At 41.3% G+C, this 134837-nt stretch overlaps 1 protein-coding gene across 3 annotated transcripts; it reads left to right on the top strand.

The window, feature by feature from the left end:
- The first annotated feature begins 16348 nt into the window (after window positions 1-16348).
- LOC147016752 (thyroid hormone-induced protein B-like) lies at window positions 16349-111198 on the top strand. 3 transcript variants are annotated; one of them, XM_085845713.1, is made up of 10 exons: window positions 16349-16617; window positions 16757-16812; window positions 46344-46600; window positions 67606-67687; window positions 70037-70132; window positions 94252-94517; window positions 100021-100120; window positions 107621-107758; window positions 108142-108407; window positions 109810-109968. In XM_085845713.1, the coding sequence occupies exons 3-10, from the start codon at window positions 46412-46414 to the stop codon at window positions 109951-109953; spliced, it is 1281 nt and encodes a 426-aa protein (XP_085701839.1). In that variant the 5' UTR covers window positions 16349-16617; window positions 16757-16812; window positions 46344-46411; the 3' UTR covers window positions 109954-109968. The 3 variants fall into 3 exon arrangements, with proteins under 3 accessions (XP_085701839.1, XP_085701838.1, XP_085701837.1); XM_085845712.1 differs by lacking the exons at window positions 16349-16617; window positions 16757-16812 and adding exons at window positions 37340-37749; window positions 37845-38195 and having other exon boundaries at window positions 109810-111198; XM_085845711.1 differs by lacking the exons at window positions 16349-16617; window positions 16757-16812 and adding exons at window positions 37341-37749; window positions 37842-38195.
- Window positions 111199-134837: the final 23639 nt, after the last annotated feature.

Raw genomic sequence — 134837 nt, 5'->3', positions numbered from 1 at the left:
AGAGAGGGGGGTTGAGAGAGAGAGGGGGGGTTGAGAGGGAGATGAGGAGATGATGGAAAAACACATTGTTATGTCAAATTTGAATCTGGGTTCACCATCATAAGCTTGGGATCCAGATGGGAGCACGAAAAGGTCAATACGGAATCTTGAGCTACAAGTTTTAGTGAAAACTTCAGGCAATGACAAAAGTGTGTTTGCATTTAACTGTCTTTGGAATGCTGTGTTCTCACTTTCAGCTCAATATATTTGCCTGAAATATTTTATCCTGAAGTCAAAACCGATGTTAAAAACGAGGAAAATTTTTCACACTGAATATTACTTTGGAGATGAAAGGAATGTTTTATTAAAAACAAACAATGCTAGTCCCCTATCGATAAGTAAACCCCACATTAGAATAAACTGGTAATAACCTTTGCATCTGATATGGTCATGCACAAGTGATCACGAGGCCAAAGAAATATTCTTCCAAATTCAAATCCGAATGAAAGAAACAAAAAGTTAGATTAAAAGGTCAAGAAAGTACTAGTTTGGAAAATAACATTCATTTGAAGCAATTACATTGATTAAAGGAAACTTTTTGAGTAATATTAACATTTATCAACCTTCCTTGCACGTACAGTGAATGCGAGTAATAAGTAATGAACAGAGGTCCGCACGGACTATCCAGCGAACTGATTGCATCTAATCATGCTTTCCCCCATTGATCTTCATATTTTATAATTCACATTCATTAATGATGTAGACCTTTTGTAGTCGGTGTTCCATCCTCTGGCCAGTCTTGGAACGATTCTTTACTGCTCCTCTGGCTCTTCCAAAGCAAAATTTTTTTTAAGGCATCAATTAATGTGCACAGAATAACTGTGCAGCAGCTTCTTGTCCCTCTCCCATCATCTCCTGCAAATAATTCCATCTTATTTTGCCCCTCATTTCACCCCTTCTCTCCATGTCCCGGGTACATTTCACTCACCAAAAAAATCCCTGATAATTATAAAACAGTGCTCTGGGTGCCATATTGAAATTTTAGCAAACTTTCATTTTTCAAAAGATGTTTGTTCCACTTGCAACCTGTCAATGTAAGAACAGTTAGCTTGGATTTGGCATTTGACTTGGATTTTCTAGGTTGTTTTTTTAATCTTTTTTGTGATGAAGCTTTTCCTTTACAAAAGTGTTAAAAAAAAAAGGTTTCGGCCATGGGAAAAAATAGCATTTGTCAGAAACCAGAAACAAATGTACTTTTTGGCATCAATGTTATCACTGACAAGCTGGGGAAAGGGGGGAGGGGGAGATAACCACAGAGTGTTCCCCAAACCCAGCAGCAGCTTACGGTCATGGGTGGGGTGTTGGTGAAAGTAACCCAGTCAAATACCAGTCATTGCGGCCATTTCGGACTTTGTAGAACCATCCACTCAACGTCATTACGGTGACATCATCGTGCAGCTGCATTTCAGAGAAAAAGGAGAAAAATGGCCAACATTCCTGAGTTTGTACAGGCAAAGAGTTTGTCTCAGTGTTGGCAAGCCACAAAAGTGCAGCTATTGGCTTCGCTCAGACCAATCTTTACAGCATAAATAAATTGGCGTGGGACTTTAAGTGTAAAATAAAAAAATACGTGTGACGTAATGTTTCTTGTCACCCGGATATGGTGTGAATGTCAAACACACTTCTGCAGTCACTCCTGGCCTGGTCCTAAGTGGCCTCAAAGTGGTTTAAACGGGCTTACTGGTGTACTTCCCTGCCTGCGAAACACAACAGTAACTGTTATAAAGCATCACAATATTCCCAACTCACCAATTTCCCTTATTTTCAGTTTTGACATATTGTTGCAGGTCGGGGATCACGAGGAGAGTACTCAGACCCACTTCCCAGTCGGTGACCCTGAACCCGACTGGCTGCAGATAACTCTGCGGCACGACGGGTTGCTGGCCAACCACGGACGCCATCTAGGATGTTTAATTCAGGCAGAGGCCAGCTCCGCTTTCCCCTTGCAGTGAATTAAACTACCCAGATGGGGAAGAGTGCACTCGATGCTCCACTGCTGTCAATCGAAACGGCCGAGCAATAACGTAAGTGGGCGTTGGCTAATCACTGATCTTAACAGAATGGCGGGGCAGAACTTCCAGTTACTAGAACATATATGGTCTAACCAATGGAGAAAGGACGATTGGGCAATTTGTAAACAGTTTATAAAGATCAAAAGGACACGTATTTACAAGCAAACGGTTCACAAGAGAAAGATCTTGCCCCCTAAGCACATCAGCCTACTTAGTCAGTCATCTTAGCATGTTTCCACACAGGTAGGTGCCTCCTACACTCTGGGAAATGAGATAAGGAAGGGTGATAGACAGAGAGAGGAGAAGAAGGCAGGGCTTCTTGGTGACCCCTCACAAGCACGATGCAAGCTTGTAGTCTTACGTTGGTCCCAATGTGGAAAAGGGGAGGGGGAGAAAGAATAAGGGGGAAATGATGTGCGCCATGTGGGGCGAAGTGCGGGTGAATGTTTGTGGCGCAACAGGAAATCATGGATGTGTGTCAGTAACCCAGCCCTGACTGGGTCAATGGTGTAATCGTTGAATACTCTTATGCATTCCAAGTTAACAAATTTGAAGTAGGGATAGCCAGAGAAAGAGAGTTGTGAGTGAATGTGTTGGCTGGCACATCCAGGGACCACAGCACCACAGCACCACCCCATTTGTTCTCGCCGAGGCACGTTCTTATAGGTTCAGCCTTGACTCTCAGATTTTCCCCAGAGGTGTACCAGCCATGAGTCCTTGAATTATCGGGCTTATAAAGTTCCTCAGGAAGGCGTGGTTCTGGGGCCCGCCCCTCAAGCACAGCTTGAGCTTTGTGGGCTCCGCCTCCCCGAGCGTGGCTTGAGTTCCTGTATGTCTACATGTGGCACTCATTGACCAAGCCCATGGTTCTGCAATAGAACACACAACCGAACCCACCCATCTGCGCCGATTTTCTGTTTCTTGACTGTTGAAGAGATTTTCAATCCCAGTCTGTGCCACTTTATGATGCACTTAATTAGATTTGCAATGAGTTACAATGTGGCTTTTCTATAGTGTGATGTTGTGTGTTGCAAAGGAGAGAGAGAGAGACAGAGAGAGACAGAGACAGAGACAGAGACAGAGACAGAGACAGAGACAGAGACAGAGACAGAGACAGAGACAGAGACAGAGACAGAGACAGAGACAGAGACAGAGACAGAGACAGAGACAGAGACAGAGACAGAGAGAGAGAGAGAGAGAGAGAGAGAGAATCTGCAACACAAACGCAATACCTTTCCCTGTGCTCTGATACGATGGGAGGGGTAATTTTAGCGAACCAAAATTGCAACAGATATAATAAGAAAGAGAGCAATCAGCGATTGCAGACCCTCATCAGGGCTTGTTTTGTGTGGTGTTTGTGTTGTTTTGTGGGGTGTATTTTGTGTGGTGTTTGTGTTGTTTTGTGGGGTGTATTTTGCGTGGTGTTTGTGTACAGGTGTGTTACAGAATTAATAAGAGACCTAACTAAAGCTGCTACTTTATAACTGCTGGCAGTGATGACTGAGTACCAAGACGTCCTGCTTTGATGCATTCCCGCTTTGATCGGACACCTGACCCTAACCCATGATGTTTATTATTCAATTGAACTCAGAATTGGATTAAAATAAATTCAAATCAAATGGAAGACCAAGTAGGTGCAGTCCTGCATTGGAGTCATCAGAAGGAAACCAAACAAGCAAAAAGCAAAGATGGAGGAAACTGGATAGGATTCAGATTTCAACTGCTACTCCTCTACTCTCAAACCCATCCAGGCACAGCCAAGTAAGCCTTATTCAAAAAAAATTTTTTTTTTTAAATAAAAAAACAACCCAGAATGAAATGGTTCTGGCTGCCAGACCATGTGTCCGATCAGGTTGACATTTAAAGCATGTATTCCACATCACCACTACAGCATAATTGTGAAGTTTCATGTCAATTGATAAAGCAGTTCCAGAGAAAACATTTAATATTTTTCTTCAATCCAATATGGCTGCCAAACCATGTGACCTATCAGTTATTCCTCAACAAACTTGTACACCATCAGCATGGAGAACGTTTCAAGAGAAATAAAAAAATTTTAAAGATTTTTGCTCAATCCAATATGGCTGCCAGACGATATGACGTCAATTAATCGTGAATACCATGGTATCCCCAAAAATTGGGGAACATTTGTGTGACGTTTCCCATCGATCTGTCCAGCTGTTCTGGAGAATATTTTTTTATAGGTTTTAGAGTAAATCCAATATAGCTGCCAAACCATGTGACCTATGACGACATTTGTGTGAATGTATTGTTCCTCATGGAAAGGCAGTCATAATTGAAAAGTTTTTCACCTTAATCTGTTCAGCCATTTCTGAGAAGATTTTTGAAGGTTATTTTTAAAAACAATATGCCTGCCGAATCACGTGACCGATGGACACCATCAAATTTTTTTCTGTTGGCCAATTTATCCCTAGATGTCCCTCAAAATTTTTCATACTGATCAGATGTAGCGTTCTACATATGCAATTATGACATCATAACGAAGGCGCTGATTACGTCATAAAAATCATACTTATTCCACATAAGTCGTCGCTCCTCTGGTGAAAATTTAGGCTCAATCCAACAAGCGGTTGTGGAGAAAAACACTAAAGCTTTGTGCGGACATACAAACAAACAGACAGATAGACAAACAAACGCAACCAAATGCAATACCCTCTCCTCTGGCGAAGGTAACTACATTAACGAACCCGAATGTGTTGGATGTGTCCCCTTGTGATCTCTGAAAAGCATAACAATATTATATGTCATCATGTTGTTGCTGATCTGTGAATCCGCCTCTCCTCAAGGTAAATGCACACAACACAGAGCTGTTTGTGACAGTTATTTCATTAGTATCTGCTTTAGATGACCTTTCCCTAATGCCTAGTGGGTTGAAGGGACAACATTCATTGTTGTCTTTTAGTTAGGTCTTTAATTCCATTTTGCTATTCCTTTATTTGATTTACTTTACTTTGCACACACAACCTCTCCTTCATGCACACAAGCAAGCCACAGATAGTGTAGTAACCGGATCGCTTCATCAGCATATACCGCCAGAACCCCGTTCAAAACACATGCCATTCTGCAATGGATATTTCATTTCAACCTTCTCCATGCTCGAACCGCAATGCTACAACCTTCATACAACCACCACAATACCTTCCTAAAAGTCCCCACAATAACCTACGCTCAACCTCATCACCACAATCATTTCAACTGCTCCAAACACTTCAACCTCCTCATAACAAATGCTTCAACCACTGCAATCGCTTCAACTTTCTCACCACAAACACCACAGTGCTTCACCCACCTCTCCACAGCTGCGGCGAAGCACTGTGACTGCGGTCGGCACCATGGACGCTCACCACTGTCCTTTACGGATGTTGGGGAGCAATGGGCATTACCCACCATGATGGACGCTCATAGGTTGGAACAGAATGGCACGTAGCTCAGAGCGCAAGTATGCGCTCGGGCCCGTTCAACGTCATCTGAGTAACCCTGGCACTTCGTGAAATGGCGACCCTCGTTTGGTGCTCAGCGCACGTACGTGGCCGGAGCGCTCCCAAAAACCCGCACCCCATGTTAATCTCGGAGCTCCATTGCATGACTAAGTTCGGGGGTGAATGAGGTCATTTTCGTCTTCGTAATGTTTGCATCAAATAAGATTGTAGATGTTTGTCGTGGGTTAGCTCTGCACTGTCTTCCTTTATAAATAATTGCATTTATTTTGCTGCCCCTCACGAATCCTTGCTTTCCGTGCTGTACATATTGCTGTACACGTCCTCAACCATTTCTCGGACATGCATTTACAGATGTTGTTGAAACTCGGCACACAGATCATGATTGATCAGATTCAATGTGGCGACTGGCGGCCATTTTGCTACTTAAATGTGTCCCCAACCATTTCTCAGACATGCATAGTCCGATTGTGTTCAAACTTGGCAGAAGCACAGTACATGATGGTGTACACGTGCACCTCACTTTATTTTGCGATCTGTTCAAAGATGGCTGACTGGTAGCCATTTTTAGTTGCACATAAATATGGGCTAGCTCGCTCTTTAACTCCATGCAGCAAAATTACTAAAACATCCGTGGCTCTGACATATTTTACGTCTTTTTTTACTTGTTTAGTCTGTACTGTGCCCTTCAGAGCTGTAAAAGTAATGGCGTAGTTCACTGTTCCTATTTATTTTGCATTCCTGAGGGATTTGTTTGAGAAAATAAAGCTAATCTCGGGTCATGTAATCCTTAATTGGAGGACGTTGCGTTCCAAAGCAAGTTGCTAAACCACAGTATTGGCTGAGAGCAAACAAGCTTGTGCTGCTTTTATTTATTTTAAGAATTTCCTATCCTCTGATCACAGTCTGTGCTATAGAACATCAATCGTTTGTCGGCCTATGCCGCCTTGGAGGAAGGCCACAATGCAGTCACGTTTTTCTCTCAAATATACTCATAATAGCTCAAGAGGTGTGAGAAAGCCAGGACGGTGTGTGTGAATGCTCTATATGGAGTCACTTTAAAAGAGAGACTGTGCTAAAGCATCTCTTCAACAACAGCTGGTGCTGATTTTCTTGACTCAGCACACAATCCAATACAAAAAGCCATCACAACTTCGCTGTTTAAAATAATAAGACGAATAACAGTCATCCGAACACCTTTGGTTCCATCATTAATTTGTACGAAATGTGTCAGCTGTTGTTATAAGATTACACCTTCAGGATGATTTCCCATAACACCAATGGAGACACCCTGAAAATTTCTGCTCCAAGCATTCTTCGGTAACTCATCACCATGCAGGAGGGCATTGCCATCGACACCAACATTCACAAGAAAGACTAGTTCTTCATTCTATGGTAAATTTATCACTTTGCATCACAACTTTTTTATTTGATTTTTATTAAAACTCCCGGTGTTGGATTGTGGGTCAGATTTATCAGGGTTAAATTAATATTGTTACGAATTTGGAAACTTACTGCACACAACAGCCAGGTCCTATAGATCAGTTATATCAGTAAGTATGTGTTTCTATGTAGGGTCCCGTCCTATGTTTAGTGGGTGATTAAATGTACGTGCGCAGTGGATTATTTTATCGTTAGGATTTTTACATCCCCAAAAACAACACTCTGCTCACGGCATGTGTGCGTGGGCAGAATTCCATAGCCCAGGTGGTGCGAATTTTTCACCAAACATGGTCACAAAGCGTTTCGTTCTGGTTGCGCGCCAAATAAGGGTATGCGTAATTTTCCGCCCAATGGGCGCAGACCAGAGCCGGGGCGGTCCTTTGCAAGAATGCGGAGCCACGACACGCCGTCCACCCAATGAGAGCAGGCGACGGGGGAGTGGACCGCGCCCCAAAAAGACGACGGAAAGAGTGATTAGAGATTGCGTCCTGTGTGCTCGAGAGAGTCTTCTGTCTGGTCTGCGGCTGACTGGATCCCGCGCATCCGAGTCGTCTCGTCTGGCATATTACTACAAGCGGTCAACCATCTCATCACGAGAGATCACCTCGTCTCGTCTCGTGGTTTGCCACGGTGTGTATTGGGGATTAGGAAGGCCGTTGCCGTAATTGTGCATTTGGACTGACGGGCCTCGGTAACCATCCGCTCGGGTTACACACGGTGAACAAAAACTGACTGCTCGTAACCACACACAAACTCTCGTCCACCGAACTCCTCCTTTCACTACTCCACACAGCCCTCGCACCCCACTTCCTTCCTCAGATGTGCCCCTCTCTAAAATACTACGAGAGGGAAAAAAGAATTCCTTCGTACGGGGCGGAGCTCCGTGAAGCACACGCCAGTGTCCGCCTTGATTGGACAGGGTTCCACGGCATGCCTTTCCGGGGCGGTTTCTTGGCCCATCAGGAAACCCCAGCCAGTCTTCCACGTGGGTTCATACTTGACGAGTAACCGTATCAACGTTGCAAAGGTACGTTGGTGGTGCAGCCGGTTAGCGGTGGATCGTGACGGGCCGAGGGGTCATGCAGATGGCTTGTTGGTTGTTAGATGTAAAGATTTAATAACCTAACTAAAAGAAGTCGCAACGCAGTCCCCGGTGTGGTCGGCGGGCTCGGAGGTTGGCCTCCCTCAAGCGGTTACGCACCGTCTGGGCTGAAATGCGCCTGTTATGCAGCCCGACAGTCTCATCGGCAGTCCTCGTGGCCGGTCGGAGTCGATCCCGGAGATGTTGCAGCCTCATGTGACGATCCTGACCGGCGGTGGTCACACGTGGTCGCCGGGCATGTGGGCGGTTTACGGTGCTTCCAGTCTCTCTGAGGCGCGTTCTCAGGCGGCTAATGGTGGAGTGGTGGACATTGAAGTGTGCTGCAACGGCCCTTACTGACGTCCCAGCATTCAGCATGCCAATGGCGCGCTCCCTCAAGATTTGTGACATCTGTGGCATGTTGACATTTGGCACCAGTCCACATTTTGGGGAGGCCTTTTATAGGGCAAGCTATAGGGAGTGTTTGTGTCCTGGTCACGCTCACTGACCATCACTCTGTCAAGCCCCATGGTGCTCATGGGAAGGATTACTCAACGTGTGAGTCCACACACTCAGAGTGGTCAATTTCAATGGGAACATCTGTCTTGAGCAAAATAAAGGAACCATTGCTCAAACATATCATCGGTTTGACCATTTTCCCATAATGGCAATCTTGACTTAGATATTTAGGTTGGTGCGTTTATATTTTTGTTCAGTATATATGAACACTGGAATGTTTAAATACATCTAATATTTGTGCATCTAATATTTTGATCTTATACCGACTTAATGTAGTGCAAATAATTGAAAATAATTTATCTTTTCATTAATTGTCAGGAGATGATGCAATGTTCAGCATGGGTACTGTAAGTTTCATTTCCACCTGTAAAATGTGTGAAAAATCATTGCAGGCAAGTGTTTAAAAGTACATTTGCCAATGACACATAACTGTTCTTTTTTTTCTAGTGAAGTAAATCCATATGCATGAATGAAGAAGACACTGGAAAATGCAGACTTGTAAAGGAAAAGAAAGAAATACTTTACTTGAAATACAAAGGCATTTGTAAATATATTGTAAAGTTATGAAGTTTAAATAGAAATTCTTCCATATTTACGTGAACAGCAATCATTTTGATATTGTAACAGGTTATTGCAGTGTGTGTGTGTGTGTGTGTGTGTGTGTGTGTGTGTGTGTGTGTGTGTGTGTGTGTGTGTGTGTGTGTGTGTGTGTGTGTGTGTGTGTGTGTGTGTGTGTGTGTGTGTGTGTGTGTGTGTGTGTGTGTGTGTGTGTGTGTGTGTGTGTGTGTGTGTGTGTGTGAGATGGTGTATGGCACTGGGTCTGCTGAAAAGGTCATACTTTGAAGCAAAGTAGAACAAAACTATTGTTCAATTTGCTAGTCAATGGCAGAAAGCTATTACCCAGTTTCCACCTCAGTTGACTGCCAGGTGCAAAACTCTTACACTATTATATTTATGTTCATAAATTTGACATACCGTCCATGTAAATGTACCATTTAAAACTACAAATAACACTTAAATTACATCTGAATAGCACTTAGAATCAGGCGCTTTACAATAAATAATACATGCACATTTAACCATTTTTGTCACGGCTGAATGCATTGGCGTAAATCGCATAAAAAGGAGGAAAAAGATGTGTAAGCAAAAAAAAAAATTGATGGGGGGGGGGGACACTCGGAGGTGAGAAGCAAGAAAAAAAGGTCTTCACCAAACATTGATGGGGCATTTGGGAGAACATTCAATTCCGATTAAAATGTGTGTGTGTGTGTGTGGGGGGGGGGGGTTGACCCTTGCCTCCCCTCCACGGATTTCTCCCCATGCCTCAATAGTAACTTCGAAGGATACTTTCTTGGAAGGTGATATTGATCATACAGATTATGTTGCATGACTTCTTTTGTTGATAATATATATATATATATATATATATATATATATATATATATATATATTATATATATATATATATATATATATATATTATATATATATATATATATATATAAATATATATATATATATATATATATATTATATATATATATATATATATAATATATATATAATATATATATATATATATATATATATTATATATATATATATATATAATATATATATATATTATACATATATATATATAAATAAATAATATATATATTATATATATATATATATATATATCTATTATATATATATATATATATATATATATATATATATATATATATATATATATATATATATATATATATATATATATATATATATATATATATATATATATACACACAGTGGGGAGAACAAGTATTTGATACACTGCTGATTTTGCAGGTTTTCCCACTTACAAAGCACGTAGAGGTCTGTAATTTTTATCATAGGTACACTTCAACTGTGAAAGACGGAATCTAAAACAAAAATCCTGAAAATCACATTGTATGATTTTTAAATAATTAATTTGCATTTTATTGCATGAAATAAGTATTTGATCACCGACCAACCAGTAAGAATTCCGGCTCTCACAGACCTGTTAGTTTTGTCTTTAAGAAGCCCTCCCATTCTCCACTCATGACCTGTATTAACTGCACCTGTTTGAACTCATTATCTGCATAAAAGACAGCTGTCCACACTCAATCAATCAGACTCCAACCTCTCCACAATGGGCAAGACCAGAGAGCTGTCTAAGGACATCAGGGACAAAATTGTAGACTTGCACAAGGCTGGAATGGGTTACAGGACAATAGGCAAGCAGCTTGGTGAGAAGGCAACAACTGTTGGCACAATTATTAGAAAATGGAAGAAGTTCAAGATAACAGTCAATCTCCCTCAGTCTGGGGCTCCATGCAAGATCTCACCTCGTGGAGCCTCAATGATCAAGAGAAAGGTGAGGGATCAGCCCAGAACTACACGGCAGGACCTGGTCAATGACCTGAAGAGAGCTGGGACCACAGTATCAAAGAAAACCATCAGTAACACACTACGCCGTCATGGATTAAAATCCTGCAGCGCATGCAAGGTCCCTCTGCTCAAGCCAGCACATGTCCAGGCCCGTCTGAAGTTTGCCAATGACCATCTGGATGATCCAGAGGAGGAATGAGAGAAGGTCATGTGGTCTGACGAGACCAAAATAGAGCTTTTTGGTTTAAACTCCACTCGCCGTGTTTGGAGGAAGAAGAAGGATGAGTACAACCCCAAGAACACCATCCCAACCGTGAAGCATGGAGGTGGAAACATCATTCTTTGGGGATGCTTTTCTGCAAAGGGGACAGGACGACTGCACCGTATTGAGGGGAGGATGGATGGGGCCATGTATCGCGAGATCTTGGCCAACAACCTCCTTCCCTCAACAAGAGCATTGAAGATGGTGCGTGGCTGGGTCTTCCAGCATGACAACGACCCGAAACACACAGCCAGGGCAACTCAGGAGTGGCTCCGTAAGAAGCATCTCAAGGTCCTGGAGTGGCCTAGCCATCTCCAGACCTGAACCCAAAGAAAATCTTTGGAGGGAGCTGAAAGTCTGTGTTGCCCAGCGACAGCCCCGAAACCTGAAGGATCTGGAGTAGATGTGTATGGAGGAGTGGGACAAAATCCCTGCTGCAGTCTGTGCAAACCTGGTTAAGAACTATAGGAAACGTCTGATCTCTGTAATTGCAAACAAAGGTTTCTGTACCAAATATTAAGTTCTGTTTTTCTGATGTATCAAATACTTATTTCATGCAATAAAATGCAAATTAATTATTTAAAAATCATACAATGTGATTTTCAGGATTTTTATTTCAGATTCCGTCTTTCACAGTTGAAGTGTACCTATGATAAAAACTACAGACCTCTACGTGCTTTGTAAGTGGGAAAACCTGCAAAATCGGCAGTGTATCAAATACTTGTTCTCCCCACTGTATATATATATATATATATATATATATATATATATATATATATATATATATATATATATATATATATATATATATATATATATATATATATATATATATATATATATATATATATATATATATACATACATACATACATACATATATATATATATATATATATATACACGAGTAGTAAAGCCCGGCGTTGCTCGAGCAACGCCTGGGCTTTCTTGCAAATTTCCTGAATAGCGGTTAGGGGTTAGTGTTTAGCGGTTAGGGGTTAGCGGTTAGCGGTTAGCGGTTACGGTTGGGGTTAGCGGTTGGGGTTAGGGCTCCCTGTTAGGGTTACGGTTAGCTGTTAGGGTTAGGGTTAGCTGTTAGGGTTAGCTGTTAGGGTTAGCTGTTAGGGTTAGGGTTAGCTGTTAGGGTTAGGGTTAGCTGTTAGGGTTAGTGTTAGGGTAGCTAACCCTAACCCTCACACTAACACGAACCCAAACCCAAACCCTAACCCTAACAGCTTGGCGTAGCGGAGGTAAACAGCGCCCGGGGCAAAGTGGAAATTTGCGTCCCCCGTAGGCCTTAAACTTGAGTGGATTTGAATGGAAAATCCCATAAGGGATATTGATTTATCGATTTTTTTCGAATATCGGAAGTGTTATGGAAAAAATTTATAGCCAATGACCTAAGTTGGATCAAAAGCCATAATCGTACCGAATTTGAATGGAATCCGTTGGAGTTTGTGAAAATGCATCAAAACGAATTTTTAGGGGCCTCTTAAGGAAGACAAAAATATCATTAGTTTATGTGCCAAATCTTGTTTTATTTCATGCAGTAACAAAAATCTGATGGTGGAACAAAGAAAGGGGCGTGCGAAATATATATATATATATATATATATATATATATATATATATATATATATATATATATATATATATATATATATATATATATATATACATATATATATATATATATATATATATATATATATATATATATATATATATATATATATATATATATATATGTATATATATATATATATATATACATATATATATATACATATACATATATACATATACATATATATATATATATATATATATATATATATATATATATATATATATATATATATAAACCGGGCGTAGTGGCGTGCGCCTGTAATCCGGCTACTCGGAGGCTTGGGTTGGAGGATCGCTTGAGGACGGGGGCTCTGCACTGGGCAGGGTGTAGAGCAGCCCGGAATCATGGCGAAACCCAAATCCTGATCCCTGTGTCGTAAGAGGCGACCAGGGTTGCGTCAGGAAGGGCATCCGGCGTAAAACCTGTGCCAAATCAGTATGCGGATCATAACGGATGATCCGATGTGGCGACCCCTAACGGGAGCAGCCGAAAGATGAACAACAACATACATATATATATATATATATATATATATATATATATATATACATATATATGTCTCCAGGTAAGAATAATATACTTTCTGCGTGTGTCTGGGCTTTGATTTTTATCCTTTTTTTTTTTTTAGCTGTTAGCTTCTCTTCTTCTCTATTTCTCCATCCTAATTTCTCTCTTTCTCTCCCTTTCTTCTATCTCATCTCTTCTTATTTTGTGTAATTTCACTTGTGATAAAAAGAAACGATCTTTTCCATGGCTAATGTATCATCGCCTTACTCTCTTTCCCACCCTTCTCCTGCCTCCTACTCCGCGATCGATACAGCGGTCGAACTACAACCAAGAAAGCAGCTCGCTTGCTTGCTAAAAAGGGCCGACGTTCTTCTCCGTTGCGTACTTCACCGAATCGAACGCGGTTGCGCATGAGTGGGCTATCTTGCTCCGCTTTACGATCTTTGGTTTCTACTCTCCCAATACAAAGCTTGACGTGCGCTCATTCGCACCATATACCCACTCGACCTCGTACGACCTTACCGGACTCACCTCGTCACGTCCTTACCGGACTCTCCTCGTCACGGCCTGCCTCGAGGGAGCATACCGTCTCCCCTCGTTCCTGTGGGAGGTTAATCCGACTCTCGCATTGGGTCTCGAAACATTCCCCAAGCTCAACCTCAATGTCCCCTACCAGCTCTACTTGTGTGTGCTCCTCTTTTACTTTATTTAGTTCATCTTTTACTCGTTCTATCTCCCTTTGCGTCTCTATTAATCCCTCTTTTAATTCCTGCGTCTTCCTTATTATTTCTAAATCCTGTCAGAGTTTATCGTTTTCTCCTTTAATTAACGTGACGTCTCTCGTTACCTCGACCTCGCCCGTCGTCATCGCGGTCCGACAAACCTCCACACTCCCCCTTGACTCGGTCGTTCCTCCACGTGCAGCCGCCATTTTCCAATCCATGGCCTGCATTTCACCTCTCACCTTTACCAACTTCACCTTAATTTGTGTTCGTAAGGTCATCCCCATGTCTTGCATGTTCCCATTCATTTTGTTCTTCATGTTTTGCGCATTCGCGTCCATTCGGCTTTGTAAATCCCCTTTCATTTCTGTTAACATCTCCATCAACTGGCCCAAGTCAAATGGCCTTGGCGGAGCCGGTCCGCGATGATGGTGTGCGGAACCGGTCCGCCATGATGGTGTGCGGAACCGGCAGGGATCGCTCGGTCCTCCGAGGGGAAAATTTGATGCAGGGGGGGTTCATACACCGCCGCTGCCACTCCCAACGCTACCTCTGGGTCTGATTGAAGGGGAGGGTCTTCCTGCAAGGTGTCATCCTGAGCCATGGGTTCCTCTAACGTTAATCCCGAACCCACCTGTACCAGTCTGTCTTGGTCCGCCGTGGTCCGTACTGAGAATTGAATAAAATTTTGCTGCTCTTAATTTGGAGGGAAGGAGGAGGTTGTCAAGCACACCCCTGGTCCGAATCCCGTAAAAAAAAATTTTTAATAGAGGCGGAGGGGTTCGAGTCCCGCTCCTGAACGCCAATTTGTTGTGGGCCGGGGGTCGGTGGCGAGAACGACCGCTAGGTGGGGGAGGTTACACCGTCTCCCACCAAACTCCCCGGAATTGTTGGCCGTCGCTCTGGATAATTCCGTTAGCCGGCGGGTCGATGAACTGACCGTGGATGCCAATTTCTCAACCGTGTAGCGTAGGGTCTGTTTGTCTAAAACCAATTTACCTTAGTAACTACGCGATTTTGACTCCCGGGGAAACCACGCCCTCGGCACATCTTGCTCGAACCGGGTCACTCTATCGACTGCGGTAGAGTTCCAACTACCGACTACCAACTCCGGTTCGGGTGCAGCCGAGCGGAAACTGCCAAAGCCGTGCCGGCTGGAATTAATGGATTATCGGGGATGAAACCCCGCCTATACTCAGACCCGGACCATGCTGGACCAATGTAAGAAGGGACAGAAACGGACTGGGAACATTTCTAATAAATTTATTAACAGTAAAATAAAGAAAAGGCAAGACTTGATGCGGATATGCAAGCAGGGAAATATTTACAATAAGCAAAAACACTTAAACAATTCTACTTGTAGACAGGCTCACACGCAGACACACACGCAAAAATAAAAGAAACCCCAGAGTCTTTATTTGACCCTCACAGCCATGAAGAGAGACAAGTTGGGGGTCAGAGTTCGTGGGTACCTGGTCGTCGAAGGAAAAGGAGTACTCTGTAATGCGGCACCTGCCAACAGGTCGTCGGTTTGGTCCCAGTCACACGTGTGGGACTCGTGGCTCGTGGCGGAGCTCCCATGGAGAATAGTCAGGGTCCACAGAACTCCTCTCCCCGTAACAGCCACCGTGAAGAACGAACAAGACTGCTCACAGCCACTGTGAACAAAAACTGACTGCTCGTAACCGCCACTCGTGACCACTGCTCGGAACCACACACGAACTTTCGTCCACCAAACTCCTCCTTTCTCTACTCCACACAGCCCTCGCACCTCTCTTCCTTCCTCAGACATGCCCCTCTCTTAATTACCACGAGAGGGAAAAAAGAATGCCTTTGTATGGGGTGGAGCTCCGTGAAGCACATGCCAGTGTCCGCCTTGATTGGACAGGGTTCCACGGCATGCCTTTATGGGGCGGGGCCTTGGCCCCTGCCGGGAAACCCCAGCCAGTCTTCCACGTGGGTTCATACTTGACTAGAAACCCTATCAATGTTGCAAAGGTACGTTGGTGGTGCAGCCGGTTGGCGGTGCATCGTGACGGGCCGAGGGGTCATGCAGATGGCTTGTTGGTTGTTAGATGTAAAGATTTAATAACCTAACTCAAAGAAGTCTCAACGCACGTTTTTGATTCTCCCATTAGACAAAAAGAAAGGGATCTGACTACACAGGTACTTAACTGGATAACTAACTTTTGGGACCTGTATGTTGAATGCAAATGGTTTCCAGATACGTAACAATATTATGATGTTTATGTATAATCTTATTGACTTCATGGTTCACTTTCAGGTTTACTGATAAAACCAAAATGGAGAGGGCTGAAAATCGTATGTCAAAGAATGTTACCACATCCACATCAATCCTAGATGACAAGCCACAACCTTCTCTGAAGAAGCTGAGATATAAGATCCCATCAACAAAATCAGCATCACAAAGAAATGAGCATGTTCTTCCTGTGCTGTGCGTCATCTGCAGAAAAGATAAATATATCATCCAATGGCATGACAGAAAGCGACTGAAGGAAAGACTCTCAGCATGTGAATATGAGTCTGGTGAGTCATTCATTTCAATGACTAAAATCAATGATTTTCCTCACGAACATTGAGGACACTCCTCGGTGTACTATACTCATCATGTCTTTGTGTTCTGGCATTCATTGATTTTGACTGATGTGCTACCCTTGATTTTCAGGCGGCTTACTACTGGAAGAAGCCGATCTGCGTCGAGATGAAAGGCTGCTCTTGGAAGTAAGAGGGAAAGACATGTTTGCAATTGAAGTGAGGTACCATCGATCATGTTACAAGGATTACACCAATTTTGTAATGAAGCTAAAGTCATCCGATGATGACTCAAAAAGTAATCTATATTGTTGTGGTTTCCACCCGTTCGGCGTGCGGATGACCGCTTTTAGCTAATTGCGGCCGCGCGCCCACCGGACGGCCAATCCAGTCGTAGCTTTCCGGATCAACGCCGAAATCCAGCTACGGGTGTGTTTTTAAAGCACACCACAACCTTGTCAATGCTCTGCCCGCGCTACAGGGTCCGATCGCCGAATGGTCGATTTACCTAATTATTCGCGCGGGCAGGCTACCGAGAGGTTGTACCTCAACGGAACTTGCTCGGAAACGAGCCGCTTAGGCAGCTCGCTCCATTTGCGATTGCCGAGCGGTGTATTATCGCCAAGCCCCGTTGGATCCGATGATCTTATCGGCTATTAAAAACCAGCTATTATTCCGAACGCAATTACAGCAGCTCAATGAAGGAAGGGACGCAACGAGCAGGTGAATATTTAAACAATAAGGGCATTTTTGTACACGTCTGCACGCAATGAATGCAATGGGGTAAGGGACAGGACACAAGCAAAAAGACCCTACAGCCGTTTATCTATCTATTACGCACACAATCACTTATTCAGTTGTACTTGTAGGACAAGGTGCCACAACTTTCATGCAAAGAAAACCCCAGGAAAGGAAAGGGTAGAACAGGACCCGTAGGCCTTTAATGTTTCCGCAGAGCTGTGGAGACCGCAGGAGCTCCGCGAGACCGCACAGGTTACCTGCCACCCTCGTGGTGACTCGCTAGACGACCCTCGATGTCTTACCGTTAACATGGCAGCTGGTGTGATGGCGACTCGGTTGGTCTGGGCCTTGCCGTGCGGCCTGGTCGATCGGGCCTGGCCGACGACGCCTCAGAGGAGCGAACGAGCCTTGCTCTTTTAGAGTTGATGCTCTCTTAAGAGCCCGCTCACTCCTCGGCGTCGCTCGGACCATCCCAGGGCCCCATCACCTTGGACCGTTATGCCGCTGGTTGCGAACTTCTCGCCGGCTGCCTCCACCAACCAACAGTCCTGCACTGGGCTCGAACCTCTCCCGGACTTCAAACTCCGCTGCGCTCGACGCTCCTCTCCTCAACTCAACTGCCGGCTTGGCGTCCCAGCGCGCCCTTTTATGGGGTACGGGGGTGCGTGTTTGGTCTTTCACCTCTGACCTTTCACCCCCCCCCCCCGCTGGCTCCGTCCCTTTTATCATTTTGATCCGATCTTGACGCCAAACACGGAGAAAGCGGACTTGCCGGCCCTTGCCCCAACGAGGGAGTCCCTGCGTCTGTCGGCGGAGATTCCGCTCATCTGCGGAATGACGTTGCTGGGCGAAAAGATGGCGGCGTCTGTGGAGATGAAGGTGAGGAGATGAGGTTGTCGTTCATTATGGTGAAGGTAGTGAGATGTTGGCGGTTGTGGCGGAGGTGGTGAGGAGATGATGTTGTCGTTTGTTTTGGCGAAGGTGGTGAGATGTTGGCGGTTGGGCGGAGGTGGTGAGATGATTGTTTGTTTGCCAAAATAAAGATAGCAAAAGAATAATACTACCTCAAAGATGCACAGCCCGGCTCACGAATAAATCCTGTTAGACATCGGTGGGGAAATCTATCTGGACACACACTTATCGACATAACTGATCTTTGGGGAACCTGAATGGTGTTCTGTGAATTTCCACAACCGTAACAATATACTGATGCCTTTGACAGATTCTGTCATCCAGTCATTGAAGAGCAGAATGATGATGAATGGTGAGTTATTCCATGTGAACAAACCAAAGGAGATCTACATTCTCGGAGCAAATTAAATTTGCCCTTGATGAGGTGAACAATATGCGCACAGTGTACCTCACACAAATTGAGAGCGCGATATTACGATCTCCAGTTCATACGTCCTTCTCGCATGAATGTGGGCATGAAAGTGTACGCAGCAAGTAGAGAAAATAACCTCGCCGATCTCATCTTAAACAAGTAAAACTGATGATGGCGCAGTTGAAGACGATAATTCACCTGACCAGCATACTTGGATCGATGACGAAAACATGAGCCGATCATATCTATGTGCTATGTCCATCAATCATATGTTGTATGAAACGACAGGGATAAAGGACATATGGCCTCCAACTGCCATGAATTTCGATATGGCCTCCATTGAGAAGACTGTACCCACCCCCTTGTACATTGTTCTTGCTTGGATGACTGGCTTATCGAATGAAGTGTGTGATGATGGATATGTGAAAACCTCAGATGACAATAATCGAAAGCTGATATCTATCGCCCAAGATGTAATCCATCTTTCTCGGAAAGGTAGGACGTCCACTCCAAAGCATCTCGTTCTAGGGATGACGTTGAGGCACCTCACTGGCTCCTCAAATCTCATTTCCATCATGAACGGTTTGGAACACTGTGCTTCACATTCAGTGGTGCTCGAACATGACAAGGCCCTTGTTTCACTTCATCTCGCACAAACAGATATCGTTTCACAGGAGTTTCAACCAAGAATTCCTTCTACTCTCGTCTGGGCTAATAATGGTTTCAATGAGGAGAGTCTATCAGGAGACGACACAACACACAACACCGACCATATCTTGATCCAGCATTATGGCGGCTATGCTACGCTTGAACCCATTCGAATGAAGAAAAACAAGGGATTGCTGCAATAGTCAAGAACACATGACTATTGTTGATGATGACAATGATCCTGGAAACGAATCCAGCGATGAGAATTGATTTGACTCATTTTCTGACATTATTTACTTTGTGATACATTTTTGTGTCTTGTTCGAGATTCTGCTGTTCAAAAATGGAGAATGATGACGTCATCACTAATTCGTGCATCACATTTGAATCGCAGCATTTGCATTTCCCATGTTCCAATTACATGCTATGTCTGTATATTTGCCTCCATAACTGTTAAATTTCATGTAAAGATATCGTGTTATGACAAATTTGATGCAATTCTGATTATGTCAAAATAATTAGCATGCTTCATAATTACTGGGAACATTCCACTTTTGTATTCTGCATTGTCGAATGATAAAAAAATTTTGCATTCCCTTGGTACACCTTACTCCAAAATGTTGAAGATTGAGTTTGGCAGATTTTTTTTTAATATATTCAAAATTGATGACGTCATAACTAATTAATGAGCATCGCAATCAATTGAAACATTGCATTATTGTATTCTACTCACTTGAGTTATGTAAACTTGATGCTCCCCCATGATGAAATTCACCATTAAACACCCAATATTGGTTCTACATATTGAATGGCCATATGCATATTTGATAACGTCATAAAAAAAAATTAATGTGCAATCCAATAAGTGGGAACATTGCATTTTTGGAATCGACGTACTCCAATTATGAATAAAAAAACTATTTTCAGTTTGCCTCAAAAAATTTGCACCAAAATCATTTTAAAGTCTGAGATTTTGGCCCACTTGCCTTCACCCGTCCATTTCCATTGCCAGCCACTGGAAGAGGTTCTGTTTCTTGAACGTCTAGGCCTCACCATCAGCCATGACCTCTCCTGTGCCAATCAGAGAGCAAGATTGGCTTCAAAGCCAGTCTGAGCATCCTCCATCGATCCAACTCTTTCCTTGAAAAATCAAAAATCAGAACTACTCTCAGTCAATAAGGCCTTTGTGCATAGCTTGATTGAATACTGCTCCACACTATGGGCTGTTGCCCCAGCGTCTCTCTCTCTCTCACTCTCACTCTCACTCTCACTCTCACTCTCACTCTCACTCTCACTCTCACTCTCACTCTCACTCTCACTCTCACTCTCTCTCTCTCTCTCCCCTCCCCCATATTGGTGATGGTGATGATGCTGAAGCACATCGTCTGTTGCTTTCACATTGCAGGCAGGTTGGTGGTTTCTGCCTACATCTATTCTCCAATGTTGCTTCCTCTGCTCTCTCAGTCCTCCGACCCTCCCCAACAACTCCAGGATTCACACATTATTTCAGTAACTCCTTCCTGGTTAAACTTCCAAAATCTGGACTGACTGCACACCTAAAAAACTCCTTTGTTCCTCACTTCTCCCATGTAGGGAACCACCTTCCAGAAACCATTCCTTCCCAATCTTCCCTCCAGGGCTTCAAACAGGCAATGTACCGCCACCTTGTGTTATCACTCATCCTGACCCATGATCTTTATTATCCCCATTAACCCCTCATAACCCAACCATCTTACCTGCTAGTTTCCATGTTTCCTCTCCTCTCTTACTTTCCTGTAAGTTTTTTTGCCTTGCTGATTGTGCCCAACAGTTGCCCACCATTGTTTATTTACTATTGCTCTTCCATGAGCACCATTCTTATAGAGAAAAATAAATACCCATGGTTCCCTGCATACATTAAGACGTATGCAAACTTATGAGCGAATTAAAAGCATTTTTTCCTTTCAAGATAGTTGTTTTTTATCCAGGAAATTAATCAATCATTGTGATGACATCATCTGCCCATAAATATATTAACACAGCCATGGAAACACCATTGCACTGTCTAACAGCAGAGAAGATTCTATAAAACAAGAAACTCTGAGCGACAAAGCAGAAGTCCTGGGATTGACATGAACCAGTTGCTTTTTCTCCACCACACCATATGTATCGTGTTACTGTTTTCTGCTAGGCCAGAAGCCGCTTACAGTTTCACTCAGCCATCTACGGGTCACTTTAATGCCCTCTTCGTCTGGCCTCCCCTCCTTCTCTATGACTCACACTGAACACGAGAGCATGAGCACAAAATTCCCACCATTTCAAAAGAGATGATGAAGCCTGGAGAAAAGGATCATGGAAAAAGATTGCTCAATGTGTACATAAACACTAAGTGATCAGTAAATCCGTGGCCTATCAGGGGTATAAAAGTCATGATAATTGTTTAGTTTATAAAGTTGTATAAAAATAACATTTTGGTTGAAATGGGTAATTGGCGTTAAATGTCATGCCAGGGACTTAATGATCACTCCTTGTAAGACATCCACCAGTGATATTTGATTGTACAGTACTTCTGTAAAATGCATCATCCCTGTTTAGGCATCCAGTTACAGTTTAGGGTTTTTGAATTGTGTCAGGAAATAAATGAAAGTTAAACTGTACTTCAAACTAAATTCTAGTTTGTGAAAGAAACATGACGTTAAGAGGTGATATTTGAATATAATTCTACATGAGACGGCTTGTCAGCTCAAGCACTCGGAAGGAATTTATTGGCATCGATGACAGCTAGCGAGTCAGAAACGTGTTCATGGATTGATTCCTTTCTCAAGGAGGGGTTAGCATTGCTAAAAGATGCTTCCAAAGCCATGAGGCTGACTAATACTGTGGATTAAAGCGTAGCAGTCTTCTACGCTGCATTCTGTGCCATACATCAATTCATTCATTTGTGATTCCTGCTTTGCATCCAGCATCTCCCTCACAGTATACCGAAGCTTGTAGTGAGGTGAGGCAACAGCAAGGGAGCATCTTTCAGGAACTGCAGGGAAGGCCAATCCTATGAGTGAGGAACCTGCAGAACAGCCCTTTGTCCATCTTTCTAATCCTTGTGGCAACTGCTTAAAACTGCCTTGGGAACATTCTCTTTCACAGTCGCTTCACACTTTAGGGGAAGGAGTTATAATGGAAAGAGCTCGTAATAAGTCAGAATGACAAAATTGAGTCTTTTCTGAAAAGGGTTGAGTTCCCTTAATCTTTCTCTCCCTGTTGCATTTCTGCCTCCTCTTAAAGCCATCTCTCTGCAATGGTAAAGAAGTTGTTGTCTCTACAACCTTGAGTCATCATCAACAGTTGTTCTCATTTGCCTCAGTGCTCTATTTTTCCAAACCTGCTCATCTGATGTGGTTGTTCCTCATTTGATAACTCTTCTGCAGATTAGTCAAAATTATTATATGTGAAAGTAATTCAGCTTTTTCAGAGGATTCCAGCACACATGACATATTTTCCAAAACCTATCATGGGGGAGTATCCATAAGCAAATACAGGTGTGCCAAGTGTGTTGATGGTTCCTCTGAGGAAAGCAATGCTTAGAAATGCTGCACCACTGCACGTCCATTTCTGATGAACAAATTTTAATAGACCTTCATTGGCTAAACGTGACCATACTCTTCTTCAGTGGCAAAGCAAAAGTACAAGAGGAGGAAAGTAGGAAAGTAAGTGGCACATAAAACAGAGCTGGATTTGACAGGACAAAATATTTTAGTGATGGTATCCAATGAACAATGCTGGAAAGATGGCCTAGAGATATGCGCACTCACCAACTCACCTACTCCCCTATATGCTGTCTAACATGGGTTCGAATCTCAACACAGCTATAAACTGTCATCTTCGTGTTTCACAGGTAGAGTGATTCATCTGTGTGTGTGCTATCCCTCGGAAGGACTTTAAACTGGTGTCCTGTCTGCCGGCATTAGTTTGTGGATGATAAAAAGCCCATGATGTCCTTCGTGAAGAGTAGGCGAGCTATCACCGACACGCCAGCTAAATTCCAAATTCCTGCTCTAGCAACTGCTGGGAAGACAATGGCAAACCAGCGAGTATAACTTTTGCCAAGAAACTGTTTTAGTAGCACCAATGCTCTCTAACAGAGTATGATACATCAGAATCCAACTAGATATCTGTGATCACAAAGCGATCACCAAGGGTAAGCCTCCCCTGGCACATCCCAAGTGATTGTCTGCGACTTATCTTTGGCCCACGATCTAATGATGGAATATTTTGTTCGGACCACCATGTGACCTTGACCTTCAGCATTTAGCAAGAGTGTAAATTAAGAAAATGTGTCGCCATCTACAATCTATTCATAAAACTCGATATCATGAAAATCGGAGGAAAATTATTAAAGTTGGGATGAAAAAGGTGTTTTTTTTTATTAATTTGGTAATCCTTAAAAAGTAGGCCAAGGAAATTAATCAAATATCAGGTTGACAACTTCAGTGCAGGTATACTATTATGATGCAAGAACGTCTTGGAAGGCCAAGTGGTCGGTAAGATTCCGCATTGGCAAAATTGAGCGGTGACAAAAAATAACGTGTTGCTTTTTTCAGACCGCCATTTTACCTTGACCTTTAACAAGGATGGCTATGATTCAAATTAAGTGTAAATGCACCTTACCTTACTCTACACTATCTAGAGAGGGCAATTTTGTTCCGATCGGAAAAACTATAGTCAAGTTATGGTGAAAAATGTTAAAATGTCTATAATTGGGTCATGACCTTAAAATTAAGTCAAGGTCAAGAAAATTTCGTCAATCACGAATACTTTCTATTGACATTATCAATGCAAAATTTAATTTCAAAAGTCCCAGCTAGTTCCAAGATACAACTCAGAAATTTCAGAAATTGCGAGTGCAGGAAAAAAGGAAATTAAAAAAATAAATAATAATAATAATTTTCTAAACAATGTTTAGTACTCCAAGGTCCAAGGGGTGCAAAAAACTCTGTGGTCCCATAAAAATTGTGGGCTCTAATTGCAGAAGCAACAATCCTTCAACAGCAATAATCCTTCCCCTATCCTATAGGGGGACGCTTAATAAACAAGTCAATGTTTCTCCACGGGATTATCTGTTCATGCACTGTGCCCCATTAGCCAGTCTTTTCCCATTCACAAACCCCAAAGGTACACCTTCGGAAAGCAACTTTAAGCGACAGGATCTAGGAGTACAGTATTATGAAGAAAACAGATAAATCCGCTTATCATTATATTACCATATTAAAAAATTAATACTTTCATTCGAAATGATTTTATTACCTTTGGCTTCACAGACAAAAATCACAATTGCTATCATCATAGAGAAAAGGATATTAAATAGCATGATTTCGTGCAGGAATGATGTAGCATGACTTTTTTTTTTAATCTTTTTTTGTTTTATTTTATTTTTGTGATACAATGTCAAGGCTCATATAAGAGCTAACACACACAATGTATAACAAGGGGAGCAGGAGACAGGGGGGATGGGAGATGGAAATGGAAAACAGTAGGGAATAGACACATGAGATCTGTGGAAGGGAACGGGATGGGGCAGGACAAACTGGGTAAACAATATGGACACTACAGGGACTTTCAGGAAGGAAAGCAGGGAATATGAGAGAGGTGGGTTTGGGGTGGATTCTGAGCCAAAAGAAGTGAAGCCTGGTGTGTTGGCGCAGTGGTTAGGGCAGCGGCTTGGGATCCAAAAGGTCCTGAGTTCAAGCCCCGTTGGGCCACTGAATTAATACACCAGGGGGTTGACTCAGCCTGTCATCCTTCCGAGGTCGGCGAAATGAGTACCAGAAAACTGGGCCGGTGTATACCCCGGTTAAAATAGGTGTACCATATATCCCTGTGTCGTAAGAGGCGACCAGGGTTGCGTCAGGAAGGGCATCCGGCGTAAAACATGTGCCAAATCACTATGCGGATTATAAGGATGATCCGCTGTGGCGACCCCTAACGGGAGCAGCCGAAAGGAGAAGAAGAAGAAGAAGAGGGTTTGGGGTGGATTCGCGGGGGTAGAAAAGATCATGGTTTTGGATGGAGGAAGATAAGAGATGGTGGTGAACAGCTGTTTTGAAGACCTGGAGGGAAGAGTGGGATTGTAGTGTGTGTGTGTGTGTGTGTGTGTGTGTGTGTGTGTGTGTGTGTGTGTGTGTGTGTGTGTGTGTGTGTGTGTGTGTGTGTGTGTGTGTGTGTGTGTGTGTGTGTGTGTGTGTGTGTGTGTGTGTGTGTGTGTGTGTGTGTGTGTGAGTTCATTCCAAAGGCAGAAAAAGAGGAATAAAAGAGTGAGGTGAGCAGTGATTCTTGACTTTGGTAGTTTTACCAGGAGGGGGTTGCTAGCAGACCTTGAGTGCCCTGTGGAGATATGGGGCTGGGGGGGGGGACATATCACAGACAGAGCAAGGGGGGCGAGGCCGGAGAGGAGACAGCAGAAGACAGAAAGACCACCAACCTGCCTGCAGTGAGAGAGTGAAATTGTAAATTTCAAACAGAGAGTGAGAGAGTGAAATTTCAAACCTCAAATAAATTGCAACAAATGCTTTCTCACTTGTATCATAACTAGGAAGGTGTCCTCTTTGACATGGTGGGGGATCTTGGACGACCAAAACGGATATTTTGACAAGGACAAAAGAAAAAAGTCTTTAGAAATCCTGTGAGGGGAAGTCCTGAAATCAGGGTTTTAATTTTATTTTTTTAGATTGTGAGAAAGCATAAAAAGGAACTGTCACACACTCATGAGATTTCGATCTCCTTGTTCTGCAGAAGGCTATGGAGTCTACTAGGGTCACCAACAGTGTGCTGGTCAGTGATAACACAAACCTTCTCATCCTATCCTGTGCTAACGTATAAGTTTAGAGTCTCATGACCTGTTCTTCCACCCAGAGCCTCAGAAGAACACAAAGAACCCTCACATCTGTGGAACATCAAGATGGTGAAGGAACAGTTTGGTCTGGACATGTGCAAACACATCCTTTTCCTAAAATCTATCCATAAAACTCAACATCAGGAAAATTATTCAAGTTGTGATGAAAACGTTGTGATGATCATGGTGCGATCGGGCTGATAAATCAAAATATATGGAGCGTGCTGAGCATTCCCCCAATCTCTAATTGATGTAAAGTCCTGCGCAAACACACCAAAGCGTCACCTCTGACCTGGAAACTTCAGACGGCAACTCATGTCAAACAGACAGAGATTTTATGGTTACCATTGGTGAAACATCAAACGAGCCACCTATCCAGATTTTGGGCTTATTTACCTTCATCAGGACGGCATACTGTATAAATATCTAACCAATGAACCACATTCATCATTTATATTTCCATTCGGAGTCTTGGAAAAATCTTTGGTTAACCTTGAATAAACTGCAACAAAAAGTATCTCTGCTGTTTTATACTCCTGAATATATCCTCTATCACACATAAAAAGCCTTCAGGGATCTTAGAAAGGGAGTCTTTAGGGTCAGCTGTGAAGCTGGTGAAACGTCACCTGAGACTAGGTCTGCTCTTGCTTATTGCTCAAATTAGCGGAGTAGATGTAGTTTTACTTTTGGTTGGAAGCGCCTTCTTCTTTAGAAATGTATAATCCAAACCACCACAATCTTTTAGATATATATATATATATATATATATATATATATATATATATATATATATATATATATATATATATATATATATATATATATATATATATATATATATGGGGTTGGCTCAGCCTGTCATTCTTCCGAGGTCGGCGAAATGAGTACCAGTATACTGGGCCGGTGTATACCCCGGTTAAAATAGGTGTACCATATCCCTGTGTCGTAAGAGGTGACCAGGGTTGCGTCAGGAAGGGCATCCGGCGTGAAACATGTGCCAAATCACTATGCGGATCATATGGATGATCCGCTGTGGCGACCCCTAACGGGAGCAGCCAAAAGAAGAAGAAGAAGAAGAAGAAGAAGAAGATATATTTGTTGTTGTTCGTCTTTCGGCTGCTCCCGTTAGGGGTCGCCACAGCGGATCATCCGTAATGATCCGCATACTGATTTGGCATAGGTTTTACGCCGGATGCCCTTCCTGACGCAACCCTGGTCACCTCTTACGACACAGGGATAAGAAGATATATATATATATATATATATATATATATATATATATATATATATATATATATATATATATATATATATATATATATATATATATATATATATATATATATATATATACATACATACATACATAATGTCATTCTCCGACCTTAGGACGAATGTCATGACATCACTGCCATTCATCATTTATGATTCCTTATATCATGTGATTGAAACGCACGCATTGTCTGCGGCTCCCAGAAGAGCTCTCTCGTAGCGCTATTTATGAAGATGAAAAATTTCAGATGCTGTCACAAGTGCATGGAAACCTGCAGTCACTGACCGGTTTTGCTCTCATTAGGACTTCATCAAGGTAACGCAGCAAGCCTCCGTACACTTGTGACTGAAAAAACTTTTGGTTATAAAGCAGATACTATGCGACTCCAAACCATGAGTGGTGAAAGCGCCAGCACCGTGTCCCATACAGCCCTTGCTGCACGATGCTAGTCACTGATGATTCACCAATAATTGGTGAAAACGGTCCGGCAGCTGAGGGGGTGTGCAGCATTTGGATTATCATGTGTGTACTGTTTGTGAATGTCTTTACAGCTGTGGAGGACCTCTGGGAAGGGTTTGAAACAGCAAAGGGATTACCTTGGTGGCCTTTCTTGGTTGCTTTATGCAGCTTATGTTGCAAGAAGAGCATGGGAGGACTCGATTTATTAAAATAATCCTAGTCACCTGGGTTTAATTGATTAGGTGTGAGCTGATTGGTTATTCTCTCCATTCACAGGTGAGAGATGTGGGTGGTGAGATATATATATATATATATATATATATATATATATATATATATATATATATATATATATATATATATATATATATATATATATATATATATATATATAGGACTAATCAATAATTGGGTCAAAATGTCATCTGGCAAAGTTGCAGTGAGTAGAAATAGACCTTTCGCTGCCGTGCAGCACCAGACAGCTGGGTTTTTATTAATTTCTAAATTTTTTATTTTATTTATATCACATCCGTTGTTATTTATCTATTTACCATTTCAGCTTCAGTGTGTCTGTCTAGTCCATAACGATTTTACCATTTGAGCTTTTGTCATCAAAATTTCAACAAACCTTTATTTTTAGAATATGGAGAATGATGATTGAAAATAAAGCGGAGTACAAAGCGGATGTGGCTCTGCTTTGCATGCATTTTGAGACACTTTCTAGTTATACATTTTGCTTCTCATCAGCGATGAGGAGACTTTTCCATTTTTCGACTGCTTCGTTATGTAAATGAACAACTTGCACCATAAAAGCATTTGCACATGAGAAAGTGCCTCCACAGTCAGTAAAATAAGTTGGCGAAATGGAGTTGAACTCACTGAAAAAGCTTTGGCAGGACCCCAGTTTTGCCCTTTGAGCAATCCTGTGCATAAAGACTCCTTGTTCTTAGGATTTCTTCTTCATCATTGCGTACATTGCGCAGTCTCGGAATAATTTGCTTGGAGTCTGTGCCATCACCCTTGATACTCTTGTGAAAAATGTTGGTTATTATGAACAGCCCCTTAACTAAGCATTTTAAAATGATACCTCCAGCTCATGTGTATCCCTTGATCCTGCTCTGCCACACACACACACACACACACGCACGCACGCACGCACGCACACACACACACACATTTCAACATCTGAGCTTCAGTAAATTTTCACTTTAAAACAAATGATGTAACAAATCTTAGAATAATTCAAATCACTTCTTGTAATGTACTAGGATTCCTTATATCATGTGATTGAAAGTGTAAAATTTAATTTTCATTTCTTTGAATTAATTTTACATTTAAATCCCAATAAGCAAACGAAAATAAGTTGTGTGACAGTGGACTGTCCAAATGTTTATTTTCATTTCGTACCATTATTACCTCCACCACCGAAGGTAGAAGGAGGTTATGTTTTCACCCTTGTCTGTCTGTCTGTTTATTTGTCTGTTTGTTACTTGTGAACTTGGTGGACCAGGTTGGACACAGGTGTGTGACAAGGACAAATTGATTCGATTTTGATGAAGATCCGAATCCAGATCTGGATACAATATTTTTGTTAATTTCAAAAGTGATTCTTTACCATTGAGAGATGGTGCCAAAAACGACAGATGGAATGATATTTCAAAAATGTTTTTTTTTTTTCATGACATACATAGAATCTACTGCATCAGGTATTGCATAGCCGAGGTATGCACTCTACCGAGTGCCCTTCTAGTTTACTTATGTTAATACCTACATGCCTCTAAAGCTGAAACCCAGCTGTAAAACCTCTAAACTCAACTCAGCTCTAAAACTAACTAAAAGAGAGATTATCTTGCTGATTGGTATTCATCATTTTTTTTGGATGATAGATATGGAGAACAAACGTGAGTAGCACCAGACAGCTGGGTTTTTATTGATTTCTAAAAAAAAAAAAATTTCGTCATCTAGTCTCATCTAGACAGACTGACAGACACACACAGACAGACACACACAAACAGACACACATACAGACAGATAGACACACAACAGAAGCTAACAAAGCATCTGTTAGCCATTTTATGGTGATGAAAAATAGCGTTTGTTTGCATCATACCTACAAACGGCTACATCGTCACATATACTGTTGTAGTAATCAACAATAGACCTTTTCGATCGGCTTTATTCTCACAAAACCCATACGCATATCTACAACAACATAAATATACATAGGGTAAGAATAACAAAATACAATAACTTGTACACATAATACTGAAGGAAAATACCACATACACATCACATAATAAAGTTAAACTCCATACTCTAATACCAATTACATTCCTCAGAGTACATTATTCCTAATATAGTATATAACATACCATTACTGTTCCAGCATGACTTTCCACGGAGTACGTGGTATAGTGGTATACGTGTCAACACCAGCCATTGACCTTCATACACAGTGCTGCCACATCCGCCCAATCTCCGTTGCCGCCAATTACAGTATGGCACTTCATTATCACAACATTCACCCCCTTCCGAGATGTCTATCTCTATAAATCTAGTCTAATAGGAGGACGAATGGTGCGACCGGATCTTCTTGGCACTGGAGGGTTATCCACAGCATCTGATTGCTGTGGAGTTGCAGGAACCATCTCAGGAACGAGATCACCCCCCTCTGAGCAGGGTGCGTCTTGGGGACTACCCTGGGGAATTACATTTTCTTCAGAAGCCTGAGGTAGAATTTGGGGTTCACTCTTGGATGGGGTTCCAATTGGGGCTAAGTGTCTAACAGAGACCGTAGTTTCCCTGCCATCTGGGTAGCGAATATGGGCATAGTGGGGTCCTGCTTGGAGGAGGTCGACTTCATCCACAAGGGGATCAGTTTTATTCGTGCGTACGTGACGCTTCAGCAGGACTGGCCCAGGATTGCAGAGCCAAGTAGGCACCGAGGCTCCCGAGGAAGAACGACGAGAATAGCTCAGAAGTCTTTCATGAGGGGTAGCATTGGTTGCTGTGGACAACAGTGAACGAATTGAGTGGAGAGCATCAGGCAGAACAGTCTGCCAGCATTTGATGGGTAGATTATGGGATTTTAGAGCCGTTGTGATTGCCTTCCAAATGGTACCATTGAACCTCTCCACTTGGCCATTCCCTTGAGGATTATAGCTAGTAGTTCTGCTACCAGCGATCCCCCTACTGGCAAGGAAGTCTTGTAATTCCTTGCTCATGAAGGAGGGTCCCCGGTCTGAATGAATGTAAGCCGGCATTCCGAAAATAGCGAACAGCTGACAGAGGCACTTGATAACCGTGGAAGTGGTCATGTCGGCACAAGGAAATACAAAAGGAAACCGTGAATATTCGTCCACAATGTTAAGAAAATACTGATTCTTATCTGTACTCGGAAGAGGCCCCTTGAAATCTATATTGAGACGCTCAAATGGCTGAGTAGCTTTTATGAGTCGAGTCTTATCTGGTTGGTGAAACTTGGGCTTGCATTCTGCGCATATTCTACAAGATCCAACAACCTGCCGGACATCCTCCACAGAATATGGCATATTCTTAGATTTCACAAAATGGTATAAGCGGGTAACCCCTGGGTGGCACAAGGCTTCGTGGAGGTTAAACAGTGAATGTCGATCGTGGCATGCCATCCCACAATAAGACCTGGAGAATGTATCAGAGGGAATGTTTTCTCGACCAGGACGATACACAATGTCAAAATCATAGCAAGATAATTCCATCCTCCAACGCATGAACTTATCATTCTTTATCTTATTTTTATGCTGCTTATCAAACATATAGCTCACTGATCGTTGATCTGTCTTTATAGTAAAATGTCTGCCTGTCAAATACTGTCTCCAGTGGCGAACTGTTTCAATAATAGCCTGGGCCTCCTTCTCAATAGAAACATGACGACATTCGGGTCCCTGAAGGGTTCGGGAAAAGAAGGCTACCAGACGTCCTGCCTGGGTGAGGACTGCAGCAATTGCTACATCCGAAGCATCGGTCTCAACTTCGAAGGGTACGGATTCGTCAATCGCCCTCACCACTGAACCTTCAATGTCTTGCTTAAGTTGATGGAAAGCCGCTTCTGCTTCCCTTGTCATGGGAAATGTAATAGTGGCACACAGTGGGCGGATCTTGCTTGAGTAGTCATATATCCACTGTGAATAATAGGCAAAGAAGCCAAGGATGCGTCGGAGCGATTTCATGTCCCGAGGCACAGGCAAGTCCTGCAAGGGTCGGAGTCGTTCCGGATCCGGGCGCATTTCCCCTCCTTCCACCACATATCCGAGAATACTGAGCCTGTTAGTTGAAAAGATGCATTTGTCTTCATTGTAAGTTATATTCTTTCTCTTAGCAGCCTCAAGAAATTTCGTGAGATTAGCATCATGCTCTTCCTGAGTCATGCCGCAAATAGTAATGTTGTCTAAGTAAGCAAATGTTCCAACCAGTTCTTCTTCTTGGATGAATGAATCCACGATACGTTGGAAGCAAGCCACTCCGTTGGTGACGCCAAAGGGAACCCGAGCAAACTGATAAAGGCGTCCACAGGCGTCAAACGCGGTGTATGGCTTATCTTCATTTCTGATGGGGATTTGATGATACGCACTACGGAGGTCAATCGTACTAAAAACACGGTATTGAGCAATCTTGTTAACAGTGTCATCTATACGAGGCAGAGAATACCCGTCAAGAAGTGTAAATTTGTTGATAGTTTCTGAATAGTCCACGGCTAAGCGTTTCTTGTGAGTTTCGTTCTTAACGACAACAACCTGTGCACGCCAAGAGGAGTTACTGGGCTCTATAATACCTTCCTTCAACATCTTTTGAATTTCCTTTTCAATGAATTTACGATCATCGGGAGAGTACCGGCGTGATCGAGCAGCAACAGGATAACAATCAGCTGTCAAGTTGGCAAACAGTTCTGGAGGGTCAACACACAGTGTACTGAGTCCACAGATAACAAGAGGAGGCAAACTACCTCCATATGTCAGTGTAACACTATCATGCAGTCCCTGAAAATCCTGGCCCAAAACTATATCTGAACACAGCTGAGGGAGTATGGACAGACATACATCTTGGTAGCACCGACCGTTTACTTTGATATTGACTTGACAGAACCCTGATGTATGAGCGGTGAAGGAAGTGGATGCCATGGAAACAGTGCCTTGGGTGTGATGTACACTTAAGGAATGGCACTTAACGAGGTCGGGATGGATAAAACTTTCTGAACTACCACTATCAATAAGGCCATCCAATTCCACTCCATTGAGCGTGACCCTCACAACCGCCTTTGATAACACCCCTGGGGCAGCGGCAGAAGACACAGCCGCTAGCGTTGCCTGATCAGAGGAAGTTGCACAAGCACCAGTAGCTACTGATGAAGTACTACGGCACACCTTAGCAAAATGACCCTTTTTCTGGCACTTATGACACACAGCCTCTCGTGCCGGACATTTTACACGTGGGTGTTTTAAAAAACCACAAAAGAAACATTTAACTCCCGTAGCAGCCATTACAGTTGTGGGTTCCACTTCACCGGTATTCTGATTGGATGAGGCAGCACCCAATGAACGGGAGGGTTGAATAACACAATAAGATTCTGAATTTCTTTGGGCTGAATCGAGAGATCTCGCCTGATCAAACATGGTAGCTAAATCTAAAGTCTTATTCTCTAATAGACGTTGTCTGATCAGTGGTGACTGCAGGCCGCTAATGAAGGCATCCCTGATGGATTCTTCGCAATGTTGAGTTGCTGTTACAGCCCCAAAGTTACACTCTTTACTTAACGTTTTCAGAGTCAGAAGGTATTCATCTAAGGACTCTCCGACCTGCTGGCGGTGAGTTGCAAGACGATGGCGTGCAAACACTTCATTAGTGGGCTTTACGTACTGTGACTGTAAAGTACGGATAGCCTCATCATAAATGGTACACTCTGATATAGTTTCGTATAGTCTTGGTGAGACAAAATTTGTAAGCAGACTCATCTTATCCAGACTATCCTGTGGTAGAGCTCCCAGGAAGTTTTCGAACGTCTTCAACCAGTGTTTCCATTTTTGTGCCGCCGTGGGTGAACTGGGATCCGAATCCAGCCTCTCTGGTCTCAGCAAACGCTCCATTCCAGTGTAGGCCTCAGCGCTCTTCTGGTTCAATCCAACCAGGTAGGTTTTGTGAGAATAAATTATTGTTGTAGTAATCAACAATAGACCTTTTCGATCGGCTTTATTATCACAAAACCCATACACATATCTACAACAACATAAATATACATAGGGTAAGAATAACAAAATACAATAACTTGTACACATAATACTGAAGGCAAATACCACATACGCATCACATAATAACGAAGTTAAACTCCATACTCTAATACCAATTACATTCCTCAGAGTACATTATTCCTAATATAGTATATAACATACCATTACTGTTCCAGCATGACTTTCCATGGAGTACGTGGTATACGTGTCAACACCAGCCATTGACCTTCATATACAGTGCTGCCACATCCGCCCAATTACCGTTGCCGCCAATTACAGTATGGCACTTCATTATCACAACATATACCATGGCCAGTGCTGGGTGCAATGGAGGTGATGGCAGCTCAAGGTTGCACACCTTGGCATGGCATTGCATCGTGGTGTGAACAAGACATATATGCCATCAGGTCGACTTTGCAAGCAGTCCATTTTCATAACGTAGCACTTTTGTAGCACAAATAATTTAAATCATTTGAATTGGATATAAAATCTATGGGACATCCCAAAAATAATGTCATTCATGAAAAATAATGTCATTTGCTTCGTTTATTTACAAGTGCACGTTCTATAATTGGGCAAGGAATCTTGTTAAGAAATATCATTCACATCTTAAATAAACTTCAAAGCCAATGAAATCCATGAAGATCGTGAGAAAGACTTTTGTGATACCCTGTATGGAGGAACAGCAACATTGGCTGCATGCTCGGATGGGAACACCAACTTAGCCATCCCATTCAGAAGCTCCATTCAAACTTTTCACCACACTACTGCTTTACCAACTTGCAATTTGGAATGGAGTTCCTCTTCAAAAGGTTTTATTACTACGTCGGTGTGCCTCACGTTTGATCCTGCAAAGTGAAAGCTTTTTGTTACGAGTTTGAAAACCTACTTCGTGAAAATGTGTACACTTAGAATACCAAACTCATATTTCATGATACTTCTGAGTACCTTTTATTGCTTTTGTCGTCAGTCAATAATTTCTGGTGTACATTCCATTAAACAGTTTTCGTTGTTTATGTACAACCACAAAGCATCTGAAAATACAAAGCCTGTCCGTTGTGTATTCGGACTTCTTCTACTTCTTCCTCTTCCGCATGCAAAACGGTTCCTTTTTGACCAAATTCTTAATTTATCTTCTCTATATTCGCATCATCATCAAGCTTTGTTTTATTTGATGCTGACCTTTGACCTTTTGACCAAGATATTAATTTGCCTTCATAGTATTCTCAAAATAAAGCTTTGGTCAAAATTTGATGACAAAAGCTGAAATGGTAAAAAATAAGTTGTGGCCCTGGCAGACACACAGACAAACACACACACACACACACACACACACACAGACACACACATACAGATATATACAATGACAGACACACACAGACAGACACAGGCAGACACACACACTGGCAGACACACACTGGCAGACACAGACAGACACAGAGATACATACACCAAGACACATACACAGACACACACATTGACACACATACACCGACAGACACATACACTGACAGACACATACACTGACAGACAGACAGACACACACACACACAGACAGACATACAGTTACACACGGACACAGAAAGGCACACACAGACACACGTACAGACACATGTACAGACACATGTACAGACACGTACAGACATGTACAAACACACACAGACAGACAGATAGACACACATAGACTGACAGACACACACAGACTGACAGACACACACACAGACTGAGACACACAGACAGATAGGCACACACACAGACACACATACAGACAGACAGACAGACACATACACTGATAGACACATTGACAGACACACACACACTGACAGACACACATTGACAGACACACAGAGATATACAGACAGACACACACGTAGACATACACACAGGCAGACAGATAGAAACACACAGACACACACACAGACTGACAGACACACACAGACTGACAGACACACAAAGATAGAAACGCAGACACAGACACACACACACAGATAGACAGACACATACACAGATAGACACATTGACAGACACACACTGACAGACACATAGACATACACAGACAGACACACACGTAGACAGACACACATACACACAGACAGACAGATAGACACACACAGACAAACACAGACACACAGAAGTGATTGCAAAACCCCGTCTTCCCCTGCGGGGGTGGGGTGGGGGGGGGTACAGGCAAATCAAAGAAACTCAAGCAGGGCCTCTTGCACCCTTGCAGGTCAGCCGTCTTCCTGTACAGCGCCAAGCTGACCTCTACATCCCTACACAACCAATTACAACTCCTATCCCCTCTGCCCATACAACTGCTATCAAACCTACACCAAGCCGATGTCATCCTCATGATGTTCAGAAGAAAAAAAAATCTTCAAATAAAGTCTTCGAGACTTTTTGCACATCATGCGAAAATCTTTGAGTTATCCTGAGATCTGATACAAATATTATTTTTCCATGAGATCATTCCGTCTGTTTTTTTAGGCACTTCACTCCAACATTTCAAGTCTCTAGCCCACCACCACCTCTTGTTCTCTCTCATGTCTACCTCTGAACTTCACTACATCCACTGTAACCTCATTCACACTTCACCGACAATTCCTCCTCTTGCTCTGTGATGCTTCCGTATCTTCTTCTATTTCCCTTGAGCCAATTTTGCAGTTGTTGACCCTTTACCCACAGGAATCCCACTTTTTCATGAGCCTTGATACCTGTGCAAAATAATGAATGAAAATGTAATTATATGTCATGGTTTTTAAATGAGTGGTTTTATCAACCATTTACTTAATTTCCCTTTGGTATTTTGGGGGAAATTACAGAAGCCACTCTCGGTTGCCTTAAATGAGTTCTGAAAAAGTACTCGTGACTCACCATTATCCCACAACTTGAAGGCCTTGATCCAAACGTCAGCAAAGGTCTCAATGGGGTACCTCCAAACACACTGGCCTCCCATCAGGGATTAACGTGCTCTCCATGCAAATGGGTCATGTCAGTTGGAACAGGCCATCAATTGGGCTTATTTTTGTTGTAGTTCCAGGAGCCATGGGGAAGGGTAGAGGGATGGGGGAGGGCTAAGGGTCAACATTTTGTTACTATGGTGGATGAATGCTTAAGAAGATAAACGGCGAGTGTGAGGCAAAGTTTCCTATTGGCTCATAACTCATGCCCCTGAAGGGTTACAACTAAGCCTGCACGAAATAGAAAAGTGAGCGGCACTTCAGGCTGAAGAAGCACGACTACTGCCAAAAGTGATGATTCTGCACACAGTCTGGTCCAAGCATCATTTCATTTCCTCCTGCACGTGAAAACTGGAAAGTGAAACATGCGCACAAAAGGCTGAGCAAGGAGACAAGCCACAGTGTGTTTTCCCTCGTTTCGCCACGGTGCACTGGCATGCCGCCAATCGTGCGGTGTCAGTGACGTGTCTGTAACGTGCAGGAGGATGCACACAGCTGAGGGTCTTGGCTACTCCGTATGCTGAGTCTCATCTATACGTACAAAATGTTCTCTCTGTCGTTTATAATATATTGCTGCTCTCTGTCTCACACTATCCGTAAGTATACTCTTTATTCTTACTCTAAGATGAAATAAATCTTCTGATGTACTTTTATACTTGTGACATCTTTTATTACATATTTGTTGCAGCAGTGGCATCATCAACTTTATCAGACCTTGGATCAGGGGAACACATACCACTGATGTTTGTTTCTAAAATTCAATCTGGAGGAGCTTTGGAAAGTTCTGGAGGTGGTGTCCATCAGTCCACTGAACGACCGTATTGGGAGGGCTCCACTTCTGCCATAAATAATCGATGGACATTGTCTGAGCAAACATCTGGTCTAGGTGGCCAACAGAACACTTTGCAGCAGACCTCGATTCCAGAAGTGAAGCTGGTAGAAACATCACCCATGACATCCGGCTATGGTCATTGTGCGTTCAAGCACAGCATGTGTGGTTACCACAGTGAAGGCATTGGTGGCTATCAATGGAGTCTTCATGGTAAGTTCTTTGCCTGTACTTTCAATCAGTTTGCAACCAGAACCAAATGTTTTTGCTTCCCTGATAATGCAGAGTTTTAGCCAAAGTCGAAAATGCTGCTTAGAGCTTCGAAATGCAATCGCTGCATTCATATTTTCCACTTTCCCTCAATACCAGACTGCATTAACATAATATTGTGTTTAAAAGTGGATAAATAAATATAAAGGTAAAACATGGACAATAGGTTAAGGTTGCTTTAAAATAACTTTTTGAAATAACATTTAAGTTTCATGGACCCTCTTGTCTTTGTTAGTTGGACTCATTCACGAGGTTAATGAAAGTGTGTACATTTTGAGCAAAGTTTGGAGTTCTATTCCACGCTGTCATGTACACCGATTATTGTCCACAATTGCATTGTCCTTGCATTGAGTGCATGATCTGCTCTTTACATGAAACTCTACTGTCCTGCAGATCATGAGACTACACTGTGTTTAATACGACTTGTGCATAGCCACCTACCCTAATGTTTAACCGCTCTTTTCACCGATTAAACTGCTACTTTGCACAAAAAATTAAACATTAGCCATAGCTATATATTCTCTTCTACCATATACGGTCATTCTGGGCACAGTTACCCTATCCGCTATATAATGACCAATTGTTCACTCCTGCCTTCCCAATGGATAGCTATAGGGGCGTGCAGGATGATATGTAACCCCTTTTAAGGGCTTTTCTAATTTCATCCTGAATTGGATTCACCAGGTGGAAGGCACCGAAATATATTGTCTGTTCTTCCAAAGGATACAAATTTCTTTGGGTCTGTGTTCATCATACAGCCAACTAACCTGTTTCCTCTTCGGTTGTAAGAATACAGATAAGTTCTCAACTTTGTAACATATACTCATCTGTCAAATATTTTATGAAAGAAGCAGACTAATTTGGTGATCTCAAGATAATCTCCACCACCATGAAAGTGCATTTCCTATGAGCCTGAAAGTTTTCATTGCTTTTACTAACCCCAGAGTTTGGGGTCTCTTACACAAATTTACCATTGAATAATCTATTTATTACATATGCAAGTATGATGGAAGTCTTTTTTTGACACAACCCCTTCCCTCCTCCCATCTCAAGTTCCTTCAATCACAATGCTTTAGTCTCTTCTCAATCTCATTTCCATCCTCTCCACTATTCCTCCCCTTCTCTTCTCCACATCTCTATCTAATACACTTCATCATCACCTCTGCACTTATCTCAATTTATCACCCACACCCCAAACTTGTACATACATAATGAAATGGATGGCTCCTCTCCATATCCATAAAACTTCAGACATTAAGCACCTTTGTCATGGCTTTGTACAATCATTAATCTCTGGTGCCAGATCTGATTGATGAGCATCAATGCAGTAGCGCACTTCCCCCAAACCAGCAACGGTTCATGAACATGTGGGTGGAATTCTATTGTTACATTGTAAGAGGATAGTTTTGCTCCACTTTGCCATATGCTTCTCAGGCTCCTCTTGTTTTCTTGTTCAAATGCATTCTAATTGATTGTCTTGCTGCTTTTGTTTTTGTTCAGAGTAATGAAACTATTCTTCATATGAGGCAACCAGTTCAAAAATGTCTCAAGGTCATCAAGCAAAGGCAGCAAATCTTGGCCATTGAGAATACATTGTCATTTCTCATCATAAACTCAGTGTTGGCTTCGAGGTTAGGGCGGCTTAGTGGTTAGGGTGGCTGGCTTGGGATCTTAGGGTCCTGAGTTTGAGCCCTGTTGGCTGCTGAATTACCATCAGGTGGGTTTGACTCAGCCTGTCATCCTTCCGAGGTCAGCGAAATGAGTAGCAGTCTACTGGTAAGGGAGACACTGCATCAGCGGCATAGCCACGTCCCAACAAAATGGTAGCTGTCAAGCTGCGGTGTACGCAAGAAGAAAAAGAAGAAATCTCATCATTGGACAACATTATCAGCACACAATGTCCACAGACTGAAGTTAAGAAATCGAAATGTGTTCAATACTAACTACATTGTACTGAATCTGTACCTCAGTGAATACTGTATATGTTTTCATTTTGACATCTAATAACACCTGTGATTTCATTGAGTGATACCTATCTTTTGAGGCAAGACTTACTTTTGAAACCTCCCAACCATTTATGGACTCCTTTTCTTGCTTGAATATACTGTGGTTGCCTAAGGATTTCAGCCATTCATACCCACATGCCCCATATTTCATGTAAACAATGTTGTCTGTTGTTTTCCTTACCTGTCACTTTCCATTTGGCCAGAAATTAATGCGGTGCTTTCTCAGAGCCTGCAAAATTAGAGGCAGAGGTTATTCAGATAATGTGTGTCTAATTACTGCTCTTGCTTAATTTTAAAATACTTGTGTTTAATGAAAACAATGTAAAAAGGAAAATCTTTATTTTTCTCTGCTGAAGACATGTTATTTTGGAAACTTTTCTCTGCGTGTGCTTTAGCACCACTCGACCAAATAATTTCCCCTTCAGTGACACACAATCTGAGCCGACATCTGGAAAGAATCGGTACACTCCAAACAGGAACATCCCCTAATCGTAAATCTGCCCAGGTTCACATTTGCTGTAAACACTCTCCTTGGTGAAGTTAATGGAGGTGGGTTAGATTTACAGATCGAGGATGCAAGAAAGATTTTGAGGCTGCATTGGTACTGCTGCATTGCATATTGTCAGGTAAAGCAAAACACATAGAAAACGCACTTTGTGGGAGTACCTCCTGTGCAACTACTCTTCGAGCAGGGCAGCTCACCGGATGATGGGAATGGGGAAAAGCCTTCAGGACCCCCATTCTTTGATGATAGGAGGGAAAGCATGGGGTAACCTTCCTGGGTCGGATTGCCGTAGTCTGTGTTGGGGTGGTGCTGAGGTGTCGTCCACCAGATAGTGGTCTCCTCGGGTTAACCTAAAACGGTCCATTTGGGTGGGTGCCTGGAATTTCCTATCCTTAAGAGAGGATGATCACCTGTCTCTGCTATCTCCAGCATTTGAACATCGGTATTGCAGCACTCTGAGGTTTGGAGGCTTGATAGTGGTGAGATCATGCCGGGTGGTTACACCTACTATTGGTCTGGTCGCTCTGATGGTTACCATATCCAAGGAGTTCCTGCTGCGATGTCCAATAAGCTGACTCCCATGATAATTGTGGTAACACCAGTTAACGAGCCTATTATGAGACAGGATTCGTCACTCCTTGGGTGTCATTTTCCTGGTCTCAAGATATGTGCAGACTGAGGCAAGTGATCTCACTGTGAAGAAGGCATTCAATGCCATGCTGGAGTCTGTAGTTGATCAGTGCGCCAGGCGAGATACTTTTCTAGTTTTGGGGGATTTCAATGCATAGACTGGCACTGATGGGGATGGTTATGAGACATGTGTTGGTCCCCATGGGTTTGGAACTGTGAACCAGAATAGCACTAAGTGCCTTGACTTTGCAAGAAGTCATGGACTTAGGGTGGCTGGTTCATGGTTTCAGCGCCCACAAGCTCATCGCTGGACTTGATATTCCAACACTGGTGGTGTGGCAGAGATTGACCATGTGCTCATTGATGGTCATTGGAGGATGATTCAGAACTGCAGGGTCAACTGGAGTGGTCAGTTCCTCAATACTGACCACAGATTTTTTGTAGCAACTCCAAAGTTTCAGCTTAAATCCAGGAGAATGGTATCATACCAGCCAAGGCTGGATGGTGGCAAGCACAAGGATGAGAGGGAAGCTGAGGAGCTGATGAACAGGCCAAGTGTGGATTTGGGAGGTCTGGGTGTTTTGAGGAATTCTGAAGAGTTGTGAAGTGCCTTCATGACTACCATACTTGATGTTGCCAGTGGATGTCTTTGAACCAACCATCAAGTCAAGAAGAACTTTTTCTCCCAAGAGACACTGTATACCATTGACCAGAGTCGCAGGGCCAGGCTTAATGGCAGAGCTGAGCTGTTCAGGGAGTTGAGGTGTAAAACTGTACATGTGCTGATGGTGGACAAGGAGGCCTATGTGCGAGGAATCTGTGAAGGGGTAGAGCATCACCAGTGGTCAAGTGGTTCTCATCCTGCTTACAGGGGAATTTGTACATTAAAAAAAAATTGTATACCAGGTTGAGGCTCATGGAGGAGCTAAGATTGCATTCCTGCAAGCCCGTCCTTTGGTATACTGCAGTTATAGCGGAGTTTATTGGGCTCTTAATGGTGGAGTCCAAAGTGAAAGCCCGGTGGGCTGGTTACTTTGAACAACAGTAGCAGGCTGACCCACCAGCTGTTGAGTTGGATATCAGGGGTGTTACTCTTCCTATTACTGACCCTCCAATCAACTGTGAACCACCTTCATTTGTGGAAACACGGGTTGCAGTGAACCGGAAGAAATGGGGTAAAGCTCGTCCTGTGTGGCATCCACACGTCCTGTGATCTGTGGCATCCATATTGAACTTCTCAAGGCTGGTGGAAATGCTGTACTCGTGTCATTGCATTTATTTCTGTACTCTGTTTGGAACACAGGCATCATCCCAACTGAGTGGAAGAGGGGCCTTGTTCCTCTCTGGAAAGGGAAGGGTGATTGCCAGGACTACAACAGTTTGTGAGGGATGATGCTCCTCTCAGTGCCGGGCAAGGTCTTTGCTCGGATAATTCTTGATCGGGTTCACCACCATCTGTTTGAGCACCAGTGCCCAGAGTAGTTGGGATTTACACCAAAGATGTCAACGATTGACCATATCCTTGCTCTTCGGTTTCTCACTGAGCACAGACGAGAGTTTTGACGGGGGCCGCTTGCAGCCGATATTCATCTCCGAAAAGCGTTTGATTCAGTGAATTAGGATGCCCTCTGGAGGATTATCAGTCTTCGTGGGGTGCCACCAAAACTGATCGATCCGATTTCTGAAACTATACTCTGGTACTGGAACTATACTCTGGTCGTACTGTGAGGTGTGGTGGTTCCATCTCCGACTTCTTTCCAGTTTTTACTGGAGTTTGTCGGGGTGTGTACTGGCTCCCACACTTTTTAGCGCTTGTATGGACTGAATTCTGGGGAGGATGTCAGAAAGATCAAGCTGCGATGTATCATTTGGGAATTAAAGATCTCTGACCTTGATTTCCCAGATAATGCAGTCATCTTTATGGAGATGCCAGATATCCTGATGGAGGCCTTACAGGCATTGCATGAAGAGTCGCAGCCACTTGGATTATGGGCCTCCTGGGTCAAAACTAAGATCCAAGCTTTCATTGACATATTGGATGCTGCTCTCTTGTCTGTTCCTGTTTGTGGTGAGGATGTTGAGGTCACAGAGATTTTCACTTCCCTTGGCAGGGATATTCATGTCTCCACATGTTGTGAGCCAGTGGTCAACAGACGTCTGGGATGGGCCTGGGGAGTCATGGATTCATTGGATCGTGGGGTGTGGTGCTATCGGTACCAATGCAGGAGGATGAAAGTCCGAGTCTTCAGGTCCCTGATGCTTCAAGTCTTGCTCTATGGATGTAAGACTTGGATTCTGACCAAGGTCTGAGACAGAGACTTGCAGTAATTCCTTCGTTACCAGGTCTCTTTGGAGAATCCTTGTCTAATGCTGGCCAGACTTTGTGTCCAACGAGGCTTTGCTCAGAGAGACTCAAATGACATTTGTTACTTGTATAGTCTGTAAGCATCAGCTGCGGCTGCATGGACATGTAGCTCGTTTTCCTGATGCTTATCCTACTCACCAGATTCTCTCAGCGAGGGATCCTCTTGAGTGGAGGAAGCCAACCGGCTGATCCATGTGCCTCATGGTTACAGCAGATTTATTGGCATTTTATTTATTGGATTAATTCAAGAAAGAGGGTGGAAGTGGAGGACTGGCGTTGCTGCAAAGACTGCTATAGCCTGTATGCTGATTCGTGTTGGCATTATCAATGTTGCAGCTGACACTACATTTTGCGATAAGCTGGGTTGTATTTTTTCCAAACTGCAACAAAGCCCATTTTAACTCATCTGCAAGTTCCATTTTGACTGATATCTTTTCCATCTACAGTTCAGAAACATTTTTTCATTGCATAATGGATGTCAAAACAAGGCTGGACATGTGACAGGCACCTGCTGTAAGTCAGGACCATTACAGCAAGTGCTGGCATGACACAGGGATTAGGGGTCTGTGATCATCATTGCAGTTCAGAGGTGGTCGGTGTGTGCGTGCGTGCGTGCGTGTGTGCGTGCGTGCGTGCATGCGCGCACGCTCCCAGGACTCAAAGTATTCACCTTTGTTTCGATGAAGGATCATGATGCACGGGTTAAGTTGTGTTATTCTCAGAGTTTTATTCTAAGGGCTCTTTTCAGGATCGTCACTGAGCACCGGAAAGCCTCCAACTGTAGTTCGTTTGAGGTCATGTTCCTGGGGATGGTTTGTAGGATCTTTGTGAGGTTCTTCTTTATCATTCCCGTTGCTCCAATTATCACTGGTACAATTTTGGCATTCTTCAGCTTCCAGGATCTTTTCACTTCATTCGTGAGGTCTTCATATTTGGTCATTTTCTTGATTTCTGAATTATTTAGACCAAAATCACTGGATACTGAAACCTCAATTAGCAAACCCTTATTTTCCTTTTTGTATCCGAATACTATATCCAGTTGCAGTGCTTTGTTTTCGATGTTCATGCGAGATTGGATGATCAGATCGTACGTGAGTGTTATGTCCTTGTTTTCAATGATTGCTTTTGATTCGTGTTTCCATGAGTTTTGTGGAACTGGAATATTGAAATTTCTGCAGATGTGCCATTGGATTACTCTACATACCTTGATGTGCCTTTGAGTGTACAGCTGTTCTGACATGAGTTTTTTACATCCCGATAGGAGGTGGCTCATGGTTTGTTTCTACCTTGCAGAACCTACACTTGTCTGATTGGCTCAGTCCTGCCATTTTCATGAGCCATTGGTGTAGTGTCCTTGTTCTCGGACATTTATTATGATTCGTTCTCCATCCAAATTTAGCTGACCTCTTGTTGTTTTTCAATTTATTGTGTGACATCTTCCATTCGCACCTATTTTTGTAATTGTTTTGCTGGATAGGTTAGCGATACCTTCTCTACTTTGTTGTCTTTGTAGTTGCTTACAAATTCGATTCGGTACTCTGTTACACTTCATTTTTCACGTATTCAGCCAACTCTGCAGTTGGTATTCTGTGTACTTGGTTGAGCTCCATCAGGGTGTGTGTGTGTGTGTGTGTGTGTGTGTGTGTGTGTGTGTGTGTGTGTGTGTGTGTGTGTGTGTGTGTGTGTGTGTGTGTGTGTGTGTGTGTGTGTGTGTGTGTGTGTGTGTGTGTGTGTGTGTGTGTGTGTGTGTGTGTGTGTGTGTGTGTGTTAACGGTTTAATATTTTTCACTGGTCAAATTCATACATGGAAACAATCAACAAACACAATCATTGAAATGGATGCAAGAATGGACAGGCATCAACTATTATTCAAAGAAAGATGTGGGGATGGTTTCACATGATGATTTATTTTGACCATCCCTACCTTGTTGACATACTTTTTTACATACCATCCCCACATACTTTGCTTTTCTTTTTTTTTTTTTTACCTCCGCCCACCGAACGGAGGTTATGTTTTTGCCACTATCTGTCTCTTTTTTGTGTGCAGGATATCTCAAAACGCTGTGGACTAATTTGGATGAAATTTGGTGGTCAGGTTTGGTGTGTGACAAAATTAGGTGGATGAGCTGGTTAGGTGAGAAGAACAAGCCGATTAAATTTTGGTTCAAGTCCGAATCCAGAACCAGCCTATCGGTGAGATACAAAACGTAAACTGTTCAGCCTGGCAGAGCTATGCTCCCTACAGAGTGCCATTCTAGTTTTGGTGGGCAATGCTTTATGATGCCTACATGTCCATGGTTTTCTGTGTTCACGTTGTAAGTACAAGGTAAAGATTATAGTTTATTTTGTCAGCTTTTTTTTGTTTTTTTATTCTTTTTTTTTCGTTTTAATTATTTTCCAACAATTATATCGGAAATAATGGATAAGACCATTTTAAGAAATTTATACCATTCATCTTCGTGGAATTGTTGTGCAATATCTGCAAGCTTCTTCCTTGAGATCAGATCCTCCAAAAGCAAACTGTGAATAGCAAGCAAGAAATAATGTGATTATGATATGAATGAACGTGTGCTCTTGTGATACAGGTAGCTTTGTAGCTGTAGAAAAAACAAGTGGACCTCCACAAGTTACTGCCCGGCTTGTGAGCCCACATATGAGCCGCTCAGCACACACCTGCGTGCAGGTGGTTTATCGCACTCTCAGCCACTGGGACTCCACACTCAGGGTATTCCTGCACCCGGACAACAATTTGATCGAGGCCCCGGCATGGGTCAGCCGCGTACGCGATGATGGCTGGCACTTTGGAAGCTTTGATGTGGAGGCTGACAGTGAAAGTTTTCAGGTAATATAACGGCATTGCAACCTCATTGTCGTTTTTGCAACATAAAATGTTATACTGTTTCCTGAAAAATTACCTGAAGTTCCAATGTAAGTGTTGTTTTGTTCACATACCAAGTGTGTGTACAGCTAAGAAAGAACCAAGTTTTTCTTGCTTAAAAGTTATCAATAATGTTTTCGCATGTCTGCATTTACTGAGTGTATGCGGCTGAAACAGATATGTGCACCTATTAAATATCCAATAATATTAGTGTTACCATTACTATACCTCATAATACAGGATATCTGAAGGTCACAATCCTACTATTAATTTACAATTGGTAAATATTTTCTACTGCAATGCATTTTTCAAGTCTGTTGTGTTTCAACCTCGTTGGTCGATTTGCATTGAAAATATCGTATTCGTGGATATTTATACGTTTTGTCATGATATGTTGTGCACAGCGAGATGCATAAGCTTTCGGAACAGAAATTCACCAGGCTGGGCAGAAAATTACATAAATGTGATGTGCAAAGCAAGGAGAGAAGATGCCAAAGGTTTATGTTACAGTTGCTCAATAGTTGTTCAAGATAAAGACTATTTCATCATTTAATGAGGAAAATGGAGCCCTATTTTAGAAGGATGTGTGTAGTTTACAAGAATATCAAGGTGAGGTGCTCAGACCATGTAAAGCTGGCGAATTACTGGAATAATGGGGGAGAGTTCTGACTCCAACACAGGAAAAAAAAATTTGTTTTTTTTTTAGGATTCAGAAGGGCAGGATCATTGAATTTAAAGCTTTGATTCTCTTCTTCTTCTTTCGGCTGCTCCCGTTAGGGGTCGCCACAGCGGATCATCCGTATGATCCGCAGAGTGATTTGGCACATGTTTTACGCCGGATGCCCTTCCTGACGCAACCCTGGTCGCCTCTTACGACACAGGGATATGGTACACCTATTTTAACCGGGGTATACACCGGCCCAGTACTCTGGTACTCATTTCGCCGACCTCGGAAGGGTGACAGGCTGAGTCAACCCCCTGGTGTATTAATTCAGTGGCCGAACGGGGCTTGAACTCCGGACCTTTTGGATCCCAAGCCGCTGCCCTAACCACTGCGCCAACACCAGGCATTGAATTTAAAGCTTTGATTATATATATATATATATATATATATATATATATATATATATATATATATATATATATATATATATATATATATATATATATATATATATATATATATATATATATATATATATATATATATATATATATATATATATATATATATATATATATATATATATATATATATTTGAAAGTGTGTCTGTCTGTGTGTCTGTGTGTGTGTTTCTCTGTGACCTATGCACGCGAAAAGTACTGGACTGATCCTCACCAAACTTCACATGCTGACAGAACATGTACCCGGGAGTGTCTCGATGTAAAAGAATTGTACTTCCGACTTCCGGTTTCCGAATTATGACGTCATCACCTGATTGCGTAACGTTAATTTTTCAAGTTCAGCCGATTGACATGGGACCAACGTAATTTGCTAGGGAATGAGAATTAAGTCGCAAATGATGACATGACACCAGCCTCACATTGTTGAGGCATTATGGTTTTTAATCTGATGTGGCAATAAATGTAAACATTTTTGAGCTCGAATCTTCTGCATATAAAATATGGCGGGGAAAATATAATATTATAGTGGTGATGAAAAAAAAAAAATAATGGTGGCAGCCTCTACAATTGTACAATCAACTGTGACATATACTCCTTCAGACCTGCCATCATCCACGGGATTCCTGTGCGGAGCACGGGTATCCCTGCTAGTATATATATACACATACATATATATATATATATATATATATATATATATATATATATATATATATATATACACATACATACATATATATATATATATATATATACACATACATATATATATATATATATATATATATATATATATATATATATATATATACACATACATATATATATATATATATATATATATATATATATATATATATATATTGTTGTGGTTACCAAATTCGCAAACCACCATTCAGGTCCCTTAGGTGAGGTATCTCGGCAAGTATATGTGTAGTTAGGCCCAAACCCGTTGTCTAGTGGGAATACATGTCATTTATGCGTGCTGCGACTCTTCAGGATAGCCGTTTTTCTTTTACTATCTTTATTTTGGACCAACCGCCATGATTACCACCACAACCACAACATCAACCACCAACCACAACGCCGCTTCACCACAACCGCCACGACCTTCATGTCACACTTCGCAACCGTCGCATCGCCACCGTTCTTGCGCCGCCTGTGGGTACCGGTGTTGGACTCGTGCAGGGCGGGCGCCGAACAGCGTGTACAAAATCACGGATTTTGTGCTTCAAAAACGGATCAAAAACGACACACGCCCACTTTTTGCCGTCCAATCGGTGAGCGAGGGGCGATTTGGCCCCGCCTCCAGGACGATCGATATATGCAAATTTGTGGATCAAAAAGCCTTCACGCCCACTTTTTCTCGGGCCAATGGGGAGCGAGGTGAAACGTCAAAGGGAGGGGGTCAAAGGCGAAGCTACGGGGGGATAAAAGGACCGTGTTCGTCAGTCAGTCGAGTCGAGAGTCGGAGAGTCCAGAGGCGGAGAGTAGGAGAGTCGGAAGCAGAGGGTCAAGACTTCGCGGGCAGTGGAGCTGCTCGTCGTGTGCGTTGGAGTCGGAACGGAGGGGACGAGCTGTGGAAAGGCGGCGACACCAGACGAGGGGGTGCTCGCGTCGTGCAGGGAGCTGCACCCGAGGGAGGCCGACAGCGTGACCTGGCCGAGGTGGAGACGCACACCAGGGATAATAAAGATCCTCTATACCCCGAGCATCAGCAACCCCCTCCTGTTTCCCCCCGCGCTGAGATAGTGCGACCAAGGGGGCCCCTTTCCCACCCCCTACCAGACACTGCCCGCGAGGCCCGCGGGGTTGGGGCGCCATCGCCGCTCCGCGTCTCATCACCAGACGGGTAGGCGCGACCCGGTCTCGGCCTCAGGCCCGCCTCATCCTTGAGGGTATTCTTTCCTTGGTTTTGGGTATGTGTTGTCGGCGCCGTCTGTGAAGTAAAATTGTATAAGTGTTGCCGTGTGCTCGGTAGTCGGTATTAGCTCTGCATTGTGTTTTCGCTTTTACATTTGCTTTTTGTGTAAATTGCATTGTGTCTTTTCTGTGTGCATTTGGTGGAATTGTATATGTGTGCTTCCCGTGTGCCGCGAATAAATGTGCTTTTGTGTTGAACTGTTTCCCGCTTCGCTTCGTCATTTCTCCCATTGAATCCTCATCTTGCTTCACGTAAAGGGTTGGTAGTGGGCTGAATACGCCCGATAATTAATCGAACCGTCGAGGTCGACGATAACACCGCTCGGTTATTCTGATAGTACGGAACGGGTCGCTTAAGTGGCCCGTGTCCGAAGTCGACCTGCGGCGAGGTGCGATCGCCCGGTCTACCCTCCGCGTGGGTACTTAGGTAGGTCGAATTTGGCGAGCAACCCTATCCCACGCGGGGGCTGATTGGCTCGATCGCGGTGAGACCGAAAGGTCCACCCGTGACTGGTTTCCGGCGTTAGTCCGAGAGGGTCACGACTGGATTGTCCGTCCGGTGGGCGACGTGCCGCGATTCGAGTTACGTGGCCGTCAGCACGCCGGCGGGCGCGAATACCGCAACAATATATACACATACATATATATATATATATATATATATATATATATATATATATATATATATATATATATATACACACATACATATATATATATATATATATATATATATACACATACATATATATACACATACATATATATATACATACATATATATATATATACACATACATATATATATATATATATATATATATATATATATATATATATATATATATATATATATATATATATACACATACATATATCTATATATATATATATATATATATATATATATATATATATATATATATATATATATATATATATATATATATATATATATATATATATGTCAACGAATTAAGATGAGCTGGCAAGAGGTGGGGATGGAGTGGGAGAGTTTCATAAGCCTGTGTGTTCCTGTCCCATGTGAACTTGGCTGGTTAACAGGAGAACTGGCAACAGCTGGTTTGTTGGGAAATTGGGTGGCATGGAAAACTAGGATGAAGGACTGTGACTCCAACTGGGAATTGGTCACTATTCTTCATTGTCAGCTCGCTTGACGTTACAACATGATCCACAAGCAGATAAAATCCTATTTACATGATTACCTCCATTGTGAACTTTATCTATTACTAGCAAGGGGCTACCCGGTGGTGCCTGGGTTGGGGAGGGGGGGCGGTTGAGGGAATACCTGTCGCTGCCCAACTGGAAGAGCTTTTCCCAGCAGTGGTTTCGGGACATGTTGGACATTGAAAAGCTATGGAATCATTTGCTTCATGGTTATTACCTTTTGCCTGTGGGCCTGCAGCAACACTACCTGACCCCACATCCCAATATAACTTTCTCACGACTAGATTTAGGTAAGTACTCGACCTAGAGGTGTGTGTGTGTATGTGTGTGTGTGTGTGTGTGTGTGTGTGTGTGTGTGTGTGTGTGTGTGTGTGTGTGTGTGTGTGTGTGTGTGTGTGTGTGTGTGTGTGTGTGTGTGTGTGTGTGTGTGTGTGTGTTTTTCGGGTCTGTCAACCTAGTTCAGTTCATTCAAAGACAATAGCAGCATCATACTTTGTGGTGCATAAGGTCATACTATATTACCGTAGGTTGCCGATCTATTTAAGTACTGGAGTGTATCAAGGGCTACCACTACATGGCGGTTGGTATTAGCACCACAATTGTCACAATCAACCTGGCCACAATTTTGGAATGTGGCTTAGGTGCTGGTGACCATTATTATTGTATACTTTCAGGTTACCCATCACACTCCAACTCGCACCTTATGCATCCTTCCTCCATCAAGCCTGCACAATCATGCCAACATCTTAGTACTCCTCCATCCCAACTACTTCCCCCCATTCCAATATGGTAGTGCTCCCACATCACCACCTATCCAACTAAATTTCAAAACAATCCACTGACTCTACTGCCACTACCCTGCTAGGAAAAAACATCCACGCATTCCCCACTCTCTTAGTGAAAGGCCCATGCCTTATTATCATCCTAATTCTCCTCTTCTTTACTCTTTAGCTGTGCCCCCTTGTCTTTAAGTGTCCATTCTGGTAAAAAATTATTCTGCATTTATTTCCTCTGCCACCGAAGGTGAAGGCACCTTTTTGCCACACCTCATAACTCTATCTTGCAGCTATCTCGACTGAGTTGCTCAATATTCTACCCTCTCGATGGCAACTATGTCCTTATTTAGATGTGGTGACAACAATTGCACACAATATTACAGATGAAGCCACAATAAATTATTTCACAAAGTTGACACTATCTATTTTGATTTTTAATTTATCCCCAGGTTACTTGGGTTAGTGAAATGAAAAGAAAATAAATCAAGAAAAGTGAAATGAAAATGCAAAATAACCAATCAGCAACTTTTCAAACACAGCGTGGGAAGTGGCCACCATAAATGGGTGACAGACGAACATATGGACAGACACCATGGTTCAATATGTATATATATATATATATATATATATATATATATATATATATATATATATATATATATATATATATATATATATATACATATATATAGTTATTTATTTATTTACTTATAGGTAAGTACACACATATACATTCATACATATGTATGTATATATATATATATATATATATATATATATATACATTTCTGTATATATTGTTGTGGTTGAGGAAATCCGCAAACCACCATTCAGGTCCCGTAGGGTGAGATATGTCTGTAAGTACATGTGTAGTTAGCCCAAACCCGTTGTTTCGAGGGAATAAATGTGATTCATTCGGGCTGCGACCCTTTAAGATAGCCGTTTTTCTGTTCTATCTTTATTTTGAACCAACCACGTCTCAACCGCCATCACACAACAACCACCAACCGCAACGCCGCTTCACAACAACAACGCCAACAGCCACGACCTTTACCTTCACAACTTGCTCTCGCAACCATCGCATCACCGCCATTCCAAGCGTCACCGTGGCCAGGGACCGCCACTTTAGACCCTCCACCACCTTCGCCTCTCCTTCTGCGGCCATTCCCGCACCACTTGTGAACGCCGAGCGTCGGGCTGTCCTGGCCTTGTGCGGGACGCGCGCCGACCGCGGGTGCAAAGAGCGGCCTTTCCGAGGAGAGGTCGGATCAGGAATGATACACGCCCACTTCTGATCCGTCCTATCAGCAAGCGCGGGGCGATTTGGCCCCGCCTCCAGGCGCGTCGGAGTAGAATCGATATATGCAAATTCGAGGATCAGGGGAGGTTCACGCCCACTTTTCCTCCGTCCAATGGGCGAGCGAGGCTCCGCCCCCGAGCTCATCCTGATCCGGAAATTTGCATATGGGTTCTCCTGCCGTACTATAAAGCGCCGAGCGCGGGGCGAATTCAGAGTGTTTTGGGCTCGGGCGAGTTGGAGAGGTGTGGCGGCGGCGGAGTGTGGCAGCAGCAGTCAAGACGGGTCTGGAGGAGAGTCAGTCTGTCAGGGTTCGGAGTCTGTCGGGGAGCTGCAGAGAGGGGAAGCCGGGAGCGCGATCGAGATCGCTCGTCACGGGACCCAAGCAAGCCAGCTATCCTCTTTCCCCAGAGCATCAACAATTCCCCCCTTTCCCCCCCCCTGCGCTGAGATAGTGCGGAAAGGGGGCCCCGTTCCCACCCCATTCCAAGCAGTGCCAACGAAACCCGCGGAGGAGCGCGGAGTCGGGGCACCGCCGCGGCATTTGCGGCTCATCACAAGACGGGTAGGCTCCACCCGGTCCTGCGCCCACAGCCCCGTCTGCCCCCTTGTCGTTGAGGGTGGCCCTTTTCTTTTGCTTTTGAGTATATGTGTTGTCGGCGCCGTCTGTAAAGTAAAACTGTGTAAGTGTTGCTGTGTGCTCGCGTAGTCGGTAGTAGATCTGCATTGTTGTGTTTCTTTTGCAATTGCTTTTGGTGCATAATTGTTGTAATTGTATATGTGTGCTATCCGTGTGCCGCGGAATAAATGTGCCTTATGTTGAACTGTTTTTCCCGTTTCGCTTCGTCTTTTCTTTAATTGAATCTCCATCTTACTTCACGTAAAGGGTTGGTAGTGGGCTAAATACGCCCGATAATTAATCGGAACCGTCGAGGTGGACGATAACACCGCTCGGTTATCCCGATAGTACGGAACGGGTCGCTTAAAGTGGCCCGAGTCCGGAGTCGACCTGTGGCGAGGTGCGATCGCCCGGTCTACCCTCCGTGTGGGTACTTAGGTAGGTCGAATTTGGCGAACAACCCTATCCCACGCGGGGGGCCGATTGGCACGATCGTGGTGAGGCCGAAAGGCCCACCCGTGACTAGTTCCCGGCGTTAGTCCGAGAGGGTCACGACAGAATTGTCCGTCCGGTGGGCGACGTGCCACAATTCGAGTTACGTGGCCGCTCGCACGCCGGCGGGCGCGAATTCGCAACAATATATATATATATATATATATATATATATATATATATATATATATATATATATATATATATATATATATATATATATATATATATATATATATATATATATATATATATATATATATAGTTTATCCTTTGCTTCCTATTACTGAGCCAGTTTCAAATCCATTTGGCAACAGTATCAGTCACTCAACAACCCTCACCTTGGCCAATAACCTTCTATGTAATACCTTATCAAAAGCTTTTTGAAAGTTTAGATAAACAAGGTCCACTGCACTTCCCTCATCTACCCAATCATAAACCGTTTCATAGAACTCCGATAAATTTGTTAAACATGAACTCCCTTTGGTAAATCCATGCTGACTACCTTTAATGAGCTTGAAATTATTCAAATGGGTCCTTCTCCATTCCTTAATTAATGATTCCAACACATTCCATGCAACTGAAGTCAAACTAATGAGTCTATAATTCCCCATTTCTTCTCTGGAACCTTTCTAAAATAGTGTTGTTACTTCTGCGACTCCAATAATCCGGTGCCTGTCCTGATTCGAACAAGTTGTTAAAAATATAACTTAACACCATGCTTATCTGCTTTCCCACCTCCTTCAATAGTCTTGGATACATATTATCTGATAATATGAAGCTCTTGCTCAACCATGAAATAGATACTCTCACCTATTGGAAGTTCCCATTACTGTTACTGTGTAAGTAAACGTAGAAGCAAAAACAAAAAAGGGTGATAAGGCTGCTATTTCACCCTCATTATCCAACAATCCAGCAAGTTTCCAAAAGGACCATTTGGAACCAAGCTGTTAGCATGGAACCTAACAGCTTGGAACCAACCAAGCTAAACCCCCCCCCCCCACCCATCCACAGTCTCAACAATCCTCTGGAAGAAGTCCTTTCTTTCAAGTTTCTGGGTCTCACTATCTGCCATGATCTTTCCTGGGAAAGCCACATTTTCAACCTGGCCTCCAAAGCCAATCGCCGACTGGGAATCCTCAGTCATGCAAAGTCCTTCCTCGGCCCAACTGAGCTCCTGACCACATACAAAGCTTTTGTCCACAGCCTCATTGAGTACTGCTCTCCCATCTGGGCTGGTGCTCCTGCCTCTCACCTTTCTCGGCTTCACACTCTGGAAACCAAGGCATTTAGGATCACTGGTATCTCCACCGTGAGACTGAGTCATTGAGCCTCTCACTCCCTCACCACAGGGCAGGTCTTCTACTGTCTCTACCATCTCTTCTACCGTCTCCAGGCATGTATTTCTGTCTTCTACCATCTCCTCTCTGGTCTTGCCCCCCCCTTGCTCTGTCTGCAATATGTCCCCCCCCCACCCCCATATTTCTGCAGGGCATTCAAGGTCTGCCAGCAACCCCCTTCTGGTATAACTACCAAAATCACGAATCACTGCTCACATTCACTCCTTTATTCCTCTTTTTCCCACCTTTGAGATAAACTCCCACACTCTCTTCAATCCCATTCTTCCCTCCAGGCCTTTAAAATAACCGTTCACCACCGCCTCTTATTTTCCCCCATCCAAAATAGATCTTTTCTACCCCTGTTAATCTACCCCAAACACACCTCCTTCAAATTCGCTGCTTTCCTTCTTGAAAGTCCCTGTGGTGTCCATCTTGTATACCCAGTGTTCCCCACCCCATCTCTCTCCCTTCCACAGATCTAATGTCTCTGTTCCCCACTGTTTTGTCCTTCCCACTCCTGCCCCTCTTGTCTCATGCCCCACTTGCTGTGCGTTGTGTGTGAGTTCTCATACGAGCCTCGACAAGGTATACAAAGAAAAAAAACAGGACCAATTGAGCATTATCCACAGAAGTTGTATTTTGAACATTGTGGACTTTGCAAATAAAAGTTTCTGCATCATTGGCTGCCTGGTCACTGAGTTCCCCATCACCCAGACTTTTCAGCAAGTTGTGATTGTCCTTGAAGACTTTCCAGGAGGTATTCTTGCTGTGGCTAACCAAACAAGATGTCGTGTCACTGCATGTCAGGGAGTGAAACACAAGCAGGCTGGTTAGCACATTGTCATCGATTTGGGCATTGTCACATTGCAATTAAATCAGAGCCATCTCCCTAGACATATCGTGTGCTTTCGATACAGTCTGGCACCCTGCCCTGCTCACCAAACTCTCTTCCTATGGTATCCAAGGCCATCTCCACTCATGGCTCATAGACTTCCTCTCCTGTCGCAGCCAATGTGTGGCCCTTAATGGAGTTCTCTCATCCCCTCTTCCTGTGCAGGCTGGAGTTCCTCAAGGTAGCGTTCTGGGCCCTGTTCTTTTTCTGGTTTTCATCAATGATCTTTCCGACTCTCTGGAACATCCTCTTTAGCTCTTTGCTGATGGCTCCACCCTCTGCCGTACCTTCTGTCATCCCTCAGATCGGCAAGCAGTAGCCTCTTCACTCTGCAGATCTGGATAAAATCATAAGCTGGTCCAACACATAGAACATGCTTTCAATGCTGGAAAATCTCTCATACTTTCACTATGTCTCTCTGAAAGGACCTATTGAAGAAGTCCTTTCATTCAAGCTTCTAGGTCTCACTATCTACCATGATCTTTCCTGGGAAAGCCACATTTCCAAGCTGGCCACCAAAGCCAATTGCCAACTGGGCATCCTCCATCATGCAAGGTCCTTCCTTGGCACATCTGAGCTCCTGACCACGTACAAAGCTTTTGTCCACAGCCTGATGGAGTACTGTTCTCCACTCTGGGCTGGTGCACCTGCCTCTCACCTTTCTTGGCTTCACGCTGTGGAAACCAAGGCATTTGGGATCATTGGTATCTCCCGCAATGAGGCTGAGTCTTTGGGCTTCTCACTCTCTCACCGCAGGCAGGTCGGTGGTCTTTCTATCTTCTACCGTCTCCTCTCCGGCCTTGCCCCCCTGCTCTGTCTGTTATATGTCCCCCCTATATTTCCTCAGGGCACTCAAGGTCTGATAAAAACCCCCTTCTGGTTAAACTACCAAAATCAAGAATCACTGCTCACCTTCACTCTTTAATTTCTCTTTTTTCCTGTCTTTGGAACAAACTCCCACATCCTCTTCAATCCCACTCTTCCCCCCCAGATCTTCAAAACATCTGTTCACCACCATCTCTTGTCTTCCCTCATCCAAAACCACGATCTTTTCTTCCCCCATTAATCCACCCAAAATCCACCTCATTCAAATTCCCTGCTTTCCTTCCTGAAAGTCCCTGTAATGTAAGGACCTGAAAGTCCCTGTGGTGTCCATATTGTTTACCCCATATACCCTGCCCCATCCCTCTCCCTTCCACAGATCTCCTCATGTCTCTGTTCTCTACAGTTTTGTCCTTCCCTCTCCTGCCCCTCTTGTCTCCTGCTCCCCTTGTTGTACATTCTGTGTGTTAGCTCTCATACGAGCCTCAACATTGCATACAAAAAAAGGTGTGGATTGGGATGTATTTTCTGTTCTTAGCTATCCCAGCTTTCATCCAAACCTCGGGGCATGACACCTTGCTGAAATGAGCTAGAAGAAGTACCAAGACATCAGTGTCCCTCGCAGCAACCACAATTCTGGATGCTTGGCTCTTCACACAGTGCATTAAGCCTGTGTCAGCCTCGTTATGACGGGCTTCTAGGTCTTGTGTCAACGTCAGAACTGGAAGATTCTACCAGTTCTTGACTGCTGAATCCACCCAAGGCTACAATGGTCTTGTTTCCAGGTGCTTGGTAGATCAACTGCTGAGACAATAATTTTGCCAGGTCATCTTGTTTTCTGAGAGAGCGAGGAAATTCTCCCATTTTGATGGCAGAGAAACGTCCCTGTTCTCCATCATTCTTCTCAGAGGCACTGCTCTCTTCTCTCGTCTTTTCCTGATACTGCTCTTGATTGACGTCTTGTAATACCTGTCAAATATGACGTTAATGCGGCTGAAACAAGTTCCACTTTGAAGAATGGATATGACGAATGCATCATGCAAGATCACTGAATGTACTGCCTTTCTGGGGTTTGCCTTTGGATGTCACATGAGCTTAACCATCAATGATGAGTGATACCTTCTTGCCGAGGTATGTGGCCTGTAGGCTTGGGGGACAGGGTGTTTCAGCAATCAGTGCATAAGACAAAAGTGCCAAAAGATACAGTCGTAGATGTCACTGATCCGTGACTTAAGTTTGATTTTGAATGTACTTCTTCTGCCGATGAAAGATTGGGTATTTCAACCTCTACAATTTTGCCAAGTCACAATATCGGTTCTACACCTCTGAAAGTTCAAGTACTTGAGTTTTCTTTGCAGTTTCCTTCAGCTCATCAGGAAGTCATATCATGGCGACGCCAGTTTCCTCAGCACACTTCTCTGTTTTTGATGTCTTCCTCCGAAACTTGTGGCATCATGAGTTATGATATTCGCCCTCGGCTGCAATGAGATCGTTTACACCCGAAAAGTGGACACGAAACTGGATCATACCTGGAAGCCTCCAAAATACCATTGCTCACGTTGAACGTTATAACAGATTTAAGTTTTTATTTAGCATTTGTGCCTTGGCAAAACATGCATGTTGACCAGTTGACAGCAAGTACATTGTTTTGCGGCAGTGTGGAGGGTCTGCTTGGACCTGCAGCCTGGTCATTTGAACTCGTCGTGCTTGGTGAACTCTCGTGTGACTTCTCAAGCCTTGAAATGCAGACTTTGCTTGTAAACGTTGCATAACAAGATCTATGGGCGAGGATTTCATGATCTGGTTCTGAAGCAAAAGTGACATTGAGCCTTTCAATTGCACTTCTGTTTCTGGATCTCTGAGTGGAGTTCTCGCATGCGCTGCTGCTTGGATTTCCCCTTTTCAGTACATTTGAACAGTTTATCTTTTGTGTTTTTTTGACAGAGAACACATAGTTCCAAGGTCATTGGCCTTTCCCTTTGAAGGCTACATACAGCTGCCATTATGAGGTCATATCAATGTCTGAGGTTTCAGCAATCTGCAGCAGAAATCACACATGAAACAGGGTGTTAGTGGTGTTTCCACTAGTGTTGCATTTAGGTGATCTTCGGGTCAAATTTTTGCATTATATCGAACTATAGTGACTAAGTATGAACTTATTATATTGCTTTGATGTTTTTGGGGTTTTTAATCAAAAAGTTTGTTTACTTGAGTTCTTGCAGTTAGACTTTTCTTAAAATACAGTACTAGCAGTAAATACAGTATTTTTTTTTTGGAATTAAACCTTTGTTTTTCCGTCGACATGGTGGCCATGTTTGTTTTCTGGTTGTCATGGGAAACGAAGGCCGAATTCAGCTTGTCATGTTCCGGAAATGGATTCAGCACATTCTAATCTTTCAGAAAAGCCTGTTTGAAAATTGTTCTTTAAAATGTCTAGACGAGTCAGAAATCTCAATATGTTCTCTCTTGTCGAAAAGTCCACACAGTGAGGAACAAGAGAGGAGGCGTTGGGAAGGTGCAGGACACGTGGGAGGCTCGGGGGAGGGGGAATGGTGGGGGGGATGGGAGGGTTGGGAATGGAGGGAATATGGGAGGGGTATGATGAGGGGGAGATTGGGGAAGATGGGAGGGACGGGACAAGGTGGAGGGATGAGAGGGGTAATGGGAGGGGGCAGGATGAGGGGAAGATGGGAGGGGTGGGACAAGGGAGAAGCCAATAAGCAGCAGGACGAGGGGGAAGCTTGGAGATGGTGGGGTGTGGGGGGATGCAGAAACTGGAGACATGAAGTGGATGGGGGGGCACATAGGGGGGTGGTGTTGGAAGGATGAGGGTTTGTAGGAGATGTGGGGAGGGAACTGACACGGAGGGGTTTAGCACTAAAAGTACCTGAAGCAGATTTGATTGTTGTGCGCAGATAACCTCTGCAAGCCGGACTTCTCAAGATTCACTTTTTTAATATCCTAATATAAAGATCATGGGATGGGTGGAAGTAATTATAATTGTTGAAGGCATGGAGAAAGGTCGTGCTGTAGGAACTGGAGGATAGATGACAGACTATGCACTTTGGTAGGGAACATGTTTGCAAAATCTGCCTTGTGAAGAAGAAGAGGAAGAATAGATCGTGATTAAGAACACGTGATGTGCTGCTGCCAGAGAAGTAATAGAGGCGTGGGAGAATCCCAAAAATATGTTTTACGTAGATATGTTTCATGAAAAATTAACATTTTCGGATGTCAATTATAGGAAAGTAGAGTACCGTGAAACCCAGACATTCGCGGATTCGCCATTCGTGGAACCCGCATATTCACGATTCATAAAATGTTCATAAAATTCACTCCCACCAGCCGTGCGCATAGCACAGTTCCAAAACAATCTTCCACCAGCCACACATAAACACCTCCAGCCGCACGCATAAGGAGAAGTTGGAGGTATCATCGAGGTTTCTGAGGAGGAGGGTGGCAAAGACGAGGAAGAGGTGGTGAGGTCCAACCCTCCCGTCAAGTTCCTGGGTGAGGTGCTGCAGGATATGAGGGCAGTCGCTGACAAGTTGCAAGATGCTGACCAAGTGATGGAGTGGTACCTCCAGTTCAAGAGGGGGTTGGATGATGTTTTTCTGCTGTACAAAGAGCTGCACAGAAACCTGAAGCACTCAGCAATACAGCTCTCAATCACCCATTTTTTTGCCCCGACCCCTCCACCTCAACACCATCTGTGCCCTCACCTGCATCCTCTTCAGCACCCTCACCTGCATCCAATTCGGTGCATGACTCATGAGCATCCTCACCTGCGCCCTCTTCAAAGGAGTTCACCGAGTTCACTGGATTTGAACTCATAATCATCATCATCATCAACATCACATCAAAAGTTATGTCGTATCAAATAAAAATTGGAAACCGTACCTGGTTGTTTTTTGTTTTTTTTTTGTATTTTAAGCACTTTTAATGAAACTGCAATCATGTGCATTCGTGTTCGTAAAATTTTAAATTTCCCCTTATGAATCACAACCCGCCAGGAACCTAACCCCCCCTTTTCTCATTGAAACAATGCCCCGACATTCGCAGATTCGACATTTGCGTCATTTTTTAGGAACGTATCCCCCGTGAATGTCGGGATCTCACTGTATATAGTTTCAGGTATCTTGTAAGGCCTTCTCGGTTTTGGGCAACCCTTTTCAAAATGGCGTCTCCATGATGATCAACCACGAAAGAGTGCTGTTTATGGAAATTGTGTTGTCATATCTCAGCTGTCAATTTTGACTGATTTTTATGATCTTACTGTGGGTTCCAATAGTTTTTATGATGACCAGTCATTGGGAGTACTTTCCTGACTGTCAGAGGTCAAGGTCATGTGACAAGGTCAAGGTCAGGTTTATTTTTCGTGATGTTTTTTTTGTTTGAAAATTGATTACCATATATAGTAAGAGGCAAGTAATCCAAGCAATCTCGACATCGCCTGCATACAATCATTGGCAATCATACAAATGGTTTTATTACCGAAATACTCTCTTCTATGAATGTTGGGACAAATTGTTTGGGATTCCAAATGTGAAAAAGATATCATAACTCTTAAGTTTGCAGTTAAACATCCATTTGACTGATAACAGTGAAGAAATCTTTCACAAATTTTTCAAGCATACTCAAAACTCTGAGAACTACAAATATGTATCACATGGGCACCCATTTCATACCCCAAATCATAACTCTACGTTTCTTCATCAGAATCATCCATGACGAAAGTTTTGACATTATAGCACTTGTCATTGTCTCCTTCACATTTGCAGAGTCCGATGCAGGTGAGCCCTGCTTGATAACAAGGGCATTCATTGGCACAACGTTATTCCCTTGCAGTCACATGAAGCCATCAATGAGTTCTGATGAAGTCAGTTCTTCATACAAGATTGCCATTTTCTGCCATCTGATGGTTCAATGCCATTTTCACTGTACTTCCATCCATTGTTTCGAGGAGAACCGATATTCACACACGGATCTCTTGCTATCACCCACAGTTTGGTTTACCACATCGCTCGACGCACATGCTGTAGGAAGACTGGCTCACTCAGTGGAAGCTTGGTCATAGGCAAGTCGTTGTTGCTTGCAAGTTTTGTGCGTAGTTGGTTGAGATCACTGTGTAAAGATTGTGGTACTCTGAAGGATCATAGAGGAGTGTGTCAGGAAATCGAGCTGCGTTGATGGTCTCAGTTTCATCTCCATTAGCCATTGAGCTCAACTTTTTGAAATATTTCACCCCCTTCTTCCCTACACATTGCATAACACTCTTTTTCCCTTTGTAGAAAAATGCAGAGGTGGAGTCGCAGCCTGTAAGAGCATGTGATGCTGGGAGAATAGTAGGAAGGTGGGGGTCGAGATGGTTGTAGATGTCATTAACAGAGATGAATCTGTTCGTGTTCTCCTTACTTGTACTCATCCCTGTTTTCCATCATGTTTCTGAAAAGTTGGCCAGATGGTGCAGATGATGGATTACCATCACCAACACATCAGTGTCTGTGCTGGCAATGTTAAGTGTGCCTTCAATTGACTTGTGAAAAAATTCTGAGTTGACATGAGGTGCCATGAAAATGATTCGGCAGTTGCTTCATTGGGCATTACATCAGTTGATGATGGTGTGACTATTTTTGTAATCGTGCCATCCTCATGTCCACCAGTCAGGAAGATGCATTGCCTTTCTTGGAAGAGATTCTGAGCATGGGTCTCAATGTACTCTGATAGAAATAGGCTGACATCAGTTTTGTTTTCATCCACATCAAGCTAGTCCTTCCAGTTGGGTATTGTTGCACTTCCAATCACTTTATATTTCCACTTTGGAGTCCCCCATCTCCTCCTTTCATAGTTTTTGACATCGTTCATATCTACATACTGGTCTAAGATGAGCATGATGCAGAAGACATGTCTGATGATATTGCAGAGGATCACTACTACAAGATCATTGAAGCATCTGTATATGTTGGCTTGGGTCTTGTGCAAGAGCACTATAGTATCGACGATGTAGACCGTGGTCTCACTACAGCAAGGTGGCTATGATGGTGGTGAGATGCTACCTGCCTCCAGGACATGTGCCAAGTCAGCCTTGGTGGCTTTCCACATGAGGCCATCGTTGTGGAACACTGCGAGCCGCAAGCCACCATTTGGTGGCTCATGACAGAAATAAAGATCATCTCAGAATCGGGAAATGGCGATAGCACAGTGGAAGATCAGTTCCGGATTTGTTTTCATCAACTTGATTTTTTTTGCTTTGACTTTAACTTTTTTCTTCAAACCTGCAAAGGTTTTCAGGTAAGGTTTCTTGATATTATCACGGAAGTGAATGTTGGCATGAATGGACACTGATGACTCGATGAACTTGTCCGCTTTGCTCTAGCCTTGTCTGACACACCCCAGCAGCGATTGCTGCGCAGCATTGCTGGCATGCATGCCCGTTCCAATGTTGATAAAGACTTCTAGAGTATCTTCATTAACTTGGAATGTGTTTACCATGTTGCTTGAGGTGTGCTGAACCAGAGTTCTAACATCATGCTAATCTCAGGTCAGAGCAGCCTTCTCCTGTTCTGTGTGCTTACCATCAGCTCTGTCTTTGTATCTGATCCTCTTCTTCAGCTCACCTATTAATTCACCAGTGACATGTCAAGTCAAGCTCCAACAGATGTGTACCGGCTGTCTTCTTGTGACGTTCTTCACACCACCAGGATCTTTAATTTATTTGATGGATCTCTCATTAACCATATCACTTCAGATTCTATTGAAGCTGCCACTGGTTTGACTGACTACAAACTCACCCTTCTGGAAAGCTTTTGATACGTCATCAGGAAGTCATAGCATGTCGTGAATGTACATTGGGGTCCTTCCATCTCATATAATTTACTTTATTTTGAATGGCATAGTAGGGAATCATGGAGGACATGCAGTGGAGATGGAGCTGCCAATTTCCCTCCCTCTCTACCCGGACATTGTGTAGTATGAGTTCACAAGCATTGAGGAACATGTCCCAGAAGTGGAAGATGGGTGATACTCTGCTGGCTTCTCTTCTAAAGAGTCACATCTTGGGCTGGTAGTACTTTGTGATGAGGGATTCAAACTCATTTAGAGCTGTATTTAGTGTGACATCCATCCGAAGAAGTTCTATTGTTGTTATGAGGTGTTTCCACAACTCACCTGGAAGGCTCTCATTGTGGAATTGGAGCCAGGAGAGAAATGCCTCAAAGCGCAGATGTTCTAACGCCACATACGCGAACATCATAGCTCAGATTGCACGATTGAACTCCTTACCCTGCAGTATGAGGTCCACTGTCCCAGCAGTGGACATGTCTGCCTCTTCAAAGAGGGGAACTTAACTTTGCTTCAGTTGGAAGGAAAGCTGTGGATTCGACTGACATGTGGAGCAATGTTGAATCAGAAATCCCCATTTAGAACTTCCTAACCCATCCCTGCAAGAATAGTAGTGGTCACATTTATCTGCGCTCGGCAAGCATTATTGCATGTTGAACTCACACCACGAGACAGCATACACCTCGATGGCAAGTGACCCGCATTTCATGGGTTTGGCCCGTTTTGTTTCTGAAAAGCCCCAGACCCATTTTAGTATCGTCAAAACCTGCATTGACTGGAACATACGATCAATTTTACAATCGCAATGTTTCGCTTCCATTCCACTCGCAAGTTACCCTCCTCCCCCTCGAAAGTCTCAACGTCCCCCTCCCAACTCTGTTCCATATTTACTCTCCCCCCATCCCCTTCTGAATTACAACTCTCTGTACTCATAAAAGCAAAAGGGCATTCTTACATCGATCATTGCATATTTAATATCGTGTCACCACAACCACCAAATTTGAAATTGTCTAACTTGGAACCTCCTTAACATGACTCGTCAATTAACGGCTATCTCAGCATTCTGGTATATTTTGTGTCGCTGGACAATCTCTCAAATTATTGCATTTGTTTTTACTGCATTTGGTAAAGAATGAAATAAACACCCCTTTCGATTCCTACCAACCCGCTTTCCGTCACCTTGAACTTGCCACATATGCATACATATCCATCGTCTGCCTATTGCTTGCCTCTCACATCATTGCATAACAAGTCACTGTGCAGTACTTCGCGATTTGCATTGATGGTTTTCCAATAAATTCCACATGATTGAAACTGTTTAGGTTCCAAAACCTTATTGCCATGCACAATTTGCCATTTTATCAAACATGAGATCGTTTGGTACCCACCTTCGACTATCCTTATTTAATTTCAAGTGAGAATCAATTGTTGTTTCCACACTTCCAAAACTCACATCCAATTGGTTCACGAAAAAATCTTTTGACGAAAAATATAATTAGCTCACGAAAAAATATTTTCACGAAAAATATAAGTTACCACTATATTCGTTACTGTTGTGTGTCTGTCTGTCTGTCTGTCTGTCTGTCTCGAGCATAGCTCCGTGGGTTTTGATCCGATCCTGATGAAATTTGGGTGGGAGGTTTATATCATGATCTAGTTGTGTTTTCCTGAAAATGGGCGTGGTCCGCCCATTATGGGCGGAGCCACGCCCAAAAAAACATTTGTTTTTAGGGGTAGCTGATTTCAATTTGGATCTTTTCCTCGGGGGTTTGTCGAATCTGACAGGGGTTTCGGTATTTGGTTAACCCAATGGCACCTGCATAGCCCCATGGAGCTCGATTTTTCAATTTCATCCCAAGGTCAAGGTCACAAGGTCACGAACTTAGAAAATTGCGATTTTGACATTAAAAAATTCTTCTCCGATGGGTTTGTCGAATCTGGCAGGGGTTTTGGTATTTGGTTAGCCCAATGGCACCTGCATAGCCCCACAGAGCTCGATTTTTCATTTTCGTCCCAAGGTCAAGGCCACAAGGTCACGAACTTAGAAAATTGCGAATTGTGCTTTTCGGGGGTAGCCAATTTCAATTTGCATCTTCTCCTAGGGGGTTTGTCGAATCTGGCAGGGGTTTTGGTATTTGGTTAGCCCAATGGCACCTGCATAGCCCCATGGAGCTCGATTTTTCATTTTCGTCCCAAGGTCAAGGTCACAAGGTCACGAACTTAGAAAATTGCGATTTTGACATAAAAATCCATCTTCTCCGAGGGATTTGTCGAATCTGGCAGGGGTTTTGGTATTTGGTTAGCCCAATGGCACCTGCATAGCCCCACGGAGCTCGATTTTTTTCATTTTAGTCCCAAGGTCAAGGTCACAAAGTCATGAACTTAGAAAATTTCGAATTTTGACATAAAAATCAGACGACCGCCCAAACTTTGAGAGCGAGGATGCCAATATTTTTTATACATAATCTTGAGGTCATTCCCCACCTAAAGTCTTGAAACCATTTTTCTCTATCTCGAACACCTTGCCCGTGGCGCCCCCTTCAACTTTGTTTTTACGCTGATTTCATCAAAGTATAGATAATCCGAGGAGTGTGAAATGCCATATAGCCTATATGACGTTATATTGTTCCTGGAATGTTCCAGAGGAAGTTTTGCACCAAAGGTCATAATCCTTGACCTTTGACCTTTAAAGTTCACAAAGGTCAAATTTTCAAAGTTGTGGGAATCGAACCGGGTTTTTGACCTTCTTTGACGAACTAACTCCAATAAGCTATAGCACGTATTCTGTTTCCTTATTTTAATGTCCACAACATTGTTTTGTGACCTTTAAAGGTTATGCAAAGGTCAAATTTTTAAAGTTGTTGAACGAAACCGGGTTTTTGACATTTTGCAGCTAATAACCTGTCACTCGTACCACATCATGTTGATCATTTTTATAACTTGGTCAAACATTATCACATTGTCTCGTCCTTGACTTCTGAAACAATCTACATCGTCAAATACCGCTCGTGAACCATCGTCGTCTTCAGACTTGTTATAATGTAATTTCATGTATTGTAATGTAGTGAATCACTGGAATTAGCTGTTCAACTCATTGAGTGACAGGGGTTGGTTGTATTTATTGTGTATGGGAATGCTGAAGATCACTCACAACTCCATGACCATTGTGTGTTTGTGCCTGTACGTGCCTCCTGCATTTTTTTCAAGCTTAATCTCCACTTCTTTATTCAAGATTAAGGTGTGCTGATTCACACCCTCTTTTACACCTTTTGCCCCACTCTACTTGAGAGATGCATCAATCACCAAACTGTACAGCTAATCTTCAGTAAATATCAGTTGCTTTGATATTTTCGTTCACCAGATGCTGTTCCACGCCACATGACAATGTTCACCGCCATCTTGGAAATACCCAGAAAGCTTTGCACATCGTGACATCAATTTACACTGAGGTTGCCAAATATTGACGCCACCTCTCCACAATTTCCCAGCGATCTGTCATTATTTTAAGAGTATCCCCAACAAAATGTGGAGGTTATCAATTGATCAATGGATTAGAATTATTACACTGCTCCGATACCATTTACTCCAACAGATCTGGATTTTGTTTCTTGTTTTTACCTATTCCCCTCTACCATGGGTGCCGATTGTCCCACAGATCATTTTTGAAGCCTCTCTCGGATCAGGATTTTCTTCCATCTCCATTGGCCAGATTAAGCTTTCTGATGAGCACTGCATTGGTAAGTTTATAATATTTAATCATGATTGTCAACATTATAACATGGAGTTGCTTGATGGATATACAAATGGATTTCCATCAAAGTATCTTTTGTATCCTCCAGAGTATATTGTATTGATGGCACTTTGTCATTCTCGTGTACAAGTAAAGCATCACACCGGTTATAAAATGGCCCCTCACTGTCCTACTTTTACCCAATTTGTCACGAGCCCAAGGGCTTTCCACCACTCTCAATAGGTAACCTTGATCACTAGAATAAGCTGATTGATGGTATTTTAAACAGCTCAGGTGGTCAACCTTTACATGTGCAGTGAGCTACAAGGGTGAAACATACTGTAGTGTACATTGTGTTTTCTTTAACATTTAATTTAGGAATGTTCCTTAAATTTAAAATAGTTTGATGTATTGGCCTGTGCTACAGATATTGTCTTTGTTCACTTGTGTTACAAGTAAATGTTTTGTCTGTGTTTATAGTCTCCACTTTATCCAGTTGAAACCGGTAAAAGAGGGCGAGTAAAAACTGGCTTTTGCGTGACTTCGCTGCTAGTGATGTAAGGAATGCAGATTGTCATTACATTCTGTCCTCCTTGGGGAAGTGAGTTTCATGGACATTTGTTAAACTTCACCTGACTATGAGCTCATACCTGACACATCACATGTTTGGCCTGAGTAGTCATGGGAGCTGAGTGAGATCATCAGAAAGCATCTTGATTACTGTCGTGGCCAAAAATGTTGGCATCCTTGCACTTTTTTGAAATAATACACCATTTCTTCCAGAAAATTGTTGACATTAAAAAATCTTTTACTTTGATTCCTGAATGAGCTATCTCCTCAGACTTGCTACAGGTGTGCTGAAACTGCATATTCTGGACAGTTTTTTTGGCCTTAAGGAACACTCCTTTTGTGACAACCACAGAAGCAGTGCATTGGTGGAACTGCTGGATAAAGCAATCTCCCCGTTATAGTTCCTCCATGACAATGCACTAATTTTGTGCTTTCTGACCATTTAATTTGGCCAAAATAGGAATCATAGCAGATTCAAAATTTCATTTTTGTCTTTGTAAGTAAAGTGTTCATATTCCAGTGTTTTCTTTTTATGAGACAAACCTCTGGACATTGCTATCATTCAGATTTCCTGATCTGTAAAATGAATGATGAGTACATGTGCATTGCTGAGTTAAAAGATCACCTGTGCAAACCAAACATAGATTGACATGCAAATGGATGGTGATTAAGTAACTGGCATTTGCTAAGGTGATATGATTATTCCAGTCTGTATAGTTTATTGGACGGACATCTGGTATGTTTGACTTTAATAAAGTGGAGTTTATTTTTTAGACTGACCTGATTTAGACTAGTTGATTGGTACACGTACACGATACAGGACACAGTGCTCTAGATATAGGAGCACAGGTGCGGTGAAAGACTCTGCATGAGTGTGTGTGTGTGTATATATATATATATATATATATATATATATATATATATATATATATATATATATATATATATATATATATATACACACACATATATATGTATATTGTATATGTATATGTATATGTATATACATTTGTACTCAAAAGGCCTGGAAACAAAAAGTCCATTAAAATCATGGAACTTGAAACATTTATTAAATTAGACCTCCAAGCAAACAGGTGGGAAGCCTATTTTTCTTGTTTAGGATTATTATTCTACTTCCGCCAATTTTTGTGTCACGACATTTTAAAAACTGTTACAGCTGGCTATGCCAATCTGCGCAAGTCTATATCATGCCCTTGGAGCAGATTTTGTTTTGTTTTTTAAATTAGTCCTGTGGTTTTGGATTTTGTCCAAAACATAAAAACTATCTTCTTCTCAAGGATTACTAAACCGATCGACATGAAATTTGGTGGACAGCTTAACACCCTGAGGCAGTATTGAAGTGTGAGTTTGAAACTTCTGTTCTAAAAACTCTGGATTGGTCAAATATTTTATGTAATCACAGAACACTGACATTTGAAAGAAGTATCTTACTATATGTAGTTTGGCGTGCTGATGCTGAATGTGCCACAAAAAAGTAACATGCTTTACGTACTTTTTTGTCCTGCTGACAACAGATTTGGGCTTCTTTTTCCCACAAAACATAAGAATGTGGCTCCATATAGGTGGCAGGTTCTGAATGCTTGGAAGCCAACTGTACTGCTCACAATTCTAGTTATTATTAATAATATTTGTTTTAATTGTTATCATTGCAATTCGCAAATGTACTTTTAAAAGGCTTTATGACATTATCATAACATTCCATCTCATTGCGAATTATATATCCATTTGAATTTGTTTTATTGGTTTGATAATATGTTATTTACAGCATGCACTTTTGAGGAAGAGCACCTATGTGGCTATGAAAATGAAGAAGAAGGAGACACCCTGTGGGTTGTACACAGAACGTCTCTCCACAGGCTCGGTACTGCACATTTTTTTTTTCTCTCCAAGTAAAAATATCCCATAGTTTTCTTAAAGTCATAACTTTGCCAAACTTTTTTTTCATATCACTGCTACTGTAATTATTCATTTTTGGACATACCTTATTAGCACATCACAACATGGTCAGCTATGATATGCCCTTCTGGAATGTTCATTCTTTAAAGATATGCTGCATCTACAAACCTCTTTGCTTGCATGTCTTCCCAGAAAACTGCCCTCAAAAAATATTTCAGCAACTATTTCATCACATCTAATGTTCTTCCACACCACTCTAACCTCAAAAGCACTTTGTTTTTGTTTAATGTTCAAGGAAAAAGAACATTGCATTGGTTTTTAATGGTGGCCAGATGCCTTGTTAAATTAACTTTTTCCCAAAACATGAAGGATACACATGATAGTTACTCTTGTGTGAGACAAAGAACAAAGAAGTCTTATTTATGAGAAGAATCAAGTGCTTTTAAAAGGCCACACTTTACAAACTTTGGCAAAATAGTCTGAGACAACTTGCACTTATGCTTGCATCCATTGAGTTTAAACTGGGAACATTTATTGTCAATTCATTAAAATTCATGGGGCAGTCCAATTTATATCGACTTTTTGTGTCTTTCCAAGCCTATAAAGATTTTTTTAATGATAAAGATTATTACCGTGAGTGTTTCATGCAACAATAACCTGTCTTGGATCATTCTAACCTTTGTATTTTGTTGTTGACATCGTCAGACTCAAAACTAACACCTTGCTATGAATGTCAAGGTTTTTTGGGGCTCTGGGTTTGGAATTGTCACATAAACATTTCAGACATCATTCAATTTATTGGATTGTGTTGAAATAGCAACAATAGCTTGACTAAAACAAAAAAATGCAACTTAGTTGTAGCACTTTATGGCCATAACTTCTGACCATGTAGAACAAGTGCAGATAGAAAACAAAACATTTCTTACATAACTTACGAAAAATTGAATGCAGTGTCGTCTTAAAATCTTGACATGAGAATAAAATATCAACTGCATATTTAACTTTTGTAACTTTTTCTAAAATCTCCCTTCTCAGCGTTTTACCCCCTTTTTTTTGTATACCTTGTCGAGGCTCGTATGAGAGCGAACACACAACGCACAGCAAGGGGGCATGAGACAAGAGGGGCGGGAGTGGGAGGGACAAAACAGTGGGGAACAGACACATTCGGAGATCTGTGGAAGGGAGAGGGATGGGACAGGGAACATGGGGAATAGAAGATGGACATTACAGGGACTTTTAGGAAGGAAAGCAGGGGAATTGAAGGAAGTGGGCTTGGGTGGATTATCAGGGGTAGAAAAGATCGAGTATTTGGATGGGGGATGATAAGAGGTGGTGGTGAACAGCTGTTTTGAAAGCCTGGAGGGAAGAATGGGAAATAATAGTGAGGGAGTTTATTCCAAAGGTGGGAAAAACAAGGAATGAAAGAGTGAAGGTGAGCAGTGATTCGTGATTTTGGTAGTTTTACCAGAAGGGGGTTTTTGGCGGACCTTGAGCGCCCTGTGGAAATGTGATGGGGACAAATCACAGAGAGAGCAGGGGGGGGTGGGCAAGGCTGGAGAGGAGACGGTAGAAGACAGAAAGACCACCGACCAACCTGCGGTGATTGAGTGAGAGGCCCAAAGACAGCCTCATTGCGGGAGATGCCGATGATCCTAAATGCCTTGGTTTCTACAGCGTGAAGCCGAGAAAGGTGGGAGGCAGGAACACCAGCCCAGAGGGGAGAGCAGTACTCCATCAGGCTACGGACAAAAGCTTTGTAAGTGGTCAGGAGCTCAGGAGGGCCGAGGAAGGACTTTGCACGACGGAGGATTCCCAGTCGGCGACTGGCTTTGGAGGCGAGGTTTGAAATGTGACTTTCCCAGGAAAGGTCATGGCAGATAGTGAGACCCAGAAGCTTGAAAGAAAGGACTTCTTCCAGAGGATTGTTGAGAAAGTGGATGGGGGGGTTTCTAAACGGTCCTTTCGAAGAGACATAGTGAGAGTGTGTGATTTGTCTGGATTGAAAGACATGTTCCACGTGTTGGACCAGTTTGTGATTTTATCCAGATCTGCAGTGAGCGAAGAAGCTGCTGCTTGCCGGTCTGAGGGATGACAGATGGTACGGCAGAGGGTGGAGTCATCAGCAAAGAGATATAGAGGATTTTCCAGATAAGAGAGTCGGAGAGATCATTGATGAAAATCAGAAAAAGAACAGAACCCCTTAATGGGTTTATAGGCACCTCACCATATAAATGGCACAAACAGAGATGTCTGTCCAAAATGACGAACCTAGTTACAAAAAGCAACAATATGATAAAGTTTATATCAAGAGATGATGTCAGCAGCATTCCACAAGTCTTTCCAAAACTGATATAAGATTCATAGAGAAGCTAAAGGCTTGGCTCCTAATAGATAAAAGGTGATATTTGGATATAACCACACATATGATAGCTTTGCAGTGGGGAGGGGCGTGGAGTTCATTCTGCACTGATAACGACGACCAGTGAAACAGAAATGCATCCGTGGATTGATTCCATTCCCAATGGAACAGGAGGGAGGGTAGGTGACTGGTATTGCCATAAAAGCCTTCGAAAGTCTAAAGGTTGACCAACTCTGTTTCTGGTCAGAGCATCAACAATCTCCTTATGCTCCTTATTAAACTACCTATATATGTTTTGAGATTCAAATTTGAACCTCATCTTAACCCACACACTAGCTGCTTAAACAGATGCCAAATGATAAGTCGGTGTGTTTATATATCAATAAATATTCCATCAGAGATGAGGAATCCCCCGCCATTGAAAAATATTTGAAATCAGATATGCGTTTTTCCATTTATTACAAAAAACATTTTTTTCAAGATGGCCCCAGTCGGCCATCTTGGATCCGGCCATGCCCAAAATCAATAGTGTTCTTCCTTTTCAGGTGGTACATGTGTGACCCAAATTTCAAATCGATGTAGTGAACAGTTTATGAGTTATCGCACTCACAGCTATAAATGTTGATGCCCAGCCAGCCGGACGGACAGACAACCCGGGTGACAACAATATCCCCCTTCCGCCACGCGGCGGGGGATAAAAAGTGACAGAATATCTATAAATTTATCAACTACAAATCTCAACAATATTTAGCAATTATTTTGCAATTTAGTAAATAAGTAAAGATGGCTTCTTAAAGTAGAAAGTATCTTGATGGTTTTTGACATTAGGTGACAGTATGCCTTCATGAAAGCCTGGTGTTTGGTTCGTGGTTAAGGTGGCTGGCATGGGATGTAAGGGTCCTAAGTTCAAGCCTCTATCAGCATTTGAATTAACACCAGGTGGGGTTGACTCAGCCTGTCACCCTTTTGAGGTCAGCGAAAGAGTACCAGTGTACTGGGGTAATAACTGTTTGGGGTAACCTGTGTTGGAGTGAGTGACCTGTCCAGGACTGTACTCCTTGCCAATGAAACTGCCTCAACAGCCCTGTGTGCCTTTATGGTGTGAAAGGAATGGTTTTTATCTTGCCAAAACGAAGTTTTTGCAAGATATGTTAGTCAGCTTGTCTTCTTCTTCTTTCGGCTGCTCCCGTTAGGGGTCGCCATAGCGGATCATTCGTATGATCCGCATAGTGATTTGGCACATGTTTTACGCCGGATGCCCTTCCTGACGCAACCCTGGTCGCCTCTTACGACACAGGGATATGATACACCTATTTTAATCGGGGTATACACCAGCCCAGTACACTGGTACTCACTTCGCCGACCTCGGAAGGATGACAGGCTGCGTCCCCCTGGTGTATTAATTCAGTGGCCCAACGGGGCTTGAACTCAGGACCTTTTGGATCCCAAGCCGCTGCCCTAACCACTGCGCCAACACCAGGCTTCTGTTAGTCAGTTTGTATGTTTTTTGTTTTGTTTGTTTGTTTTTTTTGTTTGTTTGTTTGTCTGTAATCACGTATAAAAAATTCTGCAGAGCACAGTTATCATTGGAAATTTTTGTAACTTCGCATATCAGAGGCCTATAGAGGTCCCTTTCAGCGCACAAAATTTTGAAGGTCAAGGTCAAAGGTCAAGGTCACTTTGTCGCAAATCAGGGGAGTCGACGAAACCCTTATTTTTTGAGTATTTTTGATCGGATCGTCTTCAAACTTCATGGGAATATAGTTCATGGTCTGGCGCTCAGCTGATTAATTTTTGGTGGCGATTGGCCTTGACCTTCATGTTTTTTTTTTGTTTGTTTTTTTTTGTAATCATGTATAAATCACTCTGCAGAGCAGTTATCATTGGAAATTTTTGTAACTTCGCATATCAGAGGCCTATAGAGGTCCCTTTCAGCGCATAAAATTTTGAAGGTCAAGCTCAAAGGTCAAGGTCACTGTCGCAAATCAGGGGAGTCGACGAAACCCTTATTTTTTGAGTAATTTTAATCGAATCGTCTCCAAACTTTATGGGAATGTAGTATATGGTCTGGCGCTCAGCTGATTAGTTTTTGGTGGCGATTGGCCTTGACCTTCATGGTTAGCACCTGAGGTCAAACATATTTGACCCCAAGGTTAAATTTTCAAGTTTTAGGAACCATATCGTGTAATACCTCAAATTGAACACCTCGATGAGTGCTTTCTAGATATGTCAAGCTTGAGACATTATGACGTCATTTGGTGACGTTATGAGGCAAACGCATATTTTTCATGGTTACTATGAAGAACCATTCTCATCGGAATCTCTCGTAGGCAGATATTCCTCAAGGAGTCGCTCTTGGTGGATAGCAGCTCTGTTCACCTCAGTATGACCTTAAAGAAGTCACACGTGGTCACCTTTTGGCAAGATACGAGTCACCCTGAGGGTGACATTGGTTTTTTTTTTATTCTATTTTATTATTTTTTATTTTTTTATTATTATTATCCCCCCCCCCCCACCCAGAGGGAGGGAGCGGGATATTGTAATCGTCCAGTTTGTTACTTACGAAATCTAAAGATTTCGTAAGTGTATTTATGACTTCCGTCCTCTGTGTGTTTGTGTGTTTGTGTTTGTGTCTGTGTGTGTTTGTAGGTACGATAACTCGAGAACGGAAGAAGCTACCAATGTCAAATTACACCACGTGCTTCAGGAGGGTGATGGCTAGCGCTGATTAGATTTTGGTCAAAATCGGTCAAAGATTAAAGTCACAGTGAGGTCAAACATTCGATTTTTGATGGTTTGGTAAAGAATCATCGTAGAAACTTCTGGTTTGCGTCACTACCTTCTCTCGAGACAGCTTTTATTAGACAAGGTCAGAGGTCAAGTTGACGATTTCGTAAGTACCAGTCTATGACTGCTTGTTGGATTCGCTATATATGCTAGATATCCCTTATTGTCGGGTTTTCCATCTGTCTATCTGTGTGTATGTGTGTCTGCAACGCGAGGCTCCACAGCACGAAGCAGTGAACCGATTTCGATGAAACTTTGCCAACAGGTGCCATATGATCTGGGAATGTGCGCATTTGAATTTCGTTGCCTAGCAACCACCCGTTGCTGTGCAGCGGCCGAAAAAACACGTACAGTATTTTCAATACTTGTCCTTCAGTTTTGAATGTAGAGAAACGAGACTTCGGAATTAAACACTTCGAGATATTTAGAAAATTTTACTTGAGCCGATTTTTGATTGAGGTTTTATTTTTCAAATGGCAGTCCTTCAAAAGTCGGCTGTCTATTCACCTTCATTTTTTATGAGGGGCTGATGAAAGTCGGCGGAGCTTAGGGAAAGTGGACGTAGTTGATGAAAAGTGGGAGTGGTGTAGGAAAGTGGGAGCGACGTAGGAAAGTGGGCGTGGCTTATGGAAAGTGGGCATGGCTTATGAAAAATATTGTGTGGCTCAGGAGATGTGGTCAAACAAGAGCATTGAGAGAAGTTTATCGGGTTTTCCGTGTGTGTGTGTGTGTGTGTGTGTGTGTGTGTGTGTGTGTGTGTGTGTGTGCGCGCGCGCGCGCGCGCATGTGTGTGTGCGCACGCGCGCGCGCATGTGTGTGTCTGCAATGCAAGGCTCCACAGCACAAACGAGCAAACCGATTATTTTTCAAATGGTAGTCCTTCAAAAATAGGGTGTCTATTTACCGTCATTTTTTATGAGGAGTGCCAGTTGGCAAAATATGCAAAAGGAAAAATCTTGCCAGGCAGAGGAACAATTGTATGTGAACCAATACGTCTTGGCAATGAATCTTCGGCGGTGGATCGGTCAGAATGAAAAGCATCGTATCCAGCACTTCGATCCTAGCGAATCCCTCGTCGCTTACCAGCTTGTTTGTTTGTTTGTCTGTCTGTCTGTTAGCAACTTTACGGCAAAACGGCTTTAGCAAACACTATCAAATTTAATCCACAGGTGGGCAATGAACCTTGGACGACCCCATTAACTTTTGGGTCCAATTGGATCAAAGGTCAAGGTCACGAAAAGATCAAAATCGTTTTTCGCTCATAACTTCGTCAAAAATGATCTGATTTACTTCAAACTAAGCTTATAGTGAACCTTATTCTATTTGTCACTTATAATCCTACCCATTCTTATAGTGAAAATGCATATTTGTGAAGATCGGTAGGGTCTGAAGTTTTGGGGGTCATGGTCATCGGTCAAAATTACAAATTTTCCATTATAAATCAAAGAAGGTTAGGAATATGCATGTTTACTATGGAAAACATATATGAAGTCCTTTATTGGCTTTCATTTGACACCATGACCTTTGACCTTACATGGCCTTGAAAGGTTAAAATCATTTTATGGTCATAACTTCATCAAAAATGGTTTAATTGACTTCAAACTAAGACTAAATTATTCCTTATTCTATTCCTTGCAATCAACATTCAGGTTAAGGATGTATCAAATTTAAATTTGATCCCCAAAATAACTTTATGCCTTAAATGGGTGGGATTTGTTGTGCCTGGCACCACTTGTTATTATTATAATCAATATATTAATACTGAAGGACCAATTTTGTGCTCCTCCTAGCGGTCGCATCACGTTTTTCTCGGTACTGTGACCTGGACTGAAAGAAACTTCGTACCTGTAAGAGTGCATCGCACATAGAGGCAATAGTCAACCTTCAACTCTGAAGCAGAATAAACACTTTTCGTTTCACATTCGTTTACATGGCGACATGTGACATCACCGCTGAGAGGCGTAAGGACGTCATGACATCATCGGTCATTCGCTGACGTCATTACGTCTGTCGTCGACAGACCGTCACCGCTGAGAGGTGTAATTCCACTCCTCGAAAATAGCTTCTGCAATATAAAACCCTCTTCTGCACATGCTGACTCCCTCAGAATGTGAATTTGACACAAAAAATGTAACAAGAAACATTGTATCTGTATATTAATACTGAAGGACCAATTTTGTGCTCCTCCTAGCGCTCGCATCACGTTTTTCTCGGTATTGTGACCTGAGAAGTTTTGACACGGTGTTTGTACGTCAAAGTCGACACGTGCACAAATCAGGGGACTTCTTCACAAGGAGTAGTGTACACCAAAAATGACATGTTCAAGGACGTTTTGTAGGCCTCATTAGGTAAGGCCATGGAGTACATCGACTGGGATCCGGCTCTTACAATAGCCGCCACTGCTTGTCATATTGGGCTCATGGAACGGAATCCTTCTGTGATGGGGTTTCGGCTAGTTATTATTATTGTGCATTCATGGCATTTGAACAACTGGAAGAGCAGAACAAAACAATGGCAGTAGACATGCTATAGATGGAAAAGAATGGAGTAAACAAGTGAACAAGTGAAAAGAATGGAGTAAACAAGAGTTATGGAGATCTTTAGAATGCAAACAAAATGTGGTTGGTGGATGAATTTATGGCTTTTGGAATGATATGTACAAGTAGGATATTAGTAGTCTGAGATCAGTGGAAGACTAAGAAATACCAATCTATGACAGTAAGACAGCAGTAATCAATCATATGTATATTATGTAAGGTTGTATGTCAGATCATAACATGAAGAAGCATGGCAGGATTCCATTGCAGCATACAATATCAGTTTACAAACTTTTAAAAGTTAAATTTTTGTTTTTGTTTATAACAATTTTGCATGCATGCTAAACAGTAACCAGAAAAAAATTAGAGATTAATCAAATTGACTTCATTGCCACATTATTGAAAGTTAAGTGCAAACTGCAACGACAAATAATGTAATGTGGGGCACTACAAATATAGGTGTACATAATGTATATGCACATTATTGTTCCCTCTTCTTTATGAGGATGGAACTGCACATATGGCTAGATAGTCGATGATTATATGAAAAAGGAGACAATCCAGACTTGTGTACATGCACAAGATTTAGACTTGTGTAAATACTTTTTTGAAATGATCAGTTACACTATTTCTGTAAACTAAATTTTAGGCTATCCAGTATTGTTAAGACTCGAGTATCCTTGGGTAAAGCATAACTCAGGTTATATTCATCGACTCTAATATTAGATATCCCTTCAAAGCTGGAGGACACCATCTCAAGCTGCAAGATTAAAATAAAAGTTTTCTGACAAAACATAAATAAGCAAACAAAACAATAAAATTAGGAATTGGAACAGGAACTTGTATAACATTAGAAGACAAATGAAAAAGGAAGATGAAATCAAAAAAGTAGAAAGTGGAAAAACCAGCAAAGACAAATGCATTTTTAGCTTTAGCATACTGTATCATTTGTATCATGATTTGATTAACCCATTTGATTAATTTAAATGAGAAATAAGTAATATCAGTGACGAGGGGCCAGAAAGACAGGCTAGCATATACAGTAGACTATGAGAGTCCTAGTATAATGAGCATGCAGTTGGCTACAGTAAATTAAATATGATGAACAACAACACGTTTCACAATTGATCATACTTTTCATAATCACTGTAACTTCAAAAACGTTTTTTATTAATTGTGCTCTAAATTCATAAATAGTATACGTATTATACTCGCTGTGCTTATGCATGCTTCGCTGAAGGGCTTTAATCAAAAGACAGCATGTTGTACTTCACAATCATATTTCATGTCCATCTGTGGGTCTCAATGAGGATGTAAAATTAAGTGAAACATGAAAAAAGGATGTTTTATAACACTTACTTGTTACTGCTGCTGTCATGGCTATGGTTGGTGTTTGTGTGCTCCTTCCATGTATGCACTTTCATATATTTTCCCATTGCTGTAAGAAGTTTCACTAAATATAATTTTGTGTGCTTCTTCCGCATCTGTCATGCTTTATTCGAAAGGGTTCATGCTGTCAAAGAATAATAAAAATGGGAATGTTGGAACTGCTATATTAAAACTCCATGTTCTGCTTCTTTTTCTTCCATTTCTGGAAAGGAGGACTTTTAAAACAAGCATTTTTATGATTAAATGCACACAAATTTTTGTTCCAAATACATCAATTATTAGCTTTCCAACAAGTAAATTCATTATTAGCTTTCTAACCAAGCAAATCGATGATTAGCTTTTCAACGGTACCACTTTTATGAATCTACGAGGACAGGAACCCTTTAAAAATAAAGCCACACACACACACACACACACAATTCTCCTTTTAGTAATAGAACATTTTGCTGTGCTTGGTCAAGCCTGGTATTGGCTTAATGGTTAAGGTGGCTGGCTTAAGATTTTAGGATTCTTGAGTTCAAACCCCTGCTGTGCTGTTAAAATAATGCCAGGTGGGTTGATTCAGCCTGGCATCTGTCTGAGGTTGGCAAAATGAGTACCAGCTTACTGGTAACAGTAGCAGCTGTGTTTCCAGAAAATGATGCAACCCACCACCATAGGCTGCATATGAAAAAAACAACTGTGCCATTTTTATCTAAATTTACAGGAGACATGATGGTGTTGTTTTAATGTCCAGTGTGTATATGTAGTGCTGTGAGTAGGACTCTGCTGCGATGTGTACACTGCATCTCTCTGCATTACATTGGTTTGAAGCGACGAGAGGTCTCCTTCGGGGCTCCCTGTTGACGTTCTCAAAGTTAAGTTTCCGGTCGTTATTTGTCCCGTTTTAACTGTTTATTTTTCTCACCTACATGTTACTGTTTGTTCCTAGTTCGGTTTTGTTTCAAAAATCGTGCTATTTTGTGAGTATTTTTGTCAACGTTCTTACCTGGTGTTTGAGGCCTAGGCCTTGGTCTAGGCCTGAGGCCTACCGGTTCCACTCGGTGTTCGATCATTTTTTTTTTGTTTTTTGTTTTTTCTCCCCATTACCTTCAATTTCTATCCTCCCCATTACCTTCAATTTTCATCCTCCCCACTTTCCAAACATCCCCCATTCTCCCAACTAATCTCTTTCTTATCTCAAAAAAAAAAAAAAAAAAATACCCAACAACAACAACACGCTCACCTTCTCCCGATTCTGCTTCTTCTTCTTCTTCCTTTTAACTTCCTCCTCGTCTTCTTCCTCGATTTTTTTTCTACACTTCCATGACCTAATCTGTTGAACTCTCTCAAACATTAATATTAACAACAAAAACGATCTTATAATGCTTCATCTTCCTCTCTCACACATGTGTTACTCTTTACTGTTTCATAATGCGCTACTCTTCTGCTATTGTAACAGACTGCTCTCATTTCGAGCTCTCCTTCATTCCTTGCCTAAAAAATCCAACTATTACAGCGCTTCTCTCCATTCTCTGAATTCGCCTTCATTGCATCTATCAAGAATTGTGTTAAATCGCATCTCTGACCTAAAACTTTTAAAAACCAGTTTTTTTTTTTTTTTTTTTTTTTTTTTTTTTGTATACCTTGGTCGAGGCTCGTATGAGAGCTAACACACAACTCACAGCAAGGAGGCATGAGACAAGAGGGGCGGGAGTGGAAGGGACAAAACATTGGGGAACAGACACAGGTGAACTGTGGAAGGGAGAGGGATGGGGATGGGACGGGGAACATGGCGAGGGGAAGATGGACATTAAAGGGACTTTCAGGAAGGAAAGCAGGAGAATTGAAGGAAGTGGGCTTGGGTGGATTATCGGGGGTAGAAAAGATCGAGGATTTGGATGGGGGAAGATAAGAGGTGGTGGTGAACAGCTGTTTTGAAAGCCTGAAGGGAAGAATGGGAAAGAATAGAGTGAGGAAGTTTATTCCAAAGGCGGGAAAAAAGAGGAATGAAAGAGTGAAGATGAGCAGCGATTCGTGATTTTGGTAGTTTTACCAGAAGAGGGTTGTTGGCGGACCTTGAGCGCCCTGTGGAAATGTGGTTGGGACAAATCGCAGAGAGAGCAGGGGGGCCAAGGCTGGAGAGGAGTCGGTAGAAGACAGAAAGACCACCGACCAACCTGCGGTGATTGAGTGAGAGGCCCAAAGACTCAGCTTCATTGCGGGAGATGCCAATGATCTTAAAAGCCCTGGTTTCGACAGCGTGAAGTCGAGAAAGGTGGGAGGCAGGAGCACCAGCCCAGAGGGGAGAGCAGTACTCCATCAGGCTACGGACAAAAGCTTTGTAAGTGGTCAGGAGCTCAAGAGGGCCGAGGAAGGACTTTGCACGACGGAGGATTCCCAGTCGGCGACTGGCTTTTGAGGCAAGGTTGGAAATGTGGCTTTCCCAGGAAAGGTCATGGCAGATAGTGAGACCCAGAAGCTTGAAAGAAAAGACTTCTTCCAGAGGATTGTTGAGAAAGTGGATGGGGGGGTTTTGTAAACGGTCCTTTCGAAGAGACATAGTGAGAGTGTGAGATTTGTCTGGATTGAAAGACATGTTCCACGTGTTGGACCAGTTTGTGATTTTATCCAGATCTGCAGTGAGCGAAGAAGCTGCTGCTTGCCGGTCTGAGGGATGACAGATGGTACGGCAGAGGGTTGAGTCATTGGCAAAGAGAAATAGAGGATTTTCCAGAGAGTCCGAGAGATCATTGATGAAAACCAGAAAAAGAACAGGGCCCAGAACGCTACCTTGAGGAACTCCAGCCTGCACAGGAAGAGGGGATGAAAGAACTCCATTTAAGTCCACACGTTGACTGCGACAGGAGAGGAAGTCTGCGAGCCATGAGTGGAGATGGCCTTGATTTGCCATGGATGTTCGCTTTCCATCAACCATTCCTTTTTTCCAACTTCAGTGCCAACTCACCCCCCTCACCCCTCACTCTCACTCTCAAAGCAACCATCCCACTCTTCTCCCTCCAAGCCTCCCTCTCACCTCTCTCAAAAATTCCCCCCTCACCTTACTCCCACCTTTCATCCCCCTCACTCATCCTTCTCAAAGTTGCCCCCCCCCTCTCATCCACCAAGCTGCCTCCCTCCACTGCCCTCTCACCTCCATCTCTTCACTCCACCTCCTCAAATCCTCAACTGCCTTCTTCCTTGTCTCTTGTTCCCCCTCTCCCCCAGCACCACAGAGCCTTTTCTCCTCCTCATTCGGCCCCCTCCCCTCGCTATTCTGCAATACCCCACACTCTTTCAACAACCCGCCTTACCTTCACCCCTCGTCCCTTGTCCTCCCCTCCCCCTTCCCCTCCACCTCCTGCACCCAAAGCCTCCTCCCCTACCTCTTCATTAAAAGTGTGGACCTCAAATATCCGGGGCCTTCGCTCAAACCTTTCAGATCTTTCCATACAAGTTGCCACTGACAAACCAGACATTATCTGCCTAACAGAAACTTTCCTCTCCCAAGACGTGTCTGACTCCCAAGTATCTCTCCCTGGTTACTCCTCTTACGGTATGACAGACCTGAGCCTCTTCCTGATGGAGGTGTTGCTCTCTTCATCAAAGACTCTATTCCTCACTCTCCATGCACTGCTCTCACTCCCCTACACCCACAGGAATACCTCTGGCTTCGGCTTCCCCTCCACTCCCACCTCATGTTTATATGTGTACTGTACCGTCCACCAAACAGTGATGACTCCATCTACACCTCACCATCCGAAAACATGGACCATCTTCTATCTTCTCATCCAAACTCTCCCTTCCTCTTATGTGGTGACTTCAATTGTCATCATGCCAGTTGGCGAGGTGTGGGTACCTCTCTCACCTGTCATGGCACCTCAGCAAAAGCTTTCTGCGACTCATTAGGACTGACTCAATCAGTCAACTTCCCGACCCGGATCTCAACCAATGGTACTCCATCTCTTCTGGATCTGATTTTGACAAATTTCCCTGACAATATCTGCTGCTCTCCCTTCGCTCCAATCGGTTCTTCTGACCACGTCCTTGTCAAAGTGGACATCTCTCTGGCTGTTATCAGAGAAACACCTCACCACCGTCGAGTCTGGCATTTCACTCAAGCCGACTGGCAGGGTCTCCGAGCAGCCATCAAACTTACAGACTGGTCTCCCATCACTACTTTCTCAAACATCAACTCATCCTGGGAATTCTTTCAAAGAAACTTGCTCTCCCTCATGCACAGATTTATCCCCTCTCGTGTTCAGTTGTCCTACCCTTCCTCCCGCCCTTGGTTTACTGAAGCTTGTGGCGAGGCAGTTGTCCTGAAACAGCTTGCCTTTGCCTCATGGAAAGCAAACCCAACTGAGGGAAATCTCAGTTCCTTCCACAAAGCTCGGAACAAGTGTGTATCTACCCTCAGGAGAGCCAGAAAACAACATCTTTCTCATCTCAAGTCTGAACTCTCAAACCTCTCTTCTTCTTCTTCTTTCGGCGAGCTCCCATTAGGGGTCACCACAGCGGATCAACCGTCTCCATTTCGCTCTATCCTCCACATCTTCCATTGACACTCCAACCACCCACATGTCCGCCCTCACCGTATCCATGAACCTCTTCTTTGGCCTTCCTCTTCTCCTCCTGCCTGGCGGCTCCATCTTCAACATCCTTCTCCCAATATACTCCGCTTCCCTCCTGAGCACATGTCCAAACCATCTCAATCTTGCCTCTCTCACTTTGTCTCCAAACCGTCCTACCTGCGCTGTCCCTCTAATGTACTCATTCCTTATCCTGTCCATCCTCGTCACTCCCAACGAGAATCGCAGCATCTTTCACTCTGCCACCTCCAGCTCCGCTTCCTGTCTTTTTGTTAGTGCCACCGCCTCCAAACCATACAACATAGCTGGTCTCACTACTGTCTTGTATACTTTCCCCTTCACTCTTGCAGCTACTCTTCTGTCACAAATCACTCCTGCAACTCTTCTCCACCCACTCCATCCTGCCTGCACTCTCTTTTTCACTTCTCTCCCACACTCTCCGTTACGTTAGACAGTTGATCCCAAGTATTTAAACCCATCCACCTTCCCCACCTCAACTCCTTGCAACCGCACCATACCACCACCCTCCCTCTCATTTACGCACATGTACTCCGTCTTACTCCGACTGACTATCATTCCCCTTCTCTCCAGTGCGTACATCCACCTCTCAAGGCTCGATTCAGCCTGCTCCCTACTCTCCCTACAGATCATGATGTCATCCACGAACATCATAGTCCATGGGGACTCCAGTCTGATCGCGTCCGTCAACCTGTCCATCACCATTGCAAACAGGAAAGGGCTCAGAGTTGATCCTTGGTGCAATCCCACTTTTACCTTAAATCAGTCCGTCATTCCTACCGCACACCTCACCGCTGTCACATGTCCTCATACATATCCTGCACGATCCTCACATACTTCACCACTCCCGACTTCCTCATACAATGCCACAACTCCTCTCTTGGCACCCTATCATAAGCTTTCTCTAAATCCACAAACACCCTCTTCAATATCCTGGTGGCGTCTAATCAAATCTGTTTCTGGTGTATGTTCCCCCTCCATCCCTCCCTTACCTCAAATGGCCGCACTGCTGATACCACACATGATAAAGCTGAATGTCTAAACTCGGTGTTTGCAGCTAAATCTTGTGTCCTAAACCCATCACTTCCTCTACCCACTTTACCCAGTCACACCCAACTGTCCCTGGACTCTGTATCCTTTTCTCCTGACAAGGTGGAGAGCTTGCTTTCAAACCTCGAGTCAGATTCTGCAATAGGTCCAGACGGCATCAGCCCACGTGTGCTCAAAGCCTGCTCTTCTGCTCTTGCTCACCCTCTCTCTGTTCTATTCACCCTCTCATTTGCCCAAGGTCATCTGCCATCTGCTTGGAAATCAGCAAACATCACTGCCCTGCATAAAAAGGTGCAAAAACAGATCCCTGTAACTACAGACCAATCAGCCTTCTCCCAATCATCAGCAAGGTTATGGAATCCATCATCGCTTCAGACATTAAATCCTTCCTCTTCTCCAATGGCTTGATTTCCAATCATCAATTTGGTTTCAGACCAGGTCACTCTACCCTGGATATGCTGCTTCTGCTCTCCCAACAATGGATGGAGGTACTCGATGCCAGACAGGAAATCCGAGCCGTATCCCTGGACATATCACGTGCTTTTGACACAGTCTGGCACCCTGCCCTACTCACCAAACTCTCTTCCCATGGTATTCAAGGCCATCTCCACTCATGGCTCGCAGACTTCCTCTCCTGTCGCAGTCAACGTGTGGCCCTAAATGGAGTTCTTTCATCCCCTCTTCCTGTGCAGGCTGGAGTTCCTCAAGGTAGCGTTCTGGGCCCTGTTCTTTTTCTGGTTTTCATCAATGATCTCTCCGACTCTCTGGAAAATCCTCTATTTCTCTTTGCCGACGACTCCACCCTCTGCCGTGCCATCTGTCATCCCTCAGACCGGCAAGCAGCAGCTTCTTCGCTCACTGCAGATCTGGATAAAATCACAAACTGGTCCAACACGTGGAACATGTCTTTCAATCCACACAAATCTCACACTCTCACTATGTCTCTTCGAAAGGACCGTTTAGAAACCCCCCCCCCATCCACTTTCTCAACAATCCTCTGGAAGAAGTCCTTTCTTTCAAGCTTCTGGGTCTCACTATCTGCCATGACCTTTCCTGGGAAAGTCACATTTCCAACCTCGCCTCAAAAGCCAGTCGCCGACTGGGAATCCTCCGTCGTGCAAAGTCCTTCCTCAGCCCTCTTAAGCTCCTGACCACTTACAAAGCTTTTGTCCGTAGCCTGATGGAGTACTGCTCTCCCCTCTGGGCTGGTGCTCCTGCCTCCCACCTTTCTCGGCTTCACGCTGTCGAAACCAGGGCATTTAAGATCATTGGCATCTCCCGCAATGAAGCTGAGTCTTTGGGCCTCTCACTCGGTCACCGCAGGTTGGTCGGTGGTCTTTCTGTCTTCTACCGACTCCTCTCCAGCCTTGCTCCCCCTGCTCTCTCTGCGATTTGTCCCCACCACATTTCCACAGGGCGCTCAAGGTCCGCCAACAACCCCCTTCTGGTAAAACTACCAAAATCACGAATCACTGCTCATCTTCACTCTTTCATTCCTCTTTTTTCCCGCCTTTGGAATAAACTTCCTCACTCTATTCTTTCCCATTCTTCCCTCCAGGCTTTCAAAACAGCTGTTCACCACCACCTCTTATCTTCCCCCATCCAAATCCTCGATCTTTTCTACCCCCGATAATCCACCCAAGCCCACTTCCTTCAATCCCCCTGCTTTCCTTCCTGAAAGTCCCTGTAATGTCCATCTTCTCTTCGCCATGTTCCCTGTCCCATCCCCATCCCTTCCACAGTTCACCTAATGTGTCTGTTCCCCACTATTTTGTCCCTTCCACTCCCGCCCCTCTTGTCTCATGCTCCCTTGCTGTGAGTTGTGTGTTAGCTCTCATACGAGCCTCGACAAGGTATACAAAAAAAAAAAAATCTCTGAGAATATAGGCTCGGATGCCCCATTCAGTGAAACGTTAAATTGTGCCTTTTGTCCCCCTTCCTGTTAATTGTTATACTGAAGATCTAATGTATACATAAAGGCTAGAACATAGTTAAATTTGTACGTCCTGTTTAATATCCTGAGGATTTTTCATGGTTTTGAAAAAACAACTTACGCATACACATGCATGAAGATTATATGTCGATTTTATGCCACTCATTTGCTTTTTTAAAAAGAGGCATAACCTTTTGTATAATAATCATATGGACACAATTTAATTTATTTTCTTGAATGATACATTGACTCGATTTACATGTATTTCCTTCACCTCTACCATTAGCTCTTTGGCTTTCGCTGATATGCACAATAAGGCAAGAACCACAACTCTCCACCCTTTACTATCTTGGAGTGGATGCTGTGCTTCTTCCATAGTAATTGCACCTTCCATTAAATCCTTCTCCACTGTTTGCTTTCATCAAGTTATGGGTCAACCCATTGACTTTCTACTTCTTTTTTGTTCATATGCAGCACAGAGCTGCAGGTTAGCATCATTGGCTGAGAGCATGGCTGTTCTGCTGATGTAATGCCCTCTGCCAGTTAGAGCAGGAATTTGGAATTTGGCCATGGTGCCAGAAATAGCTCACCTACTCTTCACGAAGGACACCATGGGATCTTTACGTCCACCCACAAATGCCGGCAGATAGGATACCCGCTTAAAGTCAATCTGAGGGACGGCACACATTGATGAATCACCCTGCCTGTGAAACCAGGGGATGACAGTTGAGCTGGGTCAGGAATCGAACCCAGGCTAGAAAGCTTTGATGCAAGTGTTCATACCTCAAAGCCATCCTGTCATCCCGGGCGTTCTACTGTTCATCCTGCTTTGGTATATTCTTTTAATTTGCCTTTCCTCCGCCATTCTTTCAAACGTACAAACCATTTCAGTCTCCCCCAGGCAAAAATGCTACAGGTAGAACTATAGTATATGAGAGTTGTACTCTCATATACTACAGGAGTTTGCAGAGAATTACTACAGGAAAGGAATGTTATTTTTTGCTTGGGCCAGTTACATATTCTTGCACTCACTGGAAGTTGGTCAAGTGTTTCTCTTATATATTAATTTTTTTTTTTAAACATCCCATTTTATGTTGAGTACATTTCTCAACAAGATAATTTCAAAAGAATCTCGTTTTTTTTCTCGACTATTTTTGTAAAGGTCCAATTGGAAGATCTGTGTATCAAAAATCGATACCTTTTCTGATTTGTCCCTGTTTTTCCACAAAACCAACTTTAAAGTGTTATGCTGTATGCTTGTAGCTCCAGCTTCTTCTTATGGTTTTTGTGGTCTTTCCAACAGATGTTACAACGTACCATAAATATTTTAACCCATTTACTTGTTTTAAATTATGCCTTCTTATATTATCACCACACATTTTGAAGAAAGAAAACGTTGGGATATTGCATTCTCTCTGTTTATCTGTCCGTTATGTTTTCTCCACCAAAAGCAATTGGGCAGAAATTCACCAAACTTGATAGTTATGATCACCACATGGCACAAAGGTGCAAGAGCAGTGTCATTTTTCACCCCGCCCCCTGAGGCGAGGTCAAAAGGTCAGATACAAAAAAATTCAATTACGGGCACATATTAAAACCAGAACAGCACTCGGTAGAGCACATACCTCTGCCAGGATGAACGGTTTACTTTTTTTATCCCATTGATAGGCTTGATCTGGATCCAGGCTTGAAGTAAAATCTAATCGGCTTGTTTCTGTCACCTCACCAACTCTTCCATCTAATTTTGTCATTACTCGTCCACAACTTTTTGAAATATCATGCCATATATCAATGGTGAAGAATGACTTTTTTTTTAATTTTGAAATTCTCATATCCAGATTTGGATGTTCACCAAAATCGAATCTATTCATCCTTATCACTCACCTAACCTGTCCATTAAGTTTTGTCCGAATCGTCAATAAGTTTTTGAGATATCCTGTTCACAGACAGACAAACAAACAAACTAGCCGGTAGGCGCCGATGGGTCGCCGAGCATGGAAACTATAAGATATAGAGCAAAATGGATGTCATATAGCAGATGGGGAATCACCTTAAGATTATGCATATCAAATCTCATCCAGTTCCATCCACTGATAACTACTCGGTATCAATTTGAATGAAAAGCACCGAAAATGCGGTTTGAAATCGGAAATCCCCAAAGTTTGAGGGGGTGTTGTGGGTGAACAAAGATCTAAATCGAAAATCCGGCTCGATAGTTTGTGCACAATGTATTCCAGATGATTAGTGTGAATTTTCATGACCATTCAACCATAACCCGAGGAGGAGTAGCATTTGGCGCGAAGGCACCTCCAGCTATCGCATATTATCGATTTTTGCACTAATTGACTTTTAACCCCTGACCGAAGCGAAATCGGTCAATATGTCCTGAGGCAAAGTTGTAGTACTCATTGAGTACCATGAACCTGCAAAGTTTCATTCGTATCGATGCACTCACCTGGTCGCTAGGGAGCCTTCAATTTCCGCGCATACCCTAATTGTAGGGGTCGCTGCTGGTAAAGTATTCCATATATCACAAAAAGCAGAATATATTTGATAGAGCATCACCTGTAGATCATTCGTGCCAAATTTCATAACCCTACATGGGATAATGGCTTTCGGAATTGATTTTGCGTGAACGGTACCGATTTTGAAGGTTTTTCGGTTGTTGCTAAGGAACCAAAGCATCCCTAGCAACCATCACAATTTCAAAAGCACTAGGTCATAAGATGTACCACCCGAGTTTGCTCAAAATAGGTCCACGTTTACTTCCAATTATGCTGATGACAAACGAACAAACATCCAAACAAACATCCAAACAAACAGACAGAATTACTGACAGACAGAATTAGAGAGTTCAACAGATTAGGTCATGGAAGTGTAGAAAAAAATAAATGGTGGTTGAATTTGGTGACCTGATATGTAAATCCTCTTCAAATTTCACCTCAGTTGTTGACCTTTGGCCTATATTGTCCTTTTGACTAATGTTGACCTCAAAAAAAATGGGTGGTTGAATTAATTGACATGATTTGCAAACCTTCTTCAACTTTCAAGTAAATCAGATGAAAATTGACGATTTTAGAAATTTGGCCTATGTTGACATTTTGCCCATTAGACCTCAAAAATAATTGGTGGTTGAATTCAATGACCAAATTTGCAACTCCCCTTCAAATTTCAAGTAAATCGGATAAAAATTAACAATTTTAGAAATGCGATCTCTGTTGTCCTTTTGGCCTATGTTGACCTCAAAAATAATTGGTGGTTGAATTCAGTGACCTGATATGCAAATTCTATTCAAATTTCAAGTCAATCGGAAGAAAATTGATGTTTTTAGTGATTTTCCAAAGTAATTGACCTTTGGTTGATGTTGACATTCTAACCTCAAAATCCATAGGCTTCTTGCTTATGACTGACTTTCCCAATTGGTGAAGTTTTGTAAAGATTGGTTTAAAATTGTGACCTGTCAGCGATCGACATTCAGACAGAGACAAAATCCACAGACCAGACCAACCAATATACTTGAGAATCTTTGATTTCGCAAGTAACAAACAGACAGAGACAGGGGTGAAAACATCACCTCTGTCCACCTTTGATGGTGGAGATATTTAAACTTTGTGCAGTATAGGCAATCAACATTGGGGGACACATGTAACGTGATTTTTTGGGGGGGATTTGACCCCTGATTCATGCCCCAGGGTATGGGGCCTTCGGATAACAGGGTTCAAAACGGGGGAAAAAATTTTTTAACTCAATATTCCCGATTGTGTCATTCCTGGTGAAACTTTTTGCCATCTTTCAACTTTGCTTTAGGTGAGAAGCGTGGGGATTTGTGATGGCACATCGTCGACTTCACTCTCGTTTATAATGTGCGGCATTTGTTCTTATTGTCTGTTTACTGACTTATTCCACTTTTTTCTTTGCCAATTTTGAAACCAAACTATTGACTTATTTTTTCCATCTTCAATACAAATGCATCAAGAATTTCTTTTGTGTCTGCCAACAGTGTTCTATCTACAGTTTAATCTAGATCTTGCACAGTTATTTCACTAACTTACTGTTGGACCTTCATGTACATCTGTTATTACCTTCAACATAATGTGATCCATACACTGTGTATGTGTATGTATATATATATATGTATATATATATATATTCAATTCTGTTGAGACAAAACATCCTTGTATTACTCCCCCGTCTTTGTTTCAAAGCACTCCCCAATCTTCCTCTCATACATAATTCTATGACATACCTCAACGTATAACTTCTCCAGGACACTTACTATTCATAATGGAATTTCATCGTGTTCAAAGATTCTCCACAGAAATTCTCTCCAAACTGTCATAAGCTTTTTCAAGATCAAAAAGACAATGAACAAGGGCTTTTGCATATTCCATATTTTTCTAAAACCCTGTCTAAGAGCATAAATCAGGTCAATGGTCGATCTTCCTTTTCTAAAGCAAGTCTGCTGTTCTCTCAAGCTCCGAATTAAGGTTTATATAACTATTGCAAGACATATTGTTGGTTTAATTTTGTTGAGCAAGTCTCAAGAATGCTTTGCTTGGAACAAATAGTAAACTTATGACACAATAATCTTTTCATTCTTCTGTATTTCTTTTGTTCTTGTATACTGGTACTATAATGGTTTTTTACTTATCTTCCAGCACATCTAATTTATGATATATATATATATATATATATATATATATATATATATATATATATATATATATATATATATATATATATATATATCTCATTAAAAGATCATCAAGATCATCATGTTGGACTCTCATCCTTTGATGTTTCCAGGTGTATGTTATAAGTACTTGCACTGTTTTTCTACTTTTAAATTCATTTATTAACATTTTTTCCTCATTTCTGCTTATTCTTGTAATCTCATCTATTGTTCTTGTAATCTCTATTGTTCTTGTAATCTTCTTCTTCTTCTTCTTTTCGGCTGCTCCCGTAAGGGGTCGCCACAGCGGATCATCCTTATGATCCGCATAGTGATTTGGCACATGTTTTACGCCGGATGCCCTTCCTGACGCAACCCTGGGCGCCTCTTACGACGCAGGGATATGGCACACCTATTTTAACCGGGGTATACACAGGCCCAGTATACTGGTACTCATTTCGCCGACCTCGGAAGGATGACAGGCTGAGTCAACCCCCTGGTGTATTAATTCAGTGGCCCAACGGGGCTTGAACTCAGGACCTTTTGGGTCCCAAGCCGCTGCCCTCACCACTGCGCCAACACCAGGCTCCTCTATTGTTCTTGTAATCTCCTCTGGAAATAATTTAATACTTGTGGATCTCAAAATCAATGCCGTACTTGGATTGTATAATGCTTTAAAATAGTTCATAAATCATTGTTTTTAACTTCACTCTATTTCCATTTTCATCCTTCAGACCATGAGTATGTATGATCAACAGATTTTGAGAGCATTTCCTGGAGGACCATTGGTTTTTTAATAATCGCCACGCTTTTTGAAAAAAACGGGGCGATATTGTAATTGTCTCCGTCTGTCCGTCCATCCGTCTCTCTCCTCTTAAATGGTTGTGCAGAAATTCACCAAATTTGATCATGATCACCACTTGGCATGAAGGCGGTGCGTCGTGCATCGTTGAAATGTCAAATACAAAAAAATGCAATTCCAGGCACATTTTTAATGAAACTTTGAATATGTAATCAGCATTGCAGAACACATACAATATATTACCATTTTTTTTTGATTTGATCCCCAGTTAATGCCCCAGTGGGGTGGGGAATTAGGGTTACAAAGGTTAAAACAGAAAAAAAAACTAGAGGGGGAGCACTCAGGAGAGTGCAAAACCTCCGCCGCCAATACTGCTCGGTCACTCAAGTGAACCTTATATCTTATTCATTAAATATGATGTCAACAGTGCTGACAGAGTTATAGTTCTTTTCTCTAACATTTTTTTTTTGGGGGGGGGGGGGTTGGAAATCACTTAAAACATGTAGAAATGCAAAAAAAAGAAATCTAAATTTTGTTGAAAAAAAAGTTGCAAAAAATTTATTTTTACTCTAACAATTTTTTTTGGCAGGGGGGGTGAAAATCACTTAAAACATGTAGAAATGCAAAAAAAAAATTTCTTCTCTAACAATTTTTTTGGGGGGGGGCATGATCCCAAGACCCAAGTCCAAAATTTAATGGCATGATCCTTGGACCATACCTCACCCCCCCCCCCACAAGTTTCGTCAAAATCCGTCGAGGAGTTTTTCCGTAATACTGTTCACAAACAAACAAACACACAAACAAACAAACAAACAGAAAGGGGTGAAAACAGTAACCTCCATCCATCTTCGAAGATGGCGGAGGTTAACAATGTAACTCAATATTTTATGTGGGTCATTCCTGGTGGAACTTTTTGCCATCTTTTAATTTTGCTCTAGGTGGGAAGCGTTGGGATTTGTGATGACACCCCCACTGAATTCGCTCGGTGGGGGGTTTTAATTTTCATTGGTACTATTTTTTTTTTGTCTGTTTGTTTTATTTTGAGCCAGTTCATTGCCAAATTCATTTTTGATGTCATTTTCAATTTTATTTAGTTAATTATAGAAGGATGTTCTAATTCAGCCTTATATATACAGTCCCTTTTGATTAATACAAACATGTGGAGTAACAAAATAGTAATGACTAATCTAATGAGTCTTTGGGTCTCTCACTCTCTCACAGGCAGGTCGGTGATCTTTCTGTCTTCTACCATCTCCTCTCCATCCTTGCCCCCCCCCTGCTTTGTCTGTGCTCTGTCCCCCCCCCTCTATATTTCCTCAGGGCACTCAAGATCTGTCAAAAAAACCCTTCTGGTTAAACTACCAAAATCAAGAATCACTGTTCACCTTCACCCTTTGATTCCTCTTTTTCCCCACCTTTAGAAGAAACTCCCACACTCTCTTCAATCCCACTCCTCCCTCCAGGTCTTCAAAACAGCTGTTCACCCCCATTTCATATCTCCCCCCATCCAAAACCATGATCTTTACTACCCCTGTTAATCACCCAAAACCCACCTTCTTCAAATGCCCTACTTTCCTTCCTGAAAGTCCCTGTAGTATCATCTTATTTACCCCATGTACCCCACCCCATCCCTCTCCCTTCCACAGGTATCCTCTTGTCTTTGTTCCCCACTGTTCTGTGCTTCCCTCTCCCACCCCTCTTGTCTCCTGCCTTGTTATATATTTCTGTGTATTAGCTCTTACACGAGCCTCGACTTGGGATACAAAAGAAATGATGGAATTTCGATTAAATTACTCTCAGATTTCTCAAATCATGGTTTATTTCAAGCTCACCTTTGAATGAACCCAAGGTCCATATTTCCTATAGATTTAAATAATAGAATGACATGCTGAGGCGGTTAATGAGCACAACGATAGTTGAGGTAATACCTGTATTTTGATGTAACAATATGTCTCTGCTTGAACAGGGCGATTTATGACACTGGCACGCCATGGAAATAACCAACTTGGAGACACGGCGTACATATCATCTTTGCCCGCAAGACTTCCTGCCAGCGGCTGCCTCAGTTTCCTGTATTTGCTGGAGGGTGGACCAGAAGAAAGACTAGCAGTACTGGTGCGCCAATCTCAAGGGAGTGTACAGGAGGTGTGGCACAAAACAGGTGCTGAGAAAAATGACAAGCATATTTGGCGGGAGGCTGCTGTGCAACTGGAGATATCACAGGCCTTTCAGGTGATATGCACAACAGTCAGGACTGCTGCAACTGACTTTGGAGCTGAAAATGTCATACAATAACTTAATCTATATTGCATTCTACATAACACTTTAGATTTCACGAGATCTAATGACAAGATTGTAGTGGCCATGGTAAGTCTGGTGTTGGCGTAGTGGCTATGTTGGCTGGCTTAGGATCCTAGGGTCCTGAGTTTGAACCACGTTGGCTGGTGAAGTAACACCAGATTGGGTTGACTCAGCCTGTCATCCTTATAAGGTTGGTGAAATGAGTACCAGTGTCCTGGTTGAGGGGCACAGCATGACAGGCAAGCTACCAAATGCAAGAACAGAGTGGCCATGGTTACTGTCCAAGCAGGTAATCTTAAGTAAAGCACCAGACTTCTTGTCGAGGCTCATAGAAGAGCTAGGACACAGAACAGATCAGGACACAACATAATGGCGAACAGCAGGAGAAATGGGGAAACACCAATTGCAGGGTGGAGAGAGGAAGGTAGACGGAGACAAACAAACGAGGGATGCAGGTAACGATGAGGGTTAGGGGAAAACGCAAGGGTTGAACAAGATGGATACATAAGCAACATTTTGGTAGGGGTGGGCGTGGTTTAACGTATGTAGAAAAGATCATGGCTTTGGATGGGTTATGATGTGAGATTGTGGTGACCAGCTGTCTTGAAGACCAAGAGAGAAAAATGTGATCAAAGAGAGTGTGGAAGATGATTCCACAGGAGGGAAAAAAATAGAAAAGAGGAATAAATGAGTGTAGGTGAGCAGTAATTCGGGATTTCGGTAGTTTCACAAGGAGGGACTGTGGGGGGGGGGGGTGTAGAAACAGAGCTCGGAGAGGGTGTATGACCAGAAATGAAGCAGAAGAAGAGAGAGAGATACCTGTCCTGTCGGCGATGGTGAAGTGAGAGGCCCATGGACTCAGCTTCATCATGAGAGATTCCAATGATATTGTAAGCCTTGGTTTCCACAGCGTCAAGCTGAGCAAGATGTGGGGAAGGGGAGCCAGCCCAGAGGGGAGAGCAATACTCCATCAAACTGCAGATGAGAAGCCTTGTCGGTGAATCGGAGCTCAGGTGTGCCAAGGAAGGACTTTGCATGACAGAGGATGCCCAGCCGGCATATGGCTTTGGAAGTCAACTTTGAAATGTGGCTTGACCAAGAGAGATCACAGCTGATAGCGAGACCCAGGAGTTTGAGTGACTGAGTTGGTATCATAATAGTTATAGCATCCGGTCCATGTCTGGGAGGTCACTGGTTCGAATTTGACCCTGGCCAAGTCAAACCAAGTATTTCAAAAAGGTATGTGCTGCCTCCCTGCTTGATGCTCAGCAATTAAAAAAGAACAGAGCATGGACGAACAACCAAAGTTTGGCAATCATTGTGCATGCTTTGAGTGTCCCAATCTCCTTCTGCATTGAAGTTCTTTGAAAAGGAACTCGTATTATTTAAGGTACTGTGAGATCTTTAACATCCTCATGATTATGGAACTTACTGCTGACTTTACATCTCCTCTGTAATTACATTGTACTCGGCTGGCACTGACAGCATTATGGCGACAATTTTTGGAATGTTCAACTATATTTACTTAACTCAGGAACAGTACCTCTGATCTATCATTCCACTTAACTTACCCGTTCTTCAAACCATAATATGAAGTGAAAATATTTTGTAATAGCTTTATGGTTCGGTACAGTAGACTCTCATTATAACAAACAGATATGTTCCATCGACTATGTTCCACGGACTGGTTGTCGTATCAAAAAAAAAATTTATGCAGCGACTTTCTCCACCCTTCCAGTGTTCTTCCAATAGAAAACCATTTAATAAATATATAGAACCTTGATGTTGAGGCTGTAAAGTAGATGAAGATTGAACATGTCACCACTTCACAACACAATCAATCAATCAAACTTACGATCAAATGTACAGCACAGCGGTCACTGTGAACCTTCCCAATAACTTCATTGCATGCTGCTAATTGAGGTTTATAAAGTTATACTGCAAGAGATAAAAGCATGGCACCAGCTTCATGTACCATTTCTCAAACTCTCAGATACCTGGCACTATTTCAGCATTCACACAAAGTAATGCACAGCACGAGATGTAAGCAGTGATGGGTTCCTGCAAGATAAACCACCCGCCTAGTAATAACAGGAAAATAAATCAAGCATACGATCAAATGTATGCTGCAGGTTGCTTTTAATACTTCGATAAACATGATGCCGAAAGAACCACACCATTTATGAAGTTCAATACAGTAATTTAAAAAAAAAAAATTTTTAAAGATCACTGTACTAATGCTATCAGGTGCCTACTGGGTACAGTGATAATAGCACAGTGTCACTGTGATGGTGGACATGGCACGAGATTGCTCTGAATATCAAACCAGTAATGTGACAAACATCAAAACCTTGACTCCACGCATGACATCGGAAGCGCATTTACATTCCGTACTTTTCTGGTCCTCCGTACATGTCTGGAAAGCACCGAAAGGTACACCCTTTCACTGTGCAAATCTTTATGTCCTCAATATTTGCATTCAACAGGCCCATCCTGCAGGACAACAGGCTTCCACTGAATGTTGCCGGTTCATATATCCTGTTTGCTGTGTGTAGCTTTATGTATTCACATGATTGTTGTTCATTGTGCTAACTTCCATTGAGATTGTGTATGCCTTTTCCTCTCGCATCGCAGACAAAAGTGGTCTCTGTATTATACCGCTTCCTTTTTGATTTTGCACCCTCTGCCCTCTCTTGGCTATGTCCCTCCTAGGTTTCTGCAGGGAGCATAAATGGTCTGCCAGTAACCCTCTTCTTAAACTACCAAAACTCAGGCTCACTGCTCATTTGTACTCATTTGTTCCACTTTCCTCTCACCTGTGGAACCAACTTTCCCAGTCTGTGCAGTCCCATTCTTCCCTCCAGGGCTTCAAGACAGCTGTTCACCACTACCTCAAGTCATCTCGCATCCACACTCATGATCTCTTTAACCCCAAATTACTCCATTCCCAAGCACTCCTTTTTTCCAGGTTATTGTGATCCCCCACCCCATCCCCCCAGCTCCTCACCCCTTATCGTTTGTTAGTTGTCAGTTGCTTTCTTCCTTTTCTGTTTCATCCCCACTTTCCTCTTCCTCTTCTTGCTGTGTTTCTTTCAGCTTTTGTGCAACTTGTTCATATATATATATATATTATATATATATATATATATTATATATATATATATATATATATATATATATATATATATATATATATCCCGACCTGCTACTCTGCTGCTAGTGTTTTCCCCTTTCTATTTTGTTCCCTTTCATTCTGCTCTTGCTCTGCCACCAGCCTCAATCATGTATACACTTTTTTTGAAAGGATGTGTAATACCCTCTTTATCATATGTTTATTTAAGCTCCTTTGGCCATGGCACTTCATCTTGGCTGTGTGTTTAGATTAAGATCTTTTGACACCCCTCCCCCCCCCCAGGGTCCCAGGGGGGCAGTGACAAAAATGATACTGCTCTTGTACATTCTTGTCATGTGTTAATTGTAACGACCAAGTTTCGTGAATTTCTGCACCATCGTTTAGGAGCAAATAGTGTGACAAACAGACAGATACACAGAGCTGATTACAATATCCCCCCATTTTATGTATATATATATATATATATATATATATACATTTGTACATATACATTTATACATATACATTTATACATATACATTTATACATATACATGTATATATGTATAAATATATATGTATATATGAAAATTGTATATATAAAATGTGGGGATGACAAGTCATGGCAGCTGTTTTGATGACTCTCATTTGTGGTACGCGAATGGATTGTGCCGAATTGTCAAAAATTTATTTCAGGAGATTTGAACTCTTCGACACATCGAGGAGGAAAAGGGATAACTCGCAGGCATGCTTTGGTCATAAGTCATCACACCATTTGAAAGCCTTTATCCCTGAGCAGGGGTCAGCTTTGTGCAGGCTCCAATCACGGTACCCTTTCTTGTAGCAATGTTTTTATGGCCGGATGCCCATCCTGACACCAACCCTTCAGTCGCCTTCGACCCTGCAGGGATAATTACCAGTATACTGGTACTCATTTTGCCAACCTTCAGAAGGATGACAGGCTGAGTCAACCCCCCTGATGCTAACTCAGTGGCCAGCAGGGCTCGAACTCAGGACACCAAGGATCCCAAGCCACCGCCTTAACCACTGAGCCACACCAGGCTCGCATGCTTTGGTCATAAGTAATGGCTCGAAATGACAAACAGCTAAATGGGTGAGTTATCGTCATGACATTTGAGCCGGATACGTGATGACAATTCAGAATGCACATCGTGGTCCTTTTGATCCAGCACAAACTCCACTGGGACAGGAGGGTTCTCAGCCAATTTTTACAATTCTTGCATGGTTCCTGTCCAATTATTCTGAGTCGAGACAGTTGGTTTGAACATGCAAGTTCAGATGCAGCATCACTGAGCTCCATTGGTTTGAGCCTGGATCATAACGGTATAACCAGGTTTCCTCCATGCTCAATATTCTCCAAAGGAAATGGTTGAATGTCTGTTGTGAAATTGATGCACAATTGACAAAGTATCCACCAGACAGAGAATGCTAGCTGGCAGAGTATCCACCAGACACCGCACGTGCCAGAATCTCTCATCCTTTCTGATTAGCAATTTTGGCTTGAGTTACAATCATTCTGATTAAAGAGCAAATCTCAGAGCTTTCCTCAATCCCTAAGGAAACATCCATCGCAGCACAAACATTTTTGACAATCCAACACAATGCAGTAGTGTTTGCATAATAAATATATACCGTACGTTAAGGTCCTTTGACGTGATTTTATGGAATACTTGCTCGTGCACTGTGAAAGTACAGTGCTCATGCAGTTCTTCACAATGAATGATTATCCCTCGAGTACAAGGTAAGAGACAATTGTTTACCACAATGGAACCAGCCAATAATACTCTTAAAGCATACTGGGAATGATTATATCACAGTAGTTTGTTTTATTGGGATCCTCAGAAAGTTGGCAAATATTTGGATAATGATTGGTTGCTGTCTAAATCATATCATGGCTTTAATGCCCTCTCCTATAATTTTAATGATCAACCTACAAGCTTTGTTTGTTTGATTGTCCAATTCTTTGAAAGTGCATTTCGGCATTTTTTGATGCTTTTATGTGAGCTTGGAATCGCTTCACGTGCTTACTTTGAATTACTCACTCGGTAATCTCTAACGGCTTGTGCATGTTCCTGAAAAATGTTGTTTTCCTATTCCTTGTAGGTACATTTATGCATCGCAGCAAGGACAGAGAGAAGCAATTCCTGAAACGTCAGAGAGAATAATTAATAAAGAAACTTTCGATTCAGGAAGATTAATGTTTTTTTTGTTGTAATTTTTTTTAATGCTGCCGAGTTGGGGGTTTTTTTATCAGTATACTGGAATACACAAAGTAAAATTGCTTTTTAACATTGTTTTTCAGATCATCTTTGAAGGAACTTTATCCAGCACCATGAAGGGGTTCGTCGCATTTGATGACGTGTCTTTTGAGAGATCATCCTGCAGTCAGAACAACCAATCAGGTGAGAGGATATCGATGGTCAGACAAACTCCATAATGAAACCAGAATGGGTTTTATCATGAAGTTTGACCGAACAAGCTACGGTGGATAAGGGATAATGCATGCTGCTGCTCAGGCCAAAATTAAGATACCATCTCAGCCAATACCTTCCATCTAGACATTCTAGAGCAATCCACAGGGTGTTGCATTATGAAGTGTGCTGTGCCTCAGATGGACGTTAAGCCGGATGTTTCATACGCTAACAATAGGTGAACGTAAAAGACCCGACGTGATCTCCTTTGCGAAGAGTAGGTGAGTGATCACTGATACCCTGGAAAACTACAAATTTCTGCCCCAAATCTCTCGCAAACCTGCAGTTGACAATACTAACTTGAGTTGATGGAGGTCTTCGTCCCACAGGGGATGAAGGGAATCCCATAAGTTTCCAGTTTATCAAGGAAGTCACAACCCAATCGATTATATATGTCGACTTGGTAGATTACGATTATGTAGATTATGTAGTACAACTTTAATAACGAATAATGACAAATTATTGAATATTTCTCGTTTTTATTTTTCACATAATGATTGAGTTTCAATGGCACCCTAACCAGTTTTATGAAATGGAACATCAAATATCAAGCTGGGATTAAATATTTGCTTCTCAAGGTTATGATATTTGCTTCTCAATTCGTGTTGATATGGTGTAAACATGATGTCAAGATGCCCTATCATAGAGACAGAGTTAAGGAGAGGTCTGCTCAATTCAAGTGTGACAGAGGGAGAACAGAAGAAGAGCCAAGGTTAGGACGACCCATGTGATGAAATGCCAAATTCTGTTCAAAACACAGTGATGACACACAGGCTGCAAAGGTCCATGGCACAAGCAAAACATCAGTTGAAGGGATTTTTGCCTCAAAAGCTAAATATGAATGAGGTCTTGGCAATATGGGTGGCCAGAAATCTAACACCATAAGCAGAAGAGTGCCAGGATACAAATTTCACAATTTCAAAGTGATCCACAGGCTTTCTTTGGCCATGTTGTGACCCAGGTTAAAACACGGGTACTCCACTTTTTATCCCTATCTAAAACACAAAGTAATCAGTGGAAAATCACAAGTTCTCTACACCCAAGAAGTTCAACACAGCTGCCTCTAGCAGCAAGGTTATAGCATCATTTTTCTGAGACAAGGAAGGTGTTATCATGGTACACAATCTTCAGAAAGGTACGCCAATTAACGGTCAGTGTTATACCATTAATTTTACTCGATTTTCAGGATGTCGAGACGTGAAGCATTGTTTATTTATCCTTTGTTACTTGCAAAGAACAAAGTGTATTGTAACAGTCGTCGGTTGCTCTGATTGTCTTTTGACCCCGCCCAGACGGATTTGATGCGTCATAGCAACACGACTGCAATGGTCAATCACTTTGAGGTCTTCCTTGACATATCATGTGTCAAAAATCCACGATGCCATGTGAATTGAAAGTCCGAATCCACCAAGCATCATGCCAATGAGGCGCCGCACATCGTATGTGAGGTCAAGTGAGCCTGACATGCGACTCAATATGGGTGTATGGTGTTGACTCACCAAAGCCAATTAGTCCTCAACAGTCTTTCTTATTCATTCCAGGAGAACCTCGACCACCAGAATTCACCAGAGACCAAATTGATTTAATAAAGAAATGACAATGGTCATCGGGAGAGAATGTGGAGGAAGCAAGAACAACAAATAACCAGTATGTCAAAAATAAACAATCCCCTTACACACTACTAATCATACATTCCCACGGTACCAAACGAGCAAATGGTATTCCTTAAATATCTTGTTTGGAGGACAGTACAAAACACAGACAGAGGTGGGAGTGGAGGGGGAGTCACAGCCCAGTGTTTGGGAAGCTTAAGATTAGTATATGGTGATTGAGCAATGGAGTTCTTGATGTACAGTGCAACTCCACCAGGAGTCAGTTCTTCTTTCTTCAGGTGGTCGATGGTTCAGGTCGATCAAACTGGAGGAGACAATAGCTATGGAGAACCACTATGGAGTCTCAGACATCCTGTGGGAGGAAGGATTCTGTGAAACAGATTTATCGGCTCATCCGGTTTATCGGTAGTGGCCTGGATTGAGAGATCTATAAGATTGGAGTGGATACCTCGGATGTTTGAAGTCCGTACACTACAGGACAGGGTTGGATGATTTGCCAGTAGGGTGGAAAGCTGGCGTGAATCTGGGGAGGTATGGGGCTGGGACAAAGCTGTGAGGGTGTGAGGTGGGGGGAAATCCTGAATGGTGTGGGGAGAGGGGGAAGGGGCATGTATATTTTGTGCCATGGCTAATGATCCCTCCTGTTTGCAGCAGGGGTCATTAAACCACTTGCATTGTAGCATGTATACAAATGAAAATCGTAAGTCTCCCCCCCCCCAACCCCACCACCTCACAAGGGGAGGGGGTTGTGCCCATGACCTGACTGGATACTACCAACACGCATGCAAAATTTGGTGGAGATCAGCCCAGCCCTGTTTTCTTGTACGTTTTCAGACTTACATGTACCCACACACACTCACGCACACACAGAATTGCCTTACTTAATATAGTACGATGCCTGGAAGATCAACAGGAGGAGCTATTTTCTATCTTGAGTTAATGGAGAAATATTTGGTAAAAAATGGAAACCATCATGTTTTTGTTGATCTATAGAAAGCATATATATGATGGAGTCCCAAGAGGAGTTGTTGAATCGGCTCTCAGAAGGCAGCTCGTGCCTTAAGAAATGTTAAAATTAGTCATGGGAACAGTACAGACAAAATCAATAACAATGGTAAAGATCAACTTCATACGCACTGAAGTGTTTGATGTCAATGTACGTTTCTCCCAGGGATCAGTTTTAAGTCCTCTACTGTTTCTAATTGTGAAGCAAGAATTGACGAAGAATGAAAGGTTGCTGATGACTTAGTATTGAATGCTGATGGTGAAACAGAAACAAGAGAGAAGTTTCAAAATTGGAAAAATGTGATAGAGAAGAAAGGTTTACATCTTGACATTAATAAAATGAAGGTAAAGGTGAGTGGTGAAGAAGAAGGGAAAGAAAGCAGACCATATCTCTTAGATCCTGCTTCAAACAACCATTTTTCTCACATGACAACAGAAAACCATAAAATATGAATGCAATGTTTTCTTCGTCATTGATATACCTTCGACTCCAGATCCCTCTCCGAGCTTCATGTTTCTGCAATGGTTCGAGTTCAGATAATGATGTCTTATTATTTCATTCATGGAACCTCAGTTGTTGTGGAGTGGATCTTTTGCTGATGTTTCCTGTGAGTATAGATCTTCAAACACTCCACCCAGTGATTCATTTGCTCAGGATGATCAGATTGAAGTTTCCAGGAGCATCAAAGTGATGCAGTTTTCCTTGGAACTGGTCCAAGTGCTTCATTTATACCACTTTACCAAACTCGAAGGTCACTTTTTTCAGCACATTTTTGGCTACATCCAGACAGGTTTACACAGTACTGCTGAATACAGATTCTCGTCTCATACTGAACAGTACAGTGAGTTTGAATGAAAAAATGTTGAACCATGCATTTACTTCAATAACGAACTAGTTTCAAAGTCTCGATACTTGCCATGAATCAGTCCGGTTAAGACATTGTAACTCAACCATAGACTTCAATGGTTATATCAAAGAGAACACCACAAAGGTATTTCCTTTCATCCCTCCACCTTGTTGGTGATTGTGCCCTGAAGAGTTTCTCTTCAATAAGTGTTTGAAATATAAGATGTAACTTCAGCGAGTTTCAGTGGCAGTGTTGAGCTTTGCAACTGGTTTATGTTTCGCTTGACAAAACTTATGAGCTGGATTTTGGTCTTGCAGTGTACCAGTGCATGGTCAGTATCACCAATGGCACTGTGCATGCTTCTTGTGTGACATATATCACCAATTAATTTACACCTCGTGATGACGTGGTCAAGTTGAGTGGTGTTAGAGTCTTGAACATGGGAGTTTCCAAGTTACTTGACTCCACTATTTACCTTGGAAGAAGGTTTTTATGATATAAAGCGAAACTGATCCCTGAAGCTGCATTTGTGATGGCCAGATTGATGAAAGTCGACATGATATAGCTACACGTTGCTCCACACAGGATACAATGCTACTTTTTTTTTAATGGCATGACCAACCATCTCCGTACTTCATAGGGAGTTCAGTCGTAGCACTTCTGTCACTTTCACCTTTTCCACTCCAATAGAAAGTACATGTTACTCATTTAGATGTACATTACCAAGTAGGGGGTTTAGTAATGTGGGGGGTAGTAATGTGGATATTAGATATCTCCGCAATTAATTATCAACAATAAAAAGAGCAATCAGAGATTGCAGACCCTCGCCATGACTTGATTTGTGTGGTGTTTGTATAGTATTGTGTGGTGTATTTTTGTGGCAGTTGTGTACTGGTGTGTTACATAATTAATAATTAACAGAAACAAATGTCACCCCCAGGGTGACCAGTATCTTGCCAAAATGTGAACATGAGTGACATATTTATTCGATTAAAGTTACTCAAAAAATAAGGGTTTCGTCGACCTTGATGCTTGACCTTTTTGTGACCTTGACCTTGACCTTTATATTTTCATGCGGTTAATGGTATCTCTCCAGGACCGTTGTACATGAAATATCATGAGATTTTGATGAGAACTGAGGAAATAAAATTTTCATGAAAAATTGCATCATTGACGTCATAGCGTCAAACTTTTGACAGATCTGGAATGCACTTATCAAGCGCTTTCATATGAGGTATTACTCAATATGGTATCTAAGATTTCAAAATTTGACCTTGGGGTCAAAAACTTTCGACCTCCAGTGCTAACCATGAAGGTCAAGGCTGATCACCACCAAAAATTAATCAGCTGAGCGCCAGACCATGAACTATATTCCCATGAAGTTTGAAGACGATCCGATCAAAATTACTCAAAATATAAGGGTTTCGTCGACTCCCCTGATTTGTGACAAAGTGACCTTGACCTTTGACCTTGACCTTGAAAATTTTATGCGCTGAAAGGGACCTCTATAGGACTCTGATATGCGAAGTTACAAAAATTTCCAATGATAACTGTGCTCTGCAGATTGATCGATACGTGATTACAGACAAACAACAAAAAAAAAACATACAAGCCGACTAACATATCTTGCAAAAGCTTCGTTTTGGCAAGATAAAAATATGTGTTTGCCTCATAACGTCACCAAATGACGTCATAATGTCTCAAGCTTGACATATCTAGAAAGCACTCATCGAGGTGTTCAATTTGAGGTATTACACGATATGGTACCTAAGATTTCAAAATTTGACCTTGGGGTCAAAAACTTTCGACCTCCAGCGCTAAAATTAATCAGCTGAGCGCCAGACCATATACTACATTTCCATAAAGTTTGGAGATTATTCGATTTAAATTACTCAAAAAATAAGGGTTTCGTCAACTCCCCTGATTTGCGACAAAGTGACCTTGACCTTTATGTGTGCTGAAGGGTATTGTAATAATACTATGATATGTGTACCCACAAGAGTTTCCGATGAGAATTGTGCTCTACAGAGTGATATAAAGTTGAAAAAGCCAATGATTACAGACAAACAAACAAAAAAAACTTACCAAGTAACAGATCTTGCAAAAACTTCGTTTTAGCAAGATAAAAACATATAAGCTGACTAACATATCTTGCAAAAACTTCGTTTTGGCAAGATAATAACACATGCAACCAACCAATATACAGTACTTGAAAAATCTTTGATATTCGGAAGTAACAAACAGACCCAAATGCAATACCCTCTCCTCTGACGAAGGTAACTGGAATGGCACTCGGTAGAGCATACATACCTCTGCCAGGCTAAACAGTTTACGTTTTGTATCCCACTGATAGGCCGGATCTGGATCCAGACCTTAACCAAAACCTCATTGGCTTGTTCTTGCAACCTACCCAACTCATCCACCTAGTTTTGTCTGAATCCGTCCATAACTGTTTGAGATCTCATTCTATATATCGTTTTTGGCCCTATCTTATCTCTCATTGGTGAAGAATCACTTTGAAAAATTCTCGTATCTGGATCCAGATCTTCAACAAAATGGAATAAATTCATCTTTGTTCACACAACAAACCTGTCCACCAAGTTTAGGCCCAAATCCATTCATCTTTTTGAGATATGCTCCCAAACAGACAGACAAACAAACAGACAGAAAGACAAACAGGGGTAAAAACATAACCTCCATCCACTTTCTGTGGCAGAGGTAATAATGGCTGTTTTTTTAAACTCAGGTGATTTGATGTCAGTGACAATTCCATGTAACATCATGATACGTACATTCCAAACAGAGAAATTTAATTTTAATTTGCAGACAGGAAATTTTGGGGGCGATGCTGGTTTGTTTAGCCCACCTTTTGCCGGGCCCTTTCCAGAAAGGGGCATGCAGGCCATCCCAATATAGTGAGTGGTACATTGTTTCTTCGCAAAATCGTGGGCAGCATTATGCACACTTTTTGCTGAGCACTGAATCAATACCAAACCCTCAGCGCTTACGTTTCGACATAATATTGCAGATGCTTGCTTTCCAGTGGACAGCCATCTTCCTCTCGTCCAAAGAGCTGGATAAGCAGAGGTAAAGCAAGACAAATAATTCAGGGAGGGAACCTTGGTTGCAGCTGGTTGCCGATATATTGGGTTTACTACCAATACACCATTGAGTTTGTGAGCACGACACTGCTACAACACCAAACTCAGAAAATATTTCCCACTGTAACGAAGTAAACCTTACTAAACCTACTGAACATCATAGGACAAGAGCCCTCCTGTGTTCTTTAACCATTATAGGTGTGAATGGTACTCATCCACCTGTAGGATGCAGGTTCCTTCACAATTTCTACCCATAGTTGGAGTTTCACACTTTCATGTCAGTTCTTATGCCTTCCAGTAAAGTTTAACAGGGTTCATCAATAGGAAATCTGTATAGGGCTCAAAGGTGAGAGGATATATATATATATATATATATATATATATATATATATATATATATATATATATATATATATATATATATATATATATATATATATATATATGTAGGTGGGCTTACGCACTCAGCCTCCTTTTTGCCAATAAAATGGTTAGGACTGACCACAAAATCGAATGTGATATGCCTCACAAATGTACTAAACCCCATAGTTTCACCTGTGTGCTGATATTAGGATGTAAACAATCCATTTGTCATCGACATTTCCATTCACTCTAATCCTCAGAATTGCAGTATAAAGCAGGTTGGACGTTTGTGGCTTGATCCAAATGCTGCACAGTGGACACCTATCGAGTTGATGATGCAATCGCTTCATTATCCTCTCAATCGTACCTTCTTTTCATATTTTAATCTTGCGTCTATCTCTGTGTCATAACCATGGAAAAAAGGACCATAAAACAAGTACAAAAACATACATAGACTGTCTTTGCATTGTTGCTCATGATGCGTCCCCATTGTATCCTCAGACTTCATCAAATCATTAGCAAGCTGTGACTTTGAAGATGGGTTTTGCCATTTCCTGCAAGGTGATAGTCAAGACATGTGGCAACGGGTGTCTGTGGCACCAAACAGCATACCGAGGGGTGATCACACAACAGGAAAGGGTAAGAATATAAAATCCAGGAGTTATACGTTTTGGAGAATGATGGAAATGTAATGAGTGAATTGACGTTAAAATGTGTTGGTAAATGATGAAACAATAGCCATTTCTTATCGACGAAATTTAAATGTAAAAGTGAAAATGGATCGTAACTGGCTTCCCAAAAACTTTTCTCAACGAGAGAGGTCATAGAATACCCCACGCAGTCTTCAGGTATATACTTCAATTCAATTAAAATAATGATTTTTAAAGATAGTTTAAAAATTCCGGAGGTGTTTACAGTTTAAACTTAAGTGGGCTAGCTCTGCACGATCCTGTTGGACACTTACTTAACTCTAATAGCAGACCATATCTCCTTCCATTGCTGTATATTTATTGTGCTTACAGGTTACTTCCTGCAGGCGCACCTGCAAGCTGATGTGAGCAAGCGATTGGTTGCACATCTTACATCCCCACCATTACCAGCAAGACGCGAGTATTGCCTTCGTTTTTACTATGTACTCTCAAGCACATGGTCTGGTCATACAGCTTTGTACCTTCTGCAAAAGGAATCAAATAATGAGCGGCCTAAGATGGTCTGGTCTTGGACTAAACAAAGCCTCAACAGTTGGCTGCAAGCAGAACTCAATCTGCACTCTGAACACACACACCAGGTACTGTGGATGCACCTCTCCTCTGTTAAACTCAATATTGTGTGATATCATCTTGTCCTACAGCATGAGATATGATCCATTTTTTTTCCTCAACTTGGGTCTTCAAACCATCATATTCTGTAAAACTCATCTTCCACTATATACTCTTTTAACACCATCCCTCATAAATTCTACACTCATTTCTGCTGTAGTAGTGAAAAACAGAACATATTGTAACATAAAAAGGAAAGGTTGGGGGGGGGGCATGCCTGGTTTGGCTTAATGGTTAGGGTGGTGGGCTTGGGATCCTAGGATCCTGAGTTCAAATCCCACTCAGTTGTTTCACTAATACCAGTTGGGGTTGACTCTGCCTGTCATCCTTCCGAGGTCGGCAAAATGAGTGACAGCTTGCTGGTATCCTGTGTCAGAGTGGCGAGTCATCCAGGATTGTGCCAAATAGCCAAGGAGACTGCTTAGACAGCACCAACGCTCTGCACAGAGTATGGTCCAAATGGATGGATGATGGTGGGGGGGGGGGTCTCCAATGGTGTACAACTGCAATGAAAATCACTACAATACTCAAAAAAAAATTGTGCTGTCAGCTCTGCAATGGTAGGACGGAGATTTGTAGCCTTGCACATGAAGCCACTTTTGAAATACTTGGAATTCCATCCTGGTCAGTCCACTTTGGTAGTGGCAGGGATTGCGTTACATATGTACAAGGACACCGTTTCAGGTGGTGCACAACTCTGCCCCAGAGAAACGTTTCAAGAGAGACACACAATGAGAGAAGAAGAGAAAAAGTTAGGAGACAGAGAGGGTTGAGAGATCTGATATGTTCTTGATCAGCATTGTGTGGCGATGGTAAGCTCTCTACTGAGTGCCCTTCTCGTATGCTTTTAAATTCATTTTCTCTGCAACCGCTTTAGCGATTGACACAAACTTTCAACATAAGAGCGCGGTGGACAGGTTGGGTGTGTGATAAATAATATTTATCAAAGTTACATGATGAATGGATGGAAAATGCATCCAGCATTAAAAAAAAAGTCGGTTTTCTGTAGGCATGGGTTGCAGGGTGTTTCACATATCAGGAATAAAGGCCTCAACCTCGTTTTGCTCAGCCTCAGTTGAATTAATACGCATTGCTGTGACATTTTTGACATATTGTCACCATTTTCTTTTTATTAAGCTGTTTGCAATCATTAAAGTGGAGGTGTCTCCTCCTAATTCCATGAGGCTAACTAATACAGTGGACAGCCATTGGATAATAACAGGCTTCCATTTCCCATGCGTGGATTTCAATTTGACCAATCACCACAAGGTTATTTGGGTCCATGTCCCATATGTACAAGGCTGGTGAGCGAGGGTTCGTAGGCCCCTTACACGTGACAATATGTTGACTTTATTTCTTGCTGAATTTCAGATTATATTTGTTTACAAATGCCATGGCCTCCTGTACTGTGGCATCGCAGCTCTGGATGACATCACAGCAACAGCAGGCAATTGTATTGACTCAACCATCAAAGGTACATCTTTGGAGCACATGTATCATGATGTAGGGGCATGATGGTTTTTATGCTGAAACAACTTTAACACATCCTCTCTGATGTGAAATTATTGTGTGTGTGTGTGTGTGTGTGTGTGTGTGTGTGTGTGTGTGTGTGTGTGTGTGTGTGTGTGTGTGTGTGTGTGTGTGTGTGTGTGTGTGTGTGTGTGTGTGTGTGTGTGTGTGTGTGTGTGTGTGTGTGTGTGCGTGCGTGTGCGCGCGCGCGCATCCAGTGATAATACAGTATTGCTTTATTGTTGAATACAGTCGGTATTTCTGTTCATTTTACACATCCACCACATAAATATGTCACTCGAACACGGAATGCGAGAGCATGCCCTTGTAATTATTTTGTGTTTATCTTTGGGGAGAGATTTTCATGGCTATGAGGGGAATTCTGGGATAACAATATTTTTGATAATGACTATTTCATGGAATTAATGAATCTCTTTGTTTTGTTTTTCCTACAAGAAACTGCTGTGGATAATTTCCAGTTATCTGTTTCCTTTATTTCAACCAGTCCAATTGGTGGCATCCAGTCATTAATTCGAGTAACTTAAGTTAAGTAAATAACTAGAAAGTTGAGTTGAAAATCTTCCATATCCTTGTCAATTTCTTAAATTGTGCTTTTTATTTTGAAGTAAAATCTCAAACCACTTTGCAAAGAAAAAAAAAGGTAAATTTTAAAAAAAACATAAAAGCAATTGTAGAGAGATGAGATTTTAACAAATTTTTTTTAACTGTAATACCTACGACTGCAAATTTTAAAAGACAGCAAGTTCCACAGATGATGAGCATACTTGGGGAATGCTCGATCACCAAAAGTCTTCATCCTTGTGCATGGAACGACCAAGAGATTCCTGTGTTTGATTGCAACTTTCTAACAGAGGTGTTAAATGTGATTCGGACAGAAATTTAGGCACAAACGTACTTATGCTTGGCTTGAAAGAGAAATATTGAGAATTGGAGTAAAGTCATCAAATTTACGAGTTTGAACAATGAGCCGAGATACCATATTCTGTAAAAGTTGTGAGGACTTAAGAGAATTGACAGGTAAGCTAGTGAGTTACATTAATCCAAGCATGAGGATATGAGAATCATGCCCAGAGTTTTAGTTGGCCTCTGCTTTAATCATTAGTGAATTTGAGCAATAGGTTGCAGACAGAAGAAAATAGATTTACTGGTTTTTAGCAACAACCAGAAAATAGGAAAGGGTAAGGTCCATACAGTACCATCTACATTTGAAATCCTGGAAGTAGAGATCAGGTGTATATGTACATCTACATCTACATCTACATAAAATCAGATGCACCTCCTGAATGTTATGGTGAGCATGGCCGCGGGTTATGTCTCACACGGAAAAACCACATAATCCGCGAAGAACAACCGTCCATCTGCCACCCAGACTATTGTTCCTGCTAATGCAAACCATTCAACCAGAAGGGACGTGATGTGATCGGTGGGTAAATATAAACATGTGGAGTGTGACGAGCACTCCCCTGTTCCCCATTGGACATAGTCCGTGTGAGACATAATCCGCAGCGATGCTCACCATGACAGTCAGGAGGTGCATCTGATGTATCAACAATGAATGTGCTCATCATTGGTTCGATATTTATCGGTATGCCATCCTGATGAGGGCAAACAAGACAGAAATCTGGATAGGCACCTCCATTTCATGTTTAAGTGATGTTGACCATGTAATCTTTGTCTGTTTGACAGAGTCACCATGTTGAGGCCTCTGGGTTGGAGGTGATGCTTTGGTGTAGGACAACGTCCAATTGAGATCGGGGAGTGCTCGTCACACTCCACGTATATATGTATATATATATATATATATATATATATATATATATATATATATATATATATATATATATATATATATATATATATATATATATATATATATATATATATATATATTGTGAATTTCCACCACTCCGGCGTGCATGCGACCGCCTTAGCGAATTGCGCCCGCGCGCCCACCAACCGTGGCAATCCAGTCGCAGCTTTCGGATCAACGCCGAAATCCAGCTACGGGTGTGTTTTTAACCACACCACAACCTTGTCAATGCTCTGCCCGCGCTACAGGGTCGATCGCCGAACTGTCGATTTACCTAATTAGTCGCGCGGACAGACTACCGAGAGGTTGTACCTCAACGGGATCTGCTCGGAAACGAGCCGCTTTAAGCAGCTCTTTCCGTCTGTGATTACTGAGCGGTTTATTATCGCCAAGCCCCGTTGGACTCGATTAATTATCTTATCGGTGTTAAAAACCAGGTATTTATTCTGAACGCAATTATGGAAGTTCAATGGAGGAAGGGACGCAACGAGCAGGTGAATATTCAAACAATGCGGACATTTATTTGTACACGCACATATGCAAGCAAGGCAATGAATGGGGGTAAGGGACAAGACACGAGCAAAAAGACCTACAGCCGTTGTCTATTGTCATTTACATGTACTTATAACAATTCTCTACTTAAGGGACAAGGCGCCACAGATTTCCATGCAAAAACCCCAGAAAAGAAAAGGGATAACTGGGCCCATAGGCCTTTAATGTTCCTCGGAGCTTGGAAGACCGAAGGAGCTCCGCGAGGCCGTGCAGGTTACCTTGTCGCCCTGGAGACGACGCGATGGGTCTTTCGGTCGGCAACCCTCCATATGTCTCGTCGTCAACACGGCAGCTGGTGTAACGGTGGCCTGGTTGGTCCAGGCCGAGCCGTGCGGCCTGGTCAATCGGGCCTGGCCGACGATGCCTCAGAGGAGCGAACGGGCCTTGCTCTTTTGGAGTTGATGCTCTTTTAAGAGCCCGCTCACTCCTTAGCGTCGCTCGGACCGTCCCGGGGCCCGATCACTTCGGACCATTATGTCGCTGGCTGGCGACTTCTCTCCTGCCTTCACCGACCAACAACTCTGCACTGCACTGCAGGCTCGACCCGACTGGACTCCAGGCTCCAAACTCCACCGGACTCCAACGACCGAGCTCCAATCAACAACCGAGCTCCATTCCGAACTGCAGACTCCACTCTGAACTCCGTACTCAACTACTCAACTCAACTGGTTTCTCGGCGTTTCAGCCCGGCCTTTTATCGGGTTCGGGGGTGGTGTTTGGTCTTTCACCTTCGACCCTTCACCCCCGGCTGGCTCCGCCCCTTTTGTCATTCTGATCCGATCTTGCCGTCAAACGCGGACGTGGTAGGAATCACCGGCTTTCGCTCCAACAAGGAAGCCGTCGTGTTTGTCGGCGGAGATGCCGCTCGTTCGTGGACACCGTTGCCGGCGAAAAGATGGCGTTGGGCAATTCCATCGTGATTCGCGTTACATTTTAGCTCAATTGACAATCTATATCTCAGAGTATACAATGCAGTGATACAGGTCAGAAGTTGTACTTCAGTTTGTAATAACCTTTGCGGGTAAGGTATGAAAAGAAAACAAATAATAATTATTCAATTGTCTAATATAGTTTTTACTTGAATTTATTTATAGCGTGACTCGCGTTACAGAAAAGGGAAAGCCAAAGAATCACCTCATGTTCATACCAAATTTGTCCTAAACTGATAAAACGAAAGAATATCGTTTGTGGGTTCAAAGGGTTACAGTTAAACAGGCTTTCATACAAGATACAAAGAATTGATTTTCCTTTCTAAATATGGGCAATAAATTAAATTATGATCGTGACTCGCGTTACCGTGACTCCTGTTACAAATTTTCCCACACTGATAATCCACACGGCTGTCTTCACAAAGGCTGAACTTACTGACAAGTATTTACAGGTAGTGAATTTGATGTAACCTAACAACAGAGATAACATTAAATAACTAGGAATTAATTAACTTTCAAACAGGCCAAAACTAGGAATTAATAGCTTTCAAACAACTTTCAAACGGGCCATAACTAGGAATTTTAGCTTTCAAATGGGCCATTCATAACAGAAACAATATGCACTTTTGTGCAGTAAAACTGTCTCGAGTGCCCACTAGAAATCTACAAAGGCAAAATGGCCGCGGTGGTTCACAATGAATGGGAGCTCCACTCTTCGAACAATATTGTCGTGTGTGTAGAAAATCTCATCAGGCCGAACAGGCCACTTCCATTTTTTTCCAGCTGGCACCATGACGCTCACCTGACATTCTTCATGTTCTACACGTTTCACTTCCCCTGGGTAATTTGTCTTCTCATATTGCACGAGAACCCAATCCCCAACGCAGATCTTGGTGTTCACATCAGCATCTGAGGCAGGCAACGCAACTGCAGGCCTCGCATCTGCAGGCCTAGCGTCTGAGGTGATTGTACAGAGTTCTATCTCGTCATTCATCAACTTCATACAATGCGCACCACCTATACCAGGTACAGGACTGGCATCATTAAAAAAACCTGACTGATTCCCAGGACTTCATTTCTTCTTTCAATCTCCGTGCCCTTTATTTCAGCTACAAGCACATTACTTGTCATTTCCGCTTCCCTGAAGCTTGACGCATTGGTAACAATGGCCTTTCTATTCCTAACCGTATTCCATACAACACGCTTGACGGCACCACCGATTCCGTCCACCGGACCCTTTCTGGGAGACGTTGCAAAGAAATTCCAGATGATTTCTTTATTGTGTTTCTCCTGCAGAGGCTTCAACAAAGCAAGAATATACCTATTCTTGAACTGGGAAGCAGGCCCATCGGACCATACGGATACATGTGTGACACTGTCTGGAATTGTGTCTAACAAACGATCTATATATGCGACAAAGGTTTCCTTCGAATGTGTAAGGTTGTCTGACGCCAATACAATTGGATGGATTGTACCTTCAAACCATAATGCAGCTGTGAACAGACTGACCTGAGCCTGCTGCCAGTGAGCACTCTGAATCTCATGCTGGTAGCACAAGTGTAATTTTCCGAGAAATCCACCTGAAGAAGAGCTGTATCAGAATGTTCACTGGCAGAGGCAGCATCCTGTTCCTTGCTATACGAACAGGCCTGCTCCCTTTTGACGAAGCAATGCTCCATGAACTTTGGGATCAGATTACAAATGTGGTCCACCAAATCATTTGTTGTACCCTCCTCAATGACTTTGGCAAGTTTTCCATCACAGTCATTTTTACAAGTGGTCCATGTAACTTGTCTGTTTTCATCAACAACACACACTTTTCAGAATCCTTTTGCATCAGAGCAGGTTTCACATTCGTTAAACCAACATTTGCGGCGCGTTTGGTTACATAGAAACATTTGAGAGAGGTCATGTGAATACATTGGTACAGACGGCTGGACCTTATGCAAAGCATTTACAGCGATCACGAAATTTTCATGATACCGGCACAAGCAAACATTATATTATGTGGTAATTTGCTGCTCAGTAGAATATGCGGAGGACGAAGTTCAGCGAACTTGCTTTTACCAATTTCCGTATCTGGGAATTCCTTCTGGAACAGCGCGTAAACTTAGTTTACGGAGCAAGTGAGGTGCCTGGTTTGGTACTGGACTTTAGTACCATCATCTGCCCTCATGGTGACGACATCTTTTCTGCCTGGAGCTTGCCGACTAATATCATCCCTGGCGTAAAATATTTTCACCGCCTCAATGGTTTCACTTGGAATGGAGTTTTGGCTCCCTTTCGGCTTTTGTTGTTCAGGATCATTCTCTTGATCTGCTTGGATTGAAGTGTACAGCTTTCTGATCACGGCTTTTCTTCGCTTCGGGGTCCTCGGCTATGAGGAAGTCAATGCCCGTTTTGCCTTTCGCATTGCTTTCCCCAAAGCGCTGGCACTGTTGAAGGGTGAAGAATGCGCGGTAGGGGACAAAGTCGCTCGCCCCTTCTTCAGAGCTCTACACTTCACCACCCGTTGCCTCACCTTTTCACGGTTCATTCGCGTCAACTGTGTTTGTTCAGTCGTCAGCAGTTTCATTTCTTTTGTTTTCTTCATGTCACAGTAATTCATATTGTATTCCCTTTGCCGTTTTCTATAATCATCGTATTTTCCATCGGTGCGAAGTTTCTGTCGCCTCTTCTGCTGCCTTTCAGCCACAGTGAGCGCCATGACAAAATCTGTAATGACGGTAACCAAAAAAAGCGGATCTAGAATTTGTGTGCTGGACTCACTGGACTATGGCTACCGTTAAATAAACACACATTGAGAGGGATGTGCTCACCCCGAGGATAGAAATACAAGGGTATTGTAAAGCATGATCTATCGTAATCCCGTCACTTCCGTGCTGGACACTTGGTAGAGAAACTTGATGATCATGGATACATTGCGAGGTGAATGTCTGAATAAATTGTAAAATATACTTCTATATTATCACATTTATATATTATAAACTGCATTTGGTGATCCTTACCTTGACTGATGATGGATGATAGACGATTGTCACTTAAAAAATTTGTGCTTCCAAACAAGCTAGAACACGCCGTGACTTCACGCAAAGGATTCTGGGATATAAAAATTCCTCCGTAGCGCAATCTATTGCTATTTCTTGAAACTAAACCCACCTGATTATCGTGACTCGGGTTACAAAATTCGTGGCTCGCGCTACACGTGACTCGTGTTACCGATGTTCACATGTCCAGATTACAGCACAGAAGACAATTCGAGGTCTGTTGCTGCTGCCATTTAGTTCAGCACAGGGACTAGTAGAATTCTAATTGGCACTTCCAATACAGCAGGGGTTTTTGTCTAGTAGAAAAGGTTATTAATTTTCATGACTCGTGTTACATCACCTTCAGACCAGCTGATTTCAGGGGCTGTTATCTGAAAACCTTTAACATCCTGCAATCTTTTCTATAATATGTTTGAGAAACATGCCTAATGAAGTACTGACATCATTCAAAAACTGGTTATTTCTGAAAATGTATAGAAGGTGGTCAATTGAAGATTAATTATGGCTCGAAAAGTAAAAATTGAATCAAATTTTATGGATTATGTTTGAATGATGATTTTTTTTTGTCAACTGGTAGCTGAGATTTGAAAACTTTGTCATTCCCTTTAATTCAACTTATGAAGTCAGAAAAAGTAACATTTAGCTGAAAATACCGAGCTTTAAAAATCTGACTATTTTCCCCCTTCGCGTGGAATTGCCCCGTTGTTTGTGGAGATGATGGCGAGGAGATGTTGCTCATTTTAAAATAAAGATAGCGAAAGAATAACGGCTAACTCAAAGATGCACAGCCCGGTTCACGAATAATTCCCATTATACATCGGTGGGGAAATCTAACCTGGACACACACTTATCGACATAACTGACCTCTGGGGAACCTGAATGGTGTTCTGTGAATTTCCACAACCGTAACAATATATATTGTTACGAATTTGGAATTCGATTGCACACAAGATACAGGTTCCTTTAGGCCTAGGTCACATTTGCCACGGCGGCCGTGGGGTCTCCAAAATCTACGGCCACGAGCAATTATACGGCGGCCGCAGTATTTCCACGGTCACACAATGTAACAGTCACATATGTTTTTATTTTTCGGGGAGCCGCACAGCGTATTTAGGCCTAAGTCACATTTGCCACGGCGGCCGTGGGGTCTCCAGAATATATGGCCACTAGCAATTATACGGCGGCCGCAGTATTTCCACGGTCACACAATGTAGCAGTCACATATGTTTTTATTTTTCGGGGAGCCGCACGGTGTATTTATAAATTGTGGAGACCGAAAACGTGGGGTTTCCGTACAGTTTTTGATTTGATGTCGCATGGTGACCTTAGGGCGTCCCTGTGGCGGCCATAGAATTTTCTAGGCAGACGCAAGGTGCCCGCAAGGCGACGACAAGGCGACCGCAGGGGGACCCTAAGCCGAACGTGCGGCCAGATGGACGGTAACGAGTGGGTTCTTTTTTTTTCTTTTTTTTACCAGTTCTTTTGTTTCGGTTTGTCGAATTGCTACGGCGAATGTAGAAATGAAAAAAGTTATAACTCCGCGTTATAATTCCACGGCGACCTTACGACCTGTAAAATATAACCAAACGGCGTAGGGCCACCCTGAGGCCACCGCAGAAACTCTGCGGCCGCCGCACGTTTCTGTCAATTCAGAGGGCGTACGGCCGACGTATCCTCGCCGTAGAGCAAATGTGACAGGCCTTAGTCAGCTATGTCGATAAGTGCTTGTTCCCTCGATAGCTCACCTTCCATTGTTTAAATGTTCAGAAATTGATTGGATGCGCTGCGGATCGATTTAATAGTTAGGGAACGAACAATGGAGACATCCCTCCCCCTCTTCTGCGAAGAGGAAGAATCCTGCCGTCCCGTGACTCATGATGTCAACAACTCCCTCCCACCCGTGTTTGAGCAGGGGGATGGATCACGAGGGCATGAGTCACGCCGGGCGTGGGGGAGGGGGGCGGAGAAGGATAAGGACGAGATCCTTTCTTTGTTTTTGGTTAGTAAGCTTTTTGCTTCGGCAGAGAGTAGTCGTTGGACAGTTGGAAGGGCAGAGTTGGAGAAGGGAGTTGAGAGAGTAGTCGTTCAGCAGACCGTCGGGTCCTGTTTGGCTTGCGTGAGGGTTGAGGCCTTCGGAAGCTTTTTGCTTCGGCTGGGTCAGTGAGCTTTGGCTGAGGCCTGGCTCGGTAGGAGGCTTTTTGGAGGCTCTTTGCTTTGACGGTTCCGTGAGCTTTGGCTTCTGCTTGGCTCGGGAGAGCTTTTTGCTTCGAGCTGCTTTGTTTTGGAAGGAAGTTGAGCCGGTTGCTTGGCTCGAGCTGCGAGTGGTGGCTTCTTCTTCTTCTCGGTTCGTGGAGCTCTTTGTTTTCCATTTTGGTTCCTGGCTTGGTGCGACTCATCGACCTCTTCGTGGAGGTGGTTCCTCGGGGAAGCGACGCATCGACGGGAAGGATCGGCGCCTCGTCTCACCAGCACGTGTTGAAAAGTGCGGGAGGTAGTTCCTCGGGGAAGCGACACATCGACGGGAAGGTTCGGCCCCTCGTCTCACCAGCACGTGTTGAGAAGTGCGGGAGGTGGTTCCTCGGGGAAGCAACGCATCGACGGGAAGGATCGGCGCCTCGTCTCACCAGCACGTGTTGAGAAGCGCGGGAGGATTCGCGGGAGCTCGGGAAGGATCGCGGCTCGGCAATTGGATCCAGCTCGCTCTCGCTGGAGCCCAGGTACGAACAAATTGAAGACCACACGAGGTGGAGAGGTTCGAGATAGGTTCTGAGTTTCAGTTCACCTGTCCTCCGAGCTGGAGCTCGTTATTAAAGGCCTCTGCCACCATTTCTTGTGTGTGTGCGCGTACGTGTGTCCGTGGGCCCGTCTAATAAGTAGGAACTGCTGTAAAGTGCAAATGACTGCAAATAATAAGTAGACGGTTGTAGTTCTTTTGTCGTGCTTTTGTTGCTTGTATAATTGCATACGTGTTTTGCCTTGTTTAATACATACGTGCTTTTTGATAATAAATGTCCTTGTGTGAATGTAAACCTGTTCGTTGCGTCCATTCACTCATTGAACTGCCCCATCTTGCACTCGGAATATAGTTGGTTTTTAAATAGCCGATAAATAGAATTGGGTCCGGCGAGGTCTGGCGATAATACCCGCTCGGTTATCCCAGAATGGAACGGACCGCTTAAGCGGTTCGTGTCCAAGCAGGCCTTCGCCGAGGTACGGTCCCTCGGTAGGTTACCCACACGGGTACTTAGGTATATCGCTATTCGGCGATTGACCCTATTTCGCGCGGGTAGAATGCGGACTGGGCCGTGGTGGGATTAAAAACCCACCCGTGACTGGTTTCTGGCATTGTTCCAGAAAGTCACGACGGGATTGTCCGTTCGGTGGGCGAAGCGACTGCTATTGGTTAGACGCGGTCGTTTGCACGCCGGCGGGCGGAAATCTACAATATACATATATATACATATACATATATACATATACATATATATATATACATATATATATATATATATACATATATATATATTCATATATATATATATATATGTATATATATATATATATATGTATATATATATATGTATATGTATATATGTATATGTATATATATATATATATATATATATATATATGTATATATATATATATATATATATATATATGTATATATATATATATATATATATATATATATATATATATATATATATATATATATATATATATATATATATATATATATATATATATATGTATATATATATGTATATATATATATATATATATATATATATATATATATATATATATATATATATATATATATATATATATATATATATATATATATATATATATATATGTATATATATATATGTATATATATATATGTATGTATATATATATATATATATGTATGTATATATATATATATATATATATATATATATATATATATATGTATATGTATATATATATATGTATATATATACATACATATATATATATATATATATATATATATATGTATATATATATATGTATATATATATATATATATATATATATATATATATGTATATATATATATATATATATATATGTATATATATATATATATATATGTATATATATATATATATATATATATATATATATATATATATATATATATATATATATATATATGTATATATATATGTATATATTTATATAAGTAGGGTAAGAATACTGATTCTGGCTCACTTTTCCCCATGTAAATGAATGGGGGATTTTCAGCGATTCCTTTTTTTTTTCCCTAAAAATAAACCCCCTTTTTATCCCAAGGTATATTTATTTGTCTCCCCTTTTAACCTGGAGGTTGAACCTCATTGAATTGAACACCTGGGGGTTGAACAGTTCACTCATTGAACCTATAAAGATTTGTTCATTCTCAAATTCCTTCAATAGTTTAATTTTCTTTGCACAATAATCCCCATCTAAAATATTGACAAACAAAACATTTGAATCTTTATATTTTTGAAGATACCCCTTTTGTGCCATTACGAAATGATAAACTTCTCTTAATGCTCTTGTTTGACCACCTCCTGAGCCACAGGTTATTTTTTGTTAAGCCCCGCCCACTTTTCTTTAAGCCCCGCCCACTTTTGCTAAGCTCCGCCCACTTTTCATAAGGTATTTTTTCTAAGCCACGCCCACTTTTCTAAGCCCCGCCCACTTTTGTTAAGCTCCGCCCACTTTTCGTAAGGTATTTTTTCTAAGCCACGCCCACTTTTCCTAAGCCCCGCCCACTTTTGCTAAGCTCCGCCCACTTTTCATAAGGTATTTTTTCTAAGCCACGCCCACTTTTCCTAAGCCCCGCCTACTTTTGCTAAGCCCCGCCCACTCTTACATCATTTCCAGTTCATCTCTGACTCACAAAGAAATCACTAGAAAATTACAGGATGTTATGGTTTTGAAAAATTTCCCAATGAAGGCTTGCCTAGGCTTGCCCAGGGAATTTCCAACGGAAACCACACCCACCAGTCTTTCTCTATAAAAGCTTCAAACCCAGGCTCCATTTTAAACATTTGTTTTTGCTGTCAATGGTGTGCTGTGTGCTTGTCTGGAACTCTCTGTCTTGTATGGAACTAAACCTTCAAGTTGATGAACTGGATTCAAACCTCTTATCTGTTGAGGTAAGATTTTTATTTTCCTATTTTCAAACTTTGATTGAAGCATACTCATTTAATAATTAAATAACTTAATTAATACATTATTATTTTCTCTCACAGGAAATTGTGTCTGAAATACAAAATGAAAATACTGCTTTTGCTACAACTTGGGGCGAAATTGTTGGCTTGGTTGAAGACCTTATGAGCGACCAAGACCCACAGAACGAGTTCGTCCTTGATGACCCAACCAAAGAGTTATACCTTGGAGGCCAGCAAAATCCTGAAAAAGAGTTTTACAGCAATAGTACTCATTGTGAGTTATCAAGACAATACCCACTGAACAAGTTATACGTTGATGAGCCAGAATACAAGTTTTACCTTGGAGACTCACAAATTTTGAAAAAATCAGTAAATGAGTTCTGCCTTGATGGTTTAAATAACTACCTTGGAGACTTGGAAAGTTGGGTTTATTTTGAAGACTTGAAATGCTACCACTCTTTGGGATTTAAACCTATCAAGAAAGTTCTTACTCCCTCTTTCTATGTCATCAAACCTGAAAGCCTTAAAAGACAGAATTGGAAGAAGAGAAAAAAAAAAAAAAAACGTAAAATATATATATATGTATAGGTGGAAATCTCATTTTGAAAAAGACATTGTGTTGGGTGAGGATTGAGTTGGGGTTGAGATTTTGAATGTGAGGGTTGGGGTTGAGATTTTGAATGTGAGGGTTGGGACACACACACACACACATACACATCAACAAACAAAAGTTAAGCCTTGACTATTCAGTTGAGGATTCTGTGTTTGGGGTTCACAGATGTAAGAACGTCCACCCCTTGACACACATTATATACTGTTATACACCTCGGACTTGGCCCTCGAGTGTCCACAAAGGTGTATTATCTGCTTAGTTTTGTCTTTTGTAATTCCTGTGAATAAAATGAACCTAAAATCTCTTCCCCTTCCAAATCATATATTTTATAAGTCCAAGGAACTGTATCTATTACATCAACAATTTTAAAAAGTTCTTTCGTCCATCGTTCAGTAAAACCCTTTTCAAAATGAGATTTCCACCTATATATTCTTACGATATCACCAACTTTGAACTTAGGTTTTCTGACATTAATCTCTTTTTCATATTTTAATTTTGTAAATGTTTCTGATGGTTTCATATTTGTTGACGTGTGAATCGTGTCATTATACTTATCCACAATATCCTGAATAAAAGATGACCATTGTTGTGAACCGAGTTGTGTGAATTTTTTATATAGTCTCTCTTTTAAGGTACGATTAAAACGTTCAACAACAACTGCCTTCCCTTCATTAAAGGTACTGTATAATGTAATACTGTTATTTTTTAGAAAATTCATAAATGTCTTGTTATAAAACTCTCTACCCTCATCAGTCCACAATTTTTTAGGTTTTCTCTTACTTTTATTAAATATCTGTTGAAAAGCTAACATAAGAGTATTACCTGTTTTGTTTTTTAAAGGGACAACCCACGCATATCTACTCCTCAAATCAATAACGGTTAAAGCATACTTGTACCCCTTATCATTATTGAGTTCAATCAAATCAGCAGACCAGATATAATCTACTTCCTTGGAATAAACTTTCCTTCTCTGAAACTTTGTGAATATTGGTTTATGTAATTCATCAGCTAATTGCTCTTCAGTCTTAATGGCATCATTAGAGCCTATGAGTTTTTTGAATTTCCAAGTCCAAGTTTCAATTTAGCACTAATCATCTTCTTCACGATGAACCTATCAACTTTTTCTCTCAAGGTTGGATTTTGTATCAGAGACAAATTATACAACATTTCTCTATCGGCTTCATGCTTTTCTTCCAACGTTGTGGTATTCCCATAATCAATATCGTGTCTCATGCACACTTCATCAACTCTATTGATTGGTTTACTCCAGGATTTAGGATTGTCTGCCTCATCTAATCTTTTATCCAAGTTTGTGCCTGGACCACAGAAAGAATACCCTGGAAGATGTAATTCCCCTGGTATTCCAGTAGTTGTAAATTTACTTCCTGATAAAAACTTTTGTATATCTCCTCCGAGTTTGTGTTTGGAGATAAATTGATTTTTTTTTTGAACCACACACCGAACATATACCTTTTTGGATAACCCTGTTATTTTTACTTTTAATATATGAAATATTTTTAGTATTAGTTTTCTTTTTACATTTGAGACAATAACTCATTTATTTATGTGAAAAAGTCCTGCAGAGTGCGAAAACCTTTTTAGTTTCCAACATGCACATTTGAATCTTAATTTTTAAAACATAAAGAATCCTAAGAAATGCCTTCACTCTCTCCTCCATTTATTTAAGAAAAAACTTGAATTAAAATGAATAGCTTGACGATGTCAATAGTCTTGAAGAAAATATTGCAAATAGACTTGTCAATTCTTTGTTTTCCTCCTCGGTGGGTTGAGTTATTTTCTGTAATACCGCCAATCTTTTTGAATCTCACTGGTTTCCATATTTTGATATTTATTTTGTCTCGCTTCTTTCCTCCCTCTCCTCCCTCTCTCTCTTCTCTCTTTCCTCCCTCTCTCTATTCTCTCTTTCCTCCTTCTCTTTCTTCTCCCTCTCTCTCTTCTCTCTTTCCTCCTTCTCTCTCTCCTCATTCTCCTTTTCCTCCTCTTCCCTCTCTTCTTCAACTCCTTCCTCATCCCTTACTATCCTTGAATCGTTTACACCCCATAGAATATTATACATATATTCATCAGGATTTCTTGTTATTCCTGCATCGAAAATAATTTTTTTACAACAGGAAACCAATAAAATTTCTTTTGAATTTCTAAAAGAGCCTTACCTTTTCTTAACTTTATAATTTTTTCATTATTTAACATTCTAATTAAATCTAAAGTTGTCGGTTTATCAACATCAGCATAATGCCAATCTTTTATTGAAAATACCTCATTCTTATGTTGTAGAACATATTTATTAAAATACCGAATACCCTTTTCTTGAAGGTATGCTTGAACACAGAAATGATAATTTTCTTGAAGCCTTCTTGCTGTCATTTATGTATTAGAAATATATGTTAGAATAATATTATGGCACGAAACACCTCCCCATCTTCCCATAGTTAAATCATTTTGTATTTCCTTACTTATTATATATAATCCTGTTTTTTCTGTTTTCATGAGATAAACAAGGGCAAAACCATTATTATATTTACCCTTATTAAATTCTTTTATTTGTTGTTTACTAATCGTGGACCCACAAAACTCATTCTCGATACCAAGTGGATAATATTCTTCCTTACGAGACTGATTTAATTGTTCCAGGTCTTCGAGGTTAATTTTAAATGACCAATTATACCCTAAATCATTCATATCATACCCCATTGTTCTATTCTCATACAAACGATACGCCCTTCTTTATAAAAATTTATTTTAATTCGAACTGTGAATTCTGTATGACCTGGAGATAATATCAACACTTCTGTATCTTTGGAATACACAGCCGTTTTATTTAAGTATATATATTGTGATAAATCGCTTAATCTCACCAAGTCATTCGCGTCAGTCGGGCTTGGATAATTTTTTTAATTTATAAGCATTTTTCATGTTAATATTTTTGTTTATATTATATTTATATCGTTCAGCCTGTGCCTTTGTGTAATAATTTGATAAATCAATATCCAGTTCTTGAGATACACCAAAGATAGAACCATCTTTACCAACATAAGTCATTTATATTAGATTAAAAATAATATCATAAAATTTTTTATTTTTGTTGAGTTGAAATAACACATATAGACATAATTGACCACAACACTTGGAATTTAATTCTTGGACTTGAAATGTTTGATAAACACCATTCTGTAAGAATTTTATGACTTCAACAGGTGGTGGAAGACCAAAACTATCAAAATAATATTTGTCTTGATTATTAAAAATACAAACCCAATGAGAACCGTTCCCATTATTATCTTCTAAGTTCATAATAATATTCTTTGTATGTTTCGGCACATTTGTTAATTCATCTCTCATACAAATAACCACATTTTGAATTTTTAATTTCTTACAATATTTGGCAAGTTGTAAATTTGATGTTGTATTCTTTCCAAATTCTTTCAACCACTCATCAATGCTCATTTATTTATTAGAAAGATATAATCCATTACCTCTTTTCGTTAATTTTACACCTGCTTGTGCAATAGAAGAAAGCATATCTCCAACTAGCAATCTCGCTTTATCAGGCAGACCTTCAAGTTTTTCAGCAAAATCGACAATTACACCACTTCCACTAATTTGTTTCTCCAACTCTTTGTTATGTCTTTCCAATTCTTTTTGAGCCTGGAGTTGAGCCTTCCTTTCGTTGGCAGTTTTCACCGCTGTTGAAATACCACCCGTCAATGCTCCAACCGCACTTAAACCAGCAAATAAAGGAATTAGAAATGGGAGAAATCCTCCACTCGTCTCTCTTATTGAATATTTTTTCAACATTGGTTTTGTCATTTTAATTTTAAGTGAGCCAGTGTCATTCAAGATTTTAACCTGTTCTCTTGTGAGAAAAACATCAATTCTTACTGCTCCTTTTCTCTGAATTGTATTAACGTTAATCGTACAAGGCTTTTGATTTTGAACACAAGATGATAGTTTATGAAGATTGATTTGATTAACATATACCCCAGTTGGTACTTTGCCACTCATTTATTTAACAAAAAATTATGTGAGACTAATCATCACACCATTATCTGTATTAATCTGCAATTCTGTTTCTTCCAAAAGCAAACAATATGTATCAACTTCTTCACTCTCTCCTCTTTCAATGTATAGGGAAGTATCCACTCGATTAGACTTTATAGTTTCCTTTTGAGCGCTCAGGTCAAACGCATAGATTGTATACAAACTTTTAAATGCTGTCATATCCAAAATAGGTTCTTTATTTCCATTACTTTCACACACCTTTTGGTAAGACTTGTATGCTTCAGCAAAATCATTTTTTTCCCAATTAATTTCCAATCTATCTCGTGGGTAAAATGTTCCATCTAGAGAAACGCGAAGTTGTTTCACCTTAGCATTATCACTCAATGCATTATTCTTATCAGTCGCAGTATCACCATCTGGCTTTTTAAAAATGATCCACAGATATCGTGGCTTTCCTTCCAGAACACCCAAATTCCACGTGTAAGTAGTTTGATTGAGTTTAACGTGTTGACATCTTCTTTTGAGGTATGATACACTGAGTGGTTTCTTTGAGTTAAGTCTTCGATTCAACATCTCTTCTGTTTTAAGATTAGGAGTATATTCACTGATATACCAACTCATTTCCTCAATTACAAATTTATTCTGATCACCAAAAGCACTACCAACACCAAAAAGCAATCGATTTTCATTATCATTCCTTTGTAGTTGAAATCTAATTTTGAGGCCATACAGAACTTTATCATGATCACAAAATCCAAATATACCTTTAAGAGGAACTGCCACAGTAAAACTATTTTCTGCTTTTGTATCATCATTATACATTCCTTTCCTTTGAGTATACCCAGGGTCTGTGTTTGTTCCCGTTGACATATCAGGAATAAAACCTTCGACAGACCCCTTTCCCATTCTATCACTGAATGTATAGAGTGTAAATTTTATCATTTCAGATACAGCAGAGACATAATCAACCGCTTCAACTTCTTGTGTTCCAATATACAAACGCACACTATCAAACATTTTCCAGAAGAAATCATTTACAAGTGTAGCGTTTGTGTTATTCCCAGCCTTAGTGAATTTAAATTTACACAACAAGAAACTTTCGGAGAGATTCAAATAGGTTTGTTGATTATTTATTTCAAAACTTTTTGTACCATTCGTATTCCAGTCTGTTCCAGTTATTGCATTTACCTTGAAGTAATCTTCTTTTTTAGTGGAGTTTGAGATAATAATAGTATCATCCAAATCATAGATACTATCAATTGCTTCCATACTTGTATTTATTTAGGAAAAGATGTTAAAACTTTTGAAACCCTGATCCAAGTATTTGAATTATTTTCTGTCGTTCTTGGGGGGACAACTGAGTTTTGCCTTTCTTAATTTCTTTTATTGCTTGTAATTTATGAGATTCCTTCTGAGCATCTTTTATACTCTTTACAGCACCTGCTACATTTCCCACAGCAGAAGCAGTTGAACCAATTAGATCTTTATGTTTAAGAATAGTTGAACCAATACCCATGAGAGTATCAATTATCCCATCTCCTCTAAATTGATGTCCAACACCCCTTTGTCTCTTAGGTTTATAGTATCCTCTACCAAGATACATACCTTCACCCTTGTAGTATGGGGAAAGGAACATCCCATCCCCTGTAATTATTTTATATTTTCCCAACTCGTGTTTCCTCACAATAACCATCGTATTTATTTATTGGAAAACTTCACGTAGGTGAATTCTGATGGATATAACTTCTCCATTAAAAGAAATCACACGATTATCTTGGTCGGTTATCCTAAAATTTACTCTGTGTATGGTTTTTCCTGACACAGGTAGATAAACCAAATTTTTGGGTTCCATATTGAATTTATAACCAATTGGGGTTGAGTATGCACTGAATGAAAATATTGTATTTGTTTTTTTTCCATCATTATAAGCACCATCAATCAAATCACAGTGAATTAACACCGAATTTATTCCTGAGGATATTTGAATGACATTATCACTGTAAAACGTCCCATTAGTTTCAATCTTTTTTGAGGAGAAACCTAATAACTCTCTAAATGAATTATCAATTGTGAAATCAACCTTGTAGTTATTTTTAACTTTAATCGTTGATTTTGAAGTATGTTTTTGAATGTTTATAACAATATTTTTTGGTTCATCACCCTGTTCTTTCATAAGACGAGCAATTTCGGAAGATATTTGAGAAATCTCATATGCTCCGGGTGAGACTGTTATCGTTTTGTATCCACTTCCGGGATTATAACTAAACTTGTCATTTTTATCAGTTATATTAAATAAGGTATTATAAGTTTCCATGGACAATAAAGATGCCTCATATTCTTTTGTTGTGTCAAGTTGTAGTGGGTATGGGAATGAAGATGTGTGGTCGCTTGTTGTGAAATTGAAACTAAGGATTGTGCTTCTCATCTTATTTAATATGAGATAAAATGTCTTTATATTGATATTTATTAATTATTTTCATGTTCATCAACTGGTCTAAAATGGCTGATGCTTCATTAAAACAATTGTTATTTCCAGCCTTCTGACTGCCTAACAACAATAACAGTCTATTAACTAATTGCGATGGGTCATTTGGAAGAAAACTAACACCTGAACCAAGGATACTTAAAGCCTGAATAATGTGTTTCTCCTTCTCATTCTTCCTACTTTTACCAGAAAGAATAACCTTATAATTTAGAGTGTTCAGCAAATCAATATATACTCTATCATCATTATTTTCCATATCCAATGGTTTATCAATATACTTTGATTCATCCTTCACAGTTGAACCTTGTCTTCCATCTTTTGTGAGAAGAAACATTAATCTCGGAGTTAGTTTAACAGGGGTTGAGCAGAACTTAAGAACCTTAATTCATCATTAAATATCAATACCTTTTCTTGAACAAGATGAAATATTGCTGGTTGTTCTGTTGGAATGAGTCCTGCTTTGGTTTTTGAATCCGCTGAATATTCATTGTTTTGAACAGCATTCACAATATAATCAGGGGGTTGATTAATCTCTTCCAGTTGTTGAAATAAACCTTCATCATGTTCTAATTCTCCAATATGCTCTAATTCTTCCTCCGTCATTTGACTGAAATCTTTTAACATTTGGAGCTTTCTGGGAGTATATTCTACTGTGGGAACTGTGGAAACATCTTTCATTTTTTCTTGGGAAGTTTTTAAAAGTGGTTTAAAAAATTTCTCTTGTTTTCTTTCAAATGCTTCTTCGCCCGTTAGTTTCTGTCTGCGTTTCTTCTTTATGTCTTCCTGTTGTTTTACAACTTTTGAAACCAACTCTTGATGTTCCTTAAATCTTCTTGCTCTTTCTTTTACATCCATTTATTTATTGTAAAATATCATTTAATGAATTGTAAAGATCAACAGGGAAATTTTCCTTTTCTTCATCATTCAAGTAGATGTGTTCAAATAAATCCTTTTCTTTAAATATTTCATCAAATTCTTTATTAACATTAATGCGAGTTGTAATTTCTTCTTCACTAATACTTGCATCTCTGCTTTTCATACGTTTGCGTTGAGTTTCTTCATCAACATCAAAACCGAATGATAAAATCTTCACTCCACTCAGATGTTTAATAATTTGTCTCGTTCCTTCTGGATTAGTTTCTAATATCCCAACACCACCAGATTTTAGTTTCCTTAACTCACTCTTACAATGTGAATATTTTGTTGTACCAAGAGAAACCTCCTCAAACATTTGACCTTCATTCCTCAATCGCATATGTTCCTCCACTGAAATATAGTGATAATCTTCACCTTTTACTTCTCCAGGTCTTATTGCTCTAGTTGTTGTTGATACAATGCGTATCACGGGGTGTTTTTTAAGTAAATTTACAATATTCTCATTTGTACTACACAAGAACCTTGATTTATGAAAGTTTTTTCCAGAAGCAGATTTACCCACAACATTTATAATAATAGTTGTCATTTATATATGTAATTGTTTATAAAACAAAAAATATATCCCTTAATATCTCATCTTGTTTCACAACAATATATTTATATTTTTCAGTCGTGTGCTTCATATAATCCTCAAATTTCTTTTTACTACATAATGTAGAACAATTATCTCTCCAAAAATTATTGATATCTATTGAATTTAACTTGAATAAAATAAAAGTATTAGCATTGTTTCTGATGGAACGACGAGGAAGTTGAAAGTACGATTGACTAAGATAAATACAATTACAAGAAGAATGTCTCCCTCTTGTGTAGTAGCTGTCCATTACTGTTTGGTTTCTCTCATTAACACAATCATCAAAGATAACGAGGTTCTTTTTTGATTTATCCAAATCTTGGGGAGACGGTATATCATCCGTATTATCACTAAGAATACAAGTTATAGGATTTGATTTCTTTTTACATCTCTGTGTATCACAAAATAGTTGAATTATATCTTCAATGTTATAATCATTTAGGTTTTTTTGACGTTTAAATAAACCGATTATATCTTCTTTTTGAAGACCAGCATTAAAACCTTGTGAGAGTAGTTGATACTCTGGTTGAAAACTCGACTTTGTGAAAATTATTAAATTGTCATAATCTAAAAAGTTGGGAGTGAGGAGCATTTTTAAAAGTAAGCAGGTTTTTCCACATCCACTTGAACCAACTATGAGACATCTTAATGAATTTGGGAGATTTTTATGGTTGTTAAATTTTATCTTATTTTCCCAAATAGGTAAAAAATCATTCATTTATATATTTGAAAAACAGGTTATTTAATTTATTATTGGCTTTTTTAGAAACTCTATATTTTATCCTAAGTTCAGGTTTAATTTCAAGATAATCCATTATTTTATTTATACAATATCTTGTGTTGATATTTCCCTGAAAATTACATCCATGAATAATATACAACAACAATCCTTTGAACATTTCTCTTATACGTTCAGTTTCTTCCCTTGTAAGGAAAGGTGTGTTATCATCCTCATACTTTACATTCATTTCTCTAATCAATCTTGTAAAGTAATTCATTTTTGGTGTAAATCTAAAAGAATTATTTTCCTTTTTATATTTTTTATTATCATTAATTAGAAGATAATCACAGAATATACATTGTTTATAGGCTTTTGACTCTGTGTTTAATCCCCGTCTTTCACACGCAGGACAATTCTCAAATTTGTCATATGGAGAATCAGGAAAGTCTAGCATATTTATAAAGTAAAACTTTACTTAAACTGAAATTCATCTATACTTTCAGTTGTATATTACCATCGATATCGATATACTTTTTTCATTATCAGATTCAACGACAACATTTTTTATATTAAAGGTAATTTTAAAATTATCGTTAACTACTATTGAACGAAATGTCATTTCACCTGATATATTAACATCCTTTATTTCATCAGGATTTACATCTTTAGGGTTGTTGAAAAAAATACAAATTTCTCCTTGCATATTACAGATGGTCTTATCTTTTCTTTCTAAAGCTTCATCCATAAGGTTTTTGTTCTTTGATACTTTTTCTTGTTTCATTGCTTTTTCTAGTTTTGAATATATTACTAGAAGGAGAGGAGAAACTTTTGTTAGAGATACTTTAATTGATGTTCTACCAGGTATACTAAAGGCCCTTCCACTGAAGGAAATTGAAGAACTCATATTATTTACCATAATAGTTTTTATCCAATAGTTGTTATATTTATCTTTGTTCAATTTTACATCCTTGACATATTTCTCAGTATCTTTAACAGATGAAGAGATTGATTGAAACTTGTCTTTTGTGTCTTGAAACATTGTATTTATTAAGTGAAAAAGTTGGAGGATAAAATGGTTTTAAGCACAGATTCACCTTGTAAAACAAACGAAATTTTCATCAAGAAAATTTTAGTTTAAGCAAAGTTTTATTCTATAAATATGGTGAATACAACGTACTGCGATGTTTGTAATCACGAATATAAACATTATAGAAAACACCTCCGAACCAACAAACACACATTTAATCTGTTTCATAAAATATCTCCTCTTGAGTTGGAAAGAAAACATTGTGATATCTGTTCAAAGGATGTTTTGAAGAGTAGTTATAATAAACATCTTCAATCACAAAAACACAAGAAAAATGAGTTTAAAGTAAAGGGAGACTATTATATTGAAAACACTGATGGGGCATTTAAAGGGCATATAAAAATAAGGATTTTTCAATTTGGAGAACCCGGTCCATCATCAATAGCTGAATCAATTGAAATAGTGAAACCCGATGTTGAAAAATTTATTAAAAAGACATTAAAAGAAATGAAAACTTTAAAGTTTTATATGGGAGTGAAAATGAATATGAAAAGACAAGATGAAGAACAAACTCCTTATATGAGAACAGATCTTCATTTTATAACATCATTTCAAGATTTTTTGAATAGTGGGGTTTATGAAGAACTATCAAGACAAGAGGAGGATGTTGATAATACAGTGGTAGGAAGTGGATTCAATATTAAAAAAATCATCTTTTTAGATATACACATTCTAAAATCAAACCCTCTTAAAGCTTCTTCTTATATTGAATTACCAAAAGAAATAAAACTAAAGAAGGCAGTTGTTAATATTAAGAACAATGATAATAAATGTTTTCTCTGGTCTGTTCTTGCTCACTTACATCCCCCAAAATGTAATTCAGAAAGAGTAAAACAATATATGAAATATGAGAATACCTTGGACATTAAAGATTTTAAATTCCCAATGCCACTAACAGATATTCCTAAATTTGAGAAAAAGAATAATCTTTCTATTAATGTATATGGATTAACGGATACAAACAAAGTTCAAATATTAAAAATTTCAAACAACTATAAAAATGAAGAAACACACATTGATCTTTTATATTTTAGTGTTGGAAAGAATTCACATTACACATACATCAATAATTTATCAAGATTAATCTCTTCTCAGGTATTCAGAACAGCAAACAAAATATATCCTTGTAAGCGATGTCTTAATTCATTTCATACAAAAGAACGATTAGAACAACATTCAAAATATTGTAGTAATCATAAATCAGCTGTAATTACAATGCCTAAACCTGGTGAAAAGATTTCTTTTGAAGATTATAATAAATCTATCATGCACCCATTTGTGATATACGCTGATTTTGAGTGTATCCTTAAAAAGATAAATACTGCTTCTCCTAATCCAAAAGAACCATATACAAATAAATATCAAAAACATATTCCTTGTGGTTTCTGTTATTATATCAAATCATCTGTTGGAGAAAAGTATAACAAACTTGAACATTATCGTGGAAAAAATGCTTCACAAGAGTTTGTAAAACGATTAGAAAAGGATTGTATAAGACTCACTAAATTAATGAAAGAAACAAATGAACCGATGAAATTAACCAAAGAAGAAAAATTAGAATTTAGAATGAACAATATCTGTCATATTTGTGAGGGGGAAATTAAGGAGTCTAAAGTTAGAGGCCATTGTCATCTTACTGGTAAATATAGAGGTCCCGCTCATTCCTGTTGTAATCTTAATTATAAATTACCTTCTTTTATTCCAGTCTTTCTTCACAACAGCGCCAACTATGATACACATCTATTTATAAATGAACTTTCAAAAACACCAGGGAATATTTCTGCCATAACAAACACAAGTCAAAAGTATATTTCATTTTCAAAAATGATATTCACAAAACCTTTAACTCGTATTAGGTTTCTAGATTCTTACAAGTTTATGGGAACACCACTAGCCTACCTCGCATCAAATCTAAACTCCACGGACTCTTTTCCAAATCTTAATTCATTCTTTCCAAAAGAGGAAATTCTCACTAAAGAGGAAATTCAGATTAAAGAGAGAATTCAAAGTAAAGAGGAAACTGTAATTAATGAAGAAATTCTAACTGAAGATGAAATTCTAATCATAAAGAAAATTCGAACAATGAATGAAATTCTAACTAAAGAGGAAATTCTGATTAAAGATGAAATTCTGATTAAAGAAGGAATTCTTACGAGAGAGGAAATTCAAACAAGGAATGAAATTCAAAGTAAAGAGAAAATTCTTACAAGTAAGGGAATTTATCCTTATGATTATATGGATTCATTTATGAGATTTAAAGAAACACAACTTCCATCAAAAGAAAGTTTCTATAATAACCTTTATGAAGAAGAGATAAGTGATAAGGAATATAAACACGCACAAGAAATATGGAAATTATTTAAGATAAAGAACCTTGGAGAATATCACGATTTATATCTAAAAACAGATGTTTTATTGTTAGCTGATGTGTTTGAGGCTTTTAGAACACTCTGTCATAATAAAAATTGTTATGGATTAGACCCTGCCCACTATTTCACAGCTCCTGGTTTAGCTTGGAGTGCAATGTTGAAAATGACAAAACAAGATATAGATTTAATCAGTGATGTTGATATGCTTTTGATGATTGAGAAGTCCAAGAGAGGTGGAATATCACAAGTATGTTCAAAAAGATATGCGAAAGCAAATAATAAATATCTCCCAAATTATGATAGTGAAAAAGATAGTAATTATTTGATGTATTTTGATGCTAATAATTTGTATGGATGGGCAATGTCTCAATCTCTACCTTATGGTAAATTAGAGTGGGTGGAAGAAAAGGATTATGAAAAGGCTTTGATGAATATTGTTATTTCTTCTCAAGAGGAATTGAATGACGAAGAAGAAGGTTATTATTTTGAAGTTGATTTGAGGTACCCGAGTGTTCTTCATAATAAGCATAAAGA

Source organism: Eptatretus burgeri, chromosome 11 (assembly GCF_056783735.1).
Source record: "Eptatretus burgeri isolate ZD-2024b chromosome 11, Ebu_testis_v1, whole genome shotgun sequence".
NCBI classification, from domain to species: domain Eukaryota; kingdom Metazoa; phylum Chordata; class Myxini; order Myxiniformes; family Myxinidae; genus Eptatretus; species Eptatretus burgeri.
The sequence above is the reverse complement of the archived record's forward strand: the minus strand, read 5'-3'. Positions and strand labels throughout refer to the sequence as shown.

Excerpts from the sequence above, each read along its gene's own strand:
- LOC147016752 (XM_085845711.1), top strand. The coding sequence starts at position 37,671 with ATGCTGAGTCTCATCTATACGTACAAAATGTTCTCTCTGTCGTTTATA. Across the intron at positions 67,688-70,036 it reads TTCTGATGAGCACTGCATTG|CATGCACTTTTGAGGAAGAG; the intron begins GTAAGTTTATAA and ends TGTTATTTACAG. Across the intron at positions 94,518-100,020 it reads AGATATCACAGGCCTTTCAG|ATCATCTTTGAAGGAACTTT; the intron begins GTGATATGCACA and ends ATTGTTTTTCAG.